The sequence below is a fragment of the Staurois parvus genome, unplaced genomic scaffold, assembly GCF_062004578.1.
Source record: "Staurois parvus isolate SC_StPar_1 unplaced genomic scaffold, SC_StPar_1.0 ptg000249l, whole genome shotgun sequence".
NCBI lineage: Eukaryota > Metazoa > Chordata > Amphibia > Anura > Ranidae > Staurois > Staurois parvus.
Window position 1 is genome coordinate 2,206,240 of NW_028318045.1, and position 144,179 is coordinate 2,350,418.

A 144,179-nucleotide genomic window follows, 5' to 3' on the forward strand; every position below is an offset into this window, starting at 1 on the left:
TTAACTTAAAAAAGGGTGTTTCTAGGCTTCAGAGAGACTTAATATTAGTGCAGAACACTGTACCTTTAATTTAAATGCCCTTGGAGTCTGCTGGGGAAGAGAAATAATACTGTCTGTCAGTATGACATGCAGATGAGTGCCGTCGATCTTAGAATCACTGCACACTTCACTCCTTTGGCCAGTCACGGGGCCAAAACCAGTGTTTGGAGCCACAGTGTGGCGGTGGAGGCAGCAGCAATGGGAGGCCATACAGCAACCTATGACAAAATGGAAACCAGCAGGAGCGTGAGGAGACCTGAAAGTGGCACATGGCAGAGTGGGAGCAATGGGAGGCGGTACAGGGACCCAGGTCACACTATGGGCCCAGCAGCAGCGTGACCAGGCGGTACGGGGGCCCATGGCCGATATGGGGCTTGGTGGCACCTATGGAAGGCCTGTAATCTGCCAGCAACCTATGACAAAATGGACAACCGCAGGAGTGTGAGGAGATTTCAAAGTGGCACATGGCAGAGTGGAAGCAATGGGAGGCCGTACAGGGACCCAGGTCACACTGTGGGACCAGCATCAGCGTGAACAGGCGGTACGGGGGCCCATGGCCGATTTGACCTCATTCATCCCATAGTCCTGCCGACTCACGAATAGCGTGGCCTCCTCAAAGGGCCTGAGCAAGCGCAGGTGTCACACATGAGCTGACAATGGCTGACATCTAAGTTACACAGGGAGTACCTTTATCCGCTTTTAACATCAGGAAATCTGTGATGGCCTTTAGCTGTTCGTAAAGGCGGTCTAACATATGTAGGGTTGAATTACACCTTGTTGCAACGTCACAGCATGAGGAGTCGGTACGGGGGCCCATGGCAGATTACATGTCTGGCAGCAGCAATGGGAGGCCCGTAATCTGCCAGCACCCTATGTCAAAAAATTTAACACACCAGCAGTGTGAAGAGACCTGAAAGTGGCACATGGCAGCAGAGTGTGGCGATGGAGACAGCAGCAATGGGAGGCCGTACAGGGACCCATGAGAGACTCTGGACTTGGCAGCAGCATGAGGAGGCGGTATATAGGGGCCCATGGCAGATTAGGGGCCTGGCAGCAGCTATGTGAGGCCCGTAATCTGCCTGCACCCTATGTCAAAAAATTAAACACACCAGCAGTGTGAAGAGACCTGAAAGTGGCACATGGCAGCAGAGTGTGGCGATGGAGACAGCAGCAATGGGAGGCCGTACAGGGACCCATGAGAGACTCTAGACTTGGCAGCAGCATGAGGAGGCGGTATATAGGGGCCCATGGCAGATTAGGGGCCTGGCAGCAGCTATGTGAGGCCCGTAATCTGCCTGCACCCTATGTCAAAAAATTTAACACACCAGCAGTGTGAAGAGACCTGAAAGTGGCACATGGCAGCAGAGTGTGGCGATGGAGACAGCAGCAATGGGAGGCCGTACAGGGACCCATGACAGACTCTGGACTTGGCAGCAGCATGAGGAGGCGGTATATAGGGGCCCATGGCAGATTAGGGGCCTGGCAGCAGCTATGTGAGGCCCGTAATCTGCCTGCACCCTATGTCAAAAAATTAAACACACCAGCAGTGTGAAGAGACCTGAAAGTGGCACATGGCAGCAGAGTGTGGCGATGGAGACAGCAGCAATGGGAGGCCGTACAGGGACCCATGAGAGACTCTGGACTTGGCAGCAGCATGAGGAGGCGGTATATAGGGGCCCATGGCAGATTAGGGGCCTGGCAGCAGCTATGTGAGGCCCGTAATCTGCCTGCACCCTATGTCAAAAAATTAAACACACCAGCAGTGTGAAGAGACCTGAAAGTGGCACATGGCAGAGTGTGGCGATGGAGACAGCAGCAATGGGAGGCCGTACAGGGACCCATGAGAGACTCTGGACTTGGCAGCAGCATGAGGAGGCGGTATATAGGGGCCCATGGCAGATTAGGGGCCTGGCAGCAGCTATGTGAGGCCCGTAATCTGCCTGCACCCTATGTCAAAAAATTTAACACACCAGCAGTGTGAAGAGACCTGAAAGTGGCACATGGCAGCAGAGTGTGGCGATGGAGACAGCAGCAATGGGAGGCCGTACAGGGACCCATGAGAGACTCTGGACTTGGCAGCAGCATGAGGAGGCGGTATATAGGGGCCCATGGCAGATTAGGGGCCTGGCAGCAGCTATGTGAGGCCCGTAATCTGCCTGCACCCTATGTCAAAAAATTAAACACACCAGCAGTGTGAAGAGACCTGAAAGTGGCACATGGCAGCAGAGTGTGGCGATGGAGACAGCAGCAATGGGAGGCCGTACAGGGACCCATGAGAGACTCTAGACTTGGCAGCAGCATGAGGAGGCGGTATATAGGGGCCCATGGCAGATTAGGGGCCTGGCAGCAGCTATGTGAGGCCCGTAATCTGCCTGCACCCTATGTCAAAAAATTTAACACACCAGCAGTGTGAAGAGACCTGAAAGTGGCACATGGCAGCAGAGTGTGGCGATGGAGACAGCAGCAATGGGAGGCCGTACAGGGACCCATGAGAGACTCTGGACTTGGCAGCAGCATGAGGAGGCGGTATATAGGGGCCCATGGCAGATTAGGGGCCTGGCAGCAGCTATGTGAGGCCCGTAATCTGCCTGCACCCTATGTCAAAAAATTAAACACACCAGCAGTGTGAAGAGACCTGAAAGTGGCACATGGCAGCAGAGTGTGGCGATGGAGACAGCAGCAATGGGAGGCCGTACAGGGACCCATGAGAGACTCTGGACTTGGCAGCAGCATGAGGAGGCGGTATATAGGGGCCCATGGCAGATTAGGGGCCTGGCAGCAGCTATGTGAGGCCCGTAATCTGCCTGCACCCTATGTCAAAAAATTAAACACACCAGCAGTGTGAAGAGACCTGAAAGTGGCACATGGCAGAGTGTGGCGATGGAGACAGCAGCAATGGGAGGCCGTACAGGGACCCATGAGAGACTCTGGACTTGGCAGCAGCATGAGGAGGCGGTATATAGGGGCCCATGGCAGATTAGGGGCCTGGCAGCAGCTATGTGAGGCCCGTAATCTGCCTGCACCCTATGTCAAAAAATTAAACACACCAGCAGTGTGAAGAGACCTGAAAGTGGCACATGGCAGAGTGTGGCGATGGAGACAGCAGCAATGGGAGGCCGTACAGGGACCCATGACAGACTCTAGACTTGGCAGCAGCATGAGGAGGCGGTATATAGGGGCCCATGGCAGATTAGGGGCCTGGCAGCAGCTATGTGAGGCCCGTAATCTGCCTGCACCCTATGTCAAAAAATTAAACACACCAGCAGTGTGAAGAGACCTGAAAGTGGCACATGGCAGAGTGTGGCGATGGAGACAGCAGCAATGGGAGGCCGTACAGGGACCCATGAGAGACTCTAGACTTGGCAGCAGCATGAGGAGGCGGTATATAGGGGCCCATGGCAGATTAGGGGCCTGGCAGCAGCTATGTGAGGCCCGTAATCTGCCTGCACCCTATGTCAAAAAATTTAACACACCAGCAGTGTGAAGAGACCTGAAAGTGGCACATGGCAGCAGAGTGTGGCGATGGAGACAGCAGCAATGGGAGGCCGTACAGGGACCCATGACAGACTCTGGACTTGGCAGCAGCATGAGGAGGCGGTATATAGGGGCCCATGGCAGATTAGGGGCCTGGCAGCAGCTATGTGAGGCCCGTAATCTGCCTGCACCCTATGTCAAAAAATTAAACACACCAGCAGTGTGAAGAGACCTGAAAGTGGCACATGGCAGCAGAGTGTGGCGATGGAGACAGCAGCAATGGGAGGCCGTACAGGGACCCATGAGAGACTCTAGACTTGGCAGCAGCATGAGGAGGCGGTATATAGGGGCCCATGGCAGATTAGGGGCCTGGCAGCAGCTATGTGAGGCCCGTAATCTGCCTGCACCCTATGTCAAAAAATTTAACACACCAGCAGTGTGAAGAGACCTGAAAGTGGCACATGGCAGCAGAGTGTGGCGATGGAGACAGCAGCAATGGGAGGCCATACAGGGACCCATGACAGACTCTGGACTTGGCAGCAGCATGAGGAGGCGGTATATAGGGGCCCATGGCAGATTAGGGGCCTGGCAGCAGCTATGTGAGGCCCGTAATCTGCCTGCACCCTATGTCAAAAAATTTAACACACCAGCAGTGTGAAGAGACCTGAAAGTGGCACATGGCAGCAGAGTGTGGCGATGGAGACAGCAGCAATGGGAGGCCGTACAGGGACCATGACAGACTCTGGACTTGGCAGCAGCATGAGGAGGCGGTATATAGGGGCCCATGGCAGATTAGGGGCCTGGCAGCAGCTATGTGAGGCCCGTAATCTGCCTGCACCCTATGTCAAAAAATTAAACACACCAGCAGTGTGAAGAGACCTGAAAGTGGCACATGGCAGCAGAGTGTGGCGATGGAGACAGCAGCAATGGGAGGCCATACAGGGACCCATGACAGACTCTGGACTTGGCAGCAGCATGAGGAGGCGGTATATAGGGGCCCATGGCAGATTAGGGGCCTGGCAGCAGCTATGTGAGGCCCGTAATCTGCCTGCACCCTATGTCAAAAAATTTAACACACCAGCAGTGTGAAGAGACCTGAAAGTGGCACATGGCAGCAGAGTGTGGCGATGGAGACAGCAGCAATGGGAGGCCGTACAGGGACCATGACAGACTCTGGACTTGGCAGCAGCATGAGGAGGCGGTATATAGGGGCCCATGGCAGATTAGGGGCCTGGCAGCAGCTATGTGAGGCCCGTAATCTGCCTGCACCCTATGTCAAAAAATTAAACACACCAGCAGTGTGAAGAGACCTGAAAGTGGCACATGGCAGCAGAGTGTGGCGATGGAGACAGCAGCAATGGGAGGCCGTACAGGGACCCATGAGAGACTCTAGACTTGGCAGCAGCATGAGGAGGCGGTATATAGGGGCCCATGGCAGATTAGGGGCCTGGCAGCAGCTATGTGAGGCCCGTAATCTGCCTGCACCCTATGTCAAAAAATTTAACACACCAGCAGTGTGAAGAGACCTGAAAGTGGCACATGGCAGCAGAGTGTGGCGATGGAGACAGCAGCAATGGGAGGCCATACAGGGACCCATGACAGACTCTGGACTTGGCAGCAGCATGAGGAGGCGGTATATAGGGGCCCATGGCAGATTAGGGGCCTGGCAGCAGCTATGTGAGGCCCGTAATCTGCCTGCACCCTATGTCAAAAAATTTAACACACCAGCAGTGTGAAGAGACCTGAAAGTGGCACATGGCAGCAGAGTGTGGCGATGGAGACAGCAGCAATGGGAGGCCGTACAGGGACCCATGAGAGACTCTGGACCTAGCAGCAGCATGAGGAGGCGGTATATAGGGGCCTATGGCAGATTAGGGGCCTGGCAGCAGCTATAGGAGGCCCGTAATCTGCCAGCACCCTATGTCAAAAAATTAAACACACCAGCAGTGTGAGGAGACCTGAAAGTGGCACATGTTTGAGGCATGATTCATGGCGGATTTAGTCAGTTGTGTCAGGAACTGGTGGTTTGAAATCCAGACTAATCCACGCCTGATTCATTTTCACAAACGTGAGTCTCTCCACACTTTGGGTGGACAGTCGTGTCCTCCGCGGAGTTACAATACCTCCTGCCGCACTAAACACGCGCTCCGATGCCACGCTACTGGCCGGGCATGACAGCCTTTCAAGGGCAAATTCAGCTAGTTGGGGCCAAAGGTCAAGTTTCGTTGCCCAGTAGTCAAGGGGATTGTCTACCTCGGTTGGCAGGGTGCTGTCCAAGTAGGCCCAAGCCTGTTGTTTGAGCTCCTGCTCCAGGTCCACCTGATGCTGCTGCTGCTGCTGCGGCTGGTTAGTAGTTTCCTCACTGCGCTGGTGAAGAAAGCTACTCATCATCGACTGCAGACTGAGGCAGCCGCTGCTGGTGGAGCTGCCACTGCTCCTACCACCCCACCCCTCCCCTGCTGCCATGCCAGCGGAACGCGAGCGCACAGGGCCCACAGTGTCTGAGGATGGACGTTGGCGCACAAAGGCAGAGACCAACTGACTACATAGGTGGTTTTTATAGTACGTAATTTTGGCCTCCCTCTCAGCAGGTGTGAAAAAGGCCACCATTTTGGACCGGTAGAGAGGGTCCAACAAGGTGGACAGCCAAAAGTCATCCCTCTGTCTGATGGTTATTATTCGGCTGTCGCTACGCAAGCAACCGAGCATGCTATGGGCCATTTGTGCCAAGGAATGCGAGGGACTCCCTGCCTCCATCTCCACAGCATACTGCCACGGTGCGTCTGGGTCCTCTGTCTCCTCCTCCTCCTCCTCTACCAGATGCTCCTGCTCCTCCACTCCTGTCCGCTGAGTGGAAAAACCACCCATTTCACTCAATAATTCCTGAGCACAAATGTCCTCCTCTACCTCCTCCTCTTCTTCCTGTCCTGCCCCCACAGGGGTCATGTGGCGTTGAGATCTGTGCGCCACGTCTACCGCACCCTGACCAGCCATTGTTAACAGCATTTGTTCCAGGACGTGCAACAGAGGAATGACGTCGTTCATCCCATAGTCCTGCCGACTCACGAATAGCGTGGCCTCCTCAAAGGGCCTGAGCAAGCGGCAGGTGTCACGCATGAGCTGCCAATGGCTGACATCTAAGTTACACAGGGGAGTACCTTTATCCGCTTGTAACATCAGGAAATCGGTGATGGCCTTTCGCTGCTCGTAAAGGCGGTCTAACATGTGTAGGGTTGAATTCCACCTTGTTGCAACGTCGCAGATCAGGCGATGCTGTGGAATTCCGTTCTGCCGCTGCAGCTCAATGAGGGTGTTCTTTGCGGTGTAGGAATGGCTGAAATGCATGCACAGTTTACGTGACATTTTAAGGATGTCTTGCAGTGGGATGGTGGATTTTAGGAACCGCTTGACAACCAGATTGAACACGTGAGCCATGCATGGCGCATGGCACAACCTTCCTTGACGCAGAGCAGACACCATGTTCTTTCCGTTGTCAGTCAACATGGTTCCGATTTTTAGTTTGCGCGGAGACAGCCATCTGTCGATTTCTCTGTTCATTACACTCAGCAGTTCCTCCCCTGTGTGACTACGTTCGCCAAGGCATACCAGGTGCAGCACAGCGTGACACCGTTGCGCCCTGCACATGTGATATGCCGGTCGGGTAATGGGACTTGGCACGGGGGTGGCGGCTGAGGACACGGCGGAAAAAGAGGTGGTAGAGGCGGACATGCTTGCTGGACCAAGGACGTGCAAACGTGGAGGCAAAAGCGTCGTGACCTGTCCAAGTTGCTGGTGCGGCTGTGCCGGCACCACGTTCACCCAGTGGGCCGTAAATGACATGTACTGTCCCTGACCGTAGTTACAGCTCCACACGTCGGCGCTGCCGTGCACTTTGGCAGAGACCGACATGCTCAAAGACTGGCCCACCATCTCTTCTACATGTGAATGCAGGGCTGGCACTGCCTTTTGGGCAAAGAAATGACGGCTTGGCACTCTCCACCGCGGCGCGGCACAAGCCATCATTTCTCGGAAAGGTGCTGAGTCCACCAGTTGGAAAGGGAGGGACTGCAGCACCAGCAACTTGGACAGGAGGACGTTCAGCTTTTGCACCGTCGGGTGCGTGCTCGCAAACTGTTGTCTCTTGGATACGGATTCCAAGAAAGACTGTTGACGGAATCCGAGAAGAGGAGTAGCAGGAGAAGGAGCATCTGAACGAGCGGAAGATGCCAATGAGCGACAACTCCCCTCAGCAGAGGTGTTGGAGCCTTGACTGGCTGATAGAGGGCGATTGACGACGTCGGGTGACGGAGCAAGTAACGGAGCGGGTGATGGAGCGGGGGCTGGGGCAGGCAGAACCGCCGTATGTTTATCACGGTTTTCCCAGGCCACCGAATGGTGACGCTGCATATGCTGACGCAACGCTGTAGTCCCAACATGGGCCCCCTGGCCACGCTTGCATTTCTGGCCACATAGTCGACATACGGCTACGTTTACTTCCTCGGGCGGCTTGAGGAAAAATTGCCACACCACCGAGTAGGAAACTTTGCCCCCGCTACTCTTCACTGGCTGACTGCTACTTCCTCCGTGCGCACCGGCACCACTACTGGCCGTGGTGGTAGGCTGCAGTGGAGCTGGTGCTCTACTCCGTGGACGTTTGGCTCCACTGACACTGATGCGACCCTGCTGCTGTCTCCTGGGCAACCCACCGACTGTTTTGCTCGCTGCCAAGCTGCCACCCTCTTCTCCTGATGATGCGGAAGAAATTGCCTGATGACGACGAGGCTGCCAAGTGCGATCAACCTCCTCATCATCAAGTAGGGTCTCCGCCTCACTACTAGCCCCCTCGGCTGCGTCTGGGTCAGGAGACAGACCTGTCTCTAGACCGGCTACCGAGCCACTCTCCTCGCCAGTACTTGTTCGCTTGGCTGCTGAAAAGGCCGATGTCTCCCCCCGTTCCTGACCGCCCTCTGTTAGCTCTTCCTCACTGTACAGTGGGGCTGAGCCCACAGCATGCGATACTTCGCTTGGTGAGGGAACAGCAAAGGACAGGGGCAGGTAGAGGACACGTGATTTCAGTGGGCTTGGTCCCGGGCCATGCCAACTAACGGTTGTGTCTGACGTACCCACCGACCGTTGGCTGTAGGTGTCAGAGGTGACCTGGGAAGAGGAAGACGACCGAGCCAACCAATCAATGACGGCAGGGTTGTCGGTGGAGACACGACCGCTGGATGACACCGGGAGCACTGGCCTCTGGCTGCGAATACTGCTGCCTCGACCCCTTCCTCTGCTGCCACGTCTGCTCGCTCCTAAAACATTGCCTCCTCTGCCACTCCTCTGCATGTTGTCTGACATACTATTTAATTCAACGATTAGGTGTCCCTGAGTAACAATTCTCTGGCACTCAGTAACAATTCTGTCTGTCCCTGAGTATGAATTCTGTGGCCCTGAGTAACAATTCTGTGTCTGTGCGAGTAACAATTCTGTGTCTGTGCGAGTAACAATTCTGTGTCTGTGCAAGTAACAATTTTGTGTCTGTGCGAGTAACAATTCTCTGGCACTCAGTAACAATTCTGTCTGTCCCTGAGTAACAATTCTCTGGCACTCAGTAACAATTCTGTCTGTCCCTGAGTAACAATTCTCTGGCACTCAGTAACAATTCTGTCTGTCCCTGAGTATGAATTCTGTGGCCCTGAGTAACAATTCTGTGTCTGTGCGAGTAACAATTCTGTGTCTGTGCAAGTAACAATTTTGTGTCTGTGCGAGTAACAATTCTCTGGCACTCAGTAACAATTCTGTCTGTCCCTGAGTAACAATTCTCTGGCACTCAGTAACAATTCTGTCTGTCCCTGAGTATGAATTCTGTGGCCCTGAGTAACAATTCTGTGTCTGTGCGAGTAACAATTCTGTGTCTGTGCAAGTAACAATTTTGTGTTTGTGCGAGTAACAATTCTCTGGCACTCAGTAACAATTCTGTCTGTCCCTGAGTAACAATTCTCTGGCACTCAGTAACAATTCTGTCTGTCCCTGAGTAACAATTCTCTGGCACTCAGTAACAATTCTGTCTGTCCCTGAGTAACAATTCTCTGGCACTCAGTAACAATTCTGTCTGTCCCTGAGTAACAATTCTCTGGCACTCAGTAACAATTCTGTCTGTCCCTGAGTATGAATTCTGTGGCCCTGAGTAACAATTCTGTGTCTGTGCGAGTAACAATTCTGTGTCTGTGCAAGTAACAATTTTGTGTCTGTGCGAGTAACAATTCTCTGGCACTCAGTAACAATTCTGTCTGTCCCTGAGTAACAATTCTCTGGCACTCAGTAACAATTCTGTCTGTCCCTGAGTAACAATTCTCTGGCACTCAGTAACAATTCTGTCTGTCCCTGAGTATGAATTCTGTGGCCCTGAGTAACAATTCTGTGTCTGCGCGAGTAACAATTCTGTGTCTGTGCAAGTAACAATTTTGTGTCTGTGCGAGTAACAATTCTCTGGCACTCAGTAACAATTCTGTCTGTCCCTGAGTAACAATTCTCTGGCACTCAGTAACAATTCTGTCTGTCCCTGAGTAACAATTCTCTGGCACTCAGTAACAATTCTGTCTATCCCTGAGTATGAATTCTGTGGCCCTGAGTAACAATTCTGTGTCTGTGCGAGTAACAATTCTGTGTCTGTGCAAGTAACAATTTTGTGTCTGTGCGAGTAACAATTCTCTGGCACTCAGTAACAATTCTGTCTGTCCCTGAGTAACAATTCTCTGGCACTCAGTAACAATTCTGTCTGTCCCTGAGTAACAATTCTCTGGCACTCAGTAACAATTCTGTCTGTCCCTGAGTAACAATTCTCTGGCACTCAGTAACAATTCTGTCTGTCCCTGAGTAACAATTCTCTGGCACTCAGTAACAATTCTGTCTGTCCCTGAGTATGAATTCTGTGGCCCTGAGTAACAATTCTGTGTCTGTGCGAGTAACAATTCTGTGTCTGTGCAAGTAACAATTTTGTGTCTGTGCGAGTAACAATTCTCTGGCACTCAGTAACAATTCTGTCTGTCCCTGAGTAACAATTCTCTGGCACTCAGTAACAATTCTGTCTGTCCCTGAGTAACAATTCTCTGGCACTCAGTAACAATTCTGTCTGTCCCTGAGTAACAATTCTCTGGCACTCAGTAACAATTCTGTCTGTCCCTGAGTAACAATTCTCTGGCACTCAGTAACAATTCTGTCTGTCCCTGAGTATGAATTCTGTGGCCCTGAGTAACAATTCTGTGTCTGTGCGAGTAACAATTCTGTGTCTGTGCAAGTAACAATTTTGTGTCTGTGCGAGTAACAATTCTCTGGCACTCAGTAACAATTCTGTCTGTCCCTGAGTAACAATTCTCTGGCACTCAGTAACAATTCTGTCTGTCCCTGAGTAACAATTCTCTGGCACTCAGTAACAATTCTGTCTGTCCCTGAGTAACAATTCTCTGGCACTCAGTAACAATTCTGTCTGTCCCTGAGTATGAATTCTGTGGCCCTGAGTAACAATTCTGTGTCTGTGCGAGTAACAATTCTGTGTCTGTGCAAGTAACAATTTTGTGTCTGTGCGAGTAACAATTCTCTGGCACTCAGTAACAATTCTGTCTGTCCCTGAGTAACAATTCTCTGGCACTCAGTAACAATTCTGTCTGTCCCTGAGTAACAATTCTCTGGCACTCAGTAACAATTCTGTCTGTCCCTGAGTAACAATTCTCTGGCACTCAGTAACAATTCTGTCTGTCCCTGAGTATGAATTCTGTGGCCCTGAGTAACAATTCTGTGTCTGTGCGAGTAACAATTCTGTGTCTGTGCAAGTAACAATTTTGTGTCTGTGCGAGTAACAATTCTCTGGCACTCAGTAACAATTCTGTCTGTCCCTGAGTAACAATTCTCTGGCACTCAGTAACAATTCTGTCTGTCCCTGAGTAACAATTCTCTGGCACTCAGTAACAATTCTGTCTGTCCCTGAGTAACAATTCTCTGGCACTCAGTAACAATTCTGTCTGTCCCTGAGTAACAATTCTCTGGCACTCAGTAACAATTCTGTCTGTCCCTGAGTAACAATTCTGTCTGTCCCTGAGAATGAATTCTGTGGCCCTGAGTAAGAATTCTCTGGCACTCAGTAACAATTCTGTCTGTCCCTGAGTAACAATTCTCTGGCACTCAGTAACAATTCTGTCTGTCCCTGAGTAAAAATTCTGTGGCCCTAATAACGTTTCTGTGGCCCTAAGTAACAATTCTCTGGCACTGAGTAACAATTCTGTCTGTCCCTGAGTATGAATTCTGTGGCCCTAACTAGCGTTTCTTTGTCCCTAAATAACGATTCTGTGGCCCTCATTAACAAGTCTGTGTCCCTGAGTAATGGTTCTCTGTCCCTAAGTAACTTCTCTCTGTCCCCAATTCTCGTTTCTGTGGCCCTAACTCTGTCCCTGTCCCTAGTACAGAGCGGTCTGCCTCTGTTCAATGACTGCAGGCAAATGAAGATTTCCAAAATGGCCGCTATATATACCTCGACCATTACACAGTGCTGGCTGGCTGGCTGCTGATTGGCTGATGCGATCACATGTCGTTGAGGAATGCATTATGGGGCAGCGCGCCTTGTCTGCGCGCCTTCCCCGACATCCCCGCTCCGTCGCCGCACATGTCAGCCGCCATTTTCGGAAAAATTTCGATTCGCGCGTCCGAATTAGGCTGTTTTTCGGATTCGGCACGAATCGAAATTTTTCCGATATTCGACTCGAATTCCACTTCGGATACTTCGATTCGCTCATCTCTAGTCCAGACCTAAATCCAATTGAGAATCAGTGGCAAGACTTGAAAATTGCTGTTCACAGACGCTCTCCATCCAATCTGACAGAGCTTGAGCTATTTTGCAAAGAAGAATGGGCAAAAATTACACTCTCCAGATGTGCAAAGCTGTTAGATACATCCCCAAAATGACTTGCAGCTCTAATTGCAGCGAAAGGTGGTTCTACAAAGTATTGACTCTGGGGGGCTGAATACAAATGCACGCCACACTTTTCAGATATTTATTTGTAAAAATGTTGAAAACCATTTATCATTTTCCTTCTTCTTCACAATTATGTGACACTTTGTGTTGGTCTATCACATAAAATACCAATAAAATACATTTACGTTTTTGGTTGTAACATGACAAAATGTGGAAAAGTTCAAGGGGTATGAATACTTTTTCAGGGCACTGTCTTTTTGCTAACAGCTGTCCATCGTTCCCATCTCAAAAAGTTGGGAGGTATGGTAATACACTGTCTCACCCTGCTGTACATATGCTCAGTTACTCTCCATTTTTAGGCACCGTAACAAATTCGTAGAGGTCGATCTGCTGACAGTCTAAAAATTAAAGTGGAACTAAACCCACTGATTTAACAGTTTCAAAAACCTGCATGCCAGGAATGCAAACTGTCACATTTGCTTGTGTTCTCAACCAAACTGTCAAACCATCAAATGTCTAGTGTTATAATTGGTCACAGGTGCAGCACTATGGTAGTTGCAGATCAAACAGAAGCAGCTTCCTTGGCTGAAAAGGATTGAAGGGTTTTGTTATGCTTTAACTGCTGCTCAGGTGTCTAGGCTTCAACAAAATGGCAGCCTCCAGCAAAAAGAAACAGGAACAATGCAGGAGGCAATTTACAGCACATGCTAATTCTGGTAGCATTAATATTAATGTGGAATGTATGTTCCTTGTTGAAGAACATTATTTTTTAGCTATTGTTATGAGTAAAGTTGCCGCTTTAAAGAATATCTAAAGGCAAAACTTTTTATATTTTGCTTAGCATAGTAAAGAGTTAAAAATGCTGTTTTTTGCCATCCATGTGTAGAATCAATAGGAAGTGAGATGACATATGGCCATGTGGCAATGTGACCGAAGCACCCACAGATCCATAGCTCAACTCAAGACTGGCCTCCCATGGACATCCTGGGTGCTGTCCATTGTAGTCTGTCTATACTCTCCGTTAAGTATATGAAAGAATGTCAGCCACACTCCATTTATCTCCTTTCGCAGTCATTTTTAATAATTGATGAATTGACTGCATACAGTAATACAGTAATGTCTCCACCCAAAAACCAACCTTCCTTGGTGTGTTTCATCCCTCCTGGCTTGCTCACAAAGATAGGGGAGGTCCCCTGGTACATGATGTCATCCTTTAGGTTACATGTGGCCGCAGGGCAGGCAATTCCCTGGGCGAGCAGCCTACAATCCTGTAATAACCTCCCATGGGTTCGGGCCGAAACTTAGCATATCGCTAGTTATATGTGAAAATAAACCCTCCTATCCTTTTCAGCCAAAGAAGCTGCCATCCTATCCTCCGTTTGATATTAGTTATGATACCAGCTATTTGATGGCTTGACAGTTCGGTTGAGAACACATGCAGCCGTGACAGCTATCATTCAAGGCATGCCTTGAATGTAATGGTTTTGGGAAACAGTTATATTGATGGGTTTAGTTCTACTTTAAGCTCTGCTTTAAATTTTTATTAAAATACCTGTGGAATAACTGCAAAATTATCCTTATATTATCTTCTCATAATCCACTCAGAGCAATAGTGGGAGAAAATGGGTCTGTGGTTTGCCGCTGAAGGCCCAGCAGTACATTGGCAGTCCTGGCTGGGTTTGGTATCTGGCAACAATGGAGCAAGACTCTCTGCTGCTTTAGCAATCCTGTTGCTGTCAAGCTACCAATAGAAACAGAAATCACAAGAGTGACATGGCACATACATGGTAGAGGCAGGACATCAATAGTATGATGATCATCATTCACAGTACATCAAGCAGGCAAATGACAGTGTAAACTGAATGAAGAAAGAATGTAGTCACCTTACTGGCTGTGCATTGTGGCAGAGACATGCTAATGTGATGGATTTGGTAAAATGCCTATTCTGTTTTCTGTTTAAAATATACATTTTATACATATTTACTTTTATACTTTTTTATATTTCTAAATATATGTGTTGTGCGTATATATATATATATATATATATTGTCTGCTGGGCTTTGCAGTCCTCCTTAACTTGTTTTGCTCAGAGTGATGTTCTCAACCTCCCTTCGCACTGAGAGGACTTCACTTAGACTTTGGGAATGTGAGGAGGAGTGAATAGATAACGGGATGAGAAGCAAGCATCAAGTTTCTGCATTTCTCCTATATTTCAACCAAGCAAAATGTGCCTTTCAGAATGTGACTGTATATACGTAATAGTGACGTATACTCTATTGTTTTCTATGTATAAAAGGTTAAGCACCGCCCTGCAATAAACAGAGATGAGATGATGTGAAGGTGGTTGTACTGGACAGTTGTCCGTGTAATTATTTTCCGGCGTGCACGCAATCCATATCTCAAAATTAGGAACAGCAGCAGAAATCCTACCCTGAGCCCGATTGTGGTTCTCCCAACCTTTTTAGCTGGCTGCCCAACGAAGGGCCCCAGGTTGTGATCGATGGAAGTCCGCGCGTCAGACTGAGCGGCTGGCCAGGACAGACCAAAAGGGATTTGCGCACCCCTGAGAGTACGGTAGGTACTTTTTATACTTACCACTGTACGATTTGTTTCTGTCCAGCCTTGGCGCCAGTTTTGTCGGCTTCCAGAGGTCATCAAGAGCGGCAGGTAATTTTTATTTCTCGCCTGGGGCTGTTTAACGAACCTGCCATTGGATCTCTGCTGACTGTGTATTTGTTCAGTGTCTGTCTTCCTGTGCAACTGTGATAACTCAGTAGACTGAAAGATAAGTTGCAATGAGTGTCCTGACCAGGTGAGCTGTGGGCCCCTGGAAGATGGAACCTTGCAATATGTTGCAATTGGGTGTTCGGCCAGGTGAGCTGTGGGCCCCTGAAGAGACGGAACCTTGCAACAAGCGTCTACGGACGGTGACTCGGGGTTGATGGTGTGAGACCCCTGAGGGTTTAGCTCAGCTGCTGAGGCTTCACGGAGCGAGGGGCGGCAGGTGTAATGTCCTGTTCTGAGTGTATTTGTGAATCACTGTTTGTTCTGAGATAAGACAGAAAGCAGCGGAATAGGGATATTAATTTAATAGTTGCCCTCGCTGCCTCTGAAACCGTTAGCTGAGACTACGGTGAAAGAACAGAACAGAGTGAGAAGTTGGGTGACCCAGAGAGAGGGGGGAAGATGGGTCAGAAGATAGTCAAGCCACAGAAAGGATTATTAGTATGTGATATTGTAAAGAGGAGAGAAGGAAGTGAAGCAGTTAAAAAGTTATCTAAAGTAGCGAAAGTTTGTAAGCTGAAGGTCAGGATTGGCATAAATTATTGCAGGAACAGAGAGGAATGTTATGTGATAAAGGTTTGCTGAACGTGACAGAAGTTTGGTACAGAACTGGAAAAGTGTTGCATAAAGAAGGATAGTTGGAAGAAATTCAAGAAAATGGCAATTGTATAATGTATGTGTATCACAAAATTGTAATTGGAAGTGTGCTAAAACCACCGCCCTATGTTGGAATGTGGGGTGGAGGAGGGGAGGGACAGCCCTGCCCTTTGTCTAATGCCTACTTTATTCCCATTACCCCAGCCCTGCCCAGTACACTTCCTGCTAGCAGCCATCTTGCTACACCTGTGTTGTCACTTCCTGCCCTGCCCAGTACACTTCCTGCTAGCAGCCATCTTGCTACATCTGTATTGTCATTTCCTGTCCAGCCCAGTGCACTTCTGTCCGGCGGCCATCTTGGTACACCCGGAAGGCCTAAACAAGGAGTTTATCCAGTTCTCCCTGTTCTAAACCAGGATGGTTCCTACCACACTCCCGCTTTTCCCAATATGGAAGCGTCACCTTCACAAGCCGGATACATGAATGACAATGCATCTGAATGGAGTGATCAACAGTTGCAAGCAACAAGGGCGCCAATAGATTTGATTCCCAAACCCACGCATGGAGTACAACCTAAACAGGAACAGTACACAAGACAACACCGTCATTTAAGATTACCGGAAGGGGCACCGGTAATGTTTGTCGCTTTTACCCCATCACAAGCAGCGGCCTTAGTGACGAGTCTGTCTGACCCAGAGAAACAGCCAATGCCCTTTTACCGCAGGGTAGTGCAGATACAAGAAACTTACTCAGCTGCTTGGAAATACCTGCTCAGTCTATGCCAAATTAAAGCAGGACATGTTTTCTGGCCAGTTATGCAGATGGCCTCCAATGATGCCTGCCTGACAAGTGTTATTTCCTATTCTTCAGGCGTGGAGTTTTGTGCCCAGCTCCACGACTAAACAAAGGAGAAATTGGCGGATCAGACTACCACGATTCAAGACATCACCCAAGATAAAGGGGAGTCTGTGGAGAAGTATTATGCCAGACTCATACAGGCCTTTGATGATCTGGGCTTCTCCCAATATGAAAAGGCACATACAAACATGCTCTCAACTGCTTTTGTCTCAGGGCTCAAAGAGGATATTAGGAAAGGTCTGATGGTGGCCCGCCCTGAATACCGCTCTATGAAGATGTCTGACTTACTGTTGGTGGCCAGAGGCATAGAAAACCAAAAAGGGAAAAAAACCCAGCGCCCCTTATGGTGGTCAATGACGAAGATCCCACCTACACTCGTCCACCACCATTGCCAAATATCAGGGAAAGGATCACCTGTTATAACTATGGGAAACGGGGACACTTTAGAAGAGAATGCAGAGCCCCAAGATATCCCAAATAAGACAGGGACCCCCGGGAAGGGCAGCGCAGATATCAACCACCACGCCCCAACTCTCGTTAGGAAAAAGGCAAACCCGTGTCACCCCTTATGGCAGTATTCTCGAACAAGACTGGGGGACCGTGTAGCTGTAATCCAGGATATTCCCCAACCTAAAGCAGCTAAACAACTGCATGCCTTTCTTGGACTTATATCCTACTGCAGGACGTGAATCCCTGATGCATCGGTCCTCATGCAACCACTCTATGATGCTCTCAAGTCTGTGCCATTTACCTTGTCAAGCAAGGCCCTGGACAATTTTATTCTGCTGAAGCAAGCAATATCCACCGCTCCTGCCTTGGGACTTCCAGATTATGAGAAACCTTTCAAACTGTGTCAGAAAAGCAAGGTCAAGCCACGGGGGCCCTAGCTCAGGAATATGGAGGGCAAACCAGACCCATTGGGTACTATTCTTGCCATTTGGACCCCGTAGCTAGGGGTGGTCCTTCATGTCTAAAGAGCTGTCTTCGCTGCTCAAGCACTGATGGACAAAACTTCAGATCTCGTTTTAGCACACCCCCTGCTTCTTCTGGCACCGCATGACATTGCTGCCATCCTGAATCAAGTACAACCCCGACACCTGTCCACGGCCAGACATCTACGGTTGCAAATCTCCCTCTTCATTTCTGACAATGTGACCCTCCAAAGGTGTCTTAACCTCAACCCAGCCACCCTTCTGCCATTTTTCGAGGGGGGAGAAGAAGGCGAAGGTGAAGAAGGAGACCCCTGCACTACTCCACATGACTGCCTTGAAATGATGCGCATGGAAACCACACATCTACCTACAGTGAGTGAAATTCCTCTAGAAAACCCTGACTACACACTTTTTGTGGATGGCTCCAGATATGCAGATGAAGGAGGCAAGTACCACACAGGTTATGCTGTGACCTCGGAATTCAAAATTCTACAAGCAGGAGCATTATCACCAACTTTATCTGCCCAGGAAGCAGAGCTTCAAGCCCTCACTACAGCGTGTAAGATGGCAGAAGGTAAAAGAGCCAATATTTACACAGACTCAAGGTACACCTTTGGAGTAGCTTATGACTTCGGTATCATCTGGAAAGCCAGAGGCTGGAACACTGGTAAAACACGGCCCAGCCATCAAGGATTTAATGGATGCACTGCTCCTGCCTGACCAAGTGGCTGTCTTGAAGGTTAAAGCACATGGTAAACTGAATTCTCAAGAGGCCAGAGGGAACCACTTGGCGGATATAGCTGCTAAAGAAGCAGCGAAAAACCAACGAAAAACGTCTGAGGTGGCTGAAGAGGAGAGTGAGACCTTAGCACAGATACTTTTGGCAGTGCATGTGCCATCTGACAAGCAATACCTGATCTCTATGCAAATGGCTGCTTATACAGAAGAAAGGCTGGAATGGATTGATAAAGGAGCAGACTACGATGGAGAATTGTATTCGATGAAAGGAAAAACTTGTTTATCAAAACATATGTATCCAGCAGTTGTCCAATGGGCGCATAGACATGCACATCTCTCTAAGAACTTAATGAACTCACTGATCAGCAAGTATTACTGGGCTCCAGGGATAACCACCTTAACCAGAAATTACTGCGCCTCGTGTGTAGTATGTGCAAAATGTAATCCGGGGAGGACGGAAAAGACACCGCAGAAACATCTGGCAAAACGTCTCTATCCATTCCAGAGGATACAGATTGATCATATACAGATGCCAAAAAGTGGACGATATGAATATGCCCTAGTGGTGGTGGACATGTTCTCTGGTTGGCCGGAAGCCTATGCTGCTACAAACATGACAGCCAAGACCACGGCTAAGAAATTACTGAGTGAGGTAGTCTGTATATTTGGGGTCCCAGAGGTAATAGAGAGTGATCAGGGTCCAGCCTTCACAGCAACCCTTACAAAAGAGATTTGGACAGCACTGGGGGTCGAGTTGGCCCTACACACCCCATATCACCCTCAAAGCAGTGGGAAGGTAGAAAGGATGAATGGGACCCTAAAAAAACAGGATGCTAAAGATGGCCCTAGAGACTAACATGGGTTGGCCAGACAGTTTGCCTATTGCTCTGTTTAGTGTCAGACACACCCCCAGGGGGAAACATGCCCTGTTCCCTTAAGAAATTTTGTTTAGCTCAGCCCCCAGACTTGGCTGTTACTTTCTGCAACAGTTGCAATTACAATCTGATGTGTTAACTGATTATGTGACTGCATTATCATGTGAATTAACCCGTATCTATGTCCAAGTGTTTTCTCCATTCCAGATTCTGAGTCAGATACAGGAACTCACAGCCTATTATCCGGAGATTGGGTATTAGTAAAGACATTTGAGGAAACATTCCCTTGAGCCAAGATATGATGGTCCATTCGAGGTTCTGCTGACCACAGACCCTTCTGACAAGGTGGCCGGGAAGAACACTTGGATACACGCCGCCCACTGCAAGAATGTCCCAACCCTGAGGAAAAGGTGTCATCTACACCATGACAACTATGTTGTATATCCTTTTTCTTATAAGTCTGACAGAGGCTCAACAGGTGGATATCACCGAAATAGGTGACACTACCATATTTTGGTACAACTCATCCAACATTCATGTAGCTATTTTCACCTTTGATTTCTGTAGTATAGAACCCATGTGGTGCTATGACCGTAATCTATATGATCTTGACATAATGAGCATGTTCCGATAGTAGTGAGAAAATATACATATGTGTCACGGATGATTACTGGGAACCAAAAGATTAGAACCAGATTGGAAGGGATTTGGACTGCTGAGTGTGCCCTTGCAAAGGCCATTATGCCTCTCCACATCCTAGCAGAAAATACCCCTGACCCAATGCCTGGCCGTAGGAGGCAGCGAAAAGCTCCTTCTGGCAGTTTTGACCCACATGTGTATATAGATGCCATTGGAGTCCCAAGGGAGGTGCCTAATAAATTCAAAGCAAGAGACCAAGTAAAATCAGGCTTCGAATTTCTGATCCCCATAATAACTGTTAATAAAAATGTAGATTGGATAAATTACATATACTACAACCAACAGAGGTTTGTGAATTACACCAGAGATGCCCTCCAAGGAATCGTTGACCAGTTAGCCCCTACATCCTACATGACATTCTAGAATAGGATGGCTCTGGACATGATTTTAGCGGAAAAAGGAGGTGTCTGTAAAATGATAGAAGGAACCAGAACATGTTGTACATATATTCCTGACAATACTGGCCCGAATGGTAAGGTTACTTTGGCTATAAAGAAATTAGAAGGTCTGTTAGTGGAGCTGAAAAAGAACTCAGGTATCACAGACCCGTGGGATCAATATTTTAGCTGGATGAGTGGGTGGCAAAAAGTGCTCGCCCAAATAGGGGTAACGGTATAATTAATTCTAGTTCTTTTAGCTCTGATTGTATGTTGTGTTCTACCAGTTGTAAAGAAGTTAATAAGCAAGGCTGTAGACAACAGCACACCTATATTTCTCCATCAAGAAGAGGAGGACCCCCTTGCGATGGAAGAGGATAAACTTTTCACTCCTCTACGGTCCCTCCCTGTCAACAGCAATTTCACAATTTTGTAGGGATAGCATCTGACTTCCTTATGTACAAAGTCTGTGGCAAGGGGGGTGATGAAATAGTCATCACCTGTCTAACATACAGCATAAAAGAGTTCCAAGGTACATAAGGACAGATGAGCTAGGATTCATAGGGACAGAGTAAAATAGTCATTTTAAGGGGGGACTGTGATGGATTTGGTAAAATGCCTATTCTGTTTTCTGTTTAAAATATACATTTTATACATATTTACTTTTATACTTTTTTATATTTCTAAATATATGTGTTGTGCATATATATATATATATATATTTTGTCTGCTGGGCTTTGCAGTCCTCCTTAACTTGTTTTGCTCAGAGCGATGTTCTCAACCCCTCCCTTCGCACTGAGAGGACTTCACTTAGACTTTGGGAATGTGAGGAGGAGTGAATAGATAACGGGATGAGAAGCAAGCATCAAGTTTCTACATTTCTCCTATATTTCAACCAAGCAAAATGTGCCTTTCAGAATGTGACTGTATATACGTAATAGTGACGTATACTCTATTGTTTTCTATGTATAAAAGGTTAAGCACCACCCTGCAATAAACAGAGATGAGATGATGTGAAGGTGGTTGTACTGGACAGTTGTCCGTGTAATTATTTTCCGGTGTGCACGCAATCCATATCTCAAAATTAGGAACAGCAGCAGAAATCCTACCCTGAGCCCGATTGTGGTTCTCCCAACCTTTTTACTAACTTGGTGTCACTGACATCCCCAGTGACACCAATACAGTGATCAGTGCTAAAAAAAACAGCACTGACACTGTACTAATGATAATGGGCAGGAAGGGGTTAATGTGAGGGGCGATCAAAGGGTTAACTGCGTGTAGGGAGTGTTTTACTAGGGGGCGGGGGGGTGTGTGCTTCACTATAAGCACACTGATTGGGATGGCTGTGCTGTGCAGTGCACAGCCATCCCGAGCAGTGTGCCCGAGCTGACGGAGAGGAAGACTGTTGGTAATCACCGGCCGGTAATCTCCAGCCAGGACCTGGTCATTGACATGGTGGTGCGGGTAGGGCGCATGCACGGCTTGCGTGCGCCCCCTACCCAGAAATGCTAAATCTCGTATATATATTTATATACATGTGATTTTGCACACCCATGCCGCCGTGTAGCAGTATATCTGCTATACGGCGGCGGGTAAGTGGTTAAGGTAATAGTAAACCTTTTTTTTTTTTTTAATAACAAACTTTATACTTACCTGCTCTATGTAATGTTTTTGCACGGAGCAGCCATGATCCTTCTCTTCTGGGGTCCCCTGTCGATGCTCCTGGTTATTCCCCCTTTCCAAGTACCCCCACCCCCTTGCAAGCTGATTGCTAAGAGGGATACTCGTGCAGGCTCGTCCTGAGCCCCACTGCCTGCATCCATTGACACAGACAGCAGGGATTTTTCCCGCCCCCTGCTCCCTTGTCATAGGAATTGATTGACAGCAGCAGGAGCCAATGTCACTGCTATCAATGTCACTGCTATTAATCTGCCCTGTGAGGAGGGAGAGAACAGAGAGGACTGCTGCTCTCGTGCGCAGCGTTGGTTTGTGATCAGGCTCAGGTAAGTATATGGGGGGGATAGTGGGATACTGGACACAGAAGGATTTTTACTTTAATACAGAGAATGCATTAAGGCACAGAAAACCCTAAGGCTTTAGAAAAACTTCAACAGCAGCCAGTGACACTGCAACATCAGCATGCAAGCCAAAAGTAAGCAGCTGTGTGCCAAAAGGCTGGCAAACGTGCTGCAGTAGGTGTGCATTAGAGAAGGGGTTAAAGGGACAGGTAAGGCGTGGTGCACTTGGCCTCCTTGAAATTGCTCATCACAATGGCTCTGCATCAGCAAGGCAGTGAAGGTCTGCCTTGGGGCACAGCTCCCCCTGGTGTCCTGACAGGGCAGCACAGGCACAGCCTGAAGTGCTACAAGGGAGAAGGACGGCGCTCAATAAATGAATTAGCTTCTATACAGTTATTAAAAATTCCTTTCTTAATTATTCACAGAATGAGCAGCAAATGAGCCATGGAGCAGGGAGTTAATTGAAAGTGAGCCGGAGATAGCTGAGGTGGCAGATAACTGTGAGCACAGAAGTTGCGAGGAATTAAGGTATATAGAAAAACACTGACGTGATATGATAGGCTTTGCATGTTAAGGCATATGGTGAGACAGTAACTGATAGCCAGTTAACCCCTTAGCTGCCAGTTGTGCTCACCATACATCACTCACTGGCATCATTACTCCAACCCAAATTTTTCTTGTAGGACATAAGAGTGGACAGGGCCTTTTTCACCTGGAACTTGGTGGAACTCAGCTCCACCGCCGCTTGCTCAGGCCCTCTGCTTCCTACTCACCACTATCACTTGTAAATGCAGAGGTCCTGCTTCTGTGTTTATAAGTGACAGTTTGTCTCCCAACGATGCAGTGCGGATGCTGACACCCCCCCCCCCCCCCCCCCCCCCGGATGATCTCCCTGAGACAGAGCCACCTACAGTGTGTGGGGAGGTGCTAGAGAATAGAGAAGAAGAGGGGTGAAGGTGAGATGTGAAGAGGGGATGCAGAGGTGAGCAGCTGTGGAAGAAGGCTGAACTATGCAGTCTGTATGCGGGGCACCCCTGAATTCTGCACTATGTACGTCGCTCACCCCCAAACTCTGCACATCCCTGCACATCTGCGCACCCCTGAACTCTATTCTGTGTGTAACCTCACCAAACTCTGCACTCTGAATGTCTTGCACTCCTGGTATTTAATGGCCCTTTAAGAGCCTCCCATTGTTTATGAAATTTGACGATACAAATTATTTGATGTAGTTTTAGAGGGTGTGTGTGGGGGGGGTGTTGGGGGGCTGTGGTTGAGTTCCTGCACCAATCTCTTAGATTGCAAGCTCCAAAGAGCAGGGCCCTCCTAAACCTCTTGTATTGAACTGTATTGTTGCTGTATTGTCTCCCTTTATTTTGTAAGGCGCTGAGCAAACTGTTGGCGCTAGGGGCGGACTGACAACTCATGGGGCCCCCGGGCAATAGGGGATCATGGGGCCCCATGTGTCCTTGCCCAAACTCAAAAAAGCCTATGAAAAAGGTACCAGGGGCATCTCATGGAGCCCCCTACTTACCCTGGGCCCTCAGGCAGTGCCCGAGTTTCCAAATGGTCAGTCTGCCCCTGGTTGGCGCTATATAAATCCTGTATAATAATAATAATTTTATGAGAAAAATAGCCCTGAGCATGGGCATAAGCATTGGAAAACCTCCCCTGTGGAGTCACAGTCAGCAACAACATCTGCTAGAAGTTCTAACTTTTTAGCACTCTAACAAAACCTAAAAAAATCCATTGGTAATTCTGCCTAACAAGTACCCTAAAATATATACCCTTTTTCTGTAACTGAATTGAAAATATCACAGCACTGGAATATAGGCACTCTTGTGCTTACAGTCTCAAAGCTTTACGTCTGTAGTGTGTGATCTAAGGCACTTCTGCCTCTGACTGCTAGTCTCAGCAGATTTAGTGTGAGATTTGGTGATTATACTACTGCTGTTCACTGTTCTCCTTGTTGCAATTCTGACTTGAGGTAGCAGAACCCTGCCTCTGCCAAGATAGCCACTTCCATACAAAGACACAGTGCAGAACACGGCATGGTAAGTCAATAATTAGCCACATGGAAACCACAGGAAATACCAGTTTCCAGCCCTTTGCCCTCTGCCTGCTTTTTTTTTAGTCTAGTTAATCTCTTAGGGCTCGTTCACACTTGACTTTATTTCTAACTCTTGCCAAACGCCCCTATAGTGTTTGACAAGCGTTAGACAGGCATTTGGGAATGCTCCCAAAACGCCCTATGCACGGTTTTGAGGCGGTTGATAGGCGTTTGCCAAGCATTAAAACCGCACCACAAAAGCCTATAATGAAGTTTAAATGGTATTAACACTCTGCAAACGCCTCGCAACCGCACCGAAAACGCCGGCCAGGCATTTGCGGAGCGGCACCATAGACTTGAATGGGAGGCTTCAACTCCTCCTGACTCAACCAGACGCGTCAGTTTTGCCCCGACACGACGCTAACGCTTCCGTGTGAACAGCACTGTGTGCTGCCATGTGCAGAATTTTCAGAGGCGTTTGAGAAGCATTAAAAACGCTTCCCAAACGGCTGTCTGATGCCTGCTGACAGAACTAGTGTGGACGTAGCCTTACACAGAACTGTATCCTTAAAATAAAAATTGTGAGCAAGAAGGTATTTTATTACAGAAGATACATACTTTGGCTCTTTTGCAATAAATGTTATCACACCTTCATACTTGCAGTATTCTTTACACTGTACACTAGACTCTGCATGCACAGCTCAGTGTACAATTTCAGCATCTACCAGGTGCAGGTGTAGAAAAACTCCTGTGGCCATGCCTAGGGGTCTTCCATCCTGTGCCAACCACTCATGATGGGCATAGACCCTTCACCTGAAAGAAACTTGAGGGAAGATGTCAGCACCAGCGAGAGAGTTTGCATGCGTTATATAGCTGGAGCAGAGGTGAGTATTTTGCAGACTGCTTTAAGAGAAAGCGGTTGCCAGTGGAAGGATGGTAAGGCTTCATTCACACAGGGCATATGTATCATACATATCATATGTACCATTGTAAAAATAATTTTCAATGAAGTGTTTTAAGTCAGAGTCTAAGCACCAACAGAGCTCCTAATGGTGGGGATGGGTTTTGCAGCATGCTACAGAGTCCATACTGTTGCAGACACTTTTTAAAAAACACTCTGATTCCTTTGTTTGTAAAAGTCTGAAAACAGGATACATTGTCTGTAAAAATGTGGATCCCCTGTGTCCACTCAGCCCAACACTCTACCACCTGTCCTTTTCCCTGTATCTATCCAGCCCCACACTCCAGTCTCTGGCATACAGTGGGATAATTTAATGCATGCACTGTGCCTGTGAAAAGCGTCCTGTGGGAACTGGGCAGCAGATTTAAAACAGTGGGCAAAACTGGTCCTAGCTGCTAGCTGCCACTGTCTGAGCCTTGGGGAGACCAGCCTAGAAGCCTTCGAGGAGACCAGCTTAAGGGGTCAAAACTGTCCCATTATTATCCTACTCCACCTTTGGACATCTGAAATATATTTTTCCACAGGCCTCTGACCCTGAAGTATGTTACAGAGAGTGGACTCAGCAGTAGCAATGCAGCGAGGGTCATCATAAAGTTCAGCCAGTGCCTCAAACAAAGAAAAGATACTGGTCAAGGCCTCTTTTCCATAAACAGAAAGCCCCAGACTTAAGGCTCCCTTGGCAGAAGAGAGATTATGGTAACCACTTTGGTCTGCTTGTCAGGGTAGATCATTGGGTGCAAAGAAAAGTACAGGAGGCAAGCACTACAGAAAACTCTAAACTGTGGTTCACTGAGATGTGATCAAAAAGGGCCTGGGATACCCTAGGTTCTTATTTATGCATAACTGGGTTGAGAGCTGTTGTAGCACTGACTGCGGAAGCAGTCAACATGGCGAGGAATTGAATACATGCCTCAAGATGAAAGTAGCCCCACTGAATTTCTTGCACAAAGATCCTGAGTTCAGAAAGCCATGAGTGGTGAACTATCTCCAGTAGACTGCATCTTGGCTGTGTCTCACGACAAAGTAGGTGATATGGGCTCACCAGAGGCTAAGCACCAGAGGGTTTTCACCAGAACTTCTGATGCAGATAGGTTTCACTGCATGCTTGTACCAGGTTGCGACCCTTAGGATCGCCCCACAAAGGTTAAGCAAGAGCAGGAAGGCTACGGTGTGTATTCTAGAAATCCTAGCTGTGGTTCTGAAAGTAGGATTTCTGGAGATCCTCACAGAAGTCCTGGTGGACCTGAAGGTACTGTCATAGGTGCAAAGTCAATTGAGATCTGGAAAGTAGAGGCAAGGTGATGGCAAGATGAAGAAAACCTGGGGAAATAGGTGTCCAGCCTTGGTGTATTTCTTTGATGAGAATCATTAGTTCCTCACCCCATGGGGGCCTGAAGAAAGGGATAGATAATTGTTTGCTGTCTGCAACTTGAGGGGCACCAGTGGAGAAGTGATAAACTCCCAGCCTAATGAGGTCCTGTCCATGACAGAAGAAGCATTCTGAATTAGATGCACTGTCTGGCATGCAGTCTTGGAATCTGTGGTACTCATCTGACTGAGCTGCTGGTGAGGTGAATCTAGAAAATTTTGGCAGAAACTTTCTCAGCTGTGGCATCATTATTGCTAAAACAAATGCTCACTCTCTGGTACAGCCATCTCCAGAACCCCCTTTCTTTTTAATGCTGTCATGACTTTTAGCATCACAATCTGGTCAGTGCAGTCACTAGCAGGGTGTTAATATTTTTTGGACCAGATATTGTGTAGTACTGTTATTTTTTATTTAATGTATATACAGAGTGCTTGGTTTTCAGAGCTGCAGCTTCTTACTGTAAAATTTTGTGATGGACATTTATTCTATTGGTGCACATCTCATGCAGTGACAGAGAAACACACATCAGTAGCCAGTTTAAAGAAGTCTTTTAGAAAGTTTCTGCCTCTCCTTTTTGCTTCTTTTACCATCTTGTGGCACTTGATGATAAAATGCAGTTAATACAAGACAGTCACAGCAAAAAAGGTTATTTGCTAAGCAACAAAAGGTGGCTTTCTTTTTGAGTCACAATGTTCTATGAAAGGGACGAGCTTTCAGCCAGAACGTTCAAAGGGGATCTCTTCTCTAGCAGTCAAAGCTTTCAGTGGGAAATCATGGAAAGAAGATACTGAGAGAAAAACAATAGTTGGAAATGTTTATGATCTAGCCTTATCTTACAAGTCCAAACTTTGCCGAGCAAAATGCATGTTAATCCGGTCTCCCATGAGCCTTTGCTGCATTCTGTAGACCACGACAGATTGTCTTGATTTCAAAGTAGCCTTGTTCTTCTTCAAACACAATTACAAATTGTGAAAAAAGACATTCCGTGTTAAATCAGCTGATTCAAGGTTGCTTGCTCGGCCAGGCTCTTGCGCACGTTATGTTATGTGAAGTGTGATTAATAAGCTTGGTTAATTAAGGAGTTTATATAGTGATTAATTGCGGAATTAAGAAATTACATTGCATGCCAAGCTTCTGCTCTGATATCCGTCTGTTTATTTTGTTATATGGTGCCCGTGTTAATAGGCCGATCAGTAGTTCAAAGAGGCGCTTAAAGGAATTTATATTCTTTTAAGGATGTTCTAAATATTTAAGTACGTGTTCAGCTAAAGATAACCTTACCAATGTGTTTTTTCATAGATAGTTTTGCTTTTATAAAAAACAAAAAATGAAAGTCCATTTATTATCATATTGTAGGGCTTGTATAAAACTGATTTTTTTTTTTTTTTAGCAGAACTCCAGGAAACAGCTAGATAACAGTTAAAATGCATTTCCTGTCTTTTCTTTGCTGCAGTTAGCTAGGTCACCTCCCGACCCTCAGCCTGTAATTTGGCAGCGCAAGAGCATCAATAGTCTCATTTCTGCTCTCTTCTCCTGTCAACATTTTTCTTATCAGCACATGTGAATGCAGGACACCTGATTGGCTGCTGTACAAGGGATTACTGCAAGATGAAGTCCAGTAAAAAATCAGGTATAAATTGAATAAATTGCATAAATTGAATTTAAAAATACTTTTAAAGCAGATGTAAACACAATCACTAAAATGTCATATAAGCATTAAAGTGGAATTTTACCATAAAAACTTGATAAAAATATTTTTTTTTTCACCAGAAAACATACTGTACAATCCACATTAATAATTATATTACCAAAATAGGAGTGTGCATTAAATTGCCTCCAGCATTGATCCTGTTTCTTCTTGCTGGAGGCTGCCATTTTGCTGAAACCCAGAGCCCCTGAGCAGCAGTAAATCTTTAGGCTGTCAGCTGATCGACCTCCACAAATTTGGCACACTGCCTAAAATTAGAGGGCAACTGAGCATGTGCAGAGCAAGTTGAAGCAGTACATTACTGGATTTTAAACAGTATAGACACTAAGGGCTCATGTACACTGCAGCTGCTAAACTAGGAGCTGTTCAGTGTTTTTTTCAGCAGCACTGAACTCACCCTAATGTTTTCCTATATGTCCATGTACACATCTTCACTACAGTCGTTTACAGGCAGTTGAGTTTACAGTAGTTTTTTTTTAACCCAACAAACTTGCGTTCAGACGCCGATTTTATCAGTGTTTCATATGCAAAATGCTTGTAAACACCGCTAAACGTGTCTAAACTCGGCAAATCGTGTTTATAAGCGTTTGCGTTTGAATTTTTTTTAACTCTTCCAGTTCCCAATGCTGTCCAGAGCCTTTTTTCATCATGAAAATGCATGCAAAGCGTTTTCAAGGTACTCAGATTGACAAAACACTGAACACAGGATGTTCCTACCAAGCTTGTCACACATTGTAATGACCAATTCACACCTCAGACCTCTCCCACCCTTGGAAACAAAAGATATGTTAATGCCCATTCACACCTCAAATTCCTCATGAAGACCCCTTGCCAGGTGGCCTTAATGACTCACTCCACCAGACACCTTTCCCACCCTTGGAAACAAAAGAAATGTTAATGAGCAACTCACACCTAATTATCTCAACACATACTGCTGTCTCTACTTCTACTGTGTGTATTTCTCTGAAACAGTCTGAAATAGTTAATAATTTACCACTTTTCAGTGCATTCTGGGAATTTGGGAGGTTCTCCTGTGCTTATCTTTAAAAAAAAGCTTCTAAATGCAAACGCGACTAAACAGATGTTTTTTAACCTACGTTTTTCAGCAGTCAGTTTCCATCATTCAGAAACGTCCCGTGTACATGGGGCCTTACATGTAATGTTTACTTAGCTATACCTGCAAAATGGGCCAACCTGAAGTCATCTAGCAGGACTTAATTTTCTGACTAAAGTTCCACATTAACAGATAAATATATAATTTAACAAAAAATAATAAATTAATAAATGCACGTTTTTTGCAGGTAATTGCCATAAACTGTAGGCTGCGTAGACAGGAAGTGGCTGAAAATAGACTGTAGGAGATCAGGAGTACTGAGGTGTAACAATGGATGAAAACAAGTGTTTAATTAAAAATGCAAAATGACTCCTGTTTAATTAATTTGTGATCAAGGTATGTATTTTGGAAAACTAAATGTCACTCAGAGTTTGCATCTACTAATGATTTGTTTTAAATGCATAATTGCTTTCATTTTTTATCTGCCTGTTCAGCTTTAATAATAAAAAATGACTGCTTCGAAAACAGATTTTTGCACTGATATCTTTCAAGCGCAGTCAGTTGCAGGCAGGGTTAATATAATGGCTATACACATTCTAGTTACAAAGTAATCTCTGGCTGTAGTATGGATAATAACTGCACAAGCTAGTCCTAGCAATAAGCAAATAAGGAGGAGTTTGTCAATAAAATTGTAGGAGATAAGGAAACACAAAGAGATACATTGGCACAGCTGGAGGAGACAGAATATAGAAGAATCAGACACTACTGAAAAAAAGACCAGCTTCGGGTGCACAGACGGACTAACAAAAAGAGAAAACTAAGAGCATAGAGAGGGTAAAAAACAGAGAATGAAGAAACCCCAAATATCTTAAAAGAACTAGAGACAGGCTGGAGAACAGAACCAATAGGAATAGCAGACATAATCACAGACACAGAGCAAAAGTAATTGCTAAAGAGAGAAATAATAATTTTACAAAAGAGAAATATCTAAGGCTACAGGCAAGAAAAAACAGAGGTAAAATAGCATAAAACACAAGTATATAAAAAGAATAATAGTAAACTTAGCAACAGAACATTAAAGGAAACCATAGCGTGGATAAAACACAGTAAAAATAGGCGGCAATAAGCAGTGTAAATAAATACAAAAACAGCCAAAACATTGTTTTTAGAGAACAAGAAAATGATTGGTTAAATAAATATTTATTTCAGGATATACAGTTGAAACGTTTTCATAAATATTTAAAATCTTTCAAAAACAGAAAAAAACATATTTGGGCTGCCCAGTTTGGAACTGAAAAAAAAATCCTGCAAGATCCCAAAGAATTGGTCTTTGAAGGCTCTCTCAGCCCAACTCCCAGACTTTCTCCAATGTTGTGGTGGTCAGTATCTACCTGCACGTTCAATGGGTCATTTCTAGAACAGTAAAGAAGACAATTACTTTTATCACTCAGGAATTCTCATGGGAAAAATATTATGAACAAAATATCTGCTTCACTTTGCATTATCTTAAATAAACCTAGGCTTGGTTTGAATTGAGATGGATTTCTTTTAAAAACTTCCAAATTGTACTTGAGTTTGAAGTTTTTTGAACAAAAAATGTTCTTTGAAAGGCATCTCATCTTGCCGCCGAATATCTTTGGTGCAGGGAGATAGAGTGAGCTTTTTTGGGGTCATGGACATTGGACAAACTCTTTACTCAACTTTCTCTGGAGCTTTTGTTTTTCCATCTTATTTTTGTGGAACACAAACAATGGATCTTAGTGCGTTCTCAGACTGCAAGAAGAGTCCAAAACCATTTTTGGCTCATTCAATTGAGGAAATACTGAAGAAGCCTTGGTGTCAGCATACCTCCAAAGAAAATGAGAACATGGAACACATGAAACACTCTAGTTGTCAAGATTTACAAGATGTGACAATAAAGACTTCACCTTGTATATGGACTGTTGGTAAGTAGGCACAAGTTTATGTATCCAAGGTAAATCACTGCATAGTTATTGGCAAGGGTATAACTACTCAGCGGGCAAATGAAGGATGCCCATGGAATGCTACAAAACGGTCCCATTTATTGGCTGCATTCAATATGGAGTTTTTGTTTTCATCTTTGGTTTTGATAATTTCTGACTGAGATTAAAATGATCATTTACCTCCATTTCCATAATTTTCTAATAACCTAAAGTATTGTACTTTTTGTGTAGTCCTTAACAGAAAACATCAAACATGTATGAATTAGATATAAGACGGCTTCTGATTTGCATTATCAATGTTTTTAGGATGGTGTAATTTGCTTGATGTTGGAAATTGAATACTTTGTTGTCATTTACTGAGAGTCTATAGTTCAGGTTCTAATAGTAGCCACACATGTTGCACTCTAATTATACAATCAATGGTAGATTTACCAACTAGTATGTAGTGCAAGAGCGGACCTGCCTAGACATAAACAAACTGATTGCTTGGGTAATTAAGGAAAGTGGAATAATAGTGTGGGACCCACTAGGGTATCTTATTGGTTTTGGTATCCAATCTTAATGTAATGATGTTGAGGTAGGTGATCTGTTTCCCTGTCAAGCCTCTAGAACACCCAAGGGGATCTTCACAGTTTATTTGGCTTGCAGTGTTTTAAAAAAAAGTTTCAAAAATGACAAACCAGCTGCTGGAAAGACTTGTGCAGAGAATCCATTAGTGGCCTAGTTAACATCTAGTCTATATTCATTGTTTACATTGTTTTCTACCCCAGGATCCCCTCATGTTTTGCATTGTATTGGTATTGTTCTGTCACATGTTCTGTCCCCCTTTGTAATGTACAGCGCTGAGCGAACCATTGGTGCTTTATAAATACTGTATAATAATAATAATCCCAAGCACTAATGAAGGGGGTGTTTTTAGACCCCTGAAACATGTTGGCTACTCTTTTGATTGTCCCCCTGACCCTTACAGTGGTGTGGATCTTCAGTTTACATTTTTGATTGTATAGGTAGGCAATGACACTGTACAGTTGTTGGTAACTCTAAACAAGATTGTGCTTTGATTGTACAGTTCGATTGAAATATGTATCCAGCTTTACAGATGATCTCACTGCAATCTGCACTGCGGTTGGACCTATTCCTTCAAATACAGCTTTATTTAATAGGGTGTACATCAGGAGAAAGTTAAAGACAGGGAACCCAATTATAGCAGTTTTCATGATTTTCAGTGGAAAACAGTATTATTGATTTTATGCAAAATTTTAAGTGACTTTGCACATTAATAGAATGCTTTGCTGGTATAAACTGATCCCCTTTATGTTATTTTTTGTAAACATTTGTCACTTTGCAAAGTCCTTTTTTTTTTAGCTAAACTTAATTTACTAAGATTTTTACAGATTTACTAAGGTTTGTACAGATACACTGGTGCGTGGAAAGTGATGGTTCATATTGTTAATGAGCAATTATTGCTCTTGGTTTACTACATTTTATTTTATTTTTAATTGTTGGTGTGCTAATTAGTTAACCTTATTGAAATAGAGTATTCAAAAGCACAATTATTTGAATATTCAACATACATTGCACGCTGGGACTATACCATATGCAATGAATATCGGAGTACAGGATCACAGTTATGCTTGGGAGTTAGACAAAACATTTCCCCCAAATGTCTGTGAAAATTGGGGCAAATCAGCAAATTTTGCCATTTTTAATTAAAAAAGAAAGGCAACAATAAGGTTGTTTTGGGGTTTTTATGGGGTGCTATGGAATTTAAACGGCTCCTGGGAGTTACAGGGGCTTCCTTCAACTCTCTAGTCCTGTTTTTGTACCAAAAATGACTCCTCATTAGCTTAATTATTTTACCTTTTCTCTAGAAAGAAATTGAATAAACTTTACTTCATTAGACACATTCCCTGTATCCACTATTTTGTCAAAATAAAGAAAAAAAGAATAATTTTTGTTTCAAGTAAATTTTATGTAAGACGCTCAGTGAGCAAAACCAAGTTCCACTTTGGGGAATTTTGGTTGACATTGAAATAATATTTTTGACAACATCACTCCACTGATTCAGTTTGCATACATGTATGTCCACACATGCATGTATTAAAGAGGTGCCGTATCGGTGTATTGGGCCTGTTGTCTATCAATCGCTGCACATAAACAAGTGCAGTCGTTAGAAGAGGGAGATTCCCACTGCCCTTAAACAAGATACCAAATGACAATTTCACTTTTTTGTTGTTTTTACTAGGGTTAGTTTAAAAATCACAGTTGGTTTATTATCAATAAAAAAGTATGCATATATTCTATAATCAGTCTAATTTAAAATTACTTTAAAATGTTTTTGATCCAAAGCATGGGAAAGTTTTTGTTGCAAACAAAAAAGGGTTTTTTTCAATTTTGCACAATTGAAAAAAGTAACAAACAAAACAAATGAAAAAGGTAATAATTTAAATATTAATGGTGAAAAAAATAATAAATCACTTAGGGGAAAAGGGAAGGAAGGGGTTAATCAGTGCTTATTAGGGTTAATTAAGGGTTAAAAAAATTAATTCATTAAATTTCATTTAATTTTTTTAACTTGTAAGGTTTCTTTACCTGAGGTCACATGCAGGTCAAAGGTAACACCTTTGATCTAGATATGAATGAAATAGTAAATACATGAACATAAGTACTTGCTGACTGTCATTTTGGCAGCCGGTAATTACCAATAATAGCAGCAAGGGGAGTAGAGGCAGGGGAGAGGTTTCTGAACATAATACATGTGTCCCTAAAACTTTGTTGAAGTTTTAAGGGCATAGCTCTTAGGTTCAAAATCCTTGAATAATAGTTAAAGAATTAGCCATCAGATTTTTTTTTGCTGACTGCATCCCCACTGCTGAGATTCAGTCTCACTCTTATCCTGGTAGCCATTGCCTCCAGTTTAGAAAGCAAAGGGAATTCCAACCTTTTACTCCTCATGCACACATTTAACGTTAGCTTTTTTTAGCGTTTTTGCATTTGCGTTTAGCAATGTTGTGCCGCGTTTAGCGGCATTTTCCGCATTTTTAGCCTTTTTTAGTATTTTTTTACCGCCCCCAATTTTTGGGGGGTCAAAAAAACTTTCAAAAATGGCGGTTTTCAGCATTTTACCACATTTTTAAGCGTTAGAGCATTATTACAGCGAAAAAACTCCTCTAGAAACCCACTAGTCCTGTTTTTTTTTCCAGCCAAAAAACGACCCAGCCAAAAAACGTTGATTACAGTCTATGTGTGCGTGGACACATAGGATAACACGCTGGGGGGTTTACTAGCTGTAGAAAAAAAGCGTCAAAAGCCAAAAACAGCCGCTGTAAAAATGTCAAGTGTGCTTGAAGACGTAGAGTTGTCACAAGAACAAGGTGAGAAAGAATGATTCTTCCTAAAAGCACACCCGTGTCGTCAACAATTGTCTGTTCCCCACTTTGGAGTGACTACCTCTTCCTCTTGCTGTGTCTCTGGGACAGGAAAGAAAGGGAAAGCTTCCCAACAGCAAAAAAACCCCAGCTTTGACAGGGGTCCTAAAGATGAATTCCATGCATGGTATATTTTTACATAGTTACATTGGTCCAACTTGAACCAATGTAACTATGGGGTTGATTTATTCAAACCAGTGAGTACAAAATCTGGTGCAGTTGTGCATGGTAGCCGATCAGCTTCTAACTTCCGCTTGTTCAATTAAAGTGGAAGTAAAGGCAAATCCTAACTCTAAACCTACTATTAGCCACATTCTAAGCCTAATCTACCTAGCCCTGTAAAGAAAAAAATCACTATACTTCCACTGTAAGCTTTGACAAAATCCTGGAAGCTGATTGGTTTCTTTGCAAAGCCGCACCAGATTTTGCACTCTCCAGCTTTCGTAAATCAACCCAATTGCATTTAACATGCGTGACCAATGCCCTGGGAAGCTGGAAATCACTGAAGCAGACAATGGTTTTCCAGGTCCTGTACTGAGCTGCTGGTCTGATGTATTCTGAGCACAGGTGGTTGGCCGCTCAACATGAGCACCATTCATAGAATACTTTGTATTTTCTGAATGAATGCAAAGTGGTTTCTCATTGGACGAGGTGGAAAGGCAGGGCAGTGATGTCATACTTTCCATTTTGTCCAATCAGAGACCACTTTTCATTCATTTAGAAAACAAAAGCATTCTCTGAATGGTGCCTGTGCCCAGCAGCCAACCTCCTGTGTTCAGAATGCATCAGGTGGGCAGCTCAACACAGGAACTGGAAGTAAAGATCACTGGTGTCTACAACACTGATTTCTGACTGATGTCCCGGGGCATTGGACAGGTAAGGTGCTGTATATACATAGTTACATTGGTCCAATCTGGACCAATGTAACCACGTATAAAATATCCATACATGGAATTCTTCATTAAACATAACACACATTTCCACTTATAACAACCTTTGTCAATCTACCACTAAAGGTTCTCCTCTCTTTTTCTCCCCGGAATCATGTTTCTCTTCTCAAACTGCTAGGAAATGTTCTCGTCCTCTCCACTTCACAAAAGAAAATGTCAGCCTTTTGGAATCACCGCAACAACATTTAGCTCCCGGAAGGCTCCGGATTATATTGTGCAATGTCATTTGTCATGCTAGTTGGCCTTTAACAAACTTTTATGCCGACTTCATTTAAAACTTCGGAGGGCAAACATCAGATTTTCATTTCCACTCGGCAAGTCACTTAAACTGGCGTTAAATTTTATTCGTAATGTAGTGTAGTCTTTATTACATCTTATTAAATGATTCATTTGTCTGGCAATATCCCTTATGAATTTTTTCAGGCAAAAAAAACCTACAATGCTGTACTTTACATAAGTGCATCAAGTTGCAAATATTAACATTAATGTATAATTCATTAAGGATTCTGTATTACGGAAAGGGTAATGTTTCCAGGCATAGTACAGAATAACGGCGAGGATGAAAATATAGAGTTTGTGTCCCTAAAAGTTCTTATTAAAGTCTTGCCAAAAAGTTTTGAATAGAGTGGAGAAAAGTTTAAATATTTATCAAGTTTTTATTTCTCTGTCTGTGACCCCATTGGGAAGATTTTCCCTCACTTCCTGTCCTTGTGCACCCAAGTGTAAAATGATGAGAGCAGTTGTCACAGAGACAACTCTACCTCTGCTGCGTTCAAATCCCAAACAGTTCTTTTCTGTTGGACTACAGAATCCCAACCTCCTTCCCACCATGGAGGTAGGTGGAGGGGAAGGTGTTATGTAGTACAACAGAAGAGAGCTGGGATGGGCTGACAACACTGTTTGGGATTTCAGTGCAGCAGAAGCACTTTTTTGTCAGCTTTGTCAGTTTTTTCTTATTATTGTTATTTAGAAATATACTTCACGTTAATCAGCTCCAGTGTGAGCAATGGGAGAGCGTTGGCTGGAATCAAGAGAAGCAACGTGTATCTGCCAGGCCTTGTTTCCTATGAAAGACAGTAGAAAGTACAGAGACAACTTGTACCTGCTAAATAGACATCTTAGAGGTTTACATTTACCCAAGATTCACCAATTTTTTTTAACTAAATCTTATGTGGAAAAATTGGTGAATCTTGTGTGAATCTTGAATCAAAATATTGATGAATAGACCTCTAAGATGTGAATCTTGGACAAAGATATTAATGAATAGACCCCTTGGTATTATGAGATTGCATTATTGAGTCAATTTTGACATCAGAAAGCTTGAACGCATTGTCTTATTTTAGGCTGCATTTTAAGTGCGCTACCCCAGCAGGATTCAAACGCAGATAAAGGAATGGGTCTGAAGAGTGACAATTGCCCCAGGTCATGGTCAAGAAGCTTGAAAATGGATTTAAAGCCTCTGAAGTCAGACTTGGATAAAGCAAGAAGCAATTCTGTTTCAGACTCACATGAGGAAGGGGAGATCAGCGATACCGAAGGAAACAGCCCCCCCTGTAAGTATGCTTTAAGTTTCCTCTAATATTGCACCCTAAAAAAAATCCAATACTAATTTGTTAAGGCTCCATCCAAGGTCACCATCTAATTCCTGGAATTAGATGTTGGCTTGGAGATGACACAATCCTGTAAACCCTGGTGCATGTGCAGTTCTGGGCTGTGTAAGCCCCTGTTGCAGTCTCTCAATATGTGATTTGGAACAGCGTTACAATGTTGGAATCTGATCACTGGGAGAGAGGAGATTGCGAAAATGCCTTCTCCTCTCTGCAGCAGATTGATGACATCATCTGAGCCTAGACAAAGGATAGCTTGTTAATGATAATTTTTTATCAAGATTTTAGCAAGCTTGTTCTATAAAAAAAACACATAAACTTTATAACAATATTTAATCTGTTTCACTACATATGACAAAAATAATTGCAATAAATATGACAACGATAAATAAAAAACATAATTTCTAATTTTAGCATTTTAATATTTAACTTGTTATTATAATAAATGCTATAAATATAATAGTTATTATTATATACTTGTGCACGGTTTTGTAAAACCACTTCTAAAACGCAATACTGTTTTAATTTCCTAAGACATATTTTAAAAATTCCATTTTCCTGATATGTCACCTGTAACAGGTTCTACACTATTTTGTGTTCACTGGCAAACAATTCGGTATGGTTTTAATTAGAAATGGTTTGAGCCGCAACATTGAGCTTCAATTGTGGCTTTTTCTGTTGTGTTACACATTCTATTGGTACGTTTCGAAAAGAAAATTCAATTTTTTTTTGCAAGCCTGGTAAGTATTACATCCACGCTTATGCAAGAAGTGGCGTTATTAAAATGTCACATTCAGAGTTTAGGCTTACACTTTCCCGCTTGAAAAATAATGTCTTCAAATTTTCTTTCAATTATTGGCTTCAGTGCACGAATTCCCACTGAGATTTCACGTGACACGTCTCACGTTCATGCCGTGCAACCTGGGTTGATGCGACTTCATTGTAGAGGATAGCACTCTGGGTCGTTTATAGAATATTCCATACAGCTACTACACAATGAAATGTCATTTGGAAACCTTGGAGTCAGAAAAGGCAAAGGATGAATCTTGCTGATATGAAGAGAGGGGGACTCAGGAGACTTCAGCTTTTAGAAGCAATGCACAGAGATTTATTAACCACTTGCCGTCCGCCTGCTGTTTATAAACGGCCGGACGGTGGCACTCCAGGGGCGGGTTGCCGCTCATAAACGGCACCCGCCATTTCTAGCTGTGAGCACGCAGCACCGCGATCCGGTGCCCGCTGTGTGAACAGTGAAACACCGATCGTCGGATGGGATCCCGATCATGTGATCACTGACTGGCCAATCAGTGATCACATGCAAAGTAGTAAGCAAGATGTCACTTATTACATCATTGCTTACTACGTGTGAAATCTGTGAATGATCACAGAGGTCACACGTTCATAACAGCCTTGTACCATGTGACAAGCTGTGACCAATCACAGTATTTCTCAATGGCTGCAAGAATGCAGACAGAGAGAAGGAGAAATGATTGCTTTTACATCCTATATGGGTGTAAAAGCAATCACTGTAAAAAAGAAAAAAAAAAAAAATCTTCATCACCCCCCACAAGTAGTACAGTATCACCATGGTAACACTGTACTGCTAGGGTGACAGTATGTAAAAAAAAAAAAACATAAATAATAATATAAAAAAATAAAATAAAAATGTAAAAAAAAGTTTAAAAATTATAATTTTTGGTTATAAACTAATTTGGCTTATTTTTATTTTTACTAAAAAGGTAACGATTATTTATTTGCAAAATTGTATAAGAAAAACACTTTTTTTCAAAATTTTGGGACATTTTCATTTACATAGCAAAAAAAATAAAAATCCCAGCAGTGAATAAATACCACAAAAAATAAAGCTTTATCTGTCTCAAAAAAATTGTAAAAAATTCATATGGGTACAGTGTTGCATGACCGCGCAATTGTCATTCAAAGTGTGCTAGCGCTGAAAGCTGAAAATTGCCCTGGACAGGAAGGGGGTAAAAGTGTCCGGACAGGAAGTGGTTAAGAAATACACTCTCATATAATTTCAGTAAGTGCTCTGGTGGTTTTCGACCTTTTTAAGTGGTGACACATAAAATTTACAGTAGATGTAAGCCTTAACTGAATGACATTTAGTTTGCTAAAGTACTGTTAGGCTGATTTACTAAAACTGGAGAGTGTAAAATCTGGAGCAGCTCTGTATAGAAACCAATCAGCTTCCAGTTTTCTTTTTGTCAAAGCTCAATTGAACAGGCTGAAGTTAGAAGCTGATTGGCTACCATGTACAGCTGCAACAGATTTTGCACTCTCCAGTTTTAGTAAATCAACCCCTGTGTATCATTAACATCTCATAAACATGGACATTAGCAGGAGCAGGCAGGGTCTGGCATAAATGTCCCAGCATTTTCCTGCAGCCAGGCAGCTGCAGGTTGTGTATACAGGTGCCTATAGTCCTTGTGGCCAACCCATGGTCCAAGGGCTGCATGCGGTCCTTTGGTATATGATATGGGGCCCTCAGACCTCAGCAGTCTGTAGTGGACACATTGATTAGGGTAATAGCATTGATCTCTACTAGCCTCATCAGATGCGCATGATAAATACGCAATTTGTATAAGTGGTATAATCTGCCAGAGGTCCCCTTTAAGGTGGATCAGATGTGCAGCCTGGAAAGAATCTCCATCCTCTGGATCTGGGGCTGCCCTGCAGCCATCCTCCAAATGGGATCCTGAAAATTTTCAGCTCGGTACAGAGCCTGGAGATCCTGCCAGTAACAGCACTTCCTGTTTCAGGCTGACAGCGCTAAACAGCTGCCTTGAATACAGCAGCAAAGTTGTCAGTTTGCCATGTGCACTCCTTCAGTGGTTTGTCGGACTACAGACAGGGTCTCAGTCAGTGACCAATTTAGGAGGGAGATTCTTTCCAGCCTGCACATCTGATCCACCTTAAAGGGGACCACTGGCAGATTATACCACTTATACAAATTGCGTATTTGTTATTCGCATCTGATGAGTGCGCATTTTTATCATATCCCCTGCACTTTGCTGCAAGGATTATTATCACATGGAATTCATTTGAAATCACCTGGCCACAGGATCTTCACGTAGCACCATTATCTGATTGATGTCAGATTTTCACCAACACATGAACTTTTATTTATTTTGCATGTATTGACTTTACAGTTGCACTTTATCTACAGTGCTTAGTGTCTATACAAAGGACTATACACAGTTATATTGGTTTTGCATATAATTCATTTTATATTTGGCACATCGTTAACGCTATAGCGCTGCACTTATTGATCATTTATGTTATTGAAGGTTTTTTTGGGTTCCTTTTTAGTGCATTTGCTGCTGATTCCATCTCAATCTTGAGCACTCACTAATTTCTTCATCGTCCTACAGTAATACAGGCCAAAGATTGGTTACATTGCCTTATATATGTGCTTTCAAGAATTGTCAACACTCATTACCTCTAACCTGTAAATAATAGTACAGGGCAATTCATAAGATGGTGTGTGATCTCTCCCTGACTAGGTACCTTGGGCTTACGGCCTGCCCATTTGTGCACATATGTATGACATATTCCCAAACACAGAAGTGTCACATTTAGGGAATATGTCAAATGCATAGGTAAACATCTATGAAAAAAAGCATTGGTGTTTATAGGAGTACAAGCGCCTAAAGCCATTTGCCTCTTTGGGGCTGCGGCTACCCAGCAATTGGAAAATGCAGGGATTTTTATGCCTGGCCTGCCTATGCCTCCAAATGTACATATGCAGGAGACCTAAAGAAGAAATCTCACCACACGTTTTCTTTATTTTGTCTCCCCATGGCACAAAGTACAGTATAACCAAAGTCAGTGTGATGGACAGTGCACATCCCTAACACCCCCCACCCCCCCCCCACCCCCCTCGCTGTCCGACCACTCTGCTCTCAAGGCCAGTGCTGTCACAACACAAGCACAAGGAGGGATCATCATGTCTGAACAGCTTTCTAGTAAATATTCACATGCACGCACGGGTAGGGGCAGAATCCAGGGATCTGTGCCTGAGCTCCATATGTAGGGAGAAGGGGATGTCAGTGCTCTCCCCCATGTCTTCATTGAAACTTACTGTAGTGGTGCAACAGTCATTCCTCTGCATATAACAAGTGTGGATGATGTCAGTGCTCAAAATAGAATTTTCCACAAATCGGGCTTCTGGCAGGGGAGGAGCTGAAAGGCTGGGGTGAACCAAGTAAGGGATTATCTCCACAATCATTCAGCATCACTTTGAAGAAGCAAGGACGGCAATTCTAAATGAATCCATAGACGAGAATTTTTTTTTTTAAGCTAGTGAGACTTCTCCTTTAGCAATTGCTTTTTTATTTGTAGTACTGATTTACCCATTTTTGATCATTTGTTGCATCTCAGTGTTGCGAATCTCCTCTAGCCTCTATTCAGTCACTTCCTGTCTACATGCACTCCAATGATGGCTGCATGACATTTCTCAGAGCGGGTTTTCTGATGGTGACAACAGTGAACCATACCTGTAGAAACAACCACTTGTATGAACCTGTGTGACAGGGTGAGAATGCAGAACTATACCATGGACATGGGAAGAGTGTTGTCACTTATAACAGGAAGTGCCTGAATAAGGACCTTCATGGCAGCAAAAGTGAAGGAAGTTGTTTGTTAGTTGTCACTGCAAGAGGTGTCCCCATTGGAAGATTTCCCCCTCTATTCCTTTTCGTTTGACAGCTCAAACTTTTGGATTTCTTTTCTCTTTCAGTCCCAGAGACAATCTGAGTCTGGTTTCCTTGACTTCACACCAATGTCAGTGAAGGGCCAAAGACCTATTGTCATGAAAACTGTAATAGGAAAGGGAAAATAGGCCAGAGGGAAGAAAGGCAGAAATGAAACATAGAGAGAGAAGATTATAGAATGAATACAAAAAGGGGGCAAGAAATCTAAGTGCCCAGAGGTGCCCTGGGTCTTTTAGAAATGTAACAATGTTCCTGATAGTGCCTCTACAACAGGAGCTCTGTTTTCTGATGTGCAGCTCACAGTCATCCACTCCCTTAAATCGCCTCATTATAACATATAATGATCTGCTTAGCTCAACAGCCACGCTAAGAACCCTTGTGCAAGACAGAGTGCCTCAATCTATCCTGCCACTGATCCTCACTCTCCTGAAGGATCTTAATTGTCATTATTGTACTTGTCAGGACATTTCTATTTCTATGTGAACAGTATTAAAATCTTTCCATTTTATGTGTATCTCTACGACATGATGTAATGAAACTACATTGTATATCCCAATTTAGTGCAATTCTATATTGAATTTTCTTGTTTATCAGACTATTCTTAACTGGGCACCTGAACAAAAGTCTATTGGGCACAGAGCTCAAAAGCTCAAGCTGAATGAGTCAGAGCAGTTACTCCTCCTCCTTCCAACCCTCTGCTGTATTTATCTGGCTGCATTCTCTTTCAGAGGTGTGGTGCCGCTGCTAGATGTCAAATTTGATAGTTTTGCCTGGTCTCCTTGATGTGCTCTGTAGTTTTACCCGTAGGCTGCTGCATCATTACTGTGTCCTATAGTGAGGGAGTGTCTGGTGGGTGAAAGCACAACATTCTGTGAGGGATTAGGTGTCCAATACTCTAAAAAGAGTGTTGGATGCTAAGGAGAAGATCCATGGCACAGTTGTGGGATAGATAAGCGTTACAGTTAGAGCTTACAATTTTGGTATGTAACAACAGATTTGCTCTAAAGCAACCTTGTCAAGTTTTACAAAGATTGAGAATGAAGTTCCCTGCAACAGAAGAGCATATATACTCCATAGAAGTGGGTGTCTTCTACTTTTCCTCCTTTCCAGCACTGCTGTCTCAGTAGGGGTTCTCTTACACAAGCAGTCAGGGAGTGGTAAAATGAGGCTACTGAGCCAGAGTTTTACAGACCCTCTGACTACCACCTAACCAATTCAGCCACTCAGGGCTATACACATACCATTGGAAGAATTAAACGGCATGTTGCCTTCAGCCTGCAGTACCATCAACGAACATAACCCATTCAATTGATTGGGGTTGTGATGCAACCTCCCTGGATCCATGTAAAATGTATGCAGTTTTGGTGCGGTGGTGCAACATATTAAAGGATTAAAGCAATTGATAAGGAGGCAACAAATCACCTCCTCACCACATATCAAATGCTCTCTGAAAAGCAATAAATTGCAGATAACTGTAACTGTTGGCCTCAGAGACTCTGCTCTCTCCTGGCTCTCATCCTACCTATCACAACGCTCCTTCAGCGTTACCTACAACGCTACCACCTCCCCATCACTCCCCCTCTCTGTTGGGGTCCCTCAAGGCTCTGTCCTTGGGCCCCTTCTCCTCTCCATCTACACCTCCTCCCTTGGCCAACTGATACACTCTCACGGCTTCAACTATCACCTCTATGCCGACGACACGCAAATCTATCTCTCCACCCCTCACCCCCTCAGTCTTCGCCCGAATCACAAGCCTACTGAACGACATATCAGACTGGATGTCGCTCCACTTCCTTAAACTGAACCTCTCCAAAACCGAGCTCCTCGTCTTCCCCCCAGCCCGCACACCACCCCCTACTGACTTCTCCATCAGGTCCAACAATGCCACCATCAGGCCCGCCCCACAAGCCAGAGTACTTGGGGTCATACTTGATTCCAATCTGTCCTTCCAGCCCCAAGTCCAATCACTAACAAATTCATGCAGACTCCACCTCCGCAACATCGCCAAAATACACACGTTCCTAACCCCAGAAACCACTAAGCAGCTCATCCACTCCCTCATCATATCACGACTCGATTACTGCAACTCCCTCCTCACTGGCCTGCCTCGCCGCTGGTTATCCCCGCTTCAGTCGATCCTGAATACGGCAGCCAGACTCATCCACCTTACCAACAGCTCCGTTTCCGCCACCCCCCTCTGCCAATCCCTCCACTGGCTTCCGATTGCCCAACGGATCAAATTCAAAATCCTAACACTGACGTACAAAGCTGTCCATCATACTGCCCCAAACTACATCACCGACCTAGTATCTAAATACCACCCAACACGCACTCTCCGCTCCTCACAAGACCTCCTTCTCTCTAGTTCCCTGGTCTCCTCCCCCCATGCCCGCCTCCAGGATTTCTCCAGGATGTCTCCAATCCTCTGGAACTCTCTACCCCAATCCATCAGACTATCACCTACTCTCCTCTCCTTTAGGCGCACCCTGAAAACCCACCTTTTCAGGGAAGCCTACCCTACCCCCTGCTAATTGCCGACCTCCTCCACTCCTCCTACCATTCCATCCCCCACAGCCACTTCCTCCTGTACCACTATCCCCTCCCTCCTAGATTGTAAGCTCGAAAGAGCAGGGCCCTCGATCCCCTCATGTTTTGCATTGTATTGTTATCGTACTGTTGCATGTTCTGTCTCCCATTGTAATGTACAGCGCTGAGCGAACTGTTGGCACTTTATAAATACTGTATAATAATAATAATAATAGGTATGTTATCCACACGTGTGAATGAACCCTTCAGCATTCAACATTTCAGCTTGTGTGGGTGGCTGTGTTGGGCATTGGAGTTCAGTCCTCTAATCCCTACATCACTGCTCTGTCATAGAGAACAGAACATTGAACCATGGTAATCAGTGGAGGATACAGCCACCTGATCCTCCCAGAGGTGCTGAATTATATACAGCCTCATGGAGGCTACAGCATTTGATTGGAGGGAAGGTAGACAACACAGGCCACCTGATGAGTGTACACCCTATTGTACAACTTTTAGGCTAGGTTCGCACCTAAGTATTTTCCGCAGCATTTTGCGCTTAGCAGAAACGCACAGCAGTCCATTTATTATTAATATTATACAGGATTTATACAACAGTTTGCTCAGCACTTTACAATATAACGGGAGACAATACAGCAACAATACAGTTCAATACAAGAGGGTTAGGAGGACCCTGATCCTAGGAGCTTACAATCTAACATTTAACTTGATTTCTTATGAGACACATTCACATACAGTCATGGCCGAAATTGTTGGCACCCTTGATATTTTTCCTGAAAATCAAGTATTTCACACAAAAAAGGTATTGCATTAACACATGTTTTGCTATACACATGTTTATTCCCTTTGTATGTATTGGAACAAATATAAAACAGAGGCAGAAAAGCAAATATGACATAATGTCACACAAAACCCCAAAAATGGGCTGGACAAAAGTATTGGCACCCTTAACTTAATATTTGGTTGCACACCCTTTGGAAAACATAACTGAAATCAGTCGCTTCCTATAACCATCAATAAGCTTCTGACACCTCTCACCCGGAATTTTGGACCACTCTTCCTTTGCAAACAGCTCCAGGTCTCTCTTATTGGAAGGACACCTTTTCCCAACAGCAATTTTAAGATCTCTCCACAGGTGTTCAATGGGATTTAGATCTGGGCTCATTGCTGGCCACTTCAGAACTCTCCAGCGCTTCTTTGCCATCCATTTCTGAGTGCTTTTTGACGTATGTTTGGGGTCATTGTCCTGCTGGAAGACCCAGGATCTTGGACGCAAACCCAGCTTTCTGACACTGGGCCCTACAGTGCGACCCAAAATCCTTTGGTAATCCTCAGATTTCATGATGCCTTGCACACAGTCAAGGCACCCAGTGCCAGAGGCAGCAAAACAACCCCAAAACATCATTGAACCTCCACCATATTTTACCGTAGGTACTGTGTTTTGTTCTTTGTAGGCCTCATTCCGTTTTCGGTAAACAGTAGAATGATGTGCTTTACCGAAAAGCTCTATCTTGGTCTCATCTGTCCACAAGACGTTTTCCCAGAAGGCTTTTGGCTTACTCAAGTACATTTTGGCAAACTGTAGTCTTGCTTTTTTATGTCTCTGTGTCAGCAGTGGGGTCCTCCTGGGTCTCCTGCCATAGCGTTTCATTTCATTTAAATGTCGACGGATAGTTCGCGCTGACACTGATGCTCCCTGAGCCTGCAGGACAGCTTGAATGTCTTTGGAACATGTTTGGGGCTGCTTATCCACCATCCGGACTATTCTGCGTTGCAATCTTTCATCAATTTTCCTCATCCGTCCACGACCAGGGAGATTAGCTACAGTGCCATGGGTTGCAAACTTCTTGATAATGTTGCGCACTGTGGACAAAGGCAAATCTAGTTCTCTGGAGATGGACTTGTAACCTTGAGATTGTTGATATTTTGCCACAATTTTGGTTCTCAGGTCCTCAGACAGTTCTCGTCTCCTCTTTCTGTTGTCCATGCTTAGTGTGGCACAGACAGACACACAATGCAAAGGTTAAGTGAACGTCTCTCCTTTTTATCTGCTTTCAGGTGTGATTTCTATATTGCCCACACCTGTTACTTGCCCCAGGTGAGTTTACAGGAGCATCACATGCTTGTAACATTCTTATTTATCCGCAGTTGTGAAAGGGTGCCAATACTTTTGTCCAGCCCATTTTTGGAGGTTTGTGTGACATTATGTCGAATTTGCTTTCTTTCCTCCCTTTTTTTGTTTTGTCCCAATACACACAAAGGGAATAAACATGTGTATAGCAAAACATGTGTTAATGCAATACGTTTCGTGAGAAATACATGATTTCCTGGAGAAATATCAAGGGTGCCAACAATTTCGGCCATGACTGTATCCACATTTTCACCCGGTGCATTTTTTGGAGAGGGTCAGGGACTTTTTTAAATGCAAAAAGTTGCATTTTTGGTTCTGTAGACTTCAATGGAGACGCTGCAGAAAAGCATATAGTGCATATTTGCTGTGTGCAAAAACGCACTGCAAAAAGCACTGCAGAAAAGGATCAAACGCAAACTGCATAGGTGTGAACCTCTCCTTAGTCGTGGTCTTTATAAAATTGAAAGGGTCCCTTTCATCTTAAATAAATTAAAAGGCACACATTAAAGAGCATATAAATGCAGGCATTGAAATCAAAACTTACAATTTATGGTATATATCAACACAATGACAAACAACATAAAAGCTAAGCAAAAATGTTCAAGAAAAACATCCAAGTGTGAGTGAACACAAAAAAACCCACCATATAATGGATCAACATCAATGTAAATATGTCTTATATGTGTCTTTTCTTGCAGATATCTGTAAGAACAAAAAACGGGTCAGAACTACTTTCAGCATGGATCAAGTGCAAGAACTGGAGAGGATTTTCCATTTGACACATTATCCCGATGTCCAGATGAGGGACAAGCTGGCCGCAAAGATTAAACTTCCAGAAACCAGAGTGCAGGTGCGGTCTAGGGGTACAAATCCTTTTTTTTTTTCTTTTTGCCAGCAGTGGATATACTATGAACTGTGGAGTTAAAATATTGAGTCCAATTTTAATGTAAAAGGCTGTATTCACACCTTCGGGCACGTTTTTCATGCATTCACTTTAAGTATGCACTTAATAAGTCTAAATGCGCTTGCATTGTAGTGCACTGAAGAGCAGGTGAGTTTCTTCAGCTGCATTAGAATGTAATTCAGAATGAACAGCAATGTACCAGAAATCACATATACTGTACCTCCATAGTGATTTTACAATATAGGCAATTCTGCATTCTGTCACAGCCGGGTGCCCACACTAAAGGGAGGACAACTCCGCGGAAGTGGGAGCGGGTACCTGTCAAATTCAGCAACCCGCTCCCCCTCCTTCCCCAAAGGTCCACAGTCTCTTGGTCATCCCCTGCACTGTCTGCAGTCTCTGGTCATCTCTTGTACTGTGTCCGCAGTCTCTGGTCATCCCCTGCACTGTGTCCGCAGTCTCTGGTCATCCCCTGTACTATGTCCGCAGTCTCTGGTTATCTCCTGTACTGTGTCCGCAGTCTCTGGTCATCCCCTGCACTGTGTCCGCAGTCTCTGGTCATCCCCTGTACTGTGTCCGCAGTCTCTGGTCATCTCCTGTACTGTGTCCGCAGTCTCTGGTCATTTCCTGTACTATGTCCACAGTCTCTGGTCATCTCCTGTGCTATGTCCACAGTCTCTGGCCATCCCCTATACTGTCCGCAGTCTCTGGTCATCTCCTGTGCTATGTCCACAGTCTCTGGTCATCTGTACTGTGTCCGCAGTCTCTGGTCATCTCCTGTACTTTGTCCGCAGTCTCTGGTCATCTCCTGTACTTTGTCCGCAGTCTCTGGTCATCTCCTGTATTGTGTACGCAGTCTCTGGTGATCTCCTGTACTGTGTTTGCAGTCTCTGGTCATCTCCTGTACTGAGTCTGTAGTCTCTGGTCATTTCCTGTACTATGTCTGCAGTCCATTGGTTCAGAATATTTTTTTTCTTGTTTTCCCCCTCTAAAACCTTGGCGCGTTTTATGGTCAGGTGCATCTTATGGAGCGAAAAATACATTTTATATATATATATATATATATATATATATATATGTATTAAATAATACAAATGTGAAGTGCATTTGTTTAATTGCCTGGATTGCAAATGTAAATGTGTTCAGTGAATGTCAGGTGAATGTGCAGGGAAGGTAACATTCATCCTTTGATAAATATGACGAATGTAACAGTGAACACTTATTGCATGCAATAACATATATTGCCAAATGTTAGTGACTGAGCAGAAATCTGTGCTAATGAATAGCGTGTCCTGGGGCAATTGTAAGTGCCCTCAACTGCGGCTTCCTACATCACAAAAGGTCTGCACATAATGCTTAGTATACAGTACAGTATGTAATGTTGGAAAGGGGTGTCAAGACTGCAAATATACTAGTAAAAATGATGGTCAGAGACTGGGGACATGCCAGGAGTTGAAAAAAAAGTGTAAAAAAATACTCAGTCTGGTATGTATTTACACATGTTCATGTGCATAAGACATATGTGCGTAATTTCATCCTAGTGGCTAGAATATTCATTTGTTCTAGTCAGTAGACTGAAATTACGCACGTGTTTATGTGTGCATATGCAAAATTATGCCAGTACACTTCTCTCCTAATGCAGGCTTGGAGCATTTTGTTTATGCCTGTAAACAGTGCTCTGTATTGCAAATCTAAATGGCACAATGCGCATGTACACATTGGCTAATATACAGCCAGCGGTGTATTTACCACAAGGCAAACAAGGCATTTGCCTAGGGCAGCATTTTTCAAGGGGGCAGCGCTGTCCCCCAACAGAAGAAAAGGAAGAATGGACACACGCAGCACGGGGACCAGGTGGGATCTGAGAGAGGCTGCGGGCTGTTTCATGGTGTATGCAGAGCCTGACTGTTGTTCCCGGGGATGTCTGGAGCTGTGAAGGTGCGTGTCTTATCTCTTGTCGGGGTGGGGGTGAGGTTTGCCAGTGTATGGGGGGCAGTGGTAGTGGAAGGCTCTCTTGGGTGGGGGCTAGGGTGTTGGTCAATGGGGGGAGCCAATTTTTGTGTTGCCTAGGGCAGCACAAAACCTAAATACACCATTGTATACAGCTGCGTTCAGAGGCTTAAAAAAAAGAAAAATGGAATATGCTTCTAAAAGTGTTGTTTTTATTCTGCCCCTGTGAATCAGGCCATTGGCTAGAGACTGAAGATGTACTACAAAATAAAGAAAAGCTCTGTTCATATTATGGCATAGTAAGAACAAAAATTGCTATGCAATTTTGACATGCGATTTTCACGTGATTCTGCATGTAGCATAGGGCATACTGTTCACTTAAAGGGCTGCCCTATACGCATTTGGACCCAAAAAGAAGCTCCTGTGATGGACGCAAGATCGCTGCCACCAATATGTGACGATCCCACAATCGCTGTCACCAATATGTGACGAACGCGGCATCAGACCCCAGCCCTTCTCACCAAACTCGTGACCGAAGGACTAGCCAATCTAAAACGATGTCACGTGCGTAACAATGCCACACCCAGCTGCACCCTGCACAATGATTTTCCAGCTAATTGGACCACAATCTATGTACCGGCAGCCTGAGTGATTGTTACTGGCTCAGGTTAATTACGCAATTAACCCTTCACACTGCCACCACCTCCTTTTTGTACAGAGAAAGAGGAAACTCGGCATTATCAGCTATAACACTATAATGGTTGAGATAATCGTCTGTATATCACGGTCACCGCAGGCCGGTTATACAGAGGGTTAAACAAACACAGTAGCACTCTTTTTAGAGGCAGGAATTCGTAAATTGCAATTAAGAGCTATAGAAACAGTTCACCACTTTGAGAAGGAAAGATCTATTACTAAAAGGTCAAAAAGGGTGCAATAAAAATATTTACAGAAAAAAGATGTAACCATTGTATATATAAATATACAGAGAACAACAGCACAGCAAAGAGGTAACAGAAGGAGGTTAAAGGGTTAAAGTGCTTGCCAATCAGCCTTGGGTTTGCAGATCAAGTTTCAGAGCGAAAGGGTACGGGTCTCCCCAGGTGGTTCTGATGTTAAAATGGGAGACTTCTTCAACTTAACTCTTCTTAGGCCTGACAACCCAATTTGTAGTTCCCCAGCAGGGGGTGTCTCTGAAGTCAAGGACCAATACCCCGTTTAGGGCGGGAAGGTCTGGGCATAGACCTAAACTAGAGCCAAAATCTCGTGTACTTCATATTTTGGCTCATAACTCTTCATATGCACAAGTGAAACTCCACCCGTGGGTAGATTATGCAGACACGTCTGAGGATTGATTAGTTATAAATTATGAAATTCTACACTGAATGGTTCACGAGATCTACTTTTCTGCTTTCCTATGTATTCGAGACAAGGAGAGTGACCTATCAAACTGTTCGTCTCTTCTTGGCCAATCTGACGATATGCCTGGTTTTTATGTAAGTCTCTCATAATCCAAGATATGAGACATAGGGGAAAAATGGATTTTTAAAAGGGTTATCTGGTCGTGCTTCCTTGGAATGTCTTTTGAACACCTGGGAAGGCTGAGTTATCGTTTTTTGAGGTGTTAAGTTGCACAGGTTCTTTGGTCAGCTAGGCCCCAGCTCCCTTGGGGATTTTATAGCTCCCCCTGCTGGGCTCTGGCCTCCTGTGACACTCCTAGCACACACACACACTGACTAAATGTCACTGTGCCTCTCAGAGAGGGGGGGGGGAGAATGAGGGGAGAACATGGAGAACTCTTAACAAAATGGAGGGCCGTGCCTGCCTCTGGCGCGCACGTTCGCGACAGCTCCTGCTCCTTTTTTCCAGTCTTCACATGATTTGTGAAGGTGACAAATGCAACAGAATCATATTCCGTTTGGGTTGCTATTTGAGGATAATAGCACCTAAACACATGAAGCATGTTCTCTGATACAATAAGCCGGCTACTCAGTAACATCCATTGGAAAAAATTTTTATTGGCTACATAACAGGATACAGTAAAAACATGCCGCCAACGTGTTTCAGCTGGAGCCTTACTTATAGCATGCTACGAGTAAGGCTTCAGTCGATAAGCGTTGGCATGTTTTTACTGTATCCTGTTATGTAGCCAATAAAGAATTTTTCCAATGGATGTTACCGAGTAGCCGGCTTATTGTAGCAGAGGATTATTGCTACATTTCAAGGAATTTGGGCCAGAAAACCAGTTACCAGTCTCTCAGGTGATCCTTGGAAGAGCATGCTTTCTTTGTGGACTATGTTTATTGCACAGAGCACGTTGTGCTGCGATTGCAATGTGATCTCAATTACATCACAAAATGTGAATGGACTGAAGAGACCGAGATCACTGCTAATTCCTCTTTGCAAATCAATGTTCCCGCTCCAACTATACACCTGCTAGGGTCCGAGGGCCACATGACAAGTATCAAAGTACTACATGTGACCTTCAGGTAACAAGTTGGACTGTAGGACCCTAAATAAGCCCTTCAAAATATGACTTCCTGATCTTTCCCATTCCAATTCTGCTCCTTTCAATATTATTTACCAAATAATCATACAAAAACAGTAAAAAATGTGTCAACAAAATAGTCCATCCAAAAATAAGAGAAAAGAAAAGTCCCAGAGGCTGTGATGAAACAAAGAAAACCAAGGACAGTTGTCCTGTCACCAACCACTATTACAGAAGGCTTACCAGAAAGGCATGACCCCCTGTTAAGAGTGGTCAATCACGCTTTGTTAAACAATCCAGAAAGCCAGTCACTGGAATCCTCCTCCAGATCACCAAAACAGCAGATAAGGATCTTCCAAACAATAGACTTGAATTAGGGTTGCTAAACCATTCAGGATAAGGCTTGGACTCCTAGTGGAAAACATGCAAAGAAAAAACACACCACATTATTATTATTATTATTATACAGTATTTATAAAGTGCCAATAGTTCGCTCAGCGCTGTACATTACAAAGGGGGACAGAACATGTGACAGAACAATACCAATACAATGCAAAACATGAGGGGATTGAGGGCCCTGCTCTTTCGAGCTTACGATCTAGGATACATAGTGTAAAACCATAATAACAACATTTATTTAAAGTATGGTTGCACTCACATGTAAGCAAACATCATTAGGCATTGATTGGCAAAAAATCCAAATTTTCCAATTTCCAAAATGCCCGCTGGCCGTTGGCGCATGCGCAGTAGTGTGTGCGTGTGGCTCCACCCTATGCGTTTCGTCTCAGGTAACGTCATCAGGGGCACGACAACTGTCCTTGGTTTTCTTTTGTTTCATCACAGCCTCTGGGACCTTTCTTTTATGTTTGGATCAAATATTTTTTGACACATTTTCGCTGTTTTCTTATGATTATTTGTAACTTTTTAAGTGCTGCACTTCCATGTATTTATTGTTGATTGTCTAGTATCAGGGTTTTTGTGTTCAGCTGCTATATGTTTTACACCTCATTTTTAATTATTGATCTATTGTGGTTCTTATTAGCGCAGGTTTATATATATATTTATCCTTGATATTATTTAACAGAAAGGTATCCTCAGTATGTCTCTCTCTCACTTATTTCTTTATCAAAATGGCACAGCACCAGAACTCTCCATTGAAAGTCACAGTGCCCCTGCGTAAATATTTCACTGAAGTGTAGACATGAAGGCAATAAATTAAGTTCAACATCCACCAAATCTAATAAAAAAATCTCTATGAGTGATATGAGACAGGATTAATGATTCATTACATTGATTGATTTGAAATTCCAGGGCCAATTCCTTTGTAAATTTCTCAATTATTTTCTGTGATTGTCTTTAAGTCTTTAAAAAAACAAACCCATTTTTTTCTCTTTTGAACAGTACAGCCACTTGAAGGGCATTTATTATTGTCATGATGAATGGCATGACTGGTGTGATGATTTTGAATTTGTTGTAAGACTGAATTCAGGGAAACAATTTAACCACTTGCCTACAGGGCACTTATACCCCCTTCCTGCCCAGGTCAGTTTTCAGCTTTCAGTGCTGTCGCACTTTGAATGACAATTGCGCTGTCATGCAACACTGTACCCATATGACATTTTTATAATTTTTTTGAGATAGATAAAGCTTTCTTTTGGTGGTATTTAATCACCTCTAGGTTTTTTATTTTTTGCTAAACAAACCAAAAACAACTGAAAATTTTTTTTAAAAAAAGTTTTTTCTTAGTTTTTGTTATAAAATTTGGTAAATAAGTTATTTTTCTCCTTCACTGATGTGCGATAATGAGGCTGCACTGATGGGCACTGATAGGCTGCACTGATGGGCACTGATAGGTGGCACGGATGGGCACTGATAAGGAGGCACTAGTAGGTGGCACTGATGGGCATTGACAGGCATCACTGATGGGCACTGAAAGGCAGAACTCATATATGGCACTGATAGGTGTCACTTGTAGGTGCCACTGATAGGCGGAACTGACTGGCAATGATAGGTGGCACTGACTGGCACTGTTAGGCGGCACTGATAGGCAGCATTTACGGGCACTGATAAGTGGCACTGATAGGCGGCACTGACTGACACTGATAGGTGGCACTGATTGGCAGCACTGATAGGTGGCACTGACTGGCATTGATAGGTGGCACTGACTGGCACTGATAGGTGGCACTGAAAGGCAGCTCAGATGGGCACTGATATGTGCACTGGTAGGCACTGATATGTGGCACTGATGGGCACTGGCAGGTGGCATTGATGAGCACTGACAGCTGGAATTGCTGGGCACTGACAAGTGGCACTGCTGGGGCTAAACTGATTATCAGGGCACACTGATCATCAGTCCCCTGATGATCAGTGTACATGTCCCCTCCGAGGAATGCCGATTACCGGCTCTCCTGTCAAGCTGTCAGTGTGACAGCTCGTGAGGAGAGAAATGCCGATAACCGGCATATCCCTATTTACATGTGATCAGCTGTGATTGGACACAGCTGATCACATGACCGAGCCGACATCTTCGGCTCTTTCTGTTGATCGGTGATCCGCTGTGTCCGAGGGAAACAGAGCACCACCGATCGCCATTCCCAGATCCGCGCATGCGCGGTTAGAGTGACATCCTCCCAGAACAAGAGAACCGCCTTGTGCCCGTCATTCCCTTATATGGAGAGTGGGAGGCAGTTAAACAGCCGCAGCTTAAGCAGAAAAGCTTGTGGCCTGACAGCATGCTGCCGAGAGAAACTCTTATTGTGTTGTGGAAGCAGTGGTCTCTCTGCAGAGCTCTGACACCACCTTAATGAGTCAGACCTTAAAGTGTTACTAAACCCACAACAGTAAAATCAGTCTGTATATGCAGTAAAGCATGCTTGTTATACTCACTGTGGAACCTAAGGGGTTAATCCTCTGCATTGTGTAAAAACAGTGTTTGATCCTGCCTTCTCTGATCCTCCCTTTTTTCCAGTGTCACCCTTTTATCTCCTAATAAGACACATCCTGTGGAGACACTCTGTACATGCTCAGTTTGGTGTGTATTGCAAGAGAGGTTTTTTTTTTTCCTTGAAAGAGTACATGTGATCAGCACAGGGCCAATCAGCACTGTCCAGACAGAAGACAGGGGTTCTGCATCCTCATAGAGCAGAAAGAAAACTCCTCCTACAAGCTTTAACCAGTGCTCTGCTGAACACTGATAGAAGTCACAAGACTGCTCTAACTGCTGATGAGAAAAGGTATTTAGCAGTCTGTATTTACTAAAATAATTGCATTTCCATGTTCTGTGTACTGTGGGAGACCAGATACAGTGGCATGAAAAATGAAGAAAGCATATTTTTCTATAGTGTGTAATTGCCTCAATCCAAACCACTGTTTGTGATCTCTGTCTGTAGTCTTGTTTCTCTGCTATCTGTAGGAGTCATTTTGACAGGGTATGCAGAACCCAGAGGATGGGAAAGGGGGGCTCCAGCACACAGCCTGTGATTGACAGCCTCAGCTGTGTATGTTTCCATATGACACTGTGTAAAGGGGAGTGTGTCCATTCCCCATAATCAAATCTAAGATTACACTCAGTTCTGCTTTCTGAGTTGTGCAGTGTGTAACATTAAATATCCCATCCCCCTGCCTCTGGAAGCCAAGCAGTGTAAATTCTGGACTATAAATGGATGTAGAGAAGAGATGACTGCAGATAAATAGGTACAACCAAGGATAGTCACTATACTGAGTATATTTAAGGATTTGTAACCACTTTAAGCACTGCAAACAACAAAGCTCATTTTCCCTGCTGATTAGAGAACTTTAGCTCTGAGTCAGCATAGGGAGTGTCAAATTTTGGTAGAGAAACTACTGTTTCCACACAGTGACAAGGGTCCTTTCTTCAGCATGCTGGCAGGGGAAAGGCTGTGGCTGCTATTCAAGCTGTGGCTGCTTTCTAAAAAAAAAAAAAAAGACTAATCTGAGCACCATTTGTTTTGATGCAGCTGGAATGTAATTACCGTATTTTTCGCTCCATAAGAAGCACCTAGGTTTTAGAGGCAGAAAACAGGAAAAAAAATTCTGAACTAATGGACTGCAGACATAGTACAGGAGATGACCAGAGACTGCGGACACAGTACAGGAGATGACCAGAGACTGCGGACACAGTTCAGGGGATGACCAGAGACTGCGGACACAGTACAGGAGATGACCAGAGACTGCGGACACAGTACAGGAGATGACCAGAGACTACGGACATAGTACAGGAGATGACCAGAGACTGCGGACACAGTGCAGGAGATGACCAGAGACTGCGGACACAGTGCAGGAGATGACCAGAGACTGCAGACACAGTGCAGGGGATGACCAGAGACTGCGGACACAGTACAGGGATGACCAGAGACTGCGGACACAGTACAGGGGATGACCAGAGACTGCGGACAGCAAAGGGATGACCAGAGACTGCGGACAGCACAGGGATGACCAGAGACTGTGGATAGTACAGGGGATGACTGCTGACCTTTGGGGAGGGGGGGAGGGGGGGAGCGGGTACCTGAATTTGACAGATACCCGCTCCCACTTCCGCGGAGTTGTTCTTTCATCTTACCTGTTCCTCTATCCAGCCGCGCACTGTCTTCCCGGCTTCTGTAATGGTGCTCGGCATGACAGCCGGGTGCCCAGTGCGCATGAGCGAGAAGCACTTGCGCTTTGTGATTGGTCCGGCGGCTTCTGGGATCTGTCATGTGTCCCAGGTGCCGCCTTACCATTCACAAAAAGCACCGCTTCCTGCGCATGCGCACCCGGCTGTCATGCCCACACTACAGAAGCCGGGAAGATAGAGGAACGGGTAAGATGAAAGAACAACTCCACGGAAGTGGGAGCGGGTATCTGTCAAATTCAGGTACCCGCTCCCCCCCTCCCCAAAGGTCAGCAGTCATCTCTATAAGGTCCCGCTGTAGAGCTGAGCGGCCGGCCCGGTATTCTGACACGGCGGCAGTGGAAATACCGGACCGGCCGCTCCATATTTGCTCCATAAGACGCACTGACATTTTCCCCCCTTTTTTGGGGGGAAAAAGTGCGTCTTATGGTGCGAAAAATACGGTAGTTAATTTATACTATGTGGGCTAACACACACATACATTACACTGTATATGTGATTAGTATTATCTGACAACATTTTTTCAGTTCTGTTTAGCTAGTATCATGATTCACATTTCCCTGCCATACTGCATAATAGGAATAATAATCTCACAATTCTCCATCACAGTAGAGCACTTCGGTTTGGTCACTGATTCACCCTAGGTTGCTGATTGGACAATAAATGAACAGCAGCACAATAAAAAAGGTCCTTAGTCTCCTTACTTTGATTTCTCCTCCTGTCAGCCAGCTCCCAGCATTAGATTAGCAGCATTGTACATTGCAGTAGTGGGTGATTAGCTCACCATTGCTGCACCTCCCTCCTCCAGTCCGCAGTGTTGCGCAAGGAATTATCTGAAAGAAGAGGATTATAAGTGAAAAATCTTGGTTGCTATTCTAAAAGCCTTTAAAACAGGTTCCTCCTTTAAAATGGAAGACTTTCTGATATACAGTAATATTTTTCTAATCACACTGACTAATTGTGCTCCTTTCAATCTTCTTAAAATTCAAGATTTGGTTTCAAAATCGCCGAGCGAAGTGGAGAAAATATGAAAAACTAGGTAATTTTGGAGGCCTCCAACACCTAACCGCAGCAGACATGGTTCCTGCACCAACCACAGATATAATGGTAAGTGGTTATGGGGCAGAGCACACAGATGGATGGCTTGGGAACTGTAAACTGCATTTTTTTCTTGTAAACGGAAACCAGCAGTTGATTATTTAAAATATAACTAAAGGTAATTTTTTTGGAGAGGAGAGGGATTAGAACTCCTGTCAGATTTTAACTGCTGTCTGTGTTCCCACAGGGATGATTTACCCTCTATAGTTGCCCTGTTATTGGCGAAGGTGAAAGTGTAAGAAAATCCCAAATTTTGGGTTGTCACCAGACTAGGGACAGAGGGGAAATATTCCAATGGGGACACTAGTTCTGCTGATCCTGGTGACAACACGGGATTTCCTCATCTTGGTGGGATTTCTTCTCATTTCCTGTTTTGGCTATGTGACAGGAAGTGAAGGGAAATCTATCAAATGGGGATATAGATGGCAAAAAAACTGGCAGGGTTTATAACTCTCTCTTACTCTATGCAAAAATGTTTTAAAAATGTTGCCTTTAGCTCTACTTTAATACAAAGCTTATAGGCCAAAAAAGTAAACATATATTTTGACAAATGGATTAAAAATAGTATTTACCTTTAAAATATGATACATTCCTTCCATGAAATTATTCCTTTTAACCCACAGAACTACAGCCTGCAGAGGACACCAGGTATTGAGTTGCAGCCAACCTACTACTTACCTTTTCAAAGGTATCCAACCTCGATTATAATCCCTGGTTTGATGACCTTGACTTCAAACAAGGCCTTTACCAGACAAGATAAGACCTTTTCCTTGCTACACTCTATATCTCCAGAGACTCCGCTAGAACATCAGCCTGGCAGCTCCAATATAAATCAGGAACGTTACTACTATCATAAAAGTTGATTGTCCACCAGGTTGTCGTATCGGCATCTCATCCATGCTCCTGTTGCAGGAGAAAACTAAAATCGTAGATTGAGCAGATGGGACCAGCACTTTGCTTGGTGGATGAATATATCTGTAACTAACAACAAGACTTTAATTGCTCCCCTCTAGAGGACAACAAGCCCGGCTCCGGCACCAAAAGCCATTCATCTGTTGTTTAAAATTTTCTGAGACGCAAACAGTGCCGTAACCAAGAACACACATGATTAAATTACCTTATCATTTATTTATAGGCAAGCGGGCAATTTGTAGAGGAAAATGGAGAGAGTGAGCAGATGTTTCTGAAGTCCATTTAACTCTGAGACTTGGGACCACTTTGGAAGAGTAGTCGAGTGCTTGGCTCTAAGGATTGATGTGGTTGGGAGATAGAAAATGGGATACGGGGCCATGCAGTAGAAAGTCCATTGGTTGGATGGTTTAACAAAAAAGCTTTCTAGAGAGAGATTTTCAAGATGAACGCGAGGCAGAACCGTCGTTATCCCATCTGCTGGTGGGCCTCAAAGATTAACACTGTGGACACAATGCTTGAATATATTCTCCTTTATTGAGTTTGCATTTTAATTCTCATTTGGATGACAATGACCAAGTATTTATCTAAGTCTCAAACAATTAAAATTCTGCTAGTAAAAACTGATATACACCAACTGCTTAATGTAGCCTTTCCCACTACTGTGTAATACCAAATTGTGTTTGGTATTTCACTTCCACCAAAAGGCTTTATGGAAAATGTATAGAGAAACTGGTTCATCAAGCTGTAACAGCTTCTAAGGCATCCAAGGCTCATTTCACTCTGGTGAATGGAGCAGTTTGCGTTTACCCGCAGGAGGTACAGCAGGTTTCCCATTGAAACTCCTATTGCAAGCAGACAGTCTGCATCCAGAGCTGATCATCTGCAGGTAATCACTGTGTAAGCGATTACATGTGAATAGCCACGAATAGCTGCAGGGGCTGTCAGGTTCCCATTGCTTTAAATAAGGCTTCACGCCCACAGCTAATAGCAGAGAACCATGCTGTGTGCATTAAGGGTGCATTAAGGTAAAAACCTTCTGCCTTTAGAACCCCTTTAAGAACTGTTTAGCACTTTGTATGTGATATTGCAGTTTGATGAATTAGGACCTCTCTGATGCTTTTGGGCTGAAAGTCTATTTCCAGCCAAAATGTATTTAGTATTTGATGGAGTAGGCAGCAGTCAGACCGTTTTCAAGTTTGTCTTGCTGTAGCCACTTTGGAGATCGCACTTCCTGTTCTATTGACACCAAGACAAGAAATGAGAGGGTGCGGGTGTCACTGGGAAAAGAAGACACACAGTAATAAAAACCTGACAGATGTTCTAACCCCTCCGCTTTCAACTGTGCAGTTTTTGTCTGTGTTTAAAAATTGTATGACACAGATCGACCCCTGCTGTAGGCTCTTATCTTGAGGATTTCTACAAAGATACAATGTTGTATTTTAGGGAGAGGAGACTGAGGCTCCATGCACAGTAGCATTTTTTTTTTTAAAGCAGAACTCCATGTAAATTTTTTATTTAAACTGCTAATTTTGTCCAGGGGTTTAGGGAAGAGCTCTACTTACCCTGCCCTCTGATCCTCCATGCCCAGCGGTGGACTGTTCCTGCCGTCCTCGCCTGGAGCTGGTCTCTGGGCGTGATGACGTCAGGACCAGTCCATTCACAAGACCGCTAGCGTGCAGGGGGCAGAAGTGGCAGGGACCAATCTTGAGCTCCGAGGATCGGTGAATTTGCTAAGTACAGTATATAATCACTGTTATCACCCCTAGACAAAAACAAGCAGTTAGTCCATGCAGTGCGGGCACAGCCCCACTACACGGTTCAAAAATATGTTTGCCCGGATTTCTGCTTTAAACTTCTAGAAGCTAAATAGTGGTATCCTATGTGCCCATGCACACTATTTTAGGCTAGTAGCGTTTTTCAAGCTTTAGCATTTAGGAGCAGAAAAAAATAGTTTTTGTAGTGTTTTTGGGAACCTTTTTCCGGCAGAAACCCCGCTGAACACTACTAAAATGCCTCTAACAGCTTTTTTCTAGCTTTTTTTTCTACATGTACTGTAAAAACACTCATAAATTAATAATACTCCTAAAAGCTCCTAAACACTCCAAAAAGCTATTAAAATGCTACTACAAGCCAGTGCAAATATGCTATTATTAGCGTTTTGCATACAGCTTTTTTTTCTAACATTTTTTGGGCTTATAAAAAATGCTAGTATACATGAAGCTTGAGAAAAAGCTGTCCCCTCCCTGCAGCAGACTGGTGACATCATCTCAGTTTATACAAAGCCCCTGGACTGGAGCTCAAAGACATATTTGTAATTATAAAATGTGGACATATTTTTTTTAAAAATTAAACTATTGCTGCATATTGTGACATGCCAGAAATGTATTCAATAAAACTTGTAAATTTCATTTCAACATAATTATTTTAGGGGAATCCTGATTACTAAAGTGTTACAATCTCCATTCTTCTCTCATAAACATTTTTCTGCATGTTGGTCATATAAGACTGACACCCAGTCCAGTTCTGGTGGCCCCTCTTGCTTCAAAACTGTAATGACTTATTTTAACATTCACACTAGCAATTTTTATGTTTTCACCTTTCTTTAAAAAAAGAATAGAAAAAAGCAGTAATTCAGCCAATTAAGTTTTGTACTGCGGGAAAGTGGAATATTTCATTGTTTCTCAAAAATTGCCCTCTTTTTATTGGCCAAGGCTGAATGTTTCACTGCAAAAAATGTACTGACTGTTAGCGAAGCAGACATCAGCCACACACTGCAGTGCAATTTAAAAATTATATTATGAGTACATTTATCTGCAGGGCTTGGCATTTCACTTTTTCCATCACATAGGTTGGAATCAGATTTTGTTTTTGCAATATCCTTATGACTGTCCACCCTTATTATCACACAAACAAATCAGACATCAAGTGCAAGTTTACCTAATGTGCACCAGTGAACAGTGGCTAAAACAGTTGACAGATGTCGCACTAATCTTCTGCCTGTTTGGTTCTAAGTATACTGTCCCAGAGAGGGTGCACTTTAAGCACACAGTGCATTATTACACCAGCAAAATGCACACACTGTAGTGAAACGCAAGAATAATACTGATAGAGTGGCAGACGTAAATCTTTTACACAAGAGATAGAACATGATGTATGCTTGAATGTTCAAGGGAAGGAAAAATGGCGCTTACATTGGTGGTCAGTGGGAAGAAGAATGGCCCTTACATTGGTGATCAGTGGAAAGAAGAATGGCCCTTACATTGGTGGTCAGTGGGAAGAAGAATGTCCCTTACATTGGTGGTCAATGGGAAGAAGAATGTCCCTTATATTGGTCGTAAGTGGGAAGAAGAATGTCCCTTACATTGGTGCTCAGTGGAAAGAAGAATGGCCCTTACATTGGTGGTCAGGGGGCAGAATACCCCCTTACATTGGTGGTCAAAGTGAGGGATGCCCCCTTACTTTGGTGTCAGAGAAGGAAGAATGCCCCTTACATTGGTGTCAGTATGGGAAGAATACCCCTTACATTGGTGGTCAGTAGGAGGAAAAATGCCCCTTACATTGGTGTCAGTAAGGGAAGAATACCCCTTACATTGGTGGCCAGTAGGAGGAAAGATGCCCCTTACATTGGTGCTCAGTCGGATAAAGTATTACCCTTACATTGGTGTCAGTAGAAGAATTTCCCTTTACATTCGTGTCAGTGAGGGAAAAATGCTCCTGACATTGGTGTCAGTGAGGGAAGAATGCCTCTATATTGGTGGTCAGTCAGAGAAAGAATGCCCCCTTAGATTGGTTCAATGGCAAGAAGACGGCTCCTTACATTGGTGTCAGTGGGAAGGATATCCCCTTACACTGGTGTCAGTGAGGGAAGAATGCTCCTTACATTGGTAGTCAGTTGAAGAAAAAATGGCGCCTTACATTGGTGTCATTGGAAGGAAGCATTCTCCTCATATTGGTGTCAGCAAGGGAAGAACGCTCCTTACATTTGTGGCAATTCGTCTCAGTGGGAGGAAGACTATACCCTGGTCCTGCATTCTGTGGAATCATGTAGCAGTACTTGCTCATATTCCAACACTGGATAGAAGAGGAAGGGGCTACTTGCTGTCCCTGTGGGACACTGGAGAAAGGTATTTAATCACTTTGAAAAACAAGCATTAAATCTTTATCAGCTGAGGGCACATTAATAATTTTGTGACTGCGCAAATGTCAGTGTTAATTCTGAACTAAAGAGAATGTAACCCCAATCACTAATCTCTAAATGAACATATTCATGTCATTTCAGATTTCACATCAATTTTCTTCATTATTAAATCTACATCTTTCAATTAAATATTAACTGGTAATCTTATCATGACGGTCCTTGATCAGGACCTTTCAGTTATAGGGTGACAACGCTCTGCCCATGTCTCCCAATGATTTTCCTGGATTGTAATCTTGTCACATGGGCTTTCTAAGGAAGACCATAAGTGGCTGTTTTAACAGATATTGGGTAAGTACAGAGAGGTGCTGCGGCTGTAAACACACAGAGGCCCAGAGTACAGTAACCAATGTATGGAAGAACTTGCCAACAGTACATCAACCCGGCGGGAATGCTCACCCGACCAGAAACTTTTGGTCAATGCAGTGGAGAGTCAGCGGTAGTTGGCCCGAACACAGCACCTGCCAAGAGGATGGAATGGGGCCTGGCCAGTCCAACCCAAAAGGGAACTTGCTGAGGTGCAGACGTTGGCCCTGAGCTGTCCCTACTCCTCCAGAATCTGTCCCTATCATTAGTGTTGTCCCTTACAGACTGGTATGCTCTCTACACTAGCCACTTTGCAAATGCACGCCAAAACCTGGGGGCAGGGACTTAAAAAGACTCTGCTTGACCCAAGATGGCAGCCAGGGAACCAAGAGCATCTTAGAGAAACCAAGTTTCTATTGACCAAGATTCTATTCTATTGACTCCAGTTGCACTGCAGCTCTGGACAAGTGCCATCTACAGTGGAGAGACTAGACCGCACCTGCCTACACTCACATTACACAAGCATGGTTCACTGTTGTCACCATCAAAGTTAAAAATATTGTTTTTTTTTTAAAACTTGTCGGTCTTTTCTTGTTTATAGCGCAAAAATAAAATTAAAAAAACAGGTGATCAAATGCCACCAAAAGAAAGCTCTATTTGTGGGAAAAAAAGAACAAAAATGTAAATTTATATACAGCGTAGCATGATCGTGCAATTGTCAGTTAAACGAATGCAGCGCATTATCTAAAAAAATGGCTCGGTCAGGAGGGGGGGGGGGGGGTAAATCCTCAGTAGGGCAACTGGTTAAATGTAGCTCTGTCATTTGTTTTTTATAGTATTTTTTTGTCAAGTGTAGTTTAAGTGCCTTACAAGAAATAAGGCCTTCTTTGTCTATTAGCCCGTGTTTCTGGTCCCCCAGAATCTGCATTCATCACAACAAAGACTGCACCCTCCCACAGTCCTCTGCCTGTGACACCTGGACCGGAGGCGTGATGTGTAGGAGAAGTCCTTACTGGCACATTGGCTGTCAGAGATTTCAGCTGGAATCAAATTAGCATCTCCTATCCTTACGAGGCGAGTCTGATCGCAGCAATGAAAGGAGATGGGATAAAAGCTTGCCGACAAACAAGAATTGGGTTCCCGTGCTGCTATCTTTTAATTAAACAACTACAATCTATCAGTGCAGATGAGACTGATGCTTTGAAGAGGAGTTGGGAACAAGATGAAAAGCCTGGGCTGTGACACGTTACCAAAGATCTGCTTCTCTAACTTCAAGTTTAAAGTCTCCGGATGCCCGGTGTAACCCGCCTCATCTGGGACACAATGTTCTGCTGTTCTGTTCTGATTAATCTCCTAATTACACCACTGTACCTGCCAGCTTGACTATTGCTTATAAGCAGTGATTGCCTAAATATGTTGATATGGATGGTGTTTATTTTGCAACAGAGGGGACAAATTATTATGTAACATGCTACAGTATGAGCTGCTAAAGTAGGCTTTACACTTAAAGGGAAAACTACTGTGTATATATTGTATTGTTAAAATGGTATGTGGAGAGATACAGTATATTAGGCAACAAGTAAACATGTGGTCCCTGAAATTGATGTGTTGAAAGCGGAAAAAATGGTTGTAGCAGTTTTGTGTGTATGGGGCTGCATAGCCACAGACCAGTCAGGGTGCCCACGCTGACCCATGTCCACAGCCAAAAATACCAACAATGGGCAGGTGAGCATCAGAAATCGATCATGCGGCAATGGAAGAAGGTGGCCTGGTTTGATGAATTGTGTTTTCATTTATATAATGTGGCTTGCCGAGTGCATGTGTGTCCCTTACCTGGGGAAGAGATGGTAACAGAATGCAGTATGGGAAGAAAGCAAGCCGGTGGAGGCAGTGTGATGCTGTGGTCAATGTTCTACTGGTAAACCTTAAGTTCTACCATTCATGTGAATGTTACTTGATATGTACCACCTACCTGAAGATTGTTAGTGACCTATACCCCTTTATGGAAATGATATTCCCTGATGGCCACACTGTAAAAATGGCTCAAGAATGGTATGAGGAACACAACAATGAGTTTGAGGTGGTGACTTAGCCTTTAAATTCTCCAGATCTCAATCCAATCAAGCATCTGTGGGATGCGCTGTGTAAACCAGCCCAATCCATGGAGGCCCCACCTCACAACCTACAGTACTTAAAGATCTTCTACTGATGGCTTGGTGTTAGATAACACAGCATAGGTCTAGTGGCATCCATGCCTCAATGCAGTGTGATGCTGTGGTCAATGTTCTGCTGGTAAACCTTGAGTTCTGCCATTCATGTGAATGTTACTTGATATGTACCACCTACCTGAACATTGTTAGTGACCTAGTATACCCCTTTATGGAAATGGTATTCCCTGATGGCCACACTGTAAAAATGGCTCAAGAATGGTATGAGGAACACAACAATGAGTTTGAGGTGGTGACTTAGCCTTTAAGTTCTCCAGATCTCAATCCAATCAAGCATCTGTGGGATGTGCTGTATAAACCAACCCAATCCATGGAGGCCCCATCTCACAATTTACAGTACTTAAAGATCTTCTACTGATGGCTTGGTGTTAGATAACACAGCATAGGTCTAGTGGCATCCATGCCTTAATGGGTCAGGGCTGTTTTGGTGACAAAAGAGAGATCTTATCAACATAAGGTAGGTGGTCATAAAATTATAGCTGACTGGTGTGTGTATATATATAAATATATATATATAAAATAAAAATAAAATAAAATAAAAAGGCTCAGTTTTCTCAGACTGAGTTTTTCAAATAATATACAATGTTCGTTTTACAAATAAACATTTAAAACATGAAGAATAATTCCCAGAGCACTATGGGTTATCTAAAGAGACTACACAGCAGATTCCTGCTTTTAGGATCAGTTTGTCTTATTGAAATTTCAGACTGAGCCATCTGTATATATGCATTATTTGTTTTACAAATAAATGTCTAAAGCTAAATTATAGACAGATATAAAAGACATAAGTTAATGAAGATCTACATGTATTAATAAGTCTTTAAGTGTATTTTTTAAGTGTAAGTACCTAAAGGTGACCTGGTATCAGCCTCTTGCATCCCCTATACAGCAGAGCTCAGATTTGGAAAGGGAGAAGTGCCAGAAGAAATCATTCAGCTGCACTGCAGTGCTCATGTGCTAACCAGGAACATGCTGATGGGAAAAGAAAATGACTGACAGAAAGATGAGTTCATCATTCTGTTGCATCTTCTTATAGGGGGAGGGACAAGACTTGTAAATGTAACTTAGCCACTTGACCTCTGGAAGGTTATACCCCCTTCATGACCAGGCCATTTTTTTTGCTATTCAGCACTGCACTACTTTAACTGGTAATTGCATGATCATGCAACAGTCTACCCAAATGAAATTTAATTAAATTATTTACACAAATAGAGCTATTTTGGTGGTTTTTGATCACCACTGGGTTTTTTATTTTTAATTATATAAATGAAAAAAGACTGAAAAAAATTATTTTCTACTTTCTGTTAAAAATCATATCCAATAAAATCAAATGTCTGCATAAATTTAGGCTAAAATGTATTCTGCTATAAGTCTTTGGTAAAGGAAAAAAAATCCCAATAAGTGTATATTAATTGGTTGTGTGAAAGTTATAGCATCTACAAAAGACGGTATATATACAGTATTTGAAAATGGATCACTCCTGATGTACTGACAATGTATCTTATTTCTTGAGGTCTTTAAAATGCCACAACAATACAGATACCCCCAAAATTTTTGGAAAGTAGACAGTTAAAGGTATTTAGTAAGAGGCATGGCGAGTTTTTTTGTTGTAATTTATCACAATTTGTTGGAAAATTAAGGAATGAAATATATTTTTTTCACAATTTCATCATATGACTGTTGTGGCAGTGATCAGGGATACTGACTGGTGACAGCATGTTAAAATTAAATGTAAATAACTTTTTTGAACTGTCATGAATGGGTTACGTTCATACCACCTGGGATTACTATTGTGTGCTGTGATTGGCCCACAGCTATCTCTTGGTTCAGGGTGCTGTGATTGGCCTAGGTACTATGTGATAGCTGTAGGCCAATTGCAGCATTACAATAAAAAGCACAACTGTTAAGAATGAAACCCATTCATAACAGTTGTGTTGACACTGAGATCACATATCAATCACATATCGATCACATGACATCCTAGTCAGACAAAGTGACCAGTTACTGCAATCCGCAATGCTCTCCCCTCAGCTGGATGTCACCATGAAACAATAGAAATAATAGAAACACAGGTTATGCCTTGCTTCTATACACATCTAGCACCGCCAGCCCCTTCTAAGATGGCCGTATGCTCCAACCAGTGGAAGTGACCTCAAGGGTAAGATTAGCAACTTTTAATTAATTTATTAACTAAGCAAATTTTGTTTGGATTTAGAGCTCTGCACGTTTTTCTTTTTATTACATAACACTACACAATGTTTGTGATTTACGGCTCCTTTATACAATACAAGACTAATGCCTGGTAAACAAGGGTCGATATTGTCCAGTGTCAGCTGGTTCAACAATAACCAGCTGACATTCAGGCCCATGTGTACAACAGCCTGCCCAACAGAAGCTGGCCGAACGTCCCGCTTCTGTACAACGGGCATGCTGGAAAAACAACTACCAATCAGCATCTGCTCAGCGCTCGCAGCCATTGGCTGCAAATCGCTGACCATTGTGTTCTGACAGGGGGCAGTCCTCCCCATTGACATTGAAATTAACATTTCATAGTTAGTACAGAGACCTCCTTGCAGGCTCCTCAGTTTTTTCATTCAGCCCAGCAGGCTGCTGCCCAATCCCCCCACCCCATGACAGAAGTACAGGGAGATGTTCCCCGTACCAGCTGTCACATTTTTTAAATACATGCTCCGCCCACACGGCTGTGTCATTCAATGGAATACAAGTCTTGCCAGCCTTACCGGATGTTGGCTTGTGGTTTTCCAGTACTACCACAGAGCTGTGAGTGCTGTGGTAGTTCATTGACTCTTCCTGTCAGAAGTATCATCTGGCCTGTATGGAATGTATAAGCAAGCATATACTGGCAGGTCTGAAGGATCTCTGCATGGCACCAGCGTTCTGCTGGTCACTTGGGGCAATGCTTTCCAGGCTCCTACTACAAAAAATAATAAATGCACATTTACCTGCAAAAAAATGTGCATTTATTATTTTTTTGTAGAAAGGTGAACTTATGCTTTAAGATGCTTCTTTTTCTCTAGTGTTGCACAAAGTGCCAGTGACAGGTACTCCCCAAAGACTGCCATGTAGCTCATTGTGTGATATGTAGGCAGTTTATTCCTCAGCAGAGATTGTTTGAAGTTTTGTAGGTGAGGCACTGTGACCACATGCCCCTGTGTTATCACCTTGCAGAGCCTCGACCGCTGCCCGACCTCGGCTGCTGTGTGAACGGGAGGGGTAATGATTTGGCATTATCTTTGTGAAGCCATAAAGTCATTGTGCAGTAATTAGAAACCCAACAAATTCAAGCCATTTACAACTGGCCCATGCAGTTTCACCTGCTTTATCTGCCACGCAGGTGCTTGTTGTGTTCTGTGGAGTCATAATCCCATCCATGTGTAACCTGTCACGTCTCAATCATCTTAGTAGTGTCGCCATTTATTCTGTTTAAAAAAAAGACAATCAAGGTAACTTCTTAAATAACAAGACTTTAAATATAGCACTGAAGTGACAAAATGAAATGTATCGGTTTTATTAACAAATCGGTTCAAATTTTAGAGAAAATCCATAAACTTTTGACCACAACAGACTAGGAAATATGCTTCAAGCAATATGCCTTTATTCAAAACTCATGTCTTATGTCAATGTATTTTGCAGACTTTGTCCACTTCTTCTTGATTGACTTGAAGTGTGATGCTTGATACTTGGCAAAAACAGTGGACCCAACTTTGCAACTAATGGCCAGTACACACGATAAGAAAATCTTACCAAAATTTCCATACAAGGAAATCTGATTATCTGATCATTAGTACAGTGCTTTCGACAGGTCGCAGTTTCCAACTTTTTAGCCAACACAAACCGAGGGTACAAGCTAGAAATTTTTTATTGTACATGAACACAATGTCCAATTTTTGCTATATGTGTACAGTAATCGTACATAAATAATTGAACAGAAAAAAATGTGTATGATCAGAAGAATAGATCAGCCCTACATTTCCTCTTCTACTACACTAGTACATAGCTACATTTGCCTACATTTACCTTTGTTGAACGAGAATTTTCCTAAAAGTCAATACCATTCCAACTACATCATGATATGCACTTTCGTGGAAAATCGGATGATTGGTCTTCCAATTTTCTCATAGTGTGCACTAGGCTTTAGATAATTATACACAAGATATAATGCTGAAAATATGAATGTATTATGTTTTGTAACAATAGATATATTAACTCCTTTGCACCGGCGGTACGCAAATATGCAGCTCCTTGGTGGCTGGGCCTTGACGCCAAGAGACTGCATATTTGTGTACCAGATGTAAACAACCATGTGCCGAGAGCGCTCTCCCGGCATGCTTCTGCACAGTTTCCTGCGCCTCATGGAAAGTTCCAGATCGCTACTTGCAATCAGGAGCTTTCTGAGCCTGTGGCTGCTGTGACAGCCAATCACAGCAATCACATGACCCTAAACCCCGCCCTGCCTCCCAGCATCAGAAATCCCTTAAAGGGTTGAGAGGTGCTGGCACCAAGGGGTTAAAGAGGAATACCAGGTATGGCTATTTTATGCATAGCTACATTAGTCCAGCTTGGACCAATGTAAAATATCTACCGGGCTGGTGGTAAGGGACATCACTAATTTCATTGCCGCTACAGAGTCCATAGTCATCACCAACGACAATGGTTCCAGTCATCAGAGAGTGGGAGGAGGCTTCCTAACAAACTGTGGTAGTGAGAGGCTGCTGGCAATAACCTCCCTAAGCTTAAATTGGGATGTTGTTTGGGGATTGACATTCTTTAGTCCACAAAGAAAACATCTTCTACCATGGATTACCTGGTATACTGGGAATCAGTGCTGTAGCCCAAGTGCCTTTGAAATGTAGCAATAATCCTCTGATACAATGATGCCGGCTACTCAATAACATCCATTGGAACAATTCTTTATTGGCTACATAGCAGGATACAGTAATAATACTCTAACGCGTTTCGGTCAAAGCCTGGCTCATAAGCATTGCAATGAGTAGCTAGCTTCATTGTATCAGAGGATTATTACTAACACACCTTAACGTGAGATAAAAATAGATCTAAGCGCGCCAACACAGAACTCTGGGCCCCAACTTTTCATACTGTGCTGGCCAGTAGGGGAGGTTTTAGAGTGACTCAGTAACCTTTTATCTTCTAGTACTGCATTTAGTTGGAGCCCCCTAGATTTAGGACTCAGGTACAGAAATATTTTGTCTTCTTATTCTTTGTTGCAGTGTACAGATTTGTTGCCTTGCTGGGTGTATAGCCCAAATAAATCCTCCTGTTCCAGCCTGGGTGTGTCAGAGGGTGCCCATAAATCATATGGAATCAGAAGACCCAGTCATTAGCAGCGCTACAGATCAACTAAATGATTATTTTTAATCTCTTGTTTACATTTATACTGGTTTTTGGTTTTTAACTAAAATGCTAAGATAAAACGTCCATCAGTCATAAAAATTTGAAAAACATCTGTGTGAATAAATTCTGGACATGTCAAATTATACAGCAACAATATATTTCTTTAAAAACATTCCACCATTTATTTTGGCCTCATGCACACAGGACATTTATTTAACTCTCCAAGAAGCCAGCAGTGTTTTTGCAGAAAAAATGCCTGATGCTTGTAAAAGTTTCTGAAGCTCTTACAAGCTTTTAGGAGCTTTTACAGGCTTCAAGCTCTTGGGTGTCAATTCATTTCATTGGCCAAAATAAATAATGTATTCTGGCCATTGAAATGAATTAATGCCCAAGCACCAAACATGCCTAACGTTTAGGCACATTTAGCAGCTTTTAGTAGCATCAAGCATTTTTTTCTGCCCAAACTCTGCTGCTCCTGAACGCACTGGCAGTGGGTTTTTTTTTAACTGCCTCTAGCCCTGGCAATTAAAAGCTTCTAAAAGTCTATGTGTGCATGGCCATATAGAACAATAGGGAGGGACGTTTGGAAGCAGCTAAAAAAAAAACCTGAAAAAAAACAAACACCTGACAACCCTAGAAGTGGCTGCAAAAACACCCTGTGTTCATGAAGCCTTAAAATGCCATCCATGAGCTCCAGCCTAGTGACTCTTCCTAGGCTGTGATGATACTATTAGTCTGCTGCAGACAAGAGGAGCATATCTCCAGTCTCCTCTCCCACAGTGGTCAGATTGCAATATTGTATCTAGAGAGACTGCAGCAGGGGCTGATCTGTGTCAAAATTAAATATAACCTATATAATTGATAAGAGGCAGAGTAACACTATGATGACACCAAGGAGCATATTTATAAAGCCAAAAATATGACATTCAGCAACATTCTCTACAGATGAATCTTCCAGGTTTATGTGTTTTAAAATGGCAGTGATGGATTCTCCATCAGAAAATCTTGGTGAAAGTCACATTCACTGCTTTATATATAGAAGTGTAAGTGTTAAGTTGGCCATATGTAATTTATTTTTCTTCGTTCAACCAGTGGGTTCTGACCGATTCCCCCATCCACACATTCGATGTTGATGGGGGAATCCTCCCAATGTGCTATTGCATTCTTCCAGCAGGGCCTTCCTTGCCGACAGAATACAATGACCAGTGTTGCCAGTATAGATGGTGTCATTGATCTTTCAGGAAAAATCTGACAGGCTGGTTGTACACAAGTCAATTGATAGATCGACTTGTGCACAAACAGCCAGTCCATACAAGGATTGGAATTCATCGGGTCCTTGCTCATACGGCCGATATTCGATCCATGTATGGCCGACTTAATTGGGCCACAATGAACAGGTCTAGTGTCGTCAGCACTGCTCATTTCAATTGGTTTGGTCAGTTTACTTATCACTGAATTGTACTAAACATGATATCTGATGCAATTTTTATCTTGTTGATGTAGACAACTCCTCATGTGACAAAAAAAGCCTTTGCCATTCACTTTATTTTTTTATCGCCTATAAAGCACAATAAACATTTACAATTATGGATTATAACTTTAAATTAACGACAGTGCTGTCATACTTTATTTTTAGCCTGACATTTAATACAGTGTGTGATTCATGCAAAACATCCAAATCCCCAGACTACCAGAAAAGAGGATAATGTTTATTGCACACATTTTTCAAGATTTTTATAATCTGAACTTGCTACAAAAGTGAAGAGGGAATCAGTAGCAGAGTATTGCAAGGGTGAGGGATACCCATGAGTAGTGATGAGCTCAGACATGTTTGGATATGAATCTGAACCCACCTGAGCTATCCCATTGGGAGGCTGTCAAAGCAGACATCCAATCATACACAATGGAAGCCATGGCATACCTACCACATATGACATTTGGGGCTGGTCGTTTTTTCTTTTTGCACCCTCAAAAAAAACTTGTAAAAAGAACAAGGCAACACGTGCAGCATGCTATGCTAAAGTGTGGGTGTGGTCAAATTCCATCAACAGTGGGTGGGGCTTAAGGGGGGGGCATATGCTTTAATGACTGTGTCAGAAGTGAGCATGTACCAGATATGTGCAAACCTCAGCACACTGATTTTAACGAAATGTAACTTTTATTTTACAGCATATGCTTTTCTACACACATCTCGCCCTAACGAAGAATGTTTTATGCAGTGATCAGCAGTAAGAAAGAAATGAAAGCTATAAGCTGATTGGTCGCCATGCACTGCTTCTCCAATTCTGATAAAGTCCCCTAAGGGCTCATTCAGGTGTGCGCTGAGACACGTCCTCCATGATCAGCCACTTTATGCTGTAATTGCAGCTCAGCACTGACTGACCCCCCCAGCACAGTCTCACCCCCCTCAGCGCAGAACCCTCAGTACACACAGACCCCCCCTCCCCCGCCCAGCAGACCAACCCCCCAGCACGGAATCCAGAGTACAGATGGACCCCCCCAGCATAGCCTTCTCCAGCACAATCCAATCCCAAGCACTGACTGACCCCCCCAGCACAGTCTCACCCCTCTCACCGCAGAACCCTCAGTACACACAGACCCCCCTCCCCCGCCCAGCAGACCAACCCCCCAGCACGGAATCTGGAGTACAGATGGATCCCCCCAGCATAGACTTCTCCAGCACAATCCAATCCCAAGCACTGACTGACACCCCCAGTACAATCTGACCCCCCCCAGCACAGAACCCTCAATGCACACAGACCCCCCCCCAGCAGATCAACCCCCCCAGCACAGAATCCTGAGTACAGATGGACCCCCCCTCCCCCCCAGCACAGACTTCTCCAGCACAAACCAATCCCAAGCACAGACTGACCCCCTCCAGCATAGGCCCCTTCACTGAAGACTGACCCCCCCCAGCATAGAGTGACCCCATCAGCACAGAATGACCCTTCCAACACAGATGGACCCCTCTAGCACAACCCCTCTGTACAAACTTCACCCATTCCCCCCAGCACAGACTGACCCCCCAGAATAGACAGACCCCCCAACACAAACGGACTCTCTCCAGAACAAAACCCTCAGTACAGACACCTTGTTCCCCATATATAGGCACTCTTCCCCTGTGTACACACCCCACAGTACACAGCCTTTACTCCCCAGTGCAAACACCCCCTTTCCTCCACTCACTCATAAGATGCCAAAGCCCAGTTTGAGAGGAACTCCTCTCGGCGCTATCATCTGGGTAGAGATCTCACACTGAGCTCTGCCATCACTGAAACACCACGTGCAGATCCACTAAGGATGCTGTGACCATGGGCGGCAGCACCTCCAGTGAGCCAGCACTCAGTGCAGACTGCACCCCCCCCCCCTTAGTACGCCATTGGGTGGAACCATTTGTGTAGCTGCGGGCCAGGGAATGCCTATGATTGGCTGCTAGTGTTTTGGATGTGGTCACTTACCGACCACAGCTGTTGTGATCTACCAGTGAGCCTAATTAATGTGAGAATACGTGCACGTGGAAGTAAGACACTGGCACTTTGCAGTTTGCCAACTTCCTAAAATTCTGTTTTATTGAGGAACTAACAGTAACATTTATAGGTCTCATGATGCAGGCGAAGCATATACATTGATTGGGTGAAAAGTCCACTAGGTTTCTGTGTATTCTTCCATCCGTGTTGATATCTTCCAATCATTGTCCCCAAAATGACTCATTCCCTTTTATGGGGGTTGTTTACGTTAAAAGATACTTTTCTTCTAATGAGTCACCTAGGGTGAGACTCCGGATGAAGGCGCCATCTTAATTATCATTGTTCTGTCAACTTATATCTGATTGTTTACTTAAGAGAGTAAGGAATTTAAAGAGCAAGAAGCAGAAAGTAGCAAGACTATAAAATTGTCATTTTACTGATCATCTAATAAAACGTGGACTGTCTATCACAATCCACTACAATCACCCCCCCCCCTTAGTACGCCATTGGGTGGAACCATTTGTGTAGCTGCGGGCCAGGGAATGCCTATGATTGGCTGCTAGTGTTTTGGATGTGGTCACTTACCGACCACAGCTGTTGTGATCTACCAGTGAGCCTAATTAATGTGAGAATACGTGCACGTGGAAGTAAGACACTGGCACTTTGCAGTTTGCCAACTTCCTAAAATTCTGTTTTATTGAGGAACTAACAGTAACATTTATAGGTCTCATGATGCAGGCGAAGCATATACATTGATTGGGTGAAAAGTCCACTAGGTTTCTGTGTATTCTTCCATCCGTGTTGATATCTTCCAATCATTGTCCCCAAAATGACTCATTCCCTTTTATGGGGGTTGTTTACGTTAAAAGATACTTTTCTTCTAATGAGTCACCTAGGGTGAGACTCCGGATGAAGGCGCCATCTTAATTATCATTGTTCTGTCAACTTATATCTGATTGTTTACTTAAGAGAGTAAGGAATTTAAAGAGCAAGAAGCAGAAAGTAGCAAGACTATAAAATTGTCATTTCACTGATCATCTAATAAAACGTGGACTGTCTATCACAATCCACTACAATCACCCCCCCCCCCCTCCACTCACTCATCAGATGCCGAAGCTCAGTTTGAGAGGAACTCCTCTCGGCGCTATCATCTGGGTAGAGCTCTCACACTGAGCTCTGCCATCACTGAAACACCACGTGCAGATCCACTAAGGATGCTGTGACCATGGGCGGCAGCACCTCCAGTGAGCCAGCACTCCCCCCCCGCCCTTAGTACGCCATTGGGTGGAACCATTTGTGTAGCTGCAGGCCAGGGAATGCCTATGATTGGCTGCTAGCTTTGACAGCTTCCCAGTGGGGTAGCTCAGGCAGGTTTGGACTCATGTCGGCACCTTTCTGAGCTCATGCCTACACTAGAGTGCTCATTCTGACAGGTGGCTACACTGCAGCATTCAGGTGCAGCTAAATTCTGCGGTGCTCTGGCCACATATAACCTAAACAATTAGCTGAGTACAGTTTCAGTGTGGCCAAAACCGCCAGCCCTGGAAACAAATGGTTTTAATCCAGGGCCTTTAAGAAGTGCTATAGGCATGTACTGTAACTGCTGGTATGACAGGTTACATAGTGGTGGTGCCAGCCATTGATTTGTACAGGTTACAAACCTGGCACCATGGCTGCTGGCCCAAGCTGTTCATGCATGTGTTGCCCCATGTGTGGAAACACCACCTCTTTACTGCTTCATGGTGCATAATACAGTATGTGTAAAATATCTGCTTCCCCACCGCAATATAAAACATGGAAGCCAATAGAAGCAACCACTGTGTGCAGCTGGGGTCAAATGGTTGAATAGTTGCTGGAGCATTGACCTTTTACTACATTGGCCACTGTAAGGATTAGTATATTACTTCTCCTCTTACAGGCTTTTTACTGTGTACAACTGAACCTGTACTGACAGGGTCACTTTAAAGGGCTCATGCCCCTATACAAAATTGCTAAATAAAAGTATAATCAGAAAGCCTGTAAACATAGATGCAACTGCCTTCTTCTTGTGGCATCTAGATGAGGGTGATGTCATGACCCTTTCAACAAGAGGATGATAATATATATATATATTTTTTTTATTTTAACACTTTAATGAGGCAATAGTATGAGAATGAGGGTCTCTTTTTATTAAGCAAACTTTGCCTTTTAGTGCAAGGTCCACTTTAAAGTGTAACCCCAGTCAAAACTTTTTTTTTTTCATTTTGGCTAGTGCAATGAAGGGTTAGAGCCTCTGTCAGATTTGTGTTGCTAGTAAAAGTTTCCTGTTGCTCTTAAAAGCTATAGAGTAGATCATTCCCTCAGATGACCAGGTGCAGAAACTAAGCAGGGGCTCATCCTCACCCTTTACTGTCAACACATCTAAATGAAAACCAGCCGGCAGTACACTAACAACCAAACCTTGTAAAATGTTATTGTTGAAGGAAAAACTTCTTCTCTGACATATTTCTCTCCACACTGCAAGTAATCAAGCCCAGTATTGGGTGAAACCAGGGGCGGACTGACCATCGAGCACTCGGGCACTGCACGAGGGCCCAGGGTCAGAAGGGGGCCCCATGAAATGCCCCTGGTACCTTTTTATAGGCTTTTTTGGGTGTGCTTTGAGTGTGGGTAAGGACACAGGGGTCCCATGATCCCCTATTGCCCGGGGCCCCATGAGTTGTCAGTCCACCCCTGGGTGAAACGTGTCAGTAGAGGAGAACACAGATGAGGCATTATCAAGCTTGTCCTGGAACAATAACATATTACAAGTGCTGGGCGTTATGACATGCTGCCTGCTGTTTATTCCTATTGATTTGTATTACTCTTTGTTTTCCATTTGTCCTGGTCACACCCTGTATATTAAAGTAGGATAGGGTGTCACTGGAAAAAAAAAGCAATATTGAAACTTCCCACACAGAACAAATATCAAGTGTCAACACTTTCTATGCTCTATCCAGTGCCATAAAACCCTGTGTCTGGTGTCCTGTTTTGAAGGCAAACCCTACCTAGATGAAAAATGACTGGACAATAGGGTTGCCACCTCATCCCTTTAAAACCGAACACATATTAACCCCTTCATGCCTTAGGGTAAAACAAATCTTAAAGCCTAAGTAAAATTTTGCAACTTTGACATGTGTTAGTAAAATCGTACATATCACAACTACTTTGTACATCCAGGTGAATTATACCTTGTTTTTTTCAGGACAAATTGGGCTTTCACTTGGTGGTAAATGATAATGGATATCTCCTGATTTTTTAATAAAAAAAAAACTGGCCCAAAATAGAAAAAAAAATTATTATTTTTTTTAATTTAGCTGTGTGTTTCTTATTACTACCATAACTTACCACCAAAGAACAACCCAAAATAAATTTTCCAGCTCTTGACGATTGCAGTGATACCATATATGTATATGTTATTTGTTGTTTGTACCTGTACTACAGCCCAGAAACAATAGTGCACATTTTGTTTTTTTTGTTTTTTTACCTAAAACACACTGACACCAAATAAAAATAAAAAAATCCTGACCTTTGACCTTGACCCAAACACTAACCCTGGCACTGAACTAGATCAAACCTTTATCTGGGTATTTTTTCTTTATTTTTATTTTATTTTGTAATATTTATGTATTCATTTATTGTTTTTATAAACAGTTTTTTTTTCTATGCAAGGAGATACAAAATGTATCTCTCTCCTCCATTCAGAGAAAAAAAACAAGGGGGCGGGCTTCACAGTGACTGATCACTGTGATATCACCGTGATAGCCAATCAGAGGCTAGCACAGTGATCATGTGACCCAAAATCGGGAGTCCCGCGTCCTGATCGTTAGACCAGGACCCGGCTTTCTCAGTGACACCCCAGTCTTTGTGCTAGGAGCACGCCGTGCGGAGCGCTCCCAGCACAAAGACAGGTACGCAAATATGCAGCCCTGTGGAAAAAAGCCCAGTTCTATGAGGCCGCATATTTGTCGGCATCAAGGGGTTAATTATACAGGTTTATTGAGTTTAATTACCACCTTAATCAGCCACAGAACCTGTGTAATTAATATGTGTTCAGGTTTAAAGGGATGAGGTGGCAACCATACTGGACAATCTTAGTTTAAGTGCATTTATATTTTTTTCTAGATATTTGACTCTGAGCTGTACCAGGGCCTGTAATAAGGGCTGCAGAACAGTGCCCAGCAGGTGAGGGTAGATCTGTAATCAGAGTGTTTTACTAATGAGGGAGTGTCTACTGCCTGGAGCAAAAAATAGCAAGCTGTTCCTCATCATTTTATAACTAATACCAAGGGGGTGCAGGGGACTAACAGTTCAATGAAAGGGTATAAAACAAACAAATTCCCCCGCAGTCGAAACCTTATTAAAAACTGTTTATAACCGGTCCCTCGTTATACACTGTTTAGGCTGTATGTGTGGGTGGCTATTGCATTTGCTGGGCTACTGCTAGCTTGGAAGACTAGGACTGTAGTTTTAAAAAGAAGCATATAGAGTTTACATATTATTTCTGTCATGAGTTATTATGCTTAAGACTAAAAAAGGAACAATTTTACTTTTATTCTTTTTTTTTTAATTAAAGTGAAAATCCAGTAGTCAGCATAGGAATTAGAAGGGGGGTGGGAGCCATTTTAAGCTTAGTTAGTTCTAGAATGGATCCCCCCCCCAAAAAAAAAAATTTTTGCAGCCACTTTTAGGGGCATTAGGCATTTTTTTTTTTACTGCTTCCAAACGATCCTCCATATTATCCTATGTCCATGCACACATAGACTTACAGAAGCTTTTAGTAGCAGTCTCTTCCTGTGTTCATTATATATACAAATAATCTTTAAAAAAAACAAAAACAATTTAATTTTTAATACTTAAAGCAAACTCACCCATCCACCCATGCTCCCATGCTTTATTTTGCTGAAAAATCACATTGAAAAAAACCCTCCCCAGGCATTTCTGACCAAGGCCATCTTGAGTAAGGGCAGGTGATTCATGTAGCATTTACATCCTGGAGTCCATCTAGCCTTAACTCAGGCATGCAGGCAGGAGGGTGTGCTTAGCTGTGTAGCCCCCCCACCCACCCCCTGAAGACGCCTGGGATGTATGACATCATTTGCCTAGGCCTGGAAACCAGGAAGTAACTAAATAAATGTAAAAGAAAGTTTCAAACAAGTAAATATGATATACTTTCCCATCTATTTACTAATGCTAGTAGCATTAAGGATTAAAAACAGTCCAGGTTGATTCAGAGAGTGAAGTTCCACTACCCCCACCTGTCTATAATGCCTAACTTGAATAAAAAAAGATCTGTCCTTCAGTTCAGCCTGATTTTAGAACCACGTTACAGCAGAACTTAATGGAAAAAAAAATCTTTAGCAAGGAACATACACTCCACATTAATAATTATACCAGTATGTACTGTAAATTGCCTCCAGTGTTGCTCCTGTTTCTTCTTGCTGGAGGCTGACATTTTGTTGAAGCCTAGAGTCCCTGAGCAGCAGTAAATCTTTAGGCTGTCAGCGGGTTGGCCTCTACATTGGCACAGTGCCCAACAACAGAGAGCAACTGAGCAAGTGTAAAGCACGGTGAGAAAGTGTACCACTGAATTTTAAACAGTATAGGCACTTATTTTAATGCTTTACATAGTTATACCTGCAAAATGGGCCAGCACGAAGTGATCTAGCAGGGCTTAATTTTTTGACTAAAGGTCTACTTTAAGAATAGATCTGGTTAGCATTTTCCTCCACTTTACGCATGAGTAAGGAGAGCAAAGTCAATGAGACTTAGGGAATCTGTGCTTTGCATTGAGTCCTCTCTGCTCCATATATCCTGTTTAATCTACAGTAAGATAAGATATAATGAGGTTATGATGTACAGTATAAAGTATCAACAATAAACAGTGCAACTGTACAGCCAAAGTAACATAATACACTTCTAAGGTGATGTTTTATTACATGGAAGGCAGGTTGAAGGAAAGGCCACCATGAACTATATACACAAGGGGAAGAATGTTTGTGGCTTGCATCCTGACTTCATAGTTACCAGTTTTATATATTTCCCATTCCCCATCCTGGTCTGTCCCCTCAAATATGCTGCTAACATTAGTAAATGGATATAAAAGTATATCATATTTACTTGTTTTAAACTTTTTTTTTATTTACTTTTCTTTAGTTACTTCCTGGTTTCTTGCCTGGGTAAACTATTTCATACATCCCAGGAGTCTTCAGGAGGGGATTTTCTCAGCTAAGCACACCCTCCTGCCTGCATGCCTGAGCTAAGGGCAGATGGATTCCAGGAAGTAACTTCTATATGAATTAACTTGCCCTTACTCAAGATGGCCATAGCCAGAAATGCTAGGGGGCGTTTTTCAAAGTGATTTACATAGTTACATAGTTAGTCTGGCTGAAAAAAGACAAACGTCCATCCAGTTCAGCCATTAAAAAAAAAAAGTTATAATCCTATACCCATGGTTGATCCAGAGGAATGCAAAAAACCCAGCAAACCAAGATCCAATTTGCTACTGCAGGGAAAAAAAATTCCTTCCTGATCCCCTGAGAGGCAATCGGACATTCCCTGGATCAACTATAAATGTTAGTATCCAGTTATATTCTGTGTATCCATGAAAGAATCCAGGCCTTTTTAAAGCAATCCACTGAGCTGGCCAGAACCAACTCTTGAGGGAGTCTATTCCACATTTTCACAGCTCTCACTGTGAAGAAACCTTTCCAAGTTTGGAGATTAAATTTCTTTTCCTCCAGACATAAAGGGGTTTATTTACTAAAGCTGGAGAGTCCAAAATCAGACTCCCTTCTGCATAGAAACCAATCAGCTTCTAACCTCAGCTTGTTCAATGAAGCTTTGACAATGAAACCTGGAAGCTGATTGGTTTCTATGCAGAAGGGAGTCTGATTTTGGACTCTCCAGCTTTAGTAAATAAACCCCAAAGTGTGCCCCTTTGTCCTCTGTGATGACCTCAGGGTGAAAAACTCTACACTGAGTTCACTATATGAACCACTGATGTATTTATACATATTGATCATATCCCCCCTTAATCTCCTCTTCTCAAGAGAGAATAAAGTCAGTTCCTCTAATCTTTCCTTATAGCTGAGCTCCTCCATGCCTCTTATCAGTTTGGTTGCCCTTCTCAGTACTTTCTCCAGTTCCCCAATGTTCTTTTTGTGAATTGGTGCCCAAAACTGAACTGCATATTCCAAATGAGGTCTTACTAATGATTTGTACAGGGGTAATATGATATCTCTCTCTCTGGAATCTATACCTCTTTTAATACAAGAGAGGATTTTGCTCGCTTTAGAAACCACAGCTTGGCATTGCATGCCATTATTAAGCTTGTGATCTACCAGAACTCCCAGATCCTTCTCCACCATTGATTCCCCCAGTTGTACCCCCCCCCCCCCCAGTATGTATGATGCATGCATATTCTTAGCCCCCAAGTGAAGAACCTTACACTTATCAACATTAAACCTCATTTGCCACATAGTTGCCCAATTACACAGTGCATTGAGGTCGGCTTGTAAATTGAAGACATCCTGTAAGGACGTTATTCCACTGCACAGCTTGGTGTCATCTGCAAAGACTGAAATGGGATTTATAATCACAGACCCTATATTGTTTATAAATATATTAAAAAGTAAGGGTCCCAACACTGAACTTTGGGGTACACCACTGACAACCCTAGACCATTCAGACTGTGAATCATTAACCACTACTCTTTGAATACGATCTTTTAGCCAGTTTTCTATCCATTTACATACGGATTTTTCCAAGCCTGAAGACTTTACCTTACACATTAGCCATGTGTGGAGAACTGTGTCAAACGCTTTTGCAAAATACAAGTATACAACGTCCACCGCCACCCCTCTGTCCAAGGTTTTGCTCACCTCCTCATAAAAAAGAAATCAGATTTGTTTGACAACTTCTATCTTTCATGAATCCATACTGTCTGTTGCTTAAAAAAAAAATTTCCAGCAAGAACTCATCTCTGTGGTCTTTTATTAAACTCTCCAGTATCTTCCCAACTATAGAAGTTAAACTAACAGGTCTATAATATGTTGGTAAAGATTTTAACCCCTTTTTAAATATTGGCACCACTTTGGCCTTACGTCAATCCAGTGGTACTATGCCAGTCATTAAAGAGTCCCTAAAAATGAGAAACAATGGATTTGAAATGACAGAGCTCAATTCTTTAAGGACCCATAGGTGTATGCCATCCGGTCCAGGTGTTTTATTCACCTTTATTCTGTCTAAATATTTTTGGATCATATCATTTGTGAGCCAATGTGGATCATCTGGAGCTGTGTCAATGCCATGCCCATTTTGACAAGAGCTCCCCCATGCTCCTTTGTATACACAGAGCTGAAGAAAGTATTTAATAAATTTGCCTTCTCTTTGTCCCCAGTCACCCACTCTAGATTATTTTGTAAAGGGCCTACATGCTCGGACCAGACCTTTTTACTATGAATATATCTGAAGAATATTTTGGGGTTTGTCCTGCTATCTTTTGCAATCTGTTGTTCGTTATCAATTTTTGCGGCCTTTATTTCCTTTTTGCATATTCTGTTATATTATTTGTAATGTTTAAACGATGATAGCGTTCCTTCATTTTTATATTTAATAAAAGCTCTTTTCTTATAATCTATAGCTATTTTAACTTTGGCCGTAAGCCACATAGGTTTGACTTTTAGCCTTTTAAACTTGTTGCCCATGGAAATAAATTTTGCAGTACAGTCTTTTTGAAGAACTCCCATTTCTGTGTTGTGTTCATTGATATCAATGTTCCTTCCCAGTTTAAGTCTTGGAGAGCAGCTCTCAGCCTTGGAAAATTAGCTCTCAGATGTTCCAGATGTTCTGGACATTTGTAATAAGCTCTGCATGGTTTGAGATTACCAGGTCCAGCAGAGCATCATTCCTAGTAAGAGCCTATGAACTGTACCATAAAATTGTCTTGTAGTAGGTTTAAAAATGTTTGCCCTTTAACTTAATTTTGACAAAATAAAGCATAGTGACATGGGTGGATGGAGGAGTTTGCTTTGAATATTAAAAATTCAATAAGAGTGTTTTTTGGTTTATGATTCTCAGCTGCAGTGTAATTCCACTTTAAAATATTTCCCGCCACTGTGGGATCACATCAGGTGGTTATGTGACCAAATGTCTAGGCATTTCATCATGTGATCTCTATTCAAGAAAACGGTTTTGTCACGGAGTGCCTGCTCCTCTTCTGCCAACTCCCCCCCGGTGCCTATGTCTCCCCACCCTCTTCTCATCCTGTCGCAGACTTTGAAGTTAGGCTGCACAGGATGAGAAGTAGCACCTCTCCCCCCCTGCCTCTTTTCACCTCCTCACATCCTGACGCAGCCTTTGAAGAAAGGCTGCGCAGGATGGGGGGAAAGTGACCCCCCGCGCAGCCCGAGTGAGGGGGCGTGCCTCGTTGCCCCGGCAACCCGACGCTGGGCCAGCCATTGCCAGGGCAACCGGGAAGCATCCTGCGCTGGCTTAAGAAAGCCGTCACGGGACCCAGATGTGTGTGTGCTCGTTCCCCGCTCAGGACAGGGTGCTGTGCGGGGTCTGCGCTGAGGCCAGACCCCACAGCCAAGACCCTGCCAAGCTCCTGCTAGTCTGCTGTATCCCTACCTGCTGACCGCTGTGTTGTTCTCCTGCGCTCGGGGGAAGCGCTGTGTGGGGTCTGAGCTGAGGCCAGACCCCACAGCCAGGACTCCCGCTGAGTCCCTGTAGGCCTGCTGGAAAGCTGATCACTGTTGGCCTGAACTGCCCCTATTGTGGGCCCAGATTTCCCTTGCCTGAACTGCCACTATTGTATGCCCAGATTACCCTTGCTTGAACTGCCCCTTTGTGTGCCCAGATTACTGCTACCTGAACTGCCCCATTGAGTGCCCGGTTCAGTGCTGCCTGAACTGCCCCTATTGTGTGCTGGGATTAATACGTGCTCGGACGGCCCATTACGTGTCTGGAGTATTGTAGCTACCTGGACTTCCCCCCCCCCCCAAGTGCTTGGGCCATCGCTACCTAGATTGCCCTATCGTGGGCCGGATTACAATTATTTTGGGCTCCTCCCCTCTCTTCCCCCTTTTGGGTACCTGGACGCTACCTTCCTACCCTGATAGAGTGCCTTCCATAGTTCAATAAAGCTTTGTGTGTTTACCATCTTCTTTGTGTGTTCTGTCCTGCCTACGCTTCCGTCACAGGTTTGATTTCAGATTGGCAGATAATTCCAACAGAGATCACATTACTTTTTTGGTTCTTTGACATGATTCCTACTACTATTTATTTATGTATTTGAAGGGCCACTGTAATGACTGTTGAACTAATGTTGTATATTATATAAAGATAAGATGTTTAAAATTTTATAAAGCTTTTAGACAGCTTTATTGAAGCATTTAAAGAAACTTTCTGCCCACCCAAGAGTAATATATTGCAAGCAGTCCTTGGGTATGGTGTCTGGATTAGTTTTGCTTTTTCAGGCAATTTTTTCCTTTACTGTTAACCTACCAGTAACAAAATTACTGTCCTAGGGTGAAAACACTCACAGTATGAGGATCAGCATTGTCACCCTAGGACAAAACTAATGAACATCCCTCCCTCTTCTCTCTCTCAATAGAATAGAGAATGGTATTCTGTAGTTTTGATAATATTGGTTGAGATTTCAGTTCAGTCCATACAAGTGTAGCTCTACCCCCTTAGGATTCGCTAGAAAATTTGGGTCCCCCTATAGTCCTACACAGCCCGGCAACACACATTTCCACATAGGCTTGCATCCAGAGTCAGAAATCAGTCCTTGAGCTTTGGTTTTGTTATTTCTTTTTAGGGGGTTTGAACTGGGATAGGGTTAGGGGTGTACAGGATGCCCAAGGGAACTGATGAACTGAGGACAATTTCCTTGAACTATTTACAAGTCTTCACTGCAACACAGTCTTTGTTTGAGAGCTAGTCAGCATCTCCTTAATGTACCACCCCAGACCCTAGATGAGCTTGTCTTCTTCACCCAGCAATCTGGAGGTATCCTTGAACAGGGGATCTGCTGCCTGCTAATTTCAAAGTGGACAGTCTCAAATAGGTAGCAAATCTGGTTTCCCACCAGAGTGCTCCTTCCCCTATCTGCCCAGGGGTTGCAGGGGTACTCACTCATATCCTATCCTGGGTTGGTGGCTGCTACCAGGCCTTTTAGCTGGGCCGCTCCTTCCCTACTGTACAGGTAGTCCTTGCTCTGTGGGCCTGTGAAGTCCCAAGCTTTCCTCCTTTCCAGTTCTGCTGCCTGTAGGCAAACCCCTCTCTCCATCTGGGCTCCCTCTCAGGCTTTCAGCCTCACGTCTTCCTCACTGTCTTCCACCCGAACTCTCCTGCAGCTGAACAGGCTCACTTACTTTTAAGGGTTGTCCTGGACCCTTTCCAAGACTCCTGTTGGGGATTGGCTGGATCCCTCAAGAGTACAAGCCAGCATCTCTTCAGATCCACCCATTGCCTCTAGGTCTTCCTCCAAAGCTCTAGAGCAGGGGAAAATTCCAGAGGGGTTGGCCTGCAGAGCCTCTTAGATCCTGATCCAAATTTGAACTCCTGACTATTACTCCCAAGTTGCTACTCAGCCCTCCTCTCTAACAATCAGAATTCTAGCTCCCCATGGCTGACTAGGAAGGTGCTACAAATGTCCACATTTAAGGACTGGTAGTCTGAAATATAATACATTTTCTTACTTGCCAGCAAATTAGGTATAGTCCCTGGCCCACACTTGACATGCCCACTTTCTGAGTGGTCACACCCAGGAGAGATGTGCACAAGGAAAAAATGCGTTTGGTTTTGGATGCATTTGTTAAGTGAACCATTTAAGGTTGTCATATTTGTTATGTTACAATGATTAATTTTCTGAATTTGTTTCGGATTTTTCGGATTTATTTTATGTATTTGTTTTTTCCGAATTGGTTCGCTATTTTTGGAATTTATTTCGGATTGATTTGTTCTGTTGTTATGTTATTTTGGTGATTTTCTTGTGACTTTGATGCAACTTGCGACTTCTATTCAAGTTGCTTGGATTTTGTCTAATCTTAAAGTGTTACTAAACCCAGGACTCTGAATCTACTATATATGGTCTCCCACAGTACTCAGAACATGGACAAGCAATTATTTTAGTAAATATAAACTGCTAAATACCATTTCTCAGCAGTTAGAGCATTCTTGTGGCTTCTATCAGTGTTCAGCCCAGCATTAGCTAAAACTTGTAGGAGGAATTTTCTTTCTGCTCTAGGAAGATGCAAAATCCCTGACTTCTGTCTGACCAGTGCTGATCACATGCACTCTCCCAAGAAAAAAAAAAACACCTTTCTAGTAATACACACCAGACTGAGCATGTGCAAATGCCTACGGTTCAGTCTGTTTTGTCTGGAGATAAGAGGTGGTCGCTTGAAAAAGAGGAGGGACAGAGAAGAAAGGATCAAACAGCCTTTTTACACAATGCAGAGGATTAACCCCTTAGGTTCTACAGTGAGTATAACAAGCATGCTTTACTACATATACAGACTGATTGTACTGATGTTGGTTTAGTAACACTTTAACACAAGAATGTAAACAAAAGGCATTTTTAAATGATGTGGGGTCCTCCCCAAAATCCATTCCAGACTCTTATCAGAGCATACAGCCCGTCAAGCCAGCAAAGGGGGGCGGGATGAGCGAGCATCACCCTTTCCCTCCTGAACCAAACTGGGGTACTTTGGGGGGAGGGGGCTCCCCCCCAAAGCACCTTGTCCCCATGTTGATGAGGACAAGGGCCTCTTCCCCACAACCTGGCCCGGAGGTTATGGAGGTATGAGGGGTAACCCACTTTACCAAGTACCCCTACTCATTCACAAAAAAATAAATAAATGTAGAAGTAAATAAAAAAACTAACAGTTTTTGACAAGTACTTTATTAAAAATCATTTATTTGGTGAATAATTATGTACCCCATACTCATTCACATGGGGGAAGGATGTGGGGGGCAGGATCTGTTAAAGGGAACTTCCAGATTCCAATAAGTCCCCCCCAGCACCCCCAAAACCATCAGGCCAGGGATCCCCCTGCTGTTTTTTTTTATCCTGGCTCTTCTTTGGTTTACATTCCCCGCTGACAGCAGATGAATCATGATTGTTAAGACCGTGGTAGCCAGCCACCCACTCCTTAACAACCAGCTATTAACGAATCAATTTGGATCATCTGTTATTTCGGATGCTTCAAACATCCAAATGAATTTCCTGGTTTCGTTATAATTTATTTCAGATCAGGGGCGGACTGACTATTTGGAAACTCGGGCACTGCCCGAGGGCCCTGGGTCAGTAGGGAGCCCCATGAGATGCCCCTGGTACCTTTTTCATAGGCTTTTTTGAGTTTGGGCAAGGACACAGGGGCCCCATGATCCCCTATTGCCCAGAGGCCCCATGAGTTGTCAGTCCGCCCCTGTTTCAGATTAGTTGAAATGTGTTACTGTTGTTATTAGGCAATTCTGATACATCCGAATCTTTGAATAATGAAAATTTTGATTTGTACCAAAACCAATTGCACATGTCTAACACCCAGGCCACACTCATTTTCTGATATATATCCCACCCTAAAAAGTGCAGGAACTGCCCACTTGTGGCCACAATCCTGAGTTAATACACATTTTTGAGTTACTGCTCATGCTCAATAATTCAAATAAGGGTAATGCTATGATTCCAGGACACAGTGTCATTGAGACAGGTCTGAGATGCAGGACTGTCCTGGCAAATCCAGGTCAGTTGACATCTATGCATTTTTGTTCATGGCTATAGATACACTTTAAAGGATAAGTTTACCTTTGGGAACATGTTACATGTTCCACCCGTTTCAGGGTAGAGCATGTAACATTTTCCCAATGCTGCAGCGGCTGCTCGATTAGCCCCCTGCCCTGCTGATTGCCAGTGCAATGCTTTAGGGGCTCCAAAACAAAAAAATAGTAAATGCACATTTTTTTTACCTGCAAAAATATGTGAATTTAATATTTTTGGTCAAAAAGTGAACTTATCCTGTAAAACACAAGTCTTAACAGTAGTTCTGTCCATTGCTTTAAACAAGTACTTAGTGGACTTCATCAGGCTAACAACACGTTTCAGGTAGTGTGATGGCTTAGTGAAGCCTGCTAGCAGCTTGTTTAATCAAAACAGTTTAGTGCAAAACAGTTTAGTGACCAAGAAGCCTTTGCGCACACTTCATCTCCCAACTGTACAACTCTCAGCCTTCCTCTATAGGTATTGTGGACGCCATCCAAACAGCTCCCGCCAACCTGGCGGGATGCTCAGTAATTGCTGAACTTGTGCACTTCAATAACCTGCAGGTGAACCTGGCTAAATGATTTTACAGCCGTTATCTGTTTTTATTACACTGACCATAAATTCTTCCCATATTATGTTTACGATACAGCAGAATTAAAAAAAAAATTACTGTGACTGTATGAGTGATACACACTTCCCAGAAAAAATGTCAGTGACATCATTTAAAAAAAAAAAAAAAAGTATAGAAATGTAGAGTAAAAGTCATCTTTTCTTTAGAAACTTAAATAGATAAAAATAGCTAATAATTAATATTCAATTCATAAATACAAATATAAAACTTACTATAGGAGAGAAATCTGTATTTTATTATTTTATCATTAAATTATCAGTCATTTTCTCATAATTCAATAGTTTATTTAAGAATGCCTAACGTTATCACACACTCAAATGGTTCCTTTTTTCAGCTCTCCTTAATAATCCATGACAGCTGATTTTTTTTTTTAACCACTTGACCTCCAGAGGATTTACCCCCCTTAATGACCAGGCCTCTTTTTGCTACTTGGCGCTGCACTAATTCAACTGATAATTGCGCGGTCATGCAATGCTGCACCCAAACAAAATTTATGTCCTTTTTTCACACAAATAGAGCTTTCTTTTGGTGGTATTTGATCACCTGTGCGCTTTTTATTGTTTACGCTATAAACAAAAAAAGGCCAAAAAGTTTGAAGAAAAACAATATTTCTTACTTTCAGCTATAAAAAATATATAGTAAACTCAAAATTGGTTATAAATTTAGGCCAAAATGTATTCTACTACATGTTTTTGGTAAAAAAAATCCCAATAAGTGTATATTGATTGCTTTGTGTGAAAGTTATAGCGTCCACAAACTATGGTATAGATACTGCAATTTACGCTATTTTTTTGCTATACAGCGCTGCGCTAGTTTAACGGACAATTGCGCGGTCATGCAATACGGTACATAAATGAAATTTACATCCTTTTTTTTCCCACAAATTGAGCTGTCTTTCGGTGGCATTTGATTGCTTGTGCGGTTTTTATTTTTTGCGCTATAAAAAAAAAGGCTGACAATTTTGAGGAAAAAAAACTATATTTTGAACTTTTTGCTATAAAACATGTCCAGTAAAAAAAAATGTAAAAATCAAATTTAGTCATAAATTTCTGCCAAAATGCATTCTGCGACATGTCTTTGCTAAAAAAAAAAACCCAATACATGTAAATTAATTGGTTTACGTGAAAGTTATAGCAATTACAAATGGCGGGAAAGATACTGGGATTTTTAGGATTTTTTTTATACTAATAATGGCGGCGATCAGCGACTTATGGCGGCGATCAGCGACTTATGGCAGGACTGCGGAACTGCGGCAGACATTCTGACATTGGGGGGTACTGACTTGGGGTCACTGACATCCCCAGTGACACCAATACAGTGATCAGTGCAAAAAAAAAAACCCCACTGACACTGTACTAATGGCACTGAGGAGGAAGGGGTTAAGTTTATTTTTCAGGGAAAGGGTTAACTGTGTGAGGGGAGTGTTTTACTAGGGGGCGGGGGTGTGTACTGCAGGGAACACCACTGATCGGGAGAGAGAAACTCTTCTGCCCCGTTCAGCGTGTCCTGGAGCTGTCAGGGAACTGACAGAGAGCACAGCTACTGCAGCTATGCTCTCTGTCAGCGATTGCCGCCGATCGCCGGAACATAGCCGGCTGTGACAGGTAGGGACAGGTAGGGCGGTGGCGCGCCTCGCGCGCGCCCCCTACCTGTTTACAAAACACAGGTTTTAAAACGTGCTTTTGCCCAGCCGTGCCGCCCTGCCATCGTATTTATACAGTGGCTGGGCAGCATGTGGTTAAAGATTGGGCAGCCACGGGGTGTCTGTGGAGGTTAAAGTGGAACTGCACTGTATCTGAGGACCACAAACCACAATTGCTATTTCATTCATTATTAATATTCAAAACAAACTCACCCATCTATCCTTATCTCCATGCTTTATTTTGCTGAGAATTCATTTTGAAAAACACCCCCCGGTGTTTATGGCAATGGCCAGCTTGAGTAAGGGCAAATGATTCATGAAGCATTTACTTCCTGGAACCCATCTGCCCTTAGCTCAGAAATTGGCTGAGTTGAGAACCTTCCCTCCCCTCCTGAAGGCTCCTGGGATGTATGACATCATTTGTTTAAGCATGGAAACTAGGAAGTAACTGAAGAAATTAAAAAAAAAAAAGGTAAATATGATACACTTTTCTATAAAAAAAACTATCTAGCTAGCAGCATAAGGATTAAAAATATTCAATGTTGATTGAGAGAGTGAAGTTCCACTTTAGAGACTGCAGTCAATCAAATGGTGTTTTTTTTGTTTTGTCCATCCTTGAGCTTCAGTGTCTGTGCCTAGGCTGAGATGATGTCATCAGTCTGCTGCAAGCAGAAGAAGCATTTCCTCAGTTTCCTCTCCTCCAGTAATCAGACTGCAACTTGTAACTTGTAGTGAGAGACAGTGGCAGGGACTGATCAATGTTAGCACAGGCACCAGAATTTACATGATTGTGTCATCTCTGAGCTCTGAGCCTTGGAAGTAGGCAATGACCCTGGATGACACCTTAACAAAGATGGTGCCATTCTTCTGGAGAGAAAACAAATGAAGGCACTCTCATGAGGAGTACTGTGATCTCTATGAAAGGTAATAAATACAGTACCTAGAAGTGTTACACAGATATAGTACATAGCATGGGAGCACCTAAAGCCTACGTTCAGCCAAAATAAAAGATACATATTTTTATATTAAAGCTTACATGCAACCAAAATAAAAGATATATTATTTATGTTAAAGCCTAAGTGCAGCCAAAATAAGAAAAGGAAAAATCAACACAAGGGACATACCTTACAGTAGGATGTTGCCCGTGTGCTGATGCCTCTTCTATTAGGTGAAATCCTCCTCCATGTCATGCCAAAGGCTCTCATCAACAGTGTTTGACTATTTGCCCAGCTCTGCCATTCATAGAAGCTATGAATGGCTTCTGTGAATAACTGTGATCTATGAATTGAGGGGGGACAGACCCATCGATCATCTGCCCGTCCTCCAATTAGAGATCGCTTTCCATTTGTAGAAACTGTAGTACGGTTTTTCTGAATGGAGTAGCTGGGAGGAAAGGGTAGGCAGAGTTGGACTCTCTTGATTAGAATCCGTGACAGCCCCTTAGTTATTTTTAGCCTCCACCGCACTGAAAGATTATGGCGGTGGTGGTGGTGGAGGTGATGGCACGTTTTAGGAGGATTTCACCTAATTTATTTATTTATTTATTTATTTATTTATCGAGTTTATATAGCGCCAAAGGGTTTGCTCAGCGCTGTACAATAGAGGGGGGACAATACATGAAACAGAACAGTAACATCAAACAGTACACAAGGGGTAAGAGGGCCCTACTCTTTCGAGCTTACAATCTAGGAGGGAGGGGGTAGAGGCACAGGAGGAAACGGCTGTGGGGGATGGAGTGGTAGGAGGAGGGAAGGGCAGCGGCTGTTAGGTGAGGGTGGGGTAGGCTTCCCTGAAGAGGTGGGTTTTCAGGGAGCGCCTGAAGGTGAGGAGGGAAGGTGACAGTCTGTTTTAATTAAATAAAAGATTAGCTGAACTGAATATATTATCTGTTTAGAAGAGGTAGGGATATGATCATCATGTATAAATGCATAAGTGTTCCATATAGTGAACTTGGTGTAGAGTTATTTACTTTCACGTTATTACAGAGGACAGGTGGGCACTCTTTACATCTGGAAGAAAAAAGAATTAACCTCCACTTAAGGAAAGGCTTCTGCACATTAAGAGCTGTGAAAATATGGAATAGACTCCCTCAAGAACTAGTTCTGGCTAGGTCAGTAGCTTGTTATAAAACAAACTGGATGCATTCCTAAATGTACAAAGTATAACTGGATACTAACAGTTAAAAGGTAATAACACCAGGGGTAGCTGATTTGGAGAAAACTGAATTATGTTTTATTGGGGTTTTTTGCCTTCCTCTGGATCAACTGTGGGTATAGGATTGTATATATGGAGGTTTTATAGTAGTTTTTTTCTATTGGTTGAACTAGAAGGACTTTTTTTCAACCTAACAAACTATGTAAATATTTTCTTGGCATTTAGACTTCTCTAACCATTAGAAGGAAAAGGAAGATGGTGAAATCATCCATGGAGTGGGAAACCAAGGGAGAGCAAGCTTTTTTATTTCAGGGGCCTAGATGTGAATTTGTGGTCCATTTGCCTTCCTTGCCAGATCACTAAACAAACTGGGTTCGCCAGCAAGGTGTGCTGCTTTAGATTCAATGAAAGTTCTGTTTGGTGCAAATGATTCACTCATCCCTAGTGCAGACCCGGGAACCCAAGGTCGAAGATCCAATTGCCATCTTTCCCAAGAGATGTAAAAAACTGTTGGGCTGTTTACCTTTGGTCAAAAATGTGAAATAACAGTTTTGGTTGAAATTAACCTTTCATTTCCCCTTAAACAAAAGTTGTGCTCCAGCTCTTATGGCCTTTAAAGTTTAAAGATTTTCATTGTATGAATATGTGACTTTTTAGATTAACTTACTAAATCATTTTGTTTGCTAACAAGCATTGTCTTTTCATCCTGTGAATGAGAAAACAGGTGGTGATGTACGTCTTTTTTATTTTTTAGAGACAATGGTGTTTGCTGGTGTCAGACCGTTCACAAAACAGCAGTCGCTGCCATACCTGACATTTCATTTTCTTATGCCAGTGTCGTCGAAGTCGTAATTCCTCCTGAACGAAGCCTTCAATTGTGAGAGCGAGCCATCTGTTTTCATCCCTGCCAGCGGAAGTGCACCAGCTGCTTGAACCACCACACATCGGGCAATTAAATGGCATCAAAGCCAGCAAAGGTTGAACACTGCTTTTTGTTCAACAACAAAGACAGCTTGAATACAGACCAACTCAAAGTTTCTCCAGCTGCACCAGTGGTTCTGTTTCATCCCTGTGCATTGTCTTGTCTTAAGTGGACCTGTCACCTGGAAGAGGAACTGATATCCGTTGGGCAGTGGAAGCAGCCATTGTGCAAAAAAACCACTCCCTCCAAATATATCTAAAAAACTTATTTTAGGAAAGTAGGGAAGGGCTGAAGCCTTCTAAAATTTCAGTGCTTTTTATTTTTAATAGAATGTTAAAGGAAAACGTTTTTACTTTTCAAAGTGGTTCTAAACCCTTACCTATACCCAGTTAAGTGATCGGCCTCAGATGATATATAGGAGGATTTGTGTCATCTCTGTGTAAGTTGTACCTGTTTATTCGCAGTCTTTTGTCCTGTACATCCTTGTAAAACTCAGAAATGAAAAGGTTTTTTCACAAACTCACAAAGCAGTGGGTGGAGAGCTGCAGTTACACACTGTACATCACTGAGAGATGATGAGAGGGAAGGGACACACCTCCATTTACACACCATACAGGAACTGAGCTGAAGCTCAGCTCACTTCCCCCCCCCATCACCATTTTTCTCTTGGTGTCAGGAAAACTCAGAAGACCTGACCCATGTTGGTAGGAAAGGAACTAGACAGAGAGAGATGACAGTTCATGCATTGGAGAGAGGCAAGTAAACACTAAAGACATACGTATTTTGCTCAGGATTTCATGTCTGAAGTTTACAACCACTTTAGCTCCGAAACACTGCTACAGGGCAGCAGATGTGCGCAAAATCACGTATATATATATTTATTTATTTATATAAGTGATTTTGCATTTACGGGTAGGGGGCACACTGCCATTTGCGGGTGTCAATCACCGGGTCTCGGCCAGTGATTGCCGAAGATCTCCGACAGGAGGGAGAACTTCCATGCAAAGCTGTGTGCTTACAGTGAAGCACACACAGCCCCCTATGTAAAACACACACAACACACTGTTAACCCTTTGATTGCCCCACATGTTAACCCCTTCATGCCCAGTGCCATTAGTACAGTGTCAGTGCTTTTTATTAGCACTGATCACTGTATTGGTTTCACTGGGAGTGTCAGTTCCCCCCAGTGTCAGAATGCCCGCCGCAGTTCGGCTATAAGTCGCTGATCGCTGCCATTACTAGTAAAAATTAAAAAAAAAAAGCCCAGTATATACAGTATCTCACAGAAGTAAATACACCCCTCACAGTTTTGTAAATATTTTATTATATATCTTTTCATATGACAACACTGAAGAAATTACACTTTGCTACAATGTAAAGTAGTGAGTGTACAGCTTGTATAACAGTGTGAATTTGCTGTCCCCTCAAAATAACTCAACACACAGTCATTAATGTCTAAACTGCTGGCAACAAAAGTGAGTACATCCCTAAGGGAAAATTTCCAAATTGGGCCCAATTAGCCATTTTCCCTCTCCGGTGTCATGTGATTCATTAGTGTTACAAGGTCTCAAGTGTGAATGGGGAGCAGGTGTGTTAAATTTGATGTTATCGCTCTCACTCTCTCATACTGGTCACTGAAAGTTCAACACGGCACCTCATGGCAAAGAAGTCTCTGAGGATCAGAAAAAAAGAATATTTGCTCTACATAAAGACGACCACTGCCTTGCTAAAGAAGCTGAGGGTAAAGGTGATGGACTGGCCAGGCATGTGTCCAGACCTAAACCCTATTGAGCATCTGTGGGACATCCTCAAACAGAAGGTGGAGGAGTGCAAGATCTCTAACATCCACCAGCTCCATGATGTCACCATGGAGAAGTGGAAGAGGACTCCAGTGGCAACCTGTGAAGCTCTGGTGAACTCCATGCCCAAGAAGGTTAAGGCAGTGCTGGAAAATAATGGTGGCCACACAAAACATTGACACTTTGGGCCCAATTTGGACATTTTCACTTAGGGGTGTACTCACTTTTGTTGGCAGCGGTTTAGACATTAATGGTTGTGTTAAAAAAGGATAAGCAATGACTCATATATACATCATGCGTCTAATAAAATTAAAATTAAAAATAGGTGATAGCTAAAGTGCTTAAAGTGAAAATAACGTCCTCAGGTGATATATCAATCGTCCCAGCAATAGGTGCGAATGCTGTCGACTCCGTGCTCATAGGTGGGTATACTATATGCACTCACCAGAAAGCGCATAATATGCGCATTTGAGTTGTCAGACCACTCCTGGTACTAGAAGAATGAGGCAATATGGGTCATCTAGCAGGCTGTCACTCTGATGGAAATGCTCCTTCCTCTAACCAGCAGGGGGTCACCAGGCATCCAGCAACGGTTGTCATACAGCTAGTCAGGACTCCTCAGAGCAGGGCACTCAAAATAGATATCCACCTTGAAAGGGGGGGCTCAACCATACTGCCCACCCCAAAAAAGCACTGATAGTGTAGTATGTACAGACGTTTTTATTTGAACATAATGCAGTACACTCACATAGAGTAGCCCAGAAACAAAGATGGCCACCGGCCTCCACGAGGTGCGGAGCGGCGTGACGTCACCGGCTAGGCTAGGGTGGATATCTATTTTGAGTGCCCTGCTCTGAGGAGTCCTGACTAGCTGTATAACAACCGTTGCTGGATGCCTGGTGACCCCCTGCTGGTTAGAGGAAGGAGCATCTCCATCAGAGTGACAGCCTGCTAGATGACCCATATTGCCTCAGCCTTCTAGTACCAGGAGTGGTCTGACAACTCAAATGCGCATATTATGCGCTTTCTGGTGAGTACATATAGTATACCCACCTATGAGCACGGAGTCAACAGCATTCGCACCTATTACTGGGACGATTGATATATCACCTGAGGACGTTATTTTCACTTTAAGCACTTTAGCTATCACCTATTTTTTAATTTTAATTTTATTAGACGCATGATGTATATATGAGTCATTGCTTATCCTTTTTTAGCGCTGCATATGTTTTTATTATTTATATTGTGAAGGTTTGGGTTTGTACCTTTATGCTAGCTGCTCATTACTCATTTCCAAGCGCTCGTTAATGTTTTATTGTTTTGACTATTAATGGCTGTGTGTTGAGTTATTTTGAGGGGACAGCAAATTTACACTGTTATACAAGCTGTACACTCACTACGTCACATTGTAGCAAAGTGTCATTTCTTCAGTGTTGTCACATGAAAAGATATATAATAAAATATTTACAAAAATGTGAGGGGTGGACTCTTCTGGGAGATACTGTATACAGCCATTTGTAAACGCTATAACGGTCACATAAACCAATTAATTTACACGTATTGGGATATTTTTACTAAGACGTAGCAGAATACATTTTGGCCTAAATTTATGACGAAATTTGATTTGGTAATTTTTTTTACTGGACAAGTTTAATAGCAAAAAGTCAAAAATATTGTTTTTTCTCAAAATTGTTAGTCTTTTTTTTTGTGCAAAAAAAAAAAAAAAAAAAAAAAAAAAACACACAGGCAATCAAATACCACCGAAAGAAAGCTCTATTTGTGGGAAAAAAGGACGTAAATTTCATTTTGATGCAGCGTTGCATGAGCGCTCAATTGTTAAAGTAACGTAGTTCCGTAATGCAAAAAATGGCCTGGTCAGGAAGGGGGATAAATCCTCTGGAGGGCAAGTGGTTAACCCTTTGAGGACCAAGGGACGTATTTGTCCCATGTTTTTAATTGCGTGTATCATCTGATTAGGAACTTAAAACTCTTTTTTTTGTTTTTGGTTTGAGTCAAAATATTAGTTCTTATCAACAAACAAATGGATCTAGCTTTTTGCCAATTATTTCATGAAATGGCTTAGTTACAGCAACTGAAGTGTACGAACTTTAAAAACACAAAAATTGATTATTTTGGCATTCCAAAACCTTACAGTCCTCAAAGGGTTAAATAAAAACCATTAAATCCTCTAACTAGAGTACTGACTGCATGTTTGGCAGCATCCTGAATAAACTAGATGGCCATGTCTTCTCTAGGAGAGGTAGATGGCTTCCTGTATGAGCAGTCTGTGTAGTCTGTGTAGTCTGATCTCCCTGCTATTCAGGTCCAACATCACAGTACAGCTGTAGAATGAGCTTCAGATAACTACTGATCATGTTTAGATCGAATTGCAAGCAGTAAGTATTGAATATTCTTTTTTATTATATTATTCTTTTTGCATACAATTTTAGGATTGAAAAATAATAATAAAAAAATATATATATTTTAAGCGAACAAATTAAGGACAAATCTTTCTATCTTTTTTCTGGATTTCTCTATAAATGGCAATGAATGTTATCTGATGTTCTACTAGGTTACAATAACAACCGCAATCATTTAAGAAAATATCAAACATTTACATTGACATATCTTTATTGAATGCAATAGGGTGCATTGTTAAAACAGTCAAGGTCTTTGGAAAATGTGTGAGTTTCCGGGATAAACACAACTTTGAAAGAGGGTAGGTAAAATCAGTGATTCTAGTCAAAGCATGGGATGTTCCAGTCAATTTAAAGAAAACCTCTATTGGGAAAAATATGGGTATTTCTCAGTGTACTTCACTGTTGCCCAGAGTTTACATTTAAAGAATATATGTTGCTTTGCCCATTCAGTGGTTCTCTTAATAGCTTGGCTACCCTAATGAGGGAGCTATTAAGGCAACCTGTCACTGCACTGAATTAGAATTTCTTTTTAAAAAGTAAATCTAAACATTAAAAATGTAATATATTGCAGATTACCAGTCTTCAGATGTGGTGGTTTCAGGGTTTTATTTCTCTCTTTTAATTTCAACTGGTCATCCTGCCAGTAACACACTTTCTGTCCCAATATGACAATTCCCACTCCCCCTTCTGTATCTGAACAGAAACAGGACAGGACTACTAGAGCCTTCACTTGTCCTCTTGTCATTACATATATGGGTAGGGTTCTGTAGTCCTCAAAACGATATAACTGCTTACAGTGCAGTGCAGGGAGTTATCAGTTTTCAAGTATTAGGAAAAGACCATTAGGTATTTTTGCATGTATCAAACAGATATAACAAAACACTTTCAAATTGTGTATTTAAAGTGATCTTCACCCTCTGAAACCACTCCCCTCCACTCCAACCCTCCTCCTTTTCTGTACCTGTATAACACTGTTTTGTTTTCCAACATAACAACCCCAAACACATCTGCAAGACGAACACTGCCTTGCTAAAGAAGCTGAGGGTAAAGGTGATGGACTGGCCAAGCATGTCTCCAGACCTAAACTCTATTGAGCATCTGTGGGGCATCCTCAAATGGAAGGTGGAGGAGCGCAAGGTCTCTAACATCCACCAGCTCCGTGATGTCATCATGGAGGAGTGGAAGAGGACTCCAGTGGTAACTTGTGAAGCTCTGATGAACTCCATGCCCAAGAGGGTTAGAACAGTGCTGGAAAATAATGGTGGACACACAAAATATTGACACTTTGGGCCCAATTTGGACATTTTCACTTAGGGGTGTAATCACTTTTGTTGCCACCGGTTTAGATATTAATGACTGTGTGTTAAGTTATTTTGAGGGGACAGCACAGTTATACAAGCCAAGTCGGAACCACACCAATATGACCGTTCTAATAGTGAACAATAGGGTGCGATTTGGCATACAATTTGCAAGTTGCCTGGCATGCAAATTGCATCTGATGTGACTGGGGGCTAACGGAGAGTTGATCAAAGCTAGACCCCTGCTTTGTTTGGCTGTCAAGCCAGCCGACGGATGTGCCAACTGGTCACTGAGGTCTCCCAGTGAGACGGGAGAGCCTGAGCTAGCTATGAAAGGGATGTGCCCTCCTGCTGCTTGTAATAGCATTCGAGTGGTTAGGTAGGGCATCATACTATAAACAGCAAAAGTACAGTGCAGAAGGAAGTCAGGAGAAACCTGGTTTTTCTGTGGTTTCCTGGTTCCCTGAGGCACTGTTCCTGCACCTACCCACAAACTGATTGGCTCTTTGTGCTACTTATCCCTCTTCCAGCCTGAGCTCTGCTGCATAAAGGCTACAAGAGGCCAATACCGAGTTAAATTCAGGTGCATACACTGCTTGCATAAAAACAAACACACAAAAGAACATATTAATAAATCAAGAGCTGCATTAATTGGTGTATTTTATATCTAGCTGGCGTTCAGCTTAAAATCCTAGGTGTTTTCAATGGCTCCTTACAAAAGGACATCTTTTTTAGTTCTAAATGCCTAGAAATATTTTAAACTCTCACACTCAGTACATAAGGGGAGCAGGTCAAACATCAAGCAGCCAGCTATAAAGCAGTCCATTTTAGTAGTCAGTGTCAGACTTCATACATCATCATAAAACATGTTTATCTTGAGAACAATAAATTCACAGATAGGGCAGGGGGAGAAAAAATATTCAAAGGGGTTAGAAAGTCGGAGGTGAAAAGTTTACTCACTAAAGAAAATGATGACAGTGATTAGCTTCAAGGTGCGTGAGCATTCGAGGATCAGCAACCTGGGCCCTATCTCACGGAAAATATATTTTCATAATGGCTCATTAAGGTGATAACCTCATTAGCTTGTTTAAATCAGGAACTGAATGATCACCATAAATCCTCAGGAGAGGTTGTAAAACTTAATACAACACATATCCCTGGAGAAGCAGAGAAGAAACATTCAGTGTGTAATTGTAACAATTTTTATTATTATTATTTATGGGAGTCCTCTCCACTCTACACTGATTTCTGGGCCCCGAGGTGGTACGGATCGCCAAATGGTCTTGCTTTCCTATAATTACGGGTGGAGCTTGAGTCAGTTGCGATACAAGGAAAGGGAACCACGTTTTACATACATACTGTATGTTAGGCCGTGTTCACATCAGTGTTCCCTGCAATTTGGGTGCAGAACAAATCTATGTGCTTTTAAAAACACAGCTTTAGGTGTTATGTCGTTGACTTCTTTTAAACGATGCATTTTTCTGAAAGCACATCAAAGATGCAACATGTAAGATTTTGATTAGCATTTATGAAAAATGCATGGTCTAATAGAAGTCAATGGGATCACACCTAAAAATCACACTGTACCCAAACTGTACTAGTGTAAACCAGGGCTTAGTGTGACCAGTTTGAAGCCTGATTTAACCACTTGCCCTCCAGAGGATTTACCCCCCTTCCTGACCAGGCCATTGTTTGCGTTACGGCGCTGCGTTACTTTAACTGACAAATGTGCGGTCATGCAACACTGCACCCAAATTAAATTTACATCTTCAAATTTACTTTTTTCCCCACAAACAGAGCTTTATTTTGGTGGTATTTGATCACCTGTGCATTTTTTATTTTTGGCTTTTTGCTATAAAACATATCCAGTAAATTCTTTAGAAAAATCAAATTTCATCATAAATTTAGGCCAAAATGTATTCTGCTACATGTCATGTGAAAAAAATTCCAATATGAGTAAATTAATTGGTTTACGTGAATGGTATAGCGTTTACAAATGGCGGTAAATATACTATGATTTTTTTTTTCTATATTATTAATGGGGTCAATCATAGTGGGACTGCGGGACTGCGGCGGGCATTCTGACATTGGGGGAACTGACTTGGTGTCACTGACATCCCCAGTGACACCAATACAGTGATCAGTGCTAATAAAAAGCTCGGACACTGTACTAATGGCACTGGGCAGGAAGGGGTTAACACTTGGGGCAATCAGAGGGTTAACTATGTGCTGTTCTACTGTGTGCGTGCTTTCAACTGTAAGCGCACTGCTTTGTATGGCTCTGCTATGCAGAGCCATGCAAATCAGTGTGTAGGAGCTGACAGGGGAGAGAATTGTATTGTTTACATACAGTCATCATCATTATTATTATTATTATACAGGATTTATATAGCGTCAACAGTTTGCTCAGCACTTTACAATATAACAGGAGACAATACAGCAACAATACAGTTCAATACAAGAGGGATAGAAGGGCCTGATCCTTGGAGCATACAATACAGTTCTCTCCCTCTGTCGGTAATGCTCCTCGATCACCAGGTGCCGGCGAGTAATCACCAGCTGGGACCTGGTAATTGACAGCTGAGGCCGCGAATAGCGACGCAAGCCCCCTACCCAGAAATACAAAAATCACGTATATATGCACACGTGATTTTACGCACCTGTGCCGCCCTGTAACAGTATTACTTCTATAGGGTGGACGGGAAGCTGTTAAATTTTAAATCAACTAAATACATGCCAAGTTTATCAAAACACACAAGTCTTACAACTGTGTAGCATATGCAGCCAATTCCCTTCTCCCCTGCGGGGGAATGGTTAATGACAGCAGGCTTGGGAATCTCAAAGAAATGATGGAATCTTGAAGTTCTCTGAATTAGTCTGGACATTGTAGGAGGAAGAAGCCATATTGGAAAGTAAAAAGAGAAGCCTGAAATCAGAACATGTCATTGAGCTCAGAGTGGTAAATGCAGTCAGCAGCGACCCAGAGATGCTGCCACCCCATGTGACTCTGGAGGCCATCTTGGGTCAAGCAGAGTCTATTTAACCCCTTAACCGCCAGAGGATTTACCCCCCTTAATGACCAGGCCTCTTTTTGCTACTCGGCGCTGCACTAATTCAAATATAATTGCGCGGTCATGCAATGCTGCACCCAAACGAAACTTACGTCCTTTTTTTCACACAAATAGAGCTTTCTTTCGGTGGTATTTGATCACCTGTGCACTTTTTATTTTTCACACTATAAACAAAAAAAGGTCAAAAATTTTGAAGAAAAACGATATTTTTTACTTTCAGCTATAAAAAATATATAGTAAACTCAAAGTTGGTTATAAATTTAGGCCACAATGTATTCTGCTACATGTTTTTGGTAAAAAAAATCCCAATGAGTGTATATTGATTGCTTTGTGTGAAAGTTATAGCGTCTACAAACTATGGTATAGATACTGCAATTTACGTCATTTTTTTGCTATACAGCGCTGCGCTAGTTTAATGGACAATTGCGCAGTCATGCAATACGGTACATAAATTAAATTTACATCCTTTTTTTTCCCACAAATTGAGCTTTCTTTCAGTGGTATTTGATCGCCTGTGCGGTTTTTACTTTTTGCGCTATAAAAAAAAAAGGCTGACAATTTTGAGGAAAAAAAACAATATTTTGGACTTTTTGCTATAAAACATGTCCAGTAAAAATAATTTAAAAATCAAATTTAGTCATAAATTTCTGCCAAAATGCATTCTGCGACGTGTCTTTGCTAAAAAAAAACAACCCAATACGTGTAAATTAATTGGTTTACGTGAAAGTTATAGCGTTTACAAATGGCGGGAAAGATACTGGGATTTTTAGTTTTTTTTTATACTAATAATGGCGGCGATCAGAGAATTATGTCAGCAATCAGTGACTTATGGCAGCGATCAGCGACTTATGGCGGGACTGCGGCGGACATTCTAACATTGGGGGGTACTGACTTGGGGTCACTGACATCCCCAGTGACACCAATACAGTGATCAGTGCAAAAAAAAACCACTGACACTGTACTAATGGCACTGGGGAGGAGGGGGTTAAGTTTATTATTCAGGGAAAGGGTTAACTGTGTGAGAGGAGTGTTTTACTAGGGGGCGGGGGTGTGTACTGCAGGGAACACCACTGATCAGGAGAAAGAAACTCTTCTGTCCCGATCAGCGTGTCCTGGAACTGTCAGGGAACTGACAGAAAGCACAGCTACTGCAGCTGTGCTCTCTGTCAGCGATTGCCGCCGATCGCCGGGACATAGCCGGTAACGACCGGCTGTGACCCGGCGAGGGACATCCGCGGCTGTGATCGGCGGGACAGGTAGGGCGGCGGCGCGCCTCGCGCGCGCCCCCTACCTGTTTACAAAACACACGTTTTAAAACGTGCTTTTGCCCAGCCATGCCGCCCTGCCGCCGTATTTATACAGTGGATGGGCGGCATGTGGTTAAGGATAAGTTCACCTTTGGAACATGTTACATGTTCCACTTGTTTTTAGGGTGGAACATGTAACATGTTCCCATAGCCGTAGCTGCCACCCCCCTCTCTCTGACAGACGGGGAAGCTTCTCTGTCAGATCTGAAAACAGTGCAGCCGTACGGAGCTCCGCCCACACGGCCACATCACTCCTTCACAGTGTTCTGTGAATGAGTGCCCACAAATCCCGATAGCGTTAGTAGCTGTCGGCTTGTAGTTTTCAATGAACTAACGCGGAGCTGTGGAGCACTGTGGTAGTTCATTGAAACTTCCTGTCAGTATATCTGCTTGCTTGTACATCCCGTATGGCAAGCAGATATTCTGACAGGTTTGCAGGAGACCTGCATGGCATCAGGAATCTACTGATCGCTAGTGCAATGCTTTTCAGGCTCCTTTGGACAAAAATAATAAATGCACATTTTTTTACCTACAAAAAAAATGTGCATTTATTATTTTTGTCCAAAAGGTGAACTTATCCTGTAGCCTCCCTGGAGGTATTCCCGAGTATGGCTCGGGGTACAGTTTCAGTACCACAAGCGGTAACCCCGAGCTACACTCGGGCTTACCATGCGGCGCTGTTCCGGGATCTGTTCTTTTCTTACCTTGTCCTGCGCTCCCGCGATGTCCCTCCTGCAGTGTCCCCTGTAATGTCCTTTGGCAGATGCCGATATCTGTCTTCTGGGTTCCGTCCCCTGCGACGTCGGGACGTACGGGGGACAGAACGGCAGGAAATTTGAAAATGACAAAAAGTGACATTCCCTAAATTCACTAAAATCACATAGTAAAACATTACTGTATCAAACCATTTCACATACATTTTGTCCCGAGTGCTTTGTCCTGTGCCCTTCCTGCATTTTTACTGTTCTTTCTGCCTGGAAACTGAGAAACGTCCATGGTGTCCAAAAAGCGTCCCTTTAGGTCAAAATCGGTTTTAGACCAGCTAGAGAACAGCGATAGTAAATTAGAACCACTTGCAGAATTGAGTGATAATGATTTGTGGGGAAATTTGTCATCAAACACTGAAAACGATTTTGCGACTTTGCTCAGTGATGTGCGAACTTGGCGCTCTATTTCAAATTTCAGTGTTTTTGGTTTGATTATATTATTGAATTGAATTTATTATTATATTATTATTTTGTATGATTATTTATTAAATTATAATTTATGATTTCGTGTTTCAAATTTTAACATACTCGGGATGTATACTAGACTCTTGTTCGGACAGATTTCAGTGTGTTATTCCTAAAAATTACAGGCCTACAATAAAAAAAAATACATATTTCCATGCAAAAAAATGTACCGCTTTGAGCACAAAAATATGGACATAATCAGACCGCTAGGGAGGTTAGGACCCTGGCTCCTGGGATTGGGGCACATTTCTGCGAAGTGGGTAGTGTAAGCACAGGTCACCCATCTAACAGGGACAATGAATAGCAGTAGGGAAAGCTTTCAGAAGAGTAAGGAAAGGATTGGGACACAAAATCCTCCCATTTGGGTACAGACTGGCCAGGCCATATTCCACCCTTCAAAACAGACGCTGTCAGCACATCTAAGACCTGCTCCATTCTGCTGTTATACTTGTGAGTTTCCCAGTTGGTCGCCTTCCCACCGGGTTGTTTGTAAATTTTGAACTCTAACTTTAATACAAGTTCCATTTACTGCAACTAGACTCTGTAGGGTTCATTTTTTAAAGAGAAATAGACTGTGCGCTTTGAAAAAGCAGTTGCTGACTTCCATCATCCAATCATGAGCAAGCAAAAATGTTTTTTTTTAAATTTTCCTTGTATCTGATTGGGTATTCTTTGCAAAGTGAATCTTTACCTCATTCACTAAGCTCTGGAGCAAGTGCACTTGCAGAGTTCACAGTCTATTTGCCTTTAGTAAATCAACCCCACCATGTTCTCCTTGCAGGGACGAGTCCCCATCCCCACCCCACCCCTGCTCCCCGGGAGAACTCAAGATGCACACATAGATATACAATTTACAACTGACTGTCAAAGGTCTCCATTTATCAGAGGAACCTCTATGCTTAATTATCGTTGTCATGGACTATCTACATTAATATAATTATCATAGCTTATCTGCAGTGTATTAATAAAATGGTTTGTCTTTATCTATATTAAAAATTATAGTAAGTGAACGTGCGTCACATAATCTATGACTATTTAAAGTGAAATCGATGCGATAAAGGAAATGAACAGGGAGTAGGACAAAGCACAAACCAATAGACCATTTTAATACACTCTGGCAGCCATAAAATAAATTCAAAATGCAATATAGGCTAAATGATTAGGCACAGAAGATGTTAGAAATATAACTTGACTATGAAGTGCCCTATAGATTGGAATGTTGTACAGGCAGGATAGTTGAGAGATATTTACTAAGTATGTATATGGATAATGGGTGGTGTAGATCATGGCTTTTTAATCACTGAGATAAAAGCGACACTTGCAATTAGAGATGAGCGAATCGAAGTAGGCAAAGTGGAATTCGTTCCGAATATTAGGAAAATTTCGATTCGCGTCGAATCTGAAAATAAGCAGACTTCGGATGCGCGAATCGAAATTTTTCCTAAAATGGCGGCGACATGTGCGGCGACGGAGCGGGGATGTCTGGGAAGGCGCGCAGACAAGGCGCGCTGACCCATAATGCATTCATTCATGACATGTGATCGCATTAGCCAATCAGCAGCCAGCCAGCCAGCACAGTGTAATGGTCGAGCTATAAATGGCGGCCATTTTAGAATTCTCCATTTGCCTCCAGTCATTCAACAGAGGCAGACCTGGCTGTATGCAGGGAGAGAGTTAGGGACAGAGAAACGTTACTTAGGGACAGAGAAACGTTACTTAGGGACACAGAAACGTTATTTAGGGACACAGAAACGTTAGTTAGGGCCACAGAATCGTTACTTAGGACCATAGAAACGTTACATAGGGCCACAGAAACGTTACTTAGGGCCACAGAATCGTTAGTTAGGGCCACAGAAACGTTACTTAGGGACACAGAATTGTTACTCAGGGACAGACAGAATTGTTACTGAGGGATACAGAATTGTTACTGAGGGCCACAGAATCATTACTTAGGGCCACAGAAACGTTACTTAGGGCCACAGAATTGTTACTTAGGGACAGACACAGAATTGTTACTGAGGGACACAGATTTGTTACTGAGGGCCACAGAATCGTTACTTAGGGCCACAGAATTGTTACTTAGGGACAGACACAGAATTGTTAGTGAGGGACACAGATTTGTTACTGAGGGCCACAGAATCGTTACTTAGGGCCACAGAAACGTTACTTAGGGCCACAGAATTGTTACTTAGGGACAGACACAGAATTGTTATTGAGGGACACAGAATTGTTACTAAGGGCCACAGAAACGTTACTTAGGGCCACAGAAATGTTACTTACGGCCACAGAATCGTTACTTAGGGCCACAGAAACGTTACTTAGGGCCACAGAAACGTTACTTAGGGACACAGAATTGTTACTCAGGGACAGACAGAATTGTTACTGAGGGATACAGAATTGTTACTGAGGGCCACAGAATCGTTACTTAGGGCCACAGAAACGTTACTTAGGGCCACAGATTTGTTACTTAGGGACAGACACAGAATTGTTACTGAGGGACACAGATTTGTTACTGAGGGCCACAGAATCGTTACTTAGGGCCACAGAAACGTTACTTAGGGCCACAGAATTGTTACTTAGGGACAGACACAGAATTGTTATTGAGGGACACAGAATTGTTACTGAGGGCCACAGAAACGTTACTTAGGGCCACAGAAACGTTACTTAGGGCCACAGAATCGTTACTTAGGGCCACAGAAACGTTACTTAGGGCCACAGAAACGTTACTTAGGGACACAGAATTGTTACTCAGGGACAGACAGAATTGTTATTGAGGGATACAGAATTGTTACTGAGGGCCACAGAATCGTTACTTAGGGCCACAGAAACGTTACTTAGGGCCACAGAATTGTTACTTAGGGACAGACAGAATTGTTACTGAGGGACACAGATTTGTTACTGAGGGCCACAGAATCGTTACTTAGGGCCACAGAATTGTTACTTAGGGACAGACACAGAATTGTTACTGAGGGACACAGATTTGTTACTGAGGGCCACAGAATCGTTACTTAGGGCCACAGAAACGTTACTTAGGGCCACAGAATTGTTACTTAGGGACAGACACAGAATTGTTACTGAGGGACACAGAATTGTTACTGAGGGCCACAGAACCGTTACTTAGGGCCACAGAAACGTTACTTAGGGCCACAGAATTGTTACTTAGGGACAGACACAGAATTGTTACTGAGGGACACAGATTTGTTACTGAGGGCCACAGAATCGTTACTTAGGGCCACAGAATTGTTACTTAGGGACAGACACAGAATTGTTACTGAGGGACACAGATTTGTTACTGAGGGCCACAGAATAGTTACTTAGGGCCACAGAAACGTTACTTAGGGCCACAGAAACGTTACTTAGGGCCACAGAATTGTTACTTAGGGACAGACACAGAATTGTTATTGAGGGACACAGAATTGTTACTGAGGGCCACAGAACCGTTACTTAGGGCCACAGAAACGTTACTTAGGGCCACAGAATTGTTACTTAGGGACAGACACAGAATTGTTACTGAGGGACACAGATTTGTTACTGAGGGCCACAGAAACGTTACTTAGGGCCACAGAAACGTTACTTAGGGCCACAGAATCGTTACTTAGGGCCACAGAAACGTTACTTAGGGCCACAGAAACGTTACTTAGGGCCACAGAATTGTTACTTAGGGACAGACACAGAATTGTTACTGAGGGACACAGATTTGTTACTGAGGGCCACAGAAACGTTACTTAGGGCCACAGAAACGTTACTTAGGGCCACAGAATTGTTACTTAGGGCCACAGAAACGTTACTTAGGGCCACAGAAACGTTACTTAGGGCCACAGAATTGTTACTCAGGGACAGACACAGAATTGTTACTGAGGGATACAGAATTGTTACTGAGGGACATAGAACCGTTACTTAGGGCCACAGAAACGTTACTTAGGGCCACAGAATTGTTACTTAGGGACAGACACAGAATTGTTACTGAGGGACACAGATTTGTTACTGAGGGCCACAGAAACGTTACTTAGGGCCACAGAAACGTTACTTAGGGCCACAGAATCGTTACCTAGGGCCACAGAAACATTACTTAGGGCCACAGAAACTTTACTTAGGGCCACAGAATTGTTACTTAGGGACACAGAATTGTTACTTAGGGACAGACACAGAATTGTTACTGAGGGATACAGAATTGTTACTGAGGGCCACAGAAACGTTACTTAGGGCCACAGAAACGTTACTTAGGGCCACAGAATTGTTACTTAGGGACAGACACAGAATTGTTACTGAGGGACACAGAATTGTTACTGAGGGCCACAGAACCATTACTTAGGGCCACAGAAACGTTACTTAGGGACAGACACAGAATTGTTACTGAGGGACACAGAATTGTTACTGAGGGACACAGATTTGTTACTGAGGGCCACAGAACCGTTACTTAGGGCCACAGAAACGTTACTTAGGAACACAGAATTGTTACTCAGGGACAGACACAGAATTGTTACTCAGGGACACAGAATTGTTACTGAGGGACACAGAATTGTTACTCAGGGACACAGAATTGTTACTCAGGGACACAGAATTGTTACTGAGGGACACAGAATTGTTACTGAGGGACACAGAATTGTTACTCAGGGACACAGAATTGTTACTCAGGGACAGACACAGAATTGTTACTCAGGGACAGACACAGAATTGTTACTGAGGGACACAGAATTGTTACTGAGGGACACAGAATTGTTACTGAGGGCCACAGAACTGTTACTTAGGGCCACAGAAACGTTACTTAGGGACACAGAATTGTTACTCAGGGACAGACACAGAATTGTTACTCAGGGACACAGAATCGTTTAATTAAAGAGTATGTCAGACAACATGCAGAGGAGTGGCAGAGGAGGCAATGTTTTAGGAGCGAGCAGACGTGGCAGCAGAGGAAGGGGTCGAGGCAGCACTATTCGCAGCCAGAGGCCAGTGCTCCCGGTGTCATCCAGCGGTCGTGTCTCCACCGACAACCCTGCCGTCATCGATTGGTTGGCTCAGTCGTCTTCCTCTTCCCAGGTCACCTCTGACACCTACAGCCAACGGTCGGTGGGTATGTCAGACACAACCGTTAGTTGGCATGGCCCGGGAGCAAGCCCACTGAAATCACGTGTCCTCTACCTGCCCCTGTCCTTTGGTGTTCCCTCACCAAGCGAAGTATCGCATGCTGTGGGCTCAGCCCCACTGTACAGTGAGGAAGAGCTAACAGAGGGCGGTCAGGAACGGGGGGAGACATCCGCCTCTTCAGCAGCCAGGCGAAGAAGTAGTGGCGAGGAGAGTGGCTCGGTAGCCGGTCTAGAGACAGGTCTGTCTCCTGACCCAGACGCAGCCGAGGGGGCGTAGTGAAGCGGAGACCCTAATTGATGATGATGAGGCTGATCGCACTTGGCAGCCTTGTCGTCATCAGGCTATTGCTTCCGCATCATCAGGAGAAGAGGGTGGCAGCTTGGCAGTGAGCAAAACAGTCGGTGGGTTGCCCAGGAGGCAGCAGGGTCGCAGCAGTATCAGTGGAGGCAAACGGCCACGGAGTACAGCACCAGCTCCACTGCAGCCTACCACCACGGCCAGTAGTGGTGCCGGTGTGCACGGAGGAAGCAGCAGTCAGCCAGTGAGGAGTATCGGGGGCAAAGTTTCCTACTCGGCGGTGTGGCAATTTTTTGTCAAGCCGCCCGAGGAAGTAAACGTAGCCGTATGTCGACTATGTGGCCAGAAAGTCAAGCGTGGCCAGGGGGCCCATGTTGGGACTACAGCGTTGCGGCAGCATATGCAGCGTCGCCATTTGGTGGCCTGGGAAAACCGTGATAAAGATATGGCGGTTCTGCCCGCCCCAGCCCCCGCTCCATCACCCGCTCCGTTACTTGCTCCGTCACCCGACGTCAATTGCCCTCTATCAGCCAGTCAAGGCTCCAACACCTCTGCTGAGGGGAGTTGTCGCTCGTTGCCATCTTCCGCTCGTTCAGATGCTCCTTCTCCTGCTACTCATCTTCACGGATTCCGTCAGCAGTCTTTCTTGGAATCCGTTTCCAAGAGACAACAGTTTGCGAGCACGCACCCGACGGTGCAAAAGCTGAACGTCCTCCTGTCCAAGTTGCTGGTGCTGCAGTCCCTCCCTTTCCAAGTGGTGGACTCAGCACCTTTCCGAGAAATGATGGCTTGTGCCGCGCCACGGTGGAGAGTGCCAAGCCGTCATTTCTTTGCCAAAAAGGCAGTGCCAGCCCTGCATTCACATGTAGAAGAGATTAGAGATGAGCGAATCGAAGTATCCGAAGTGGAATTCGAGTCGAATATCGGAAAAATTTCGATTCGTGCCGAATCCGAAAAACAGCCTAATTCGGACGCGCGAATCGAAATTTTTCCGAAAATGGCGGCTGACATGTGCGGCGACGGAGCGGGGATGTCGGGGAAGGCGCGCAGACAAGGCGCGCTGCCCCATAATGCATTCCTCAACGACATGTGATCGCATCAGCCAATCAGCAGCCAGCCAGCCAGCACTGTGTAATGGTCGAGGTATATATAGCGGCCATTTTGGAAATCTTCATTTGCCTGCAGTCATTGAACAGAGGCAGACCGCTCTGTACTAGGGACAGGGACAGAGTTAGGGCCACAGAAACGAGAATTGGGGACAGAGAGAAGTTACTTAGGGACAGAGAACCATTACTCAGGGACACAGACTTGTTAATGAGGGCCACAGAATCGTTATTTAGGGACAAAGAAACGCTAGTTAGGGCCACAGAATTCATACTCAGGGACAGACAGAATTGTTACTCAGTGCCAGAGAATTGTTACTTAGGGCCACAGAAACGTTATTAGGGCCACAGAATTTTTACTCAGGGACAGACAGAATTGTTACTGAGTGCCAGAGAATTGTTACTCAGGGACAGACAGAATTGTTACTGAGTGCCAGAGAATTCTTACTCAGGGCCACAGAATTCATTCTCAGGGACAGACAGAATTGTTACTCAGGGACAGACAGAATTGTTACTGAGTGCCAGAGAATTGTTACTCAGGGACAGACAGAATTGTTACTGAGTGCCAGAGAATTGTTACTCAGGGACAGACAGAATTGTTACTGAGTGCCAGAGAATTGTTACTCAGGGACAGACAGAATTGTTACTGAGTGCCAGAGAATTGTTACTCAGGGACAGACAGAATTGTTACTGAGTGCCAGAGAATTGTTACTCGCACAGACACAAAATTGTTACTTGCACAGACACAGAATTGTTACTCGCACAGACACAGAATTGTTACTCAGGGCCACAGAATTCATACTCAGGGACAGACAGAATTGTTACTGAGTGCCAGAGAATTGTTACTCAGGGACAGACAGAATTGTTACTGAGTGCCAGAGAATTGTTACTCAGGGACAGACAGAATTGTTACTGAGTGCCAGAGAATTGTTACTCGCACAGACACAAAATTGTTACTTGCACAGACACAGAATTGTTACTCGCACAGACACAGAATTGTTACTCAGGGCCACAGAATTCATACTCAGGGACAGACAGAATTGTTACTGAGTGCCAGAGAATTGTTACTCAGGGACAGACAGAATTGTTACTGAGTGCCAGAGAATTGTTACTCAGGGACAGACAGAATTGTTACTGAGTGCCAGAGAATTGTTACTCAGGGACAGACAGAATTGTTACTGAGTGCCAGAGAATTGTTACTCAGGGACAGACAGAATTGTTACTGAGTGCCAGAGAATTGTTACTCAGGGACAGACAGAATTGTTACTGAGTGCCAGAGAATTGTTACTCGCACAGACACAAAATTGTTACTTGCACAGACACAGAATTGTTACTCGCACAGACACAGAATTGTTACTCAGGGCCACAGAATTCATACTCAGGGACAGACAGAATTGTTACTGAGTGCCAGAGAATTGTTACTCAGGGACAGACAGAATTGTTACTGAGTGCCAGAGAATTGTTACTCAGGGACAGACAGAATTGTTACTGAGTGCCAGAGAATTGTTACTCGCACAGACACAAAATTGTTACTTGCACAGACACAGAATTGTTACTCGCACAGACACAGAATTGTTACTCAGGGCCACAGAATTCATACTCAGGGACAGACAGAATTGTTACTGAGTGCCAGAGAATTGTTACTCAGGGACAGACAGAATTGTTACTGAGTGCCAGAGAATTGTTACTCAGGGACAGACAGAATTGTTACTGAGTGCCAGAGAATTGTTACTCGCACAGACACAAAATTGTTACTTGCACAGACACAGAATTGTTACTCGCACAGACACAGAATTGTTACTCAGGGCCACAGAATTCATACTCAGGGATAGACAGAATTGTTACTGAGTGCCAGAGAATTGTTACTCAGGGACAGACAGAATTGTTACTGAGTGCCAGAGAATTGTTACTCAGGGACAGACAGAATTGTTACTGAGTGCCAGAGAATTGTTACTCGCACAGACACAAAATTGTTACTTGCACAGACACAGAATTGTTACTCGCGCAGACACAGAATTGTTACTCAGGGCCACAGAATTCATACTCAGGGACAGACAGAATTGTTACTGAGTGCCAGAGAATTGTTACTCAGGGACAGACAGAATTGTTACTGAGTGCCAGAGAATTGTTACTCAGGGACAGACAGAATTGTTACTGAGTGCCAGAGAATTGTTACTCGCACAGACACAAAATTGTTACTTGCACAGACACAGAATTGTTACTCGCACAGACAAAGAATTGTTACTCAGGGCCACAGAATTCATACTCAGGGACAGACAGAATTGTTACTGAGTGCCAGAGAATTGTTACTCAGGGACAGACAGAATTGTTACTGAGTGCCAGAGAATTGTTACTCAGGGACAGACAGAATTGTTACTGAGTGCCAGAGAATTGTTACTCAGGGACAGACAGAATTGTTACTGAGTGCCAGAGAATTGTTACTCAGGGACAGACAGAATTGTTACTGAGTGCCAGAGAATTGTTACTCGCACAGACACAAAATTGTTACTTGCACAGACACAGAATTGTTACTCGCACAGACACAGAATTGTTACTCAGGGCCACAGAATTCATACTCAGGGACAGACAGAATTGTTACTGAGTGCCAGAGAATTGTTACTCAGGGACAGACAGAATTGTTACTGAGTGCCAGAGAATTGTTACTCAGGGACAGACAGAATTGTTACTGAGTGCCAGAGAATTGTTACTCGCACAGACACAAAATTGTTACTTGCACAGACACAGAATTGTTACTCGCACAGACACAGAATTGTTACTCAGGGCCACAGAATTCATACTCAGGGACAGACAGAATTGTTACTGAGTGCCAGAGAATTGTTACTCAGGGACAGACAGAATTGTTACTGAGTGCCAGAGAATTGTTACTCAGGGACAGACAGAATTGTTACTGAGTGCCAGAGAATTGTTACTCGCACAGACACAAAATTGTTACTTGCACAGACACAGAATTGTTACTCGCACAGACACAGAATTGTTACTCAGGGCCACAGAATTCATACTCAGGGATAGACAGAATTGTTACTGAGTGCCAGAGAATTGTTACTCAGGGACAGACAGAATTGTTACTGAGTGCCAGAGAATTGTTACTCAGGGACAGACAGAATTGTTACTGAGTGCCAGAGAATTGTTACTCGCACAGACACAAAATTGTTACTTGCACAGACACAGAATTGTTACTCGCGCAGACACAGAATTGTTACTCAGGGCCACAGAATTCATACTCAGGGACAGACAGAATTGTTACTGAGTGCCAGAGAATTGTTACTCAGGGACAGACAGAATTGTTACTGAGTGCCAGAGAATTGTTACTCAGGGACAGACAGAATTGTTACTGAGTGCCAGAGAATTGTTACTCGCACAGACACAAAATTGTTACTTGCACAGACACAGAATTGTTACTCGCACAGACAAAGAATTGTTACTCAGGGCCACAGAATTCATACTCAGGGACAGACAGAATTGTTACTGAGTGCCAGAGAATTGTTACTCAGGGACAGACAGAATTGTTACTGAGTGCCAGAGAATTGTTACTCAGGGACAGACAGAATTGTTACTGAGTGCCAGAGAATTGTTACTCAGGGACAGACAGAATTGTTACTGAGTGCCAGAGAATTGTTACTCAGGGACAGACAGAATTGTTACTGAGTGCCAGAGAATTGTTACTCGCACAGACACAAAATTGTTACTTGCACAGACACAGAATTGTTACTCGCACAGACACAGAATTGTTACTCAGGGCCACAGAATTCATACTCAGGGACAGACAGAATTGTTACTGAGTGCCAGAGAATTGTTACTCAGGGACAGACAGAATTGTTACTGAGTGCCAGAGAATTGTTACTCAGGGACAGACAGAATTGTTACTGAGTGCCAGAGAATTGTTACTCGCACAGACACAAAATTGTTACTTGCACAGACACAGAATTGTTACTCGCACAGACACAGAATTGTTACTCAGGGCCACAGAATTCATACTCAGGGATAGACAGAATTGTTACTGAGTGCCAGAGAATTGTTACTCAGGGACAGACAGAATTGTTACTGAGTGCCAGAGAATTGTTACTCAGGGACAGACAGAATTGTTACTGAGTGCCAGAGAATTGTTACTCGCACAGACACAAAATTGTTACTTGCACAGACACAGAATTGTTACTCGCACAGACACAGAATTGTTACTCAGGGCCACAGAATTCATACTCAGGGACAGACAGAATTGTTACTGAGTGCCAGAGAATTGTTACTCAGGGACAGACAGAATTGTTACTGAGTGCCAGAGAATTGTTACTCAGGGACAGACAGAATTGTTACTGAGTGCCAGAGAATTGTTACTCGCACAGACACAAAATTGTTACTTGCACAGACACAGAATTGTTACTCGCACAGACACAGAATTGTTACTCGCACAGACACAGAATTGTTACTCAGGGCCACAGAATTCATACTCAGGGACAGACAGAATTGTTACTGAGTGCCAGAGAATTGTTACTCAGGGACACCTAATCGTTGAATTAAATAGTATGTCAGACAACATGCAGAGGAGTGGCAGAGGAGGCAATGTTTTAGGAGCGAGCAGACGTGGCAGCAGAGGAAGGGGTCGAGGCAGCAGTATTCGCAGCCAGAGGCCAGTGCTCCCGGTGTCATCCAGCGGTCGTGTCTCCACCGACAACCCTGCCGTCATTGATTGGTTGGCTCGGTCGTCTTCCTCTTCCCAGGTCACCTCTGACACCTACAGCCAACGGTCGGTGGGTACGTCAGACACAACCGTTAGTTGGCATGGCCCGGGACCAAGCCCACTGAAATCACGTGTCCTCTACCTGCCCCTGTCCTTTGCTGTTCCCTCACCAAGCGAAGTATCGCATGCTGTGGGCTCAGCCCCACTGTACAGTGAGGAAGAGCTAACAGAGGGCGGTCAGGAACGGGGGGAGACATCGGCCTTTTCAGCAGCCAAGCGAACAAGTACTGGCGAGGAGAGTGGCTCGGTAGCCGGTCTAGAGACAGGTCTGTCTCCTGACCCAGACGCAGCCGAGGGGGCTAGTAGTGAGGCGGAGACCCTACTTGATGATGAGGAGGTTGATCGCACTTGGCAGCCTCGTCGTCATCAGGCAATTTCTTCCGCATCATCAGGAGAAGAGGGTGGCAGCTTGGCAGCGAGCAAAACAGTCGGTGGGTTGCCCAGGAGACAGCAGCAGGGTCGCATCAGTGTCAGTGGAGCCAAACGTCCACGGAGTAGAGCACCAGCTCCACTGCAGCCTACCACCACGGCCAGTAGTGGTGCCGGTGCGCACGGAGGAAGTAGCAGTCAGCCAGTGAAGAGTAGCGGGGGCAAAGTTTCCTACTCGGTGGTGTGGCAATTTTTCCTCAAGCCGCCCGAGGAAGTAAACGTAGCCGTATGTCGACTATGTGGCCAGAAATGCAAGCGTGGCCAGGGGGCCCATGTTGGGACTACAGCGTTGCGTCAGCATATGCAGCGTCACCATTCGGTGGCCTGGGAAAACCGTGATAAACATACGGCGGTTCTGCCTGCCCCAGCCCCCGCTCCATCACCCGCTCCGTTACTTGCTCCGTCACCCGACGTCGTCAATCGCCCTCTATCAGCCAGTCAAGGCTCCAACACCTCTGCTGAGGGGAGTTGTCGCTCATTGGCATCTTCCGCTCGTTCAGATGCTCCTTCTCCTGCTACTCCTCTTCTCGGATTCCGTCAACAGTCTTTCTTGGAATCCGTATCCAAGAGACAACAGTTTGCGAGCACGCACCCGACGGTGCAAAAGCTGAACGTCCTCCTGTCCAAGTTGCTGGTGCTGCAGTCCCTCCCTTTCCAACTGGTGGACTCAGCACCTTTCCGAGAAATGATGGCTTGTGCCGCGCCGCGGTGGAGAGTGCCAAGCCGTCATTTCTTTGCCCAAAAGGCAGTGCCAGCCCTGCATTCACATGTAGAAGAGATGGTGGGCCAGTCTTTGAGCATGTCGGTCTCTGCCAAAGTGCACGGCAGCGCCGACGTGTGGAGCTGTAACTACGGTCAGGGACAGTACATGTCATTTACGGCCCACTGGGTGAACGTGGTGCCGGCACAGCCGCACCAGCAACTTGGACAGGTCACGACGCTTTTGCCTCCACGTTTGCACGTCCTTGGTCCAGCAAGCATGTCCGCCTCTACCACCTCTTTTTCCGCCGTGTCCTCAGCCGCCACCCCCGTGCCAAGTCCCATTACCCGACCGGCATATCACATGTGCAGGGCGCAACGGTGTCACGCTGTGCTGCACCTGGTATGCCTTGGCGAACGTAGTCACACAGGGGAGGAACTGCTGAGTGTAATGAACAGAGAAATCGACAGATGGCTGTCTCCGCGCAAACTAAAAATCGGAACCATGTTGACTGACAACGGAAAGAACATGGTGTCTGCTCTGCGTCAAGGAAGGTTGTGCCATGCGCCATGCATGGCTCACGTGTTCAATCTGGTTGTCAAGCGGTTCCTAAAATCCACCATCCCACTGCAAGACATCCTTAAAATGTCACGTAAACTGTGCATGCATTTCAGCCATTCCTACACCGCAAAGAACACCCTCATTGAGCTGCAGCGGCAGAACGGAATTCCACAGCATCGCCTGATCTGCGACGTTGCAACAAGGTGGAATTCAACCCTACACATGTTAGACCGCCTTTACGAGCAGCGAAAGGCCATCACCGATTTCCTGATGTTACAAGCGGATAAAGGTACTCCCCTGTGTAACTTAGATGTCAGCCATTGGCAGCTCATGCGTGACACCTGCCGCTTGCTCAGGCCCTTTGAGGAGGCCACGCTATTCGTGAGTCGGCAGGACTATGGGATGAACGACGTCATTCCTCTGTTGCACGTCCTGGAACAAATGCTGTTAACAATGGCTGGTCAGGGTGCGGTAGACGTGGCGCACAGATCTCAACGCCACATGACCCCTGTGGGGGCAGGACAGGAAGAAGAGGAGGAGGTAGAGGAGGACATTTGTGCTCAGGAATTATTGAGTGAAATGGGTGGTTTTTCCACTCAGCGGACAGGAGTGGAGGAGCAGGAGCATCTGGTAGAGGAGGAGGAGGAGGAGACAGAGGACCCAGACGCACCGTGGCAGTATGCTGTGGAGATGGAGGCAGGGAGTCCCTCGCATTCCTTGGCACAAATGGCCCATAGCATGCTCGGTTGCTTGCGTAGCGACAGCCGAATAATAACCATCAGACAGAGGGATGACTTTTGGCTGTCCACCTTGTTGGACCCTCGCTACCGGTCCAAAATGGTGGCCTTTTTCACACCTGCTGAGAGGGAGGCCAAAATTACGTACTATAAAAACCACCTATGTAGTCAGTTGGTCTCTGCCTTTGTGCGCCAACGTCCATCCTCAGACACTGTGGGCCCTGTGCGCTCGCGTTCCACTGGCATGGCAGCAGGGGAGGGGTGGGGTGGTAGGAGCAGTGGCAGCTCCACCAGCAGTGGCTGCCTCAGTCTGCAGTCGATGATGAGTAGCTTTCTTCACCAGCGCAGTGAGGAAACTACTAACCAGCCGCAGCAGCAGCAGCAGCATCAGGTGGACCTGGAGCAGGAGCTCAAACAACAGGCTTGGGCCTACTTGGACAGCACCCTGCCAACCGAGGTAGACAATCCCCTTGACTACTGGGCAACGAAACTTGACCTTTGGCCCCAACTAGCTGAATTTGCCCTTGAAAGGCTGTCATGCCCGGCCAGTAGCGTGGCATCGGAGCGCGTGTTTAGTGCGGCAGGAGGTATTGTAACTCCGCGGAGGACACGACTGTCCACCCAAAGTGTGGAGAGACTCACGTTTGTGAAAATGAATCAGGCGTGGATTAGTCTGGATTTCAAACCACCAGTTCCTGACACAACTGACTAAATCCGCCATGAATCATGCCTCAAACATGTGCCACTTTCAGGTCTCCTCACACTGCTGGTGTGTTTAATTTTTTGACATAGGGTGCTGGCAGATTACGGGCCTCCTATAGCTGCTGCCAGGCCCCTAATCTGCCATAGGCCCCTATATACCGCCTCCTCATGCTGCTGCTAGGTCCAGAGTCTCTCATGGGTCCCTGTACGGCCTCCCATTGCTGCTGTCTCCATCGCCACACTCTGCTGCCATGTGCCACTTTCAGGTCTCTTCACACTGCTGGTGTGTTTAATTTTTTGACATAGGGTGCAGGCAGATTACGGGCCTCACATAGCTGCTGCCAGGCCCCTAATCTGCCATGGGCCCCTATATACCGCCTCCTCATGCTGCTGCCAAGTCTAGAGTCTGTCATGGGTCCCTGTACGGCCTCCCATTGCTGCTGTCTCCATCGCCACACTCTGCTGCCATGTGCCACTTTCAGGTCTCTTCACACTGCTGGTGTGTTAAATTTTTTGACATAGGGTGCAGGCAGATTACGGGCCTCACATAGCTGCTGCCAGGCCCCTAATCTGCCATGGGCCCCTATATACCGCCTCCTCATGCTGCTGCCAAGTCCAGAGTCTGTCATGGTCCCTGTACGGCCTCCCATTGCTGCTGTCTCCATCGCCACACTCTGCTGCCATGTGCCACTTTCAGGTCTCTTCACACTGCTGGTGTGTTAAATTTTTTGACATAGGGTGCAGGCAGATTACGGGCCTCACATAGCTGCTGCCAGGCCCCTAATCTGCCATGGGCCCCTATATACCGCCTCCTCATGCTGCTGCCAAGTCCAGAGTCTGTCATGGTCCCTGTACGGCCTCCCATTGCTGCTGTCTCCATCGCCACACTCTGCTGCCATGTGCCACTTTCAGGTCTCTTCACACTGCTGGTGTGTTTAATTTTTTGACATAGGGTGCAGGCAGATTACGGGCCTCACATAGCTGCTGCCAGGCCCCTAATCTGCCATGGGCCCCTATATACCGCCTCCTCATGCTGCTGCCAAGTCCAGAGTCTGTCATGGTCCCTGTACGGCCTCCCATTGCTGCTGTCTCCATCGCCACACTCTGCTGCCATGTGCCACTTTCAGGTCTCTTCACACTGCTGGTGTGTTAAATTTTTTGACATAGGGTGCAGGCAGATTACGGGCCTCACATAGCTGCTGCCAGGCCCCTAATCTGCCATGGGCCCCTATATACCGCCTCCTCATGCTGCTGCCAAGTCCAGAGTCTGTCATGGTCCCTGTACGGCCTCCCATTGCTGCTGTCTCCATCGCCACACTCTGCTGCCATGTGCCACTTTCAGGTCTCTTCACACTGCTGGTGTGTTAAATTTTTTGACATAGGGTGCAGGCAGATTACGGGCCTCACATAGCTGCTGCCAGGCCCCTAATCTGCCATGGGCCCCTATATACCGCCTCCTCATGCTGCTGCCAAGTCTAGAGTCTGTCATGGGTCCCTGTACGGCCTCCCATTGCTGCTGTCTCCATCGCCACACTCTGCTGCCATGTGCCACTTTCAGGTCTCTTCACACTGCTGGTGTGTTAAATTTTTTGACATAGGGTGCAGGCAGATTACGGGCCTCACATAGCTGCTGCCAGGCCCCTAATCTGCCATGGGCCCCTATATACCGCCTCCTCATGCTGCTGCCAAGTCCAGAGTCTGTCATGGTCCCTGTACGGCCTCCCATTGCTGCTGTCTCCATCGCCACACTCTGCTGCCATGTGCCACTTTCAGGTCTCTTCACACTGCTGGTGTGTTTAATTTTTTGACATAGGGTGCAGGCAGATTACGGGCCTCACATAGCTGCTGCCAGGCCCCTAATCTGCCATGGGCCCCTATATACCGCCTCCTCATGCTGCTGCCAAGTCTAGAGTCTGTCATGGGTCCCTGTACGGCCTCCCATTGCTGCTGTCTCCATCGCCACACTCTGCTGCCATGTGCCACTTTCAGGTCTCTTCACACTGCTGGTGTGTTTAATTTTTTGACATAGGGTGCAGGCAGATTACGGGCCTCACATAGCTGCTGCCAGGCCCCTAATCTGCCATGGGCCCCTATATACCGCCTCCTCATGCTGCTGCCAAGTCTAGAGTCTGTCATGGGTCCCTGTACGGCCTCCCATTGCTGCTGTCTCCATCGCCACACTCTGCTGCCATGTGCCACTTTCAGGTCTCTTCACACTGCTGGTGTGTTAAATTTTTTGACATAGGGTGCAGGCAGATTACGGGCCTCACATAGCTGCTGCCAGGCCCCTAATCTGCCATGGGCCCCTATATACCGCCTCCTCATGCTGCTGCCAAGTCCAGAGTCTGTCATGGTCCCTGTACGGCCTCCCATTGCTGCTGTCTCCATCGCCACACTCTGCTGCCATGTGCCACTTTCAGGTCTCTTCACACTGCTGGTGTGTTTAATTTTTTGACATAGGGTGCAGGCAGATTACGGGCCTCACATAGCTGCTGCCAGGCCCCTAATCTGCCATGGGCCCCTATATACCGCCTCCTCATGCTGCTGCCAAGTCCAGAGTCTGTCATGGTCCCTGTACGGCCTCCCATTGCTGCTGTCTCCATCGCCACACTCTGCTGCCATGTGCCACTTTCAGGTCTCTTCACACTGCTGGTGTGTTTAATTTTTTGACATAGGGTGCAGGCAGATTACGGGCCTCACATAGCTGCTGCCAGGCCCCTAATCTGCCATGGGCCCCTATATACCGCCTCCTCATGCTGCTGCCAAGTCTAGAGTCTGTCATGGGTCCCTGTACGGCCTCCCATTGCTGCTGTCTCCATCGCCACACTCTGCTGCCATGTGCCACTTTCAGGTCTCTTCACACTGCTGGTGTGTTAAATTTTTTGACATAGGGTGCAGGCAGATTACGGGCCTCACATAGCTGCTGCCAGGCCCCTAATCTGCCATGGGCCCCTATATACCGCCTCCTCATGCTGCTGCCAAGTCTAGAGTCTGTCATGGGTCCCTGTACGGCCTCCCATTGCTGCTGTCTCCATCGCCACACTCTGCTGCCATGTGCCACTTTCAGGTCTCTTCACACTGCTGGTGTGTTAAATTTTTTGACATAGGGTGCAGGCAGATTACGGGCCTCACATAGCTGCTGCCAGGCCCCTAATCTGCCATGGGCCCCTATATACCGCCTCCTCATGCTGCTGCCAAGTCCAGAGTCTGTCATGGTCCCTGTACGGCCTCCCATTGCTGCTGTCTCCATCGCCACACTCTGCTGCCATGTGCCACTTTCAGGTCTCTTCACACTGCTGGTGTGTTTAATTTTTTGACATAGGGTGCAGGCAGATTACGGGCCTCACATAGCTGCTGCCAGGCCCCTAATCTGCCATGGGCCCCTATATACCGCCTCCTCATGCTGCTGCCAAGTCTAGAGTCTGTCATGGGTCCCTGTACGGCCTCCCATTGCTGCTGTCTCCATCGCCACACTCTGCTGCCATGTGCCACTTTCAGGTCTCTTCACACTGCTGGTGTGTTAAATTTTTTGACATAGGGTGCAGGCAGATTACGGGCCTCACATAGCTGCTGCCAGGCCCCTAATCTGCCATGGGCCCCTATATACCGCCTCCTCATGCTGCTGCCAAGTCCAGAGTCTGTCATGGTCCCTGTACGGCCTCCCATTGCTGCTGTCTCCATCGCCACACTCTGCTGCCATGTGCCACTTTCAGGTCTCTTCACACTGCTGGTGTGTTTAATTTTTTGACATAGGGTGCAGGCAGATTACGGGCCTCACATAGCTGCTGCCAGGCCCCTAATCTGCCATGGGCCCCTATATACCGCCTCCTCATGCTGCTGCCAAGTCTAGAGTCTGTCATGGGTCCCTGTACGGCCTCCCATTGCTGCTGTCTCCATCGCCACACTCTGCTGCCATGTGCCACTTTCAGGTCTCTTCACACTGCTGGTGTGTTAAATTTTTTGACATAGGGTGCAGGCAGATTACGGGCCTCACATAGCTGCTGCCAGGCCCCTAATCTGCCATGGGCCCCTATATACCGCCTCCTCATGCTGCTGCCAAGTCTAGAGTCTGTCATGGGTCCCTGTACGGCCTCCCATTGCTGCTGTCTCCATCGCCACACTCTGCTGCCATGTGCCACTTTCAGGTCTCTTCACACTGCTGGTGTGTTAAATTTTTTGACATAGGGTGCAGGCAGATTACGGGCCTCACATAGCTGCTGCCAGGCCCCTAATCTGCCATGGGCCCCTATATACCGCCTCCTCATGCTGCTGCCAAGTCCAGAGTCTGTCATGGTCCCTGTACGGCCTCCCATTGCTGCTGTCTCCATCGCCACACTCTGCTGCCATGTGCCACTTTCAGGTCTCTTCACACTGCTGGTGTGTTTAATTTTTTGACATAGGGTGCAGGCAGATTACGGGCCTCACATAGCTGCTGCCAGGCCCCTAATCTGCCATGGGCCCCTATATACCGCCTCCTCATGCTGCTGCCAAGTCTAGAGTCTGTCATGGGTCCCTGTACGGCCTCCCATTGCTGCTGTCTCCATCGCCACACTCTGCTGCCATGTGCCACTTTCAGGTCTCTTCACACTGCTGGTGTGTTAAATTTTTTGACATAGGGTGCAGGCAGATTACGGGCCTCACATAGCTGCTGCCAGGCCCCTAATCTGCCATGGGCCCCTATATACCGCCTCCTCATGCTGCTGCCAAGTCCAGAGTCTGTCATGGTCCCTGTACGGCCTCCCATTGCTGCTGTCTCCATCGCCACACTCTGCTGCCATGTGCCACTTTCAGGTCTCTTCACACTGCTGGTGTGTTAAATTTTTTGACATAGGGTGCAGGCAGATTACGGGCCTCACATAGCTGCTGCCAGGCCCCTAATCTGCCATGGGCCCCTATATACCGCCTCCTCATGCTGCTGCCAAGTCCAGAGTCTGTCATGGTCCCTGTACGGCCTCCCATTGCTGCTGTCTCCATCGCCACACTCTGCTGCCATGTGCCACTTTCAGGTCTCTTCACACTGCTGGTGTGTTTAATTTTTTGACATAGGGTGCAGGCAGATTACGGGCCTCACATAGCTGCTGCCAGGCCCCTAATCTGCCATGGGCCCCTATATACCGCCTCCTCATGCTGCTGCCAAGTCTAGAGTCTGTCATGGGTCCCTGTACGGCCTCCCATTGCTGCTGTCTCCATCGCCACACTCTGCTGCCATGTGCCACTTTCAGGTCTCTTCACACTGCTGGTGTGTTAAATTTTTTGACATAGGGTGCAGGCAGATTACGGGCCTCACATAGCTGCTGCCAGGCCCCTAATCTGCCATGGGCCCCTATATACCGCCTCCTCATGCTGCTGCCAAGTCCAGAGTCTGTCATGGTCCCTGTACGGCCTCCCATTGCTGCTGTCTCCATCGCCACACTCTGCTGCCATGTGCCACTTTCAGGTCTCTTCACACTGCTGGTGTGTTAAATTTTTTGACATAGGGTGCAGGCAGATTACGGGCCTCACATAGCTGCTGCCAGGCCCCTAATCTGCCATGGGCCCCTATATACCGCCTCCTCATGCTGCTGCCAAGTCCAGAGTCTGTCATGGTCCCTGTACGGCCTCCCATTGCTGCTGTCTCCATCGCCACACTCTGCTGCCATGTGCCACTTTCAGGTCTCTTCACACTGCTGGTGTGTTAAATTTTTTGACATAGGGTGCAGGCAGATTACGGGCCTCACATAGCTGCTGCCAGGCCCCTAATCTGCCATGGGCCCCTATATACCGCCTCCTCATGCTGCTGCCAAGTCCAGAGTCTGTCATGGTCCCTGTACGGCCTCCCATTGCTGCTGTCTCCATCGCCACACTCTGCTGCCATGTGCCACTTTCATGTCTCTTCACACTGCTGGTGTGTTAAATTTTTTGACATAGGGTGCAGGCAGATTACGGGCCTCACATAGCTGCTGCCAGGCCCCTAATCTGCCATGGGCCCCTATATACCGCCTCCTCATGCTGCTGCCAAGTCCAGAGTCTGTCATGGTCCCTGTACGGCCTCCCATTGCTGCTGTCTCCATCGCCACACTCTGCTGCCATGTGCCACTTTCAGGTCTCTTCACACTGCTGGTGTGTTTAATTTTTTGACATAGGGTGCAGGCAGATTACGGGCCTCACATAGCTGCTGCCAGGCCCCTAATCTGCCATGGGCCCCTATATACCGCCTCCTCATGCTGCTGCCAAGTCTAGAGTCTGTCATGGGTCCCTGTACGGCCTCCCATTGCTGCTGTCTCCATCGCCACACTCTGCTGCCATGTGCCACTTTCAGGTCTCTTCACACTGCTGGTGTGTTAAATTTTTTGACATAGGGTGCAGGCAGATTACGGGCCTCACATAGCTGCTGCCAGGCCCCTAATCTGCCATGGGCCCCTATATACCGCCTCCTCATGCTGCTGCCAAGTCCAGAGTCTGTCATGGTCCCTGTACGGCCTCCCATTGCTGCTGTCTCCATCGCCACACTCTGCTGCCATGTGCCACTTTCAGGTCTCTTCACACTGCTGGTGTGTTTAATTTTTTGACATAGGGTGCAGGCAGATTACGGGCCTCACATAGCTGCTGCCAGGCCCCTAATCTGCCATGGGCCCCTATATACCGCCTCCTCATGCTGCTGCCAAGTCTAGAGTCTGTCATGGGTCCCTGTACGGCCTCCCATTGCTGCTGTCTCCATCGCCACACTCTGCTGCCATGTGCCACTTTCAGGTCTCTTCACACTGCTGGTGTGTTTAATTTTTTGACATAGGGTGCAGGCAGATTACGGGCCTCACATAGCTGCTGCCAGGCCCCTAATCTGCCATGGGCCCCTATATACCGCCTCCTCATGCTGCTGCCAAGTCTAGAGTCTGTCATGGGTCCCTGTACGGCCTCCCATTGCTGCTGTCTCCATCGCCACACTCTGCTGCCATGTGCCACTTTCAGGTCTCTTCACACTGCTGGTGTGTTAAATTTTTTGACATAGGGTGCAGGCAGATTACGGGCCTCACATAGCTGCTGCCAGGCCCCTAATCTGCCATGGGCCCCTATATACCGCCTCCTCATGCTGCTGCCAAGTCCAGAGTCTGTCATGGTCCCTGTACGGCCTCCCATTGCTGCTGTCTCCATCGCCACACTCTGCTGCCATGTGCCACTTTCAGGTCTCTTCACACTGCTGGTGTGTTTAATTTTTTGACATAGGGTGCAGGCAGATTACGGGCCTCACATAGCTGCTGCCAGGCCCCTAATCTGCCATGGGCCCCTATATACCGCCTCCTCATGCTGCTGCCAAGTCTAGAGTCTGTCATGGGTCCCTGTACGGCCTCCCATTGCTGCTGTCTCCATCGCCACACTCTGCTGCCATGTGCCACTTTCAGGTCTCTTCACACTGCTGGTGTGTTAAATTTTTTGACATAGGGTGCAGGCAGATTACGGGCCTCACATAGCTGCTGCCAGGCCCCTAATCTGCCATGGGCCCCTATATACCGCCTCCTCATGCTGCTGCCAAGTCCAGAGTCTGTCATGGTCCCTGTACGGCCTCCCATTGCTGCTGTCTCCATCGCCACACTCTGCTGCCATGTGCCACTTTCAGGTCTCTTCACACTGCTGGTGTGTTTAATTTTTTGACATAGGGTGCAGGCAGATTACGGGCCTCACATAGCTGCTGCCAGGCCCCTAATCTGCCATGGGCCCCTATATACCGCCTCCTCATGCTGCTGCCAAGTCCAGAGTCTCTCATGGGTCCCTGTACGGCCTCCCATTGCTGCTGTCTCCATCGCCACACTCTGCTGCCATGTGCCACTTTCAGGTCTCTTCACACTGCTGGTGTGTTAAATTTTTTGACATAGGGTGCAGGCAGATTACGGGCCTCACATAGCTGCTGCCAGGCCCCTAATCTGCCATGGGCCCCTATATACCGCCTCCTCATGCTGCTGCCAAGTCCAGAGTCTGTCATGGTCCCTGTACGGCCTCCCATTGCTGCTGTCTCCATCGCCACACTCTGCTGCCATGTGCCACTTTCAGGTCTCTTCACACTGCTGGTGTGTTAAATTTTTTGACATAGGGTGCAGGCAGATTACGGGCCTCACATAGCTGCTGCCAGGCCCCTAATCTGCCATGGGCCCCTATATACCGCCTCCTCATGCTGCTGCCAAGTCCAGAGTCTGTCATGGTCCCTGTACGGCCTCCCATTGCTGCTGTCTCCATCGCCACACTCTGCTGCCATGTGCCACTTTCAGGTCTCTTCACACTGCTGGTGTGTTTAATTTTTTGACATAGGGTGCAGGCAGATTACGGGCCTCACATAGCTGCTGCCAGGCCCCTAATCTGCCATGGGCCCCTATATACCGCCTCCTCATGCTGCTGCCAAGTCCAGAGTCTCTCATGGGTCCCTGTACGGCTTCCCATTGCTGCTGTCTCCATCGCCACACTCTGCTGCCATGTGCCACTTTCAGGTCTCTTCACACTGCTGGTGTGTTAAATTTTTTGACATAGGGTGCAGGCAGATTACGGGCCTCACATAGCTGCTGCCAGGCCCCTAATCTGCCATGGGCCCCTATATACCGCCTCCTCATGCTGCTGCCAAGTCCAGAGTCTGTCATGGTCCCTGTACGGCCTCCCATTGCTGCTGTCTCCATCGCCACACTCTGCTGCCATGTGCCACTTTCAGGTCTCTTCACACTGCTGGTGTGTTTAATTTTTTGACATAGGGTGCAGGCAGATTACGGGCCTCACATAGCTGCTGCCAGGCCCCTAATCTGCCATGGGCCCCTATATACCGCCTCCTCATGCTGCTGCCAAGTCTAGAGTCTCTCATGGGTCCCTGTACGGCCTCCCATTGCTGCTATCTCCATCGCCACACTCTGCTGCCATGTGCCACTTTCAGGTCTCTTCACACTGCTGGTGTGTTAAATTTTTTGACATAGGGTGCAGGCAGATTACGGGCCTCACATAGCTGCTGCCAGGCCCCTAATCTGCCATGGGCCCCTATATACCGCCTCCTCATGCTGCTGCCAAGTCTAGAGTCTGTCATGGGTCCCTGTACGGCCTCCCATTGCTGCTGTCTCCATCGCCACACTCTGCTGCCATGTGCCACTTTCAGGTCTCTTCACACTGCTGGTGTGTTAAATTTTTTGACATAGGGTGCAGGCAGATTACGGGCCTCACATAGCTGCTGCCAGGCCCCTAATCTGCCATGGGCCCCTATATACCGCCTCCTCATGCTGCTGCCAAGTCCAGAGTCTGTCATGGTCCCTGTACGGCCTCCCATTGCTGCTGTCTCCATCGCCACACTCTGCTGCCATGTGCCACTTTCAGGTCTCTTCACACTGCTGGTGTGTTTAATTTTTTGACATAGGGTGCAGGCAGATTACGGGCCTCACATAGCTGCTGCCAGGCCCCTAATCTGCCATGGGCCCCTATATACCGCCTCCTCATGCTGCTGCCAAGTCTAGAGTCTGTCATGGGTCCCTGTACGGCCTCCCATTGCTGCTGTCTCCATCGCCACACTCTGCTGCCATGTGCCACTTTCAGGTCTCTTCACACTGCTGGTGTGTTAAATTTTTTGACATAGGGTGCAGGCAGATTACGGGCCTCACATAGCTGCTGCCAGGCCCCTAATCTGCCATGGGCCCCTATATACCGCCTCCTCATGCTGCTGCCAAGTCCAGAGTCTGTCATGGTCCCTGTACGGCCTCCCATTGCTGCTGTCTCCATCGCCACACTCTGCTGCCATGTGCCACTTTCAGGTCTCTTCACACTGCTGGTGTGTTTAATTTTTTGACATAGGGTGCAGGCAGATTACGGGCCTCACATAGCTGCTGCCAGGCCCCTAATCTGCCATGGGCCCCTATATACCGCCTCCTCATGCTGCTGCCAAGTCTAGAGTCTCTCATGGGTCCCTGTACGGCCTCCCATTGCTGCTGTCTCCATCGCCACACTCTGCTGCCATGTGCCACTTTCAGGTCTCTTCACACTGCTGGTGTGTTAAATTTTTTGACATAGGGTGCAGGCAGATTACGGGCCTCACATAGCTGCTGCCAGGCCCCTAATCTGCCATGGGCCCCTATATACCGCCTCCTCATGCTGCTGCCAAGTCTAGAGTCTGTCATGGGTCCCTGTACGGCCTCCCATTGCTGCTGTCTCCATCGCCACACTCTGCTGCCATGTGCCACTTTCAGGTCTCTTCACACTGCTGGTGTGTTAAATTTTTTGACATAGGGTGCAGGCAGATTACGGGCCTCACATAGCTGCTGCCAGGCCCCTAATCTGCCATGGGCCCCTATATACCGCCTCCTCATGCTGCTGCCAAGTCCAGAGTCTGTCATGGTCCCTGTACGGCCTCCCATTGCTGCTGTCTCCATCGCCACACTCTGCTGCCATGTGCCACTTTCAGGTCTCTTCACACTGCTGGTGTGTTTAATTTTTTGACATAGGGTGCAGGCAGATTACGGGCCTCACATAGCTGCTGCCAGGCCCCTAATCTGCCATGGGCCCCTATATACCGCCTCCTCATGCTGCTGCCAAGTCTAGAGTCTGTCATGGGTCCCTGTACGGCCTCCCATTGCTGCTGTCTCCATCGCCACACTCTGCTGCCATGTGCCACTTTCAGGTCTCTTCACACTGCTGGTGTGTTAAATTTTTTGACATAGGGTGCAGGCAGATTACGGGCCTCACATAGCTGCTGCCAGGCCCCTAATCTGCCATGGGCCCCTATATACCGCCTCCTCATGCTGCTGCCAAGTCCAGAGTCTGTCATGGTCCCTGTACGGCCTCCCATTGCTGCTGTCTCCATCGCCACACTCTGCTGCCATGTGCCACTTTCAGGTCTCTTCACACTGCTGGTGTGTTTAATTTTTTGACATAGGGTGCAGGCAGATTACGGGCCTCACATAGCTGCTGCCAGGCCCCTAATCTGCCATGGGCCCCTATATACCGCCTCCTCATGCTGCTGCCAAGTCTAGAGTCTGTCATGGGTCCCTGTACGGCCTCCCATTGCTGCTGTCTCCATCGCCACACTCTGCTGCCATGTGCCACTTTCAGGTCTCTTCACACTGCTGGTGTGTTAAATTTTTTGACATAGGGTGCAGGCAGATTACGGGCCTCACATAGCTGCTGCCAGGCCCCTAATCTGCCATGGGCCCCTATATACCGCCTCCTCATGCTGCTGCCAAGTCCAGAGTCTGTCATGGTCCCTGTACGGCCTCCCATTGCTGCTGTCTCCATCGCCACACTCTGCTGCCATGTGCCACTTTCAGGTCTCTTCACACTGCTGGTGTGTTTAATTTTTTGACATAGGGTGCAGGCAGATTACGGGCCTCACATAGCTGCTGCCAGGCCCCTAATCTGCCATGGGCCCCTATATACCGCCTCCTCATGCTGCTGCCAAGTCCAGAGTCTCTCATGGGTCCCTGTACGGCCTCCCATTGCTGCTGTCTCCATCGCCACACTCTGCTGCCATGTGCCACTTTCAGGTCTCTTCACACTGCTGGTGTGTTAAATTTTTTGACATAGGGTGCAGGCAGATTACGGGCCTCACATAGCTGCTGCCAGGCCCCTAATCTGCCATGGGCCCCTATATACCGCCTCCTCATGCTGCTGCCAAGTCCAGAGTCTGTCATGGTCCCTGTACGGCCTCCCATTGCTGCTGTCTCCATCGCCACACTCTGCTGCCATGTGCCACTTTCAGGTCTCTTCACACTGCTGGTGTGTTTAATTTTTTGACATAGGGTGCAGGCAGATTACGGGCCTCACATAGCTGCTGCCAGGCCCCTAATCTGCCATGGGCCCCTATATACCGCCTCCTCATGCTGCTGCCAAGTCTAGAGTCTGTCATGGGTCCCTGTACGGCCTCCCATTGCTGCTGTCTCCATCGCCACACTCTGCTGCCATGTGCCACTTTCAGGTCTCTTCACACTGCTGGTGTGTTAAATTTTTTGACATAGGGTGCAGGCAGATTACGGGCCTCACATAGCTGCTGCCAGGCCCCTAATCTGCCATGGGCCCCTATATACCGCCTCCTCATGCTGCTGCCAAGTCCAGAGTCTGTCATGGTCCCTGTACGGCCTCCCATTGCTGCTGTCTCCATCGCCACACTCTGCTGCCATGTGCCACTTTCAGGTCTCTTCACACTGCTGGTGTGTTTAATTTTTTGACATAGGGTGCAGGCAGATTACGGGCCTCACATAGCTGCTGCCAGGCCCCTAATCTGCCATGGGCCCCTATATACCGCCTCCTCATGCTGCTGCCAAGTCCAGAGTCTCTCATGGGTCCCTGTACGGCCTCCCATTGCTGCTGTCTCCATCGCCACACTCTGCTGCCATGTGCCACTTTCAGGTCTCTTCACACTGCTGCTGTGTTAAATTTTTTGACATAGGGTGCAGGCAGATTACGGGCCTCACATAGCTGCTGCCAGGCCCCTAATCTGCCATGGGCCCCTATATACCGCCTCCTCATGCTGCTGCCAAGTCCAGAGTCTCTCATGGGTCCCTGTACGGCCTCCCATTGCTGCTGTCTCCATCGCCACACTCTGCTGCCATGTGCCACTTTCAGGTCTCTTCACACTGCTGGTGTGCTAAATTTTTTGACATAGGGTGCTGGCAGATTACGGGCCTCCCATTGCTGCTGCCAGACATGTAATCTGCCATGGGCCCCCGTACCGACTCCTCATGCTGTGACGTTGCAACAAGGTGTAATTCAACCCTACATATGTTAGACCGCCTTTACGAACAGCTAAAGGCCATCACAGATTTCCTGATGTTAAAAGCGGATAAAGGTACTCCCTGTGTAACTTAGATGTCAGCCATTGTCAGCTCATGTGTGACACCTGCGCTTGCTCAGGCCCTTTGAGGAGGCCACGCTATTCGTGAGTCGGCAGGACTATGGGATGAATGAGGTCAAATCGGCCATGGGCCCCCGTACCGCCTGTTCACGCTGATGCTGGTCCCACAGTGTGACCTGGGTCCCTGTACGGCCTCCCATTGCTTCCACTCTGCCATGTGCCACTTTGAAATCTCCTCACACTCCTGCGGTTGTCCATTTTGTCATAGGTTGCTGGCAGATTACAGGCCTTCCATAGGTGCCACCAAGCCCCATATCGGCCATGGGCCCCCGTACCGCCTGGTCACGCTGCTGCTGGGCCCATAGTGTGACCTGGGTCCCTGTACCGCCTCCCATTGCTCCCACTCTGCCATGTGCCACTTTCAGGTCTCCTCACGCTCCTGCTGGTTTCCATTTTGTCATAGGTTGCTGTATGGCCTCCCATTGCTGCTGCCTCCACCGCCACACTGTGGCTCCAAACACTGGTTTTGGCCCCGTGACTGGCCAAAGGAGTGAAGTGTGCAGTGATTCTAAGATCGACGGCACTCATCTGCATGTCATACTGACAGACAGTATTATTTCTCTTCCCCAGCAGACTCCAAGGGCATTTAAATTAAAGGTACAGTGTTCTGCACTAATATTAAGTCTCTCTGAAGCCTAGAAACACCCTTTTTTAAGTTAAATTCACAGCGAATTTATTCGACTCGAATCGAATATTGTCCACGAATTCGCCGAATCAGTCGAATCGAATTTTTCATTTCTTCGCTCATCTCTAGAAGAGATGGTGGGCCAGTCTTTCAGCATGTCGGTCTCTGCCAAAGTGCACGGCAGCGCCGACGTGTGGAGCTGTAACTACGGTCAGGGACAGTACATGTCATTTACGGCCCACTGGGTGAACGTGGTGCTGTCACAGCCGCACCAGCAACTTGGACAGGTCACGCCGCTTTTGCCTCCACGTTTGCACGTCCTTGGTCCACAAAAGATGTCCGCCTCTACCACCTCTTCTTCCTTCGTGTCCTCAGCCGCCACCCCCGTGCCAAGTCCCATTACCTGACCGGCATATCACATGTGCAGGGCGCAACGGTGTCACGCTGTGCTGCACCTGGTATGCCTTGGCGAACGTAGTCACACAGGGGAGGAACTTCTCAGTGTAATGAACAGAGAAATCGACAGATGGCTGTCTCCGCGCAAACTCAAAATCGGAACCATGTTGACCGACAACGGAAAGAACATGGTGTCTGCTCTGCGTCAAGGAAGGTTGTGCCATGCGCCATGCATGGCTCACGTGTTTAATCTGGTTGTCAAGCGGTTCCTAAAATCCACCATCCCACTGCAAGACATCCTTAAAATGTCACGTAAACTTTGCATGCATTTCAGCCATTCCTACACCGCAAATCACACCCTCCTTGAGCTGCAGCGGCAGAACGGAATTCCACAGCATCGCTTGATCTGCGACGTTGCAACAAGGTGGAATTCAACCCTACACATGTTAGACCGCCTTTACGAACAGCGAAAGGCCATCACCGATTTCCTGATGTTACAAGCGGATAAAGGTACTCCCCTGTGTAACTTCGATGTCAGCCATTGGCAGCTCATGCGTGATACCTGCCGCTTGCTCAGGCCCTTTGAGGAGGCCACGCTATTCGTGAGTCGGCAGGACTATGGGATGAACGACGTCATTCCTCTGTTGCACGTCCTGGAACAAATGCTGTTAACAATGGCTGGTCAGGGTGCGGTAGACGTGGCGCACAGATCTCAACGCCACATGACCCCTGTGGGGGCAGGACAGGAAGAAGAGGAGGAGGTAGAGGAGGACATTTGTGCTCAGGAATTATTGAGTGAAATGGGTGGTTTTTCCACTCAGCGGACAGGAGTGGAGGAGCAGGAGCATCTGGTAGAGGAGGAGGAGACAGAGGACCCAGACGCACCGTGGCAGTATGCTGTGGAGATGGAGGCAGGGAGTCCCTCGCATTCCTTGGCACAAATGGCCCATAGCATGCTCGGTTGCTTGCGTAGCGACAGCCGAATAATAACCATCAGACAGAGGGATGACTTTTGGCTGTCCACCTTGTTGGACCCTCGCTACCATTCAAAAATGGTGGCCTTTTTCACACCTGCTGAGAGGGAGGCCAAAATAACGTACTATAAAAACCACCTATGTAGTCAGTTGGTCTCTGCCTTTGTGCGCCAACGTCCATCCTCAGACACTGTGGGCCCTGTGCGCTCGCGTTCCGCTGCCATGGCAGCAGGGGAGGGGTGGGGTGGTAGGAGCAGTGGTAGCTCCACCAGCAGCGGCTGCCTCAGTCTGCAGTCAATGATGAGTAGCTTTCTTCACCAGCGCAGTGAGGAAACTACTAACCAGCCGCAGCAGCAGCAGCATCAGGTGGACCTGGAGCAGGACCTCAAACAACAGGCTTGGGCCTACTTGGACAGCACCCTGCCAACCGAGGTAGACAATCCCCTTGACTACTGGGCAACGAAACTTGACCTTTGGCCCCAACTAGCTGAATTTGCCCTTGAAAGGCTGTCATGCCCGGCCAATAGCGTGGCATCGGAGTGGGTGTTTAGTGCGGCAGGAGGTATTGTAACTCCGCGGAGGACACGACTGTCCACCCAAAGTGTGGAGAGACTCACGTTTGTGAAAATGAATCAGGCGTGGATTAGTCTGGATTTCAAACCACCAGTTCCTGACACAACTGACTAAATCCGCCATGAATCATGCCCCAAACATGTGCCACTTTCAGGTCTACTCACACTGCTGGTGTGTTCCATTTTTTGTCATAGGGTGCTGGCAGATTACGGGCCTCCCATAGCTGCTGCCAGGCCCCTAATCTGCCATGGGCCCCTGTACCGCCTCCTCATGCTGCTGCCAGGTCCACAGTGTCTCATGCCATGTGCCACTTTCAGGTCTCCTCACACTGCTGGTGTGTTAAATTTTTTGACATAGGGTGCTGGCAGATTACGGGCCTCCTATAGCTGCTGCCAGGTCCCTAATCTGCCATGGGCCCCTATACCGCCTCCTCATGCTGCTGCCAAGTCCAGAGTCTCTCATGGGTCCCTGTACGGCCTCCCATTGCTGCTGTCTCCATCGCCACACTCTTCCATGTGCCACTTTCAGGTCTCCTCACACTGCTGGTGTGTTCCATTTTTTGTCATAGGGTGCTGGCAGATTACGGGCCTCCCATAGCTGCTGCCAGGCCCCTAATCTGCCATGGGCCCCTGTACCGCCTCCTCATGCTGCTGCCAGGTCCACAGTGTCTCATGCCATGTGCCACTTTCAGGTCTCCTCACACTGCTGGTGTGTTCCATTTTTTGTCATAGGGTGCTGGCAGATTACGGGCCTCCTATAGCTGCTGCCAGGCCCCTAATCTGCCATGGGCCCCTGTACCGCCTCCTCATGCTGCTGCCAGGTCCACAGTGTCTCATGCCATGTGCCACTTTCAGGTCTCCTCACACTGCTGGTGTGTTCAATTTTTTGACATAGGGTGCTGGCAGATTACGGGCCTCCCATAGCTGCTGCCAGGCCCCTAATCTGCCATGTGCCCCTATACCGCCTCCTCATGCTGCTGCCAAGTCCAGAGTCTCTCATGGGTCCCTGTACGGCCTCCCATTGCTGCTGTCTCCATCGCCACACTCTGCCATGTGCCACTTTCAGGTCTCCTCACACACTGCTGGTGTGTTCAATTTTTTGACATAGGGTGCTGGCAGATTACGGGCCTCCCATAGCTGCTGCCAGGCCCCTAATCTGCCATGGGCCCCTATACCGCCTCCTCATGCTGCTGCCAAGTCCAGAGTCTGTCATGGGTCCCTGTACGGCCTCCCATTGCTGCTGTCTCCATCGCCACACTCTGCCATGTGCCACTTTCAGGTCTCCTCACACACTGCTGGTGTGTTCAATTTTTTGACATAGGGTGCTGGCAGATTACGGGCCTCCCATAGCTGCTGCCAGGCCCCTAATCTGCCATGGGCCCCTGTACCGCCTCCTCATGCTGCTGCCAGGTCCACAGTGTCTCATGCCATGTGCCACTTTCAGGTCTCCTCACACTGCTGGTGTGTTCCATTTTTTGTCATAGGGTGCTGGCAGATTACGGGCCTCCTATAGCTGCTGCCAGGCCCCTAATCTGCCATGGGCCCCTATACCGCCTCCTCATGCTGCTGCCAAGTCCAGAGTCTGTCATGGGTCCCTGTACGGCCTCCCATTGCTGCTGTCTCCATCGCCACACTCTGCCATGTGCCACTTTCAGGTCTCCTCACACACTGCTGGTGTGTTCAATTTTTTGACATAGGGTGCTGGCAGATTACGGGCCTCCCATAGCTGCTGCCAGGCCCCTATTCTGCCATGGGCCCCTATACCGCCTCCTCATGCTGCTGCCAAGTCCAGAGTCTGTCATGGGTCCCTGTACGGCCTCCCATTGCTGCTGTCTCCATCACCACACTCTGCCATGTGCCACTTTCAGGTCTCCTCACACACTGCTGGTGTGTTCAATTTTTTGACATAGGGTGCTGGCAGATTACGGGCCTCCCATAGCTACTGCCAGGCCCCTAATCTGCCATGGGCCCCTGTACCGCCTCCTCATGCTGCTGCCAGGTCCACAGTGTCTCATGCCATGTGCCACTTTCAGGTCTCCTCACACTGCTGGTGTGTTCAATTTTTTGACATAGGGTGCTGGCAGATTACGGGCCTCCCATAGCTGCTGCCAGGCCCCTAATCTGCCATGGGCCCCTATACCGCCTCCTCATGCTGCTGCCAAGTCCAGAGTCTGTCATGGGTCCCTGTACGGCCTCCCATTGCTGCTGTCTCCATCGCCACACTCTGCCATGTGCCATTTTCAGGTCTCCTCACACACTGCTGGTGTGTTCCATTTTTTGTCATAGGGTGCTGGCAGATTACGGGCCTCCCATTGCTGCTGCCAGGCCCCTAATCTGCCATGGGCCCCTATACCGCCTCCTCATGCTGCTGCCAGGTCCAGAGTGTGTCATGGGTCCCTGTACGGCCTCCCATTGCTGCTGTCTCCATCGCCACACTCTGCCATGTGCCACTTTCAGATCTCCTCACACTGCTGGTGTGTTACATTTTTTGTCATAGGGTGCTGGCAGATTACGGGCCTCCCATTGCTGCTGCCAGGCCCGTAATCTGCCATGGGCCCCCGTACCGACTCCTCATGCTGTGACGTTGCAACAAGGTGGAATTCAACCCTACATATGTTAGACTGCCTTTACGAACAGCAAAAGGCCATCACAGATTTCCTGATGTTAAAAGCGGATAAAGGTACTCCCTGTGTAACTTAGATGTCAGCCATTGGCAGCTCATGCGTGACACCTGCCGCTTGCTCAGGCCCTTTGAGGAGGCCACGCTATTCGTGAGTCGGCAGGACTATGGGATGAACGACGTCATTCCTCTGTTGCACGTCCTGGAACAAATGCTGTTAACAATGGCTGGTCAGGGTGCGGTAGACGTGGCGCACAGATCTCAACGCCACATGACCCCTGTGGGGGCAGGACAGGAAGAAGAGGAGGAGGTAGAGGAGGACATTGGTGCTCAGGAATTATTGAGTGAAATGGGTGGTTTTTCCACTCAGCGGACAGGAGTGGAGGAGCAGGAGCATCTGGTAGAGGAGGAGGAAGAGGAGACAGAGGACCCAGACGCACCGTGGCAGTATGCTGTGGAGATGGAGGCAGGGAGTCCCTCGCATTCCTTGGCACAAATGGCCCATAGCATGCTCGCTTGCTTGCGTACCGACAGCCGAATAATAACCATCAGACAGAGGGATGACTTTTGGCTGTCCACCTTGTTGGACCCTCGCTACCGTTCAAAAATGGTGGCCTTTTTCACACCTGCTGAGAGGGAGGCCAAAATAACGTACTATAAAAACCACCTATGTAGTCAGCTGGTCTCTGCCTGTCTGCGCCAACGTCCATCCTCAGACACTGTGGGCCCTGTGCGCTCGCGTTCCGCTGCCATGGCAGCAGGGGAGGGGTGGGGTGGTAGGAGCGGTGGCAGCTCCACCAGCAGCAGCTGCCTCAGTCTGCAGTCGATGATGAGTAGCTTTCTTCACCAGCGCAGTGAGGAAACTACTAACCAGCCGCAGCAGCAGCAGCAGCAGCATCAGGTGGACCTGGAGCAGGACCTCAAACAACAGGCTTAGGCCTACTTTGACAGCACCCTGCCAACCAAGGTAGACAATCCCCTTGACTACTGGGCAACGAAACTTGACCTTTGGCCCCAACTAGCTGAATTTGCCCTTGAAAGGCTGTCATGCCCGGCCAGTAGCGTGGCATCGGAGCGCGTGTTTAGTGCGGCAGGAGGTATTGCAACTCCGCGGAGGACACGACTGTCCACCCAAAGTGTGGAGAGACTCACGTTTGTGAAAATGAATCAGGCGTGGATTAGTCTGGATTTCAAACCACCAGTTCCTGACACAACTGACTAAATCCGCCATGAATCATGCCCCTGCCATGTGCCACTTTCAGGTCTCCTCACACTGCTGGTGTGTTCAATTTTTTGTCATAGGGTGCTGGCAGATTACGGGCCTCCCATAGCTGCTGCCAGGCCCCTAATCTGCCATGGGCCCCTATACCGCCTCCTCATGCTGCTGCCAATTCCAGAGTCTCTCATGGGTCCCTGTACGGCCTCCCATTGCTGCTGTCTCCATCGCCACACTCTGTCATGTGCCACTTTCAGGTCTCCTCACACTGCTGGTGTGTTCCATTTTTTGTCATAGGGTGCTGGCAGATTACGGGCCTCCTATAGCTGCTGCCAGGCCCCTAATCTGCCATGGGCCCCTATACCGCCTCCTCATGCTGCTGCCAGGTCCAGAGTGTGTCATGGGTCCCTGTACGGCCTCCCATTGCTGCTGTCTCCATCGCCACACTCTGCCATGTGCCACTTTCAGGTCTCCTCACACTGCTGGTGTGTTCCATTTTTTGTCATAGGGTGCTGGCAGATTACGGGCCTCCCATAGCTGCTGCCAGGCCCCTAATCTGCCATGGGCCCCCGTACCGACTCCTCATGCTGCTGCCAGGCCCGTAATCTGTCATGGGCCCCTGTACCGCCTCCTCATGCTGCTGCCAGGTCCAGAGTGTGTCATGGGTCCCTGTACGGCCTCCCATTGCTGCTGTCTCCATCGCCACACTCTGCCATGTGCCACTTTCAGGTCTCCTCACACTGCTGGTGGTTTCCATTTTTGTCATAGGGTGCTGTATGGCCTCCCATTGCTGCTGCCTCCACCGCCACACTGTGGCTCCACACTCTGGTTTTGGCCCCGTGACTGCCCAAATGAGTGAAGTGTGCGGTGATTCTAAGATCGACGGCACTCATCTGCATGTCATACTGACTGTCAGTATTATTTCTCTTCCCCAGCAGACTCCAAGGGCATTTAAATTAAAGGTACAGTGTTCTGCACTAATATAAAGGCTCTCTGAAGCCTAGAAACACCCTTTTATAAGTTAAATTCGCAGCGAATATATTCGACTCGAATCAAAATTTTTCCACGAATTCCCCGAATCAGTCGAATCGAATTTTTGAATACTTCGCTCATCTCTACTTGCAATGAAAAAGGTCAAAGCTGAATTCCAGAAAACAGCTATACACACACACACGGAAAATACATATATGGGAGCTGTTTTACTTTTGTATCTCTGTCCACCCAGTCCTGAGATATTCACAACTTTGCCACACATCCCTTCTCTACAGTGACTCTTCCAGGTCAATGTATTTAAATGATGGTGATTGATTTTCTGCCCAAACTCTGCTGCTCTTGGACAGACTGGCAGTGGGTTTTTTCCTGCCTCTAAAAGCTCTTGCCAAAAGCTGCTAAAAGCCTATGTGTGTATGGACACAGACTAACATGAAGGGGCGTTTAGAGGCAGGACAAAAAAAAAAAACTGTCAGATGCCCCTAGAAGCAGCAGTAAAAATGTCCTGTGTGCATGAGGCCTAATACGTATGCTCATTGCACTCCTTTTCTGCTCTATTCAGAGCTTCAGAGTGCTAATATTGTGTAAGCTCAGATGGTGTCAGATGATCCCCCAGCATTGCAAGAGTTAAATGCTCGTTATGTCTAGGTCTAGGGGGTAGAAAAGTGATGTCAGAACTGTGGCCTTATGGCCTAATGTGACCCTTTGCTTGCCTTTATCCGGTCCTTGGGGGACTATTCCTCTAGCTCAGTGGTTCTCAAGCTTCCTAATGCCGTGACCCTTTAATACAGTTCCTCATGTTGTGGTGACCCCCAACCATAAAATTATTTACCTAGTAATTATAATTCATGAAGTGTCGTTTTACCTCCAATACTGCTGCTTTCAGCACAGTAGCTGCTTTCAGCACAGTAGCTGCTTTTAACAGAGTAGCTGCTTTCAACACAGCAGCTGCTTTCTACACAATAGCTGCTCTTTACACATCAGAAATATGTGTTTTCCAATGGTCTTAGGCGACCCCTGTGAAAGGGTCGTTCGACCCCCAAAGGGGTCGCGACCCACAGGTTGAGAACCACTGCTCTAGCTGATATGAACCACCATTCCACCCACTGACACCAACAATGAGGCACAATATCTTCCACTGATATGAACAAGGAGACGCTATTTCTATCACTGACACCAAAAATGGGGCACTATTCCTCCCACTGACACCAATGATGAGACACCCTTCCTTCCACTCTTTCACTGACACTAACAATGGGGCACTATTCCTCCCACTAATACCAATGATGGGACACTATTCTTCCTCCTACTGACCACAAGCGCTATAGATTTTTTTAAAATCACAGTGATCACCAAGCCTTAGGCATTGTTTACTACCACTGACAATGGGGCATTTTCTACCCCCCACTGGCCACAGTCCAGCCCTCCACTTTAACCCCAAGGTCTGAAGGATAGTAAACCAGTCCGGTGTTTAGAAAGTTTATAGACCCCTGGGGTAGAGGAACAGGTAGGATTTTTTAGTTGGACTTTAAGGTTGAAGTATATCTAAACCAGCCTTTGTCAACCAGGGTGCCTTCTGGGTTCTTCAGGGGTGCCTTGGCAAAATGTCTAAAAAAACTTTCCCCAAATTGCTCAAAGATTGTGTACACTGCAACATTACAACCTTGGGCACTGTGCAGGCCAGCCACCAGTGGCACCCTAACAACCACTGATGTCATTGGTTGATAAGGATTACATCGGGCACCTGTACAGCATTCTTCTTTGAACCCCCCTCTGTCATCATTCGAGTGCCATTAGATGTGTGGTGGGGGAGAAAATGGGGAAGAAGGAATGCTGAATACTAGTCACTACCAGTGTCTATTTGCTTTGAGAGAATAAATCACCTCCAATGTTGGATGTCCTACATGTGTGGATTTTGCTGCAATACGTAAAACTATTGGCTGAGTTTTGTACATTTTAGAAGTGGGTGCTTTGAGATTGTCCACAATTTTAAAGGGTGCCCTGCCTGAAAAAAGGTTGAGAAATACTGCTCTAAACCCAAGAACAACAATGTAATATTTTGCAGCTTAATAGGTCCCAGATGTGGTGGCTGTGTTAGTTTTCTTTTTTAAGCTTTTTTTTCTCAATTTTTACTTTGTTATTCTGCTAGTAAAACACTTACTGTCTGAAACTGAGAAGACATGCTCACTGTACTGAATCTATGGAGAAGCAGAATTGTCAACCTAAGACAGGACCACTGAATTTGGAACAGGGTCTGCTTCTTTAAAGAAATCTTCTAAATAACCAATTAACCAATGGTGTAATTACTGTATTTAAAATTCTAAATGTCATAACTCATCCTCCTCTGCAAGTTGATTTACTAAAGGTAAATAGATTGTGCACTTTGCAAGGGCATTTGCTCCAAAGCTTAGTAAATGAGGTGAATAATTGAGAATATCCAATAACATACAAAAAAACTGCATTTTTTCTTGCATGTGATTTGATGTTTAAAGTAAGCAGAGCTTCCTCTCATTTGCTAAACAAATGCCCTAGCAGAGTGCACAGTCTAATTGCCTGTAGTAACCCCAGTGATTATTGCTAGTGGTAAGCAGCCTTTAGATATCCGACAAATCAGACATTCATTGACATACCTAAAAGTGTATAACAGGACAATACTAATGCTGGCCATAGTTGGTTTGAATCTCGTCTAGTTCAGCCGGGACCAGCTGAGATTCGAACCACCTATGGGCAGGCTGATTGTACCCAAGTCGATTGTTGTACGATGAGATAGTTCAGCCCCCAGTAGGACCAGCTGTAGTTGACCTTTTATGGTTGTCTACATGCTGTGAGCAGGATGCAAATGGCCTTTTAGATCAGGCCAGAGTCCTCTGAAAGGGGTACTAGTACACCTGGGAGTAATAGTGTCATCTGGGAACATGCCCGTCTGGGCATAGCTATGGAAGGGACATTGATAGAGCCTGGTATACTAATGAGAGCACCTTGATTATACTCAGTGATGGAGGCTGAATGCTATGTACTTAGCATATGTGGGGAAAGTGGTCCCAACTCTGTTGTCCTCCCATGGTGCTCCCAAGGAGAGAAGAGGTAGAAAGGGAAGATGGATTACAAATTATGTGCTGGCGTTCTGTGTATAATGACAGCTACAGAATGTCTTCTCCTGTATATGTGTATTCCATGCCAAAGAATTTTGTCAGTATGTCAATGTGATGTCAGATGTCACGGCCATCTTTGAGAAGTTACAGTAAAGAGCAAAAAATGTATTTTGTGTGTGGACATTCCTTAATTTCGAAATATTAAGGTCTGTAGGGAATGTCTTGAGCGGTCCTATGGCCAGGAGTTTGACAATATGGCAAAGGGTTCCATCTACCAGCAGGTGGGTAGCTGTGCTATCCAAGAAGATGCGGGGTAGGGACTTACATAATTTAGCACCAACACACAGCCAATTGTAGTCCCCCTTACACTCTGAGTGAAAGAAAATATACTAAAAATCCCATTCAAGAGGGGTCAATCATTAGATCAATTCCTCTCAAATGAAAACGGCCATAGATGGACCAAACTTTGGCCAGTCCCCGCTGACCCGGCCAAAAATTTCGATCCATTTATGGCCAGCTTTAGGATGAAGCCAAATGAAGGTAGAGAAGTGAGACAAAGAGGGAAAAGTGCAAGTTCAGTTTAAGCATTTTTAATAAAAATCATATTAAAAAGGAAAATCTGGCAAGCACTATTCCACCTCTCCATACTTTAAAACACATGCATAAATGCTGGCCGGTGTAAGCACTCCTGTTAGCATCAAATGACTTGATCCAAGCTTTGTAACTGAAATTGTTGCTGGATAGCTTGGCTTGTTACAGGAAGTGGAAAAAAAACAGATCTGCTGGCAAGTCAATAGGTAATAAAAATAGGCTACAAAAAAATGCTATTTTTTTTCCTTACACAGAGTTTCACTTCAAAGAGTAACCTGTCACTAGTAAATATCAGTTGCTGGCATTCAGCAGCACTTACTTCTCAGAGCAGCAGTTAGAGCAGAGGAAAGGTGATAGGCAGTTAGTTCCGTACAGGGACGGATGATTGGCAACCTGGGAAGGGGAAATTTAATTGGAGGTGAATGCAGAAAACAAAAAATGATGAATGACAGGTCATTAAAAAGAAATATGACTTACTCAAGAAATCTTTGCTAAAGAAAGCAAACACCTATCACATATTTCCAAGCTAGCTCTCCTTCATACGGACACATGGCTGCAACTCATTCTCATCCTACTGGGTCTAAACATTAGTAAAACTCAATTATTAATGTAGCACTACCCCCTCAGGAGTCGTTGAGTTTTGGGTCCCCCTAAAGCTCTGCACAGCCATGCAACATGCACTTTCTTCCACACTTTGCACAGTGGAGACAGTAAACAGTCCATGAACTTGGTTTTTATTGTTTTATTAAGGGGTTAACAACTTGGATGGGGTCTAGAAGTATACAGGATGCCCAAGGAAACTGTAAATTTGAGGACAACTTAGAGCAACTATGTACTGTACTAAAATGTGGACAAAAAAAAATAGTCTGCCAATTTAATGCAGTCCCAGATGAGAAGCTAATTGGGTTTCTACCCAACTGCCCTCTCCCCTTCTCTGGCCTAGGGGGTGCAAGAGTACTCACACTGTCCTTTCCTGTCAGCTGGGTGGGTTGGGGCCTTTTGCTGGACTGGCTCCTTCCCTGCTGTGTAGGATGTCCTCTCTAGGAGATGGTGGCACAGTGGAGATCATTTTCTCCAGCAACTGCCTGTAGGTGGGCTCCCTCCCTGGGGCTCCTCCCAGGCTCCAAATTCCAGCTCCTCATTCCTTCTTCCATCCGGCACTCTGCCCCTGCTGCACAGGCTCCGCCACATTTGAGGGTTGCCCTGGACATCATGCCCAGGGTATTAGCCATGATT

The 144,179-nt window shown here is 45.3% G+C and overlaps 2 protein-coding genes across 2 annotated transcripts; both read left to right on the forward strand.

Annotated features, from left to right (window-relative positions):
- Window positions 1–17,712: 17,712 nt before the first annotated feature.
- Window positions 17,713–19,237, forward strand: LOC149459694 (uncharacterized). Its single transcript, XM_089680807.1, has 2 exons — window positions 17,713–18,217; window positions 18,945–19,237. The coding sequence occupies exons 1-2, from the start codon at window positions 17,713–17,715 to the stop codon at window positions 19,235–19,237; spliced, it is 798 nt and encodes a 265-aa protein (XP_089536933.1).
- A 17,967-nt stretch (window positions 19,238–37,204) lies between these two features.
- On the forward strand, window positions 37,205–61,236 carry ISX (intestine specific homeobox). Its single transcript, XM_089680650.1, has 4 exons — window positions 37,205–37,384; window positions 47,545–47,696; window positions 57,809–57,925; window positions 58,540–61,236. The coding sequence occupies exons 1-4, from the start codon at window positions 37,225–37,227 to the stop codon at window positions 58,777–58,779; spliced, it is 669 nt and encodes a 222-aa protein (XP_089536776.1). The 5' UTR covers window positions 37,205–37,224; the 3' UTR covers window positions 58,780–61,236.
- The last annotated feature ends 82,943 nt before the right edge of the window (window positions 61,237–144,179 follow it).

Excerpts from the sequence above, each read along its gene's own strand:
- LOC149459694 (XM_089680807.1), top strand. The coding sequence starts at position 17,713 with ATGGACAAAACTTCAGATCTCGTTTTAGCACACCCCCTGCTTCTTCTG. Across the intron at positions 18,218-18,944 it reads AGCGTGTAAGATGGCAGAAG|TGGTGGTGGACATGTTCTCT; the intron begins GTAAAAGAGCCA and ends AATATGCCCTAG.
- ISX (XM_089680650.1), top strand. The coding sequence starts at position 37,225 with ATGGGTCTGAAGAGTGACAATTGCCCCAGGTCATGGTCAAGAAGCTTG. Across the intron at positions 47,697-57,808 it reads TTCCAGAAACCAGAGTGCAG|ATTTGGTTTCAAAATCGCCG; the intron begins GTGCGGTCTAGG and ends TTAAAATTCAAG. Across the intron at positions 57,926-58,539 it reads CACCAACCACAGATATAATG|AACTACAGCCTGCAGAGGAC; the intron begins GTAAGTGGTTAT and ends TTTAACCCACAG.